Here is a 133,174-nt window from a genome sequence, read left to right as displayed (position 1 = left end):
ACTCGTACAGCCACTTTGGAAATCAGTATGGCGGTTCCTTAGGAAAATGGAAATCATCTACTTCAAGATCCAGCAATTCCGCTCTTAGGCATATACCCAAAGCATGCACATTCATACAATAAGGACATCTGTTCAACTATGTTCATAGCAACACTATTTGTAACAGCAAGAACCTGGAAGCAACCTAGATGCCCCTCAACTGAAGAATGGGTAAAGAAGATGTGGTACATTTACACAATGGACTACTACTCAGCAGAAAACAAAAAAAAACAAAAAAAAAACAAAAAAAAACAATGGAATCTTGAAATTCACAGGCAAATGGATGGAACTAGAAACAAACCATCCTGAGGTAATGAAAGACCCGCTGAGCGTGGACCTTCACGCTCCCACACAGGAAAGGCGACACCCCAAATCACTCACAAGAAGTGGTCTCGATGCAAATAGCATAAGGAATTTTCCAAGTGCACTGGGGTCCACAGTCATTAGACTGAGGACCTCGAGGACAGAATTGAGACAGTTTTTATAGGGTTTACAACAAAGCCCACACATAGGTCACTAGGGAGGGGGTTTCACAAGCAGTTTACAAAGTCAGATAAGCGTTAGCCAGCTTATTTTCTGTTATCAGGATTAGGTACTCAAGGGCCTATTTACTGGCAGAGGACAGGGTCTGGAATTTGAGGTTTTTAGGGCTTTTTAGATAGTATTTCTAAACGTCTAGCTTCCTGTGGTCATTGAAGAGTTAGGCTGTATTTTTCCATCTTTTCAGTAACCAGTCACAAAAAGACAAACATGATATGTACTCATTCATATATGGATGTTATACATAGAGTACAGGATCACCAGCCTACAATTCACACTGCCAGAAAAGCTAGGAAACAAGGAGGACCCTAAGAGACATACATGGTCCCCTGGAGAAGGGGAAAGGGACAGGATCTCCTCAGCAAATTGGGAGCACAGAGTGGGGGGTGGGGTTTAGGAGAAAGAGAAGGGGAGGGGGGAAGAGGAGGGGAGAGGAGTACATGAGGGATCAGGAAGACTGAGTCAGGGAAGGAGTAGAGACGAGCAAGAAAAGAGATAATAGAGGGAGCCATTATAGGTTTAAAGAAATCTGGCACTTGAGAAATGTCCAGAGATCTACAAGGATGACCCCAACTAACAATCTAAGCAATAGTAGAGAGGCTACCTTAAATGCCCTTTCCCTATAATGAGACTGATGACTACCTTATATGCCATCCTAGAGCCCTCATCTAGTAGCTGATGGAAATAGAAGCAGATACCCACAGTTAAGCACTGAGCAGAACTCCTGGAATCCAGATTGCAGATAGGGAGGAGTGATGAGCAAAGGGGTCAAGACCAGGCTGGGGAAACCCACAGAAACAGCTGACCTGAACAAGTGGGAGCTCATGGACCCCAGACTGACAGCTGGAAAACCAGCATAGGACGGAACCAGGCCCCCTGAATGTGGTTGTCAGTTGGGAGGCCTGTGCAGTCTATGGGGCCTCTGGTACTGGATCAGTATTCATCCCTAGTGCACGAATGGACTTTAGAAGCCCATTCCACATAGAGGGTTACTCAGATACTCTCTCAGCCTAGACACATGTGGGGTGGGGATAGGGCGGTTTGTAGGCCCTGCTCTGAATGATGTGACAGACTTTGATGATCCCCCATGGAATGCCTCACCCTCCCTGGGGAGCAGAAAGGGGATGGGATGGGGGGCAGTAGGGAGCATGGGAAAATGGGAGGGAGAGAGAACTGGAATTGATATATAAGTAAAGATTGTTTCTAATTTAAATTTTTAAAAAATGACTTCCACGTAGGTGTGGTGGCCCACCTTTGAATTCTCAGGCTGACCCAGGAAGATTTCAGTCTGAACTACAGAGAGAAACCCTCTCCAAAGCCTGGTGACAGAAATGGTGGTGCACGCCTTTAATCCCATCGGTCAACAGGCAGAGGCAGACAGACCTCTATAAATTCGAGGCCAGCCTGGTCTACGTACTGAGAGAAAGAAAGCCTGTCTCAAAAACAAATCCAAGCCTGGCTTGGTGGCTAATGTCATTAGTCCCAGCTCTCTGGAGGCTGAGGCAGGGTGGTTTCCATGAGTTTGAGGCCACTCTTGGTTACAAAGTAAGAACCCATCTTGAGAAACAAACCTGGTGACATGACTGAATAATTAAGAACATTTGGTACTGTTCTGTTCCCTGTGAGGTGCCAGCTCACAAGCTGTCTGTACCAGGTCCAGAGAATCTGGTGTTCCTTTGTGACCTTTGACACCAGGCATGCATGTGATGTATGTATATACATGCAGAAAAACTTCCATGCACATAAAATTTTAAAAAAAAATACCATAACTGGAGAGATGACAGAGGACTTAAGTTCAGCTCCCAGCACCCACATCAAGAGGTAGGATCTGAAACTGTCTTCCAGCTTCCATGGGAACCTGCACTCATGTCCACAACCCACACACACACATACATAGAAATAATTTTCTTGAGAGTGGGTTTCTCTACATAGCCCTGGCTTTTTAAGAACTAACTTTGTAGATCAAGCTGGCCTTGAACTCTGGGATCTGCCTGATTCTGTCCCTTGAGTGCTAGCTTAACGGCTAGCTTTTTTTTTTTTTTTTTTTTTTTTTTAAATTTTTATTGTTTTTGACTAAAGTAAATCCTTTGTTTTGTTTTTGAGACAGGGTTTCTCTGTGTAGCTCTGGCTATCCTGGGACCCACTCTGTAGCCCAGGCTGGTCTTGAACTTAGAGGTCCTCCTGTTTCTGCCTCCCAAATACTGGGATTAAAAGCATGCACCACTACTGCCCCTAAGCATTGTAGAAGACTTTAAAATTTTTTAAATTAGCCTTATGGTTACCACACCTTTAATCCCAGTACTTAAAAAGCAGAGGAAGACAATTCTTGAGTTCAAGACAGGCCTTGTCTACAAGTTCCAAGCCAGTCAGAGTTATCGGGTGAGACCCTATCTCAACAAAACAAATTTAAATTACGTGTGTGTGTGTGTGTGTGTGTGTGTGTGTGAGAGAGAGAGAGAGAGAGAGAGAGAGAGCATATTCACAAGCTTGTGCAATTCATTCTTAGCTTTTTTTTTAAAGATTTATTTATTGTGTTTACAATGCTCTGCTTACATGTCTGCTTCAACACCAGAAGAGAGCACCAGACCCAAGTACAGATGGCTGTGAGCCACCATGTGGTTGCTGGGAATTGAACTCAGGACCTTTGGAAGAGTAACCAGTGCTCTTAACCTCTTAACCTTAACATCTCTCCAGCCCTCATTCTTAGCTTTGTGTACTTCTCTTATACTGTAACTTCATTCTTTTTCTTTTCTTTTCTTTCTTTTTTTTTTTTTTTTTTTTTTTTTTTTTTTGAGACAGGGTTTCTCTGTGTCACCCTGGCTGTCCTGGAACTACCTCTTGTAGACCAGGCTGTCCTAGAAATTTACAGAGAATCTCCTGCCTCTGCCTCCCGAGTGCTGGGATTAAAGGCATGCACCACCAATACCAATGCCTGGCTAATGTAACCCCATTTTTTTGTTTGTTTGTTTTTGTTTTTTGCTTTCTGTTTTTCAAGTCAGGGTTTCTCTGTGGCTTTGGAGCCTGTCCTGAAACTATCTCTTGTAGACTAGGTTGAAGAGATCCACCTGCCTCTGCCTCCCGAATGAATGCTGGGATTAAAGGTGTGCATTACCACCACCCCACATACCTCCATTGTTAGTATTCATTTGTTGTTTGTTTGTTTGTTTTTTGGGAGGTGCTTGAACAAAAGTCCTGGGATTGCAGTTTGTCATGCTTATCTTAGTTATACAGTGTGAGTTGGTGAGATGGCTCAAGGAGTAAATACATTTGCCATCCAGGCCTGGTAGCCTTAGTATGATCCTTAGGATATATATGGTGGAAGAAGAAAACTGACTCCTAACAGTTGTCCTTTTGACAGCCACACATGTGCTTCTGCATGTGCATCCCTCACCCTGTAACACACAGAAGAAACCAAATGTAATTTTTTAAAAAGTGGGTATGGTGGTACATGCCTAGAAGGATACCATGTTTAAGGCTAACCTGGACAACATGGGGAGATCTTGTTCCAACAAACTCAAAGATTGAAGTATAACACAGAAAACAAGCCTGAGGAACCAATGTAGAGAGAGGATCTCTACAAAGTAAAGAGATGATCTTACAAAGTTCAGTTCCCAATATCCACACAGCAGCTCACAAGCATCTCCAGTTCCAGTCCCAGGGGAATCTGATAATCTTTTCTAGCCTTTATGGGCATTGCATCAATGTGATGCAAAAACATACATTTATGTTTATAACACACAAAATCAAAGAATAAAATCTTAACACCTTCCTAGGGCTGGTGGCCCACAGGTCTATAATATTACTTATTCAAGAGTCCTAACTAGAGGTCTGGAGAAATGGATCAGTGGTTAAGAGCACTGGCTGTTCTTCCAGAGGTCTTGAACCAGCAAACACATGGTAGCTCACAACCAACCCTAAAGGGATCTGATGCCCTCTTTTGGTATGCAAGTGTGCATGTAGATACAGCACTCATATACATAAAATTAATAAATATTTAAAAAAGAGAGAGAGAAATGCTCCACATCCTTAGCTATCAGGGAAATGCAAATCAAAACAACTTTGAGATACCATCTTACCCCTGCCAGAATGGCTAAAATTAGAAACACCAGTGATGACTTATGTTGGAGAGGATGTGGAGAAAGTGGAACACTCCTCCACTGCTGGTGGGAGTGCAAACTCATACAGCCATTTTGGAGATCAGTATGGCGGTTTCTCAGGAAAATGGGAATTAGTTTACCACAGGACCCGGCAATCCCCCTCTTAGGCATATACCCAAAGGATTCACATCAATGCAACAAAGCCATCTGTTCAACTATGTTCATAGCAGCACTATTTGTAATAGCAAGAACCTGGAAGCAACCTAGATGCCCCTCAATTGAAGAATGGTTAATGAAGATGTGGCACATCTACACAATGGAATACTACTCTGCAGAAAAAAATAATGGTATCTTGAAATTCGCAGGCAAGTGGATGGCACTTGAAGAAACCATCCTGAATGAGGTAACCCAGTCACAAAAAGAGAAACACAGTATGTACTCACTCATATATGGATTTTAGAACTAGATCAAATGATCACCAGCCTATAATTCACATCACCAGAGGAACTAGGATACAAGTTGTATTCTAAGAGATTCATATAAAGTCCCTCACAGAACTGGGAAGGGACAAGTCCCCCAGACCTCAGGTAAAGTGGGGGAGGACAGCTAATGGAGAGAGAAGTAGGAGAAAATGAGAGGGAGGAGAGGAAGGCATGTGCGACCAGGAGGATTGAGCCTGGGTAGGAATGGAAAATAGGAAAGAGAGAGAGAGACAGAGACAGAGAGAGAGAACATAAAAGAGGGAGCCAATATTGGTTTGAAGATAAAGTTGAACACAAAGAAAGGTTGAGGGAACTACAAGACTGCTCCCAACTAACAATCTCAGCTTCCGTGGAAAGGCTATCATAAATGCCCTTCCTGGAGAGTGAGATCAACAACTAACTTCTCCATGGAGTCCTCAACTAATGCCTGTTGAAAACAGGAGCAAACACCCATACATAAACACTGAGTCGAACTAGAACCCAGAAGCAGATGGAGAGGACAAGACCATGCGGTAGAAGTACATAGAGACAGCTTACTTGAACAAGGAGGAGCTAAGGGCCACTAGACTGATAGCTGGGAAGCCAACAGGGGACTGACTCGGACCCCCCTGAATATGGGTCTCAGCCAGAAGGTCTGAGCAGTCTAAGAGACCTCAGACAGTGGAGCCAGGATGTATCCCTGGTGCACAAAAGGACTTTGCAAACATATCCCCCATGGAGGGATAACTGCCTTATTCTAGAGATAGGAGAGAAGCCCTAGTCCCTACTTCACAGGACCTGTCAGATCTACATGACCCCAACTGGATGGCATTCCCCTACATATGGTATTGTGGTGGGGGGTTGGGAGGGGAGGGTGTTTAGAGTGCATTGGAGAGGGTAGAGAGGGCAAAAGGGAGGGAAGGAGGGAGGGAGAGGGAACTGGGATCACCATGTAAAATAATAAATTAAAAAAAAAAAAAAAAACGCTTTGACTCCAAAATTTAAGTTGAAGAACAAGTTACTGGGGAAAAGTATTTCTATTTTTGTTTCCACAGAAAATGAAAAGATGTGGATTCCTTCCAGACTAATGTGGTTTGATCACACCAGACCGCCTGAAACAGAGTACAAGCTGATCCTACATTCCAAACAGCTGGACAAAACAGCCCTACAGACTACAGCTAGGATATCTGAATCTTCTTCGAATCCCCCAAGACAGCGCCCCTTACCAGCAGGAAGTAGTTTGGAAAGAACGACGCCCAAATTCCCAAATATTGTGTATAAATGTTTGTTTTCATTTAAATGGACTTTGTTATATAAAATTAAATAAAAATAAATAAATAAATAAATAAAAAGAAAGTGAATATGGTCAAAATATTAATTATATGCCAATAAAATAGTATTAGAAAACTCAAAAAAAAAATAAAAAAATAAAAAAGAGAGAGAGTCCTGATGGAAAGCCTCAGACTAGGGGCTGGAGAGATGTCTCAGTAGTTAAAAACACTGGCTACAGCCAGGCGGTGATGGCATAAACCTTTAATCCCAGTACTTTCAAGGCAGAGGCAGGAGGATCTCTGTGAGTTCCAGGTCAGTCTGGTCTACAGAGTTCCAGGAGAGCCAGGGCTACACAGAGAAATCCTGCCTCAAACAAAACAAAACAAAACAACAAAAAACACCGAGTAATTACCACAGATGATCAGAAAAGGATAACAGAGTAGTGTGGATGGTGGGTTTTTGAAGTACATCAATGTTTAATTCCTTTTCCTTTTTCTTAAGTCAGCAACTCAGCATAAGCCAAATGTGGTGGCACATGCTTAATTTCCCAGCCTTTGGCATGTTGGAGTAACAGGATGAGATGAAGACCCTGTGTCCACCCCCAAAGAGAACACTTGATAATAGCCCTGCTGATTTCCTTTTGTGGTTTGGATTTGGTTTGGCTGTTTTGGGTTTATTTTTTGCTTGTTTGTGTTTGTTTTGTTTGAGATAGGATATCCCTATGTAACCCAGGATGTCTTGGAATTCTTTCTGTACACCAGGCTGGCCTTGAACTTGAACTCAGAGATCAGCCGGACTGCTGAGACTAAAGGCATGTATCACACCATCTGGCTTGTTTCTTTTCCTTTAATTAAAACTTGCCAGGCTTGATCAGCCCCTTTGTTGTTGTTTAAATGTATTTTATGGTTTTATGTGTATAGTGATAGTGTCTGCATATGTGTCTGAGCACCACATGTGTGCCTGGTGCCCACAGAAGCCAGAAGAAGGCATCAGATCTTTGAAACTTGGGTCCTGTAAAAGAGCAGCAAGTGCTCTTAACTGTGAGTCATATCTCTAGCCCACTGGGTGCTTTGTTTGTTTGTTTGTTTGTTTTTGTTTTTTGAGCTATGTTTTCACTGTGTAGCTCTAGCTATCCTGGAACTTGCTCTGTAGACCAGGCTGGCTTTAAACTCACAGAGATCCACCTGTCTCTGCCTCCCAAGTGTTGGTCTTAAAGGTGTGCACCACCACCTCTTGGCAAGACCAGCTAAAACTGTTTTAAAAGACACTTATGTATGTATATATATGCCACAAATGTGGTTGCACCTGTGGAGGCCAGAATCCTCAGATACCCTGGAATTGGAGGTATAATCAGTTGTCTCCTGATGTGCTTGTTGGGGACAAAAAAAAAAAAAAAAAAAAAAAGCACATTTACTTAAAATATTTCTTTAAAAGTTTATTTATTTATTATGTATAGAGTTCTGCTGCCATGGATGCCTGTACACCAGAAGAGGGCACCAGATCTCATTATAGATAGTTGTGAGTCACCATGTGGTTGCTGAGAATTGAACTCAGGATGTCTGGAAGAGCAATTAGTACTCTTAATCTTTGAGTCATCTCTGTTGTAATTTTAAAAAGCAGTGCAAGAAAGACACCATGTGACTGAGTTTACATGGAAAGGTTTTTGTTTGTTTGTTTGTTTTTTAATTAGGGAAAAGTGATTGTAAAAATGGGGGAGGGGAATGAGGAGACCAGCCTCTGGGGATAGGAGCAGTAGGAGAGAGGAAAAAGAGTCACAGAGAGAGAGAGAGAGAGAGAGAGAGAGAGAGAGAGAGAGAGAGAGACAGAGAGAGGGAGAGGAAGATGGGAGGTGGGCAGGGCCTTTTTTAAAGGGGAATATAATTAATACACACAGTTTTTGCAGCTGAGGACATATCCTGCCAGAACTCCAATGGCAGGCCAGTACAAATACCTGAATACTAACAATCTCATTTATTGGGGCTCAGCAGATAAGAGCTGTTCTGCCAGAGGACCCAGGTTCAATTCCCATGGCAGCTCATAATTGTCTGAAACTTCAGTTCCTGGGTATCCAACAACCTCCTACAGACATACATGCAAGCAAAAACACAAGCACACATGAAATAAAAATAAGTAAAACTCAAAAAATATTTATTAATTTTATCTTATGTGCATTGGCATTTTACTTGTATATATGTCTCTGTTAGAGTTTTACCCACCATAGTATAAGACCTACAATACTTTTTTTTGTAAAAGGTTTATTTATTTATTTATTTATTTATTTATTTATTGCATATACAGTGTTCTGTCTGCATGAGTCCCTACAGGACAGAAGAGGGTACCAGGTATCATTACAGATGGTTGTGAACCACCATGTGATTGCTGGGAATTGAACTCAGGACCTCTGGAAGGCCAGCTAGTGTTCTTAGCCACTGAGCCATAACTATTAGGTATGTTTTTGAAAGACTTTAGTTTAAAAAAAAAAAAGGAGGATAAGCAGTTTCTCACAGGTCTTGGCCCACAACAAGGAAATAGGTCTCAACCCTGGAACAAATAGTTCCAGATGAACAGCCCCCTTTCTGGGTCACACCTGGCCAACGGACTTTCCAAGGTATATTCTGTGGTTTTTCCTTGGAAGAAAAACAGGTCACACCTAGGTGACCTCTCAAACTTTGTAATCAATCACCTTGTGCACCATACATGTATGCTGATTTGTGGTCTTCTCTATAAAAAGAGTATGGAACCTTTGAGGGGTGTGCAGCTTTCCCCGAGCACTCGTTCAATAAACTCCTCTTGCTTGTTGCATCTCCTGGTTTGGTGTTTGTGTCACGGGGCTTTCCCATCGGCCCATCAGGACCCCGGAGTTAGGGTCTTACATTTGGCGAGCCAACCAGGAGGTCCTGGTCGGGGAGCCCCCTGACCCATTACCAAGACCAGAAGGAGTTAAGTCCAGCCGGCACATTTAGATTCATGTTTCATGTTGGTCTGTCCATCCGTACCTGTACAGGCTCCATAAGAGACTCATGACATAGACTGATGAGTCTAAGCCCCTCTGAGTCTGGCCCTGGAGGACACTCCAAGGGTGATCTGGGTGGCCGAGGGTGAACAGGCAACCCTCGTACCCGGGAGCAGCAGACTACGATCCCCGCACTTGTCTGACATTTTAATTTCGGTTTGGCGCTGATTCGCAGCCATGTGGCCTCTGTTTTCTGGCCTGATTGTCGATCTTTGTGTTGTTACTACTGTCAGTCTATTTGTGTTCTTTGCCTTACACCATCAGTCCGCTCTGGGATAGCAATTAACGACTCCTTTGACTCTCACTTTAGATCATTGGAAGGATGTCAGGGAGCAAGCCACTTATCAATCTGTTACTGTCAAGAAGAGAGAATGGCATACACTTTGCAGTTCCAAATGGCCCACCTTCAACGTTGGGCGGCCTAGGGATGGTACTTTTAATCTCTCTGTAATTCTACAGATCAAGGACAGAGTTTTTGACACCGGACCTTACTCACGGGCACCCAGATCAGGTGGCCTACATTGTCACCTGGGAGGATCTAGCCCGGAATCCACCTCCCTGGGTCCAGCCCTTCCTTACCCAGAATCCCCAGCCCCTTCAGTCACCCCCTCGACCGTCCCCACTTCCTCTCATACCGCTCCCTGCTCCCTCTCTCCCGCTACCCACTTCTGCTCTACCACCACCAAAATCCTCCCTTTACCCCCTGGAGGAACTTAAGGAGGCTCAACTGAAGCCTCCTATTCTCCCCCCTGACCTCTGATTCTCCTTCTCCTCCCTCTCCTCTGGCCCAGGTCCTCGCTGCGCCCCAGCCTCCGCCACATGAAGACACACAGGGGGCCACTCCTCGGAATCCCTCTTCCCTGGATTCCACAACCCTGACTGACACTGGGTCTCAACTGGCCCCCATGCAAACCCGCCTTCGCCTCCGAAGAGAATGGGCGGAAAACTCAGGGGAAGCCGGCTCATGGTCATCTCAGCTTTTCCCTTTAAGATAAGTTGGTAACCAAACACAATACTAGCCATTCTCGGCCTGAGATCTTTACACCTGGAAAACCCATAACCCTTCCTTTTCCCAAGACCCCCAGGCCCTGACTGGGCTCATTGAGTTCATTCTGATGACCCTTCAGCCGACATGAGATGATTGCCAACAGCTCCTCCAGACTCTCCTTACTATGGAAGAGAAACAGAAAGTTATCCTAGAGGTACGCAAAAACGTGCCAGGGCCGAAGAGGCCCCTACCCAGCTCCCTAATGAGATTGATGCTGCTTTCCCGCTGAATAGAACTGATTGGGACTACACCACCTCTGCTGGTAGGGAACAACTCTGTCTTTGTCGCCGGATTCTCCTTTCGGGTCTCAGGGGCAACGGGAGATGCCCAACCAATTTGGCCAAGGTAAGAGAAGTTACCCAGGGAGGGGAAGAGACCCCTGCAGCATACTAGAGAGACTGATGGAGGCATACCACATGTATACGCCTTTTGACCCGGCAAGTCCAGAACACCGGGCGGGGAGAGGTCATTATGGCTTTCATAGGGCAAGCGGCCCCTGACATCAGGACAGAGTTACAATGCTTGGAGGGGCTGCAAGACTATACCCTCCAGGACCTGATGAGGGAGGCAGAAAGGATTTTCAATAAGAGAGAAACTCCTGAAGAAAAAGAGGAGAGGCTTAGAAAGATACAGGAGGAGAAAAAAGAAAGAGTCAGAATGGAACAGGAAGAGAAAAAGGAAAAGCGAGACAGGAAATGGACTAAGGAACTAAGCAGAATTTTGGTCACCATAATGCAGCCCAGACTAGAGACAGGGAGGTAGGAAAGGTCCCTGGGAGACAGAAGGCGCCCCCTGGTAGATAGCGACCAATGTGCCTACTCTAAGGAAAAAGGCTATTGAGTCAAAGATTGCCCAAAGAAGATGCCCAACTCAGATTTTCTCCCTAGAAGACTAGGGGGATCAGGGCCAGGAACCTCCCCCCCCCCCCCGCCCCAGCCACGGTTAACTCTCAAGATAGGGGTTAACACATGACTTTTCTGGTTGACACTGGGGCCCAACATTCAGTGCTGACCAGAGCTCTCCAGACCCATGAGCAATAAAACTTCATGGGTGCAAGGAGCCACGGGAGGAAAATTATATAGATGGATCACCGAATGCAAAGTACATTTGGCTACAGGTAGAGTTATACACTCCTTTCTCCATGTACCGGATTGTCCCTACCTCCTAAATTGGGAGCCCAGATTCAGTTCCATAGACAAGGGGCTGCAGTCACCAGCCCCGGTGGTGCTCCCCTTCATGTCCTAACCTTAAGATTAGAAGATGAATATAAACTACTAGAAGAGACACCTAAGGCTCCCCAACATTCAAAAATGGCTTGAGGAATACCCCCCAAGCCTGGGTAGAAACTGGGGGAATGGGACTGGCCAAGAATCAGCTGCCCATCATTATTAACTTAAAACCTACAGCTGCCCCCATCTCCATCAAACAGTATCCAATGTCAGCTGAGGCCTTTAAAAGAATTCAACCTCATATACAGAGACTGCTTAAACTGAGCATTTTAAAGCCCTGTCATTCACCATGGAACACCCCCCTGCTCCCAATCAAGAAAACAGGGACGGGATTGTAGACCAGTTCAGGACTTACAGGAGGTCAACCAGAGGGCTGAGGACATTCACCCCACAGTGCCCAACCCCTATAACCTCCTGAGTACATTACCTCCCTCCCATACTTGGTATATGTGTTGATTTTAAAGGATGCCGTTTTTTTTGCTTGAGGCTTAGCCCACAGAACCAGCCCCTCTTCTCATTCAAATAGAAGGATCGGGGCTATTGGGGTAGTTGACCTGGACCAGGCTGCCACAAGGCTTTAAGAATTCCCCGACCCTCTTTGATGAGGTGCTACACCAAGACCTGGCTCAATTCCGGATGCAACATCTTACCTGATCCTTCTACAATATGGGGATGACCTCCTGCTGGCGGCTCCAACTGAACAGGACTGTGAACAAGGTACCAGGCCCCTTTTGGAGAAACTAGGAACCCTGGGGTACCGCGCCTCAGCTAAAAAGGTGCAGATTTGTCAACAAGAAGTAACCTATTTGAGCTACTTGCTGGAGGACGGCCAACGTTGGTTAACCGAGGCCAGAAAACAGTAGCCCTAATTCCCCCCGCCATGGAGCCCCTGCCAGATGCGGGAATTTCTGGGGGCAGCAGGCTTCTGCAGACTCTAGATCCCAGGGTTTGCTGAAATGGCCACCCCACTGTATCCTTTAACCAGACAAGGAGCTGAATTCAGATGGGGCGAAGAACAACAGAAAGCATTTGACCAAATTATGAAAGCCCTGTTATCCACCCAGGTGCTGGAACTCCCAGATGTGACTAAACCATTTGACCTATTTGCTGGATTGGGGGGGGGGGGGGCTCCAAAGGAGCCCTGATGCAAAAGCTCGGTCCTTGGAGGAGGCCGATAGCCTATCTCTCAAAGATATTGGACAATGTGGCAACAGGATGGCCACCATGCCTTCGCATGATGGCAGCCATAGCAGTCTTAATAAAAGACTCTAATAAATTAACTTTGGGACAGCCTCTAACCATCATTGTGCCCCATGCAGTAGAGACTATAGTCTGCCTGCCTTCCAACCGACTGCTGGCTCTCAAATGCACGCAGGGCTCACTACCAGACTCTGCTCTTGGCTCCAGAAAGAATACAATTTGGGCCAGTAACCTCCTTGAACCCCGCCACCCTCCTGCCGGACCCAGGTCATGAGGAGTGGGTCCCTCATGATTGCCAGCAAGTGCTGGCTAAAGCGCATGGAACAGGCCGGGATCTGACTGATCAACCTCTGCCGGACGCAGACGTTACCTGGTTCACAGACAGGAGCAGTTTTTCTCCAAGAAGATGAGTGAAAAGCAGGGGCTGCAGTGGTGGACGGCCACCAAACTGTCTGGGCCAGCGCGCTGCTGCCCATCGGCACAGCACATCGGCACAGCGAGCTGAACTCATCGCGCTTACCCAGGCATTAAAAAAAGCAAAAGGTAAGAAAGCTAATATCTATACTAAAGGGAGATAAAAAAACAAAACAGAAATACTGGATTTGCTACAAGTCCTATTCCTGCCTAAGAGTATTATGCATTGTCCCTGCCATCAAAGAGGAGACGATCCCATTGCCAAGGGGAACCGCCTAGCGGATGAGACTGCTAAGGAAGCTGCACTCGGACCTTAGATCCTGCCTTTGCGGACTGAGGAATCTGAACGGCCTGCCAAACAGTACTCAGCAGAAGACCTAGCCATCCTGAGCAAGATAGGTGCAAAATATGACTCAAAAACCCAGGAATGGAGATTCCAAGGAAAACTAGTCCTCCCTCAGAAAGAGGCTAAGACTTTGGTGACTGACTTGCACAAATTGACTCATTTGGGTAAGAAAAACCTTGCCACCTTGTTGGCCAGAGAGGAACTCTTTTTCTATATACCCCATATAGACTCCCTCACACAGCAAGTTGTCAGCAACTGTGTCCCCTGTGCCAAGGTCAACGCAGAGAGACTAAAACTACTGGAGGGTGTCAGAGCTAGAGGCCACTGCCCTGGCACATATTGGGAAGTTGAATTTATAGAGATCAAACCTGGCATGTATGGTAACAGACATTTGCTAGTTTTTATAGACACATTTTCAGGATGGGTTGAACCTTTCCCCACCAAGAGAGAAACGGCTCAAATAGTAGTCAAGAAGATACTGGAAGAAGATACCGGTTCGGCCTGCCTAAGGTAATAGGGTCAGACAACGGGCCAGCTTTTGTCTCCCAGGTAAGTCAGCTGGTGGCCAAATTACTGGGGTTTGATTGGAAATTATATTGTGCCTATAGACCCCAGAGTTCAGGACAAATAGAGAGAATGAACAGAACAATCAAAGAGACCCTAACAAAATTAGTGCTGGAGACTGGCACAAAGGACTGGGTTCAAGTCCTACCAATGGCTCTCTATAGAGCAAGGAATACCCCCAGCCCCCAGGGACTCACACCATTTGAGATCCCTATATGGGGGATCACCTCCAGCCATCACATTTTTTGATTCTGATATATCTGCTTATGACAATATCCCAACACTACAGGCACACTTGCAAGCATTGCAAGCAGTTCAGGAGCAGATTTGGAGGCCCTTGGCTGTGGTCTATCGAGAAAAAGGACACCGGCCAAGCCTCACCCTTCCAGATCCGGGATAGGGTCTACTTGCGGAGACACCAATCCAAGATATTGGAGCCCCGCTGGAAGGGACCTTACACCGTGCTCCTGACCACCACAACAGCCCTAAAAGTCAACGGGATTGTTGCCTGGGTACACGCCTCACATTATTAAGCCAGCCCCACCTCGGACCCAGAAGCAGCAGAATCATGGCAACTTCAATGCACCCAAAACCCACTCAAGATAAGACTTGATGATTTTTAATGATTTTCTCGCTCTTAAACCTAATATCCCTAAGCTTCTGTGCAGCTCCTAACCCCCATGCTCCTTATATCACTACCTGGCAGGTTAGGAATCCTGAGACAGGAGGATACCCTAGAGCTACCCTAGAGATGTTTGGTTCCCGGACTTGCAGGTGGACCTCTGTGTCCTAATGAACAGAGGCCTGGGAGGGCAAACCCCCAGATGAGGGACATCCCGGAAACGTGACGCTATAAGCAAATTGGGGTTTTATGTCTCTCCTGCTAATGGTTGTCCCGAGCACAAGAAAAAAGATGCAGAGGTGCGATGGATGGGTACTGTGCCGCACGGGAATGCAAAACTACGGGAGATGTCTATTAGGAACCCAGTTTGTCATGGACTTAATCACCATGAAGCGAGGTAACACCCCTGAAGGGCTCTGTCTCAGCATCATCAGGAAAGATTGGGATAAATGCAACCCTCTAATCATTAGCTTCACAGATGAGGGAAAGCAGGCCGACTGGACCACGGGAAAGACATGGGGATTACGTCTCTATAAGGAAGGCCCTGACCCAGTTGATCTGTTCACTATCTCCCGAATGGCAGCCCCCAAGGAAACTCATCCAATAGGACCTAATATTGTCATGATGGACCAAGGCCCGCCAAGCTTCTTAGGCATGAATATCCTTATCGAACACAAACCCCCTGCTATACTAGCTCCCGGTACTGATCACCTCACCCTAACCCCCCATCTGACACTGCTCCCACACCTGCACCAGAACCCCCATCCTCGGAGCAGCGGATACTTAATTTGATTCAGGGAGCCTTTTCAGCCCTCAACCAGACACAGCCCAACCTCACTAACCCTTGTTGGTTATGTCTGGCCTCTGGTTGTCCTTACTATGAAGGGATAGCCATCATAGGGAAATATAATAGCACCACCTCAGCTAATAGATGTGACTGGAGAACTGCCCATAAGTTGACCCTGACTCATGTCTCGGGACAGGGAGTCTGCCTAAGCAATCCTCCACCTACACACCAACCCCCTGTAACCAGACACATTCCAATCTAGGCTCATCCACCTACTTGATCCCCGAGCCTGAACTCTGGTGGACAAGCAACACTGGGCTGACACCATGCATACATACTCAAACTCTAGATGCCACCAAAGACTTCTACGTCTTGATTTACCTGCTACCCCGAGTCTTTTACCACCCCGCTAATTATTTAGAGCAGATCTATGAAGAACACCCAAGCCTGTTCCAAAGGGAGCCACTGTCGCTCACCCCAGCTGTCCTTATGGGGATGGGGGTGGCAGCTGGAGTGGGTACAGGGGCAGCAGCCCTCATACAAGGCCCCCAGCAATGCAAGGAATTAAAGTCAGCTATGAAAGAGGACCTAAAAGCTATAGAGGGATCTATTACCAGACTAGAACACTCCCTGGCATCCCTAGGTGGGGTGGCCCTTCAGAATCGCAGGGGGCTCAACCTCCTCTTCCTAGGATACCCTAGAGCTACCCTAGAGATGTTTGGTTCCCGGACTTGCAGGTGGACCTCTGTGTCCTAATGAACAGAGGCCTGGGAGGGCAAACCCCCAGATGAGGGACATCCCGGAAACGTGACGCTATAAGCAAATTGGGGTTTTATGTCTCTCCTGCTAATGGTCTCTCCTGCTAATGCCCTAAAGGAAGAATGTTGTTTTTATGTTAACCACTCTGGAGTCATCAGAGACTCCATGGCAAAACTTAGAGAAAGGCTCAGTCAATGACAGAGAGAGAGAAGCCCAACAGGCCTGGTTTGAAGGATGGTTCACCACGTCCCCCTGGATGACTACCTTGGTATCTACTATACTAGGACCCCTGATTGTCCTCCTTTTTATGCTCACCTTTGGGCCTTGCATTCTTAACCGTTTACTCCAATTCATTAAAGACCGCCTATCCATAACCCAAACCCTAATTCTTACCCACCAATATCAGTCCCTCAAGCAACGAGAGGGAACTTAAGTTTTAAGATTAAAACCTTACAAAAAGAAATGGGGGAATGAAAGACTTTAGTTTGCAAAGAAAGAAAGAAAAAAAAAGAGGATAAAATGTTTCTCACAGGTCTTGGCCTACAACAAGGAAATAGGCCCCAACCCTGGAACAAATGGTTACAGATGAACAGCCCTTTTTGGGTCACACCTGGCTAACGGACAGTCTGAGGACTTTCCCAGGTACATTCCATGGTTTTTCCTTTGAAGAAAAACAGGTCACACCTGGGTGGTCTCTCAAACATGAGATCATACTTTGTAATCAATCACCTTGTGCCCCATGGTGTATACTGATTTGTGGCTTGTCTCTATAAAAAGAGCCTGAACCCTTTGAGGGGTGTGCAACTTTCCCCGAGATTGCTGACACCCGAGTGCGCACTGGTTCAATAAACACCTCTTGCTTGTCATCTCCTGGTTTGCTGTTTGTGTCACGGGGCTCTCCTATTGGCCCATCAGGACCCCGGAGTTAGGGTTTTACATTTTGTTGTTGTTGTTGTTTTAAGATGTCATAGATCCCAACCTGGACTTATTCTTGTTATGGACCAGAATATGATTTTGAACTCACAATTTTACCTTTATCTTCCAAATGCTGAGATTATAGGCGTAGTCTGCCATGCTTGGCTGATGACTTCTGTTATGTGACAAAAATTTCCTGTGACTGTCCTTTGAAGAAACCTGAATCTGTGTTCCTGGGCCAATGCTGACTCATTCCCTTTGGTGTGAAAGCTGTTTTTTGCTTGTTTTGTTTTGTTTTTTAAGAAAACCAAAGAAGGGTGACAACTGTTTTGTGTCAGTATGTGAGATCTACCCTCACACAAATATTCTTTTACACAACTGTTTGTAGCGGGAGTGGAATGTGCATGTGAGTGGAAGTACTCATAAACCACAGGTGTTGGAATCTCTGGAGCTAGAGTTACAGGTTGAAATAACCTAAAGCTAGAGGTATAGGTGGCTGAGACCCACCAGGCTTGGGCTCTGGGAACTGAACTCAGGTCCTCTGCAAGTATAGTAAGAGCTGTTAACCTTGAAACTTTGGGTGTATTGACTGCTTGCCTAGCTTGCAAGCTAGTCATTTTGTCTCTAGCACAACTAGCAAAACACCACAAGCATTACATACAGTTTTCTTTTTTCTCTCTCTCTCTTTTTTTTTTTTTTTTTTCAAGACGGGGCTTCTCTGTAGCTTTGGAGGCTGTATTGCAACTCCCTCTCTATACCAGGTTGAACTTGAACTCACAGAAATCTGCTTGCCTCTGCCTCCCAAGTGCTGGGATTAAAGGCATGGGCTACCACCTCCCCGCACATGTACACATTTTTTGTTTGTTTGTTATTTGTTTGTTTTTGTTTCTCTGTATTGGTTTGAAGCCTGTCCTGGAACTAGCTGTCTGTGTAGACCAGTCTGGCCTCATACTCACAGAAATCTGCCTGCACATGTACACTTTTAAGATGGCATATTAAAGAATCATAGAATGCCTTTGTGAGCTGGTAAAGAAGTACTAGTTCTTCTAGATGAGAGTCAGAACAAACTCCACACATCAGATGCTTCCTGCGCTTTGATTTTTGAATAGCATTACAACAACTAAGACTTGTTTCATGACTTTAAACATTGTTGAAAAGCTGCCAGGCATGGTGATGCACTTGGGAGGCACAGGGAAATCTCTGTGAGTTTGAGGACAGCCTGGTCTACACAGTGAGTTCCTTTCTCAAAAGAAGGGGAAAGAGATGTTGAGGGCTGAGAGAGACAACTCAATCAATAAACTGCTTGTCTTATAAGCACAGGGCCCTGAATTAAATCCCGAGAAACTGACTGAAAATGCATGGGGAAACTGCCATTGTTCTCCGTCCTCCACATACACACATGGACACGAGCACCTGCATATCCCAACACAAGTACATCTACATACTTGGGAATATGTACGCATATGCACATACAAAACAAGTTGAGAAGAATAAAAATAATTCCTTACTCAAGAATTAATGATGTTCTATTTATCATTACTATTGTTATTTGTCATCATCATTATTATTTTTAGGCAGTTTTGGGACAAGTTTCTCTCTGTAGTCTTGACTGTCCCTGGGGTTTACTATATAGACCAGGCTGGCTTCAAACACAATGAAGCTGGGCATTGTGGCGCATACCTTTAATGCCAGCTCTTGGGAGGCAGAGGCAGGAAGATCTCTGTGAGTTCCAGGCCAGCCTAGTCTACACAGCTAGTTCCAGGACAGGCTCCAAAGCAATACAGAGAAACCCTGTCTCAAAACAAACAAAAACAAACAACAAAATAAACAAAAAAAACTGCACAATGATCTTTATGCTTCTGTCTCCCAAATGCTGGGATTAAGGGCATGTGTCACTATACCCAGTTAAATTTTATTTTTTGAGGTCTCACTTTGTAGCCCTGGTTGGCCTGGAACTTGCTACATGAGCCAGGCTGGATTCAGACTCAACAAAATCTATCTGCGTCTACTAGGTATTGGGATCAAAGCCATGTGCCACCATGCCTGGTCCTGGCATCCTAATTTACCTATCCATATAACTTCATTAGAACACAGCTACACTTATTTGTCTAGGCATTATGTATGGTGCCTTTATACTAAAGTTGGCTGCAAGTGTTGGCAGTATTTTAGAGATCTTATGACCTACTGTGGTGTCAAATCCTCACTGGACTTGACTGGTGTGATGGCTATTCTTGGTTATAAAGTTGACTATATCTGGAATGACCTACAATCCAGAAATGGAGGGCACACTTATGATCTGGCTCTTAAGGCTGGAAGATGCAAGATTTTGATTTGAATCTTGAGGCTGGATGACACAAGCCTTTAATCTAGATCTTGGGGCTGGAAGGCACACCTTTAATCTGGGCCACACCTTCTGCTGGAACCCTATATAGGGACAAAGGAAGAAGGAAGGTGGTATATTTGTCCTTCACTTCCTTGCTTTGGAGCTGACTTCTTCAGGATTCCAGCATATACAGAATACCAGCTGAAACGCCTAGCTGGGACTGAGCAACTACTGGATTCTTGGATTTTTCCATTCACACCTACCCAGTGTTGGACTAATTGGACACTACCCTGTAAGTCATTTCAATAAACTCCATATATATGTAACTCTAGAGAACCTTAATACAACTGGTTTTAGCATCACTGTGGAAACACACCTGGATATGTCTGTGTGGATGCTTCCAGAAAGGTCTGGTTGAAGAGGGACGACAAGCCCATAGGCTGAGATCAGGTGTTGAGTAAGAAAGAAAAATGTGGAATGAGTACCAGCATCCGGCTTGGTTTTTCTCTGATGTGAAGTGATCAGCCAGTTAGTGCTGTACTGCCATGTCACCATGATGGACTGTTTGTCAAAACTATTCAGAACACTAGCTATGATAATAGGCAGTACTGTTTTCATCAGGGCAGCTGGGATTACTTGCAAAAGACCCTCAAGGTCAGGGCAACTGAAGTTCCTTCATAGAAAAAGGAATTAGGGAAGGGCAGGAGGCTGGAGGCTGGATCAAAGGCTCAGGGGTTAACAGCACTTGCCTGGGGACAGGCAGTGGTGGCACACGCCTTTAATCCCAGCACTTGGGAGGCAGAGGCAGGTGGATCTCTGAGTTTGAGAACAGCCTGGTCTACAGAGCAAGTTCCAGACAGCCAGGGCTGGGATTAAAGGTGTGTACCACCACTGCCCAGCTTGAATCTACTTTCAATAAAAGGGGAAAATGAAAAAATGTGTATATATATATATACTCTCATGAGACTACAGTTATAGATGGTTGTAAATTGCTATGTGGGTAATTGAACTCAAGATTTCTGGAAGAGCAGCCAGTGCTCTTAGCCGCTGAGCCTTCTCTCCAGCCATAAATAAAAATCTTAAAAAAAAGATGTTTAGGGAAGGTTTTTTATACCATGATGCCTCTTACTCCTTATTCCATTCCACACACTGCCATCTGTAAATCTCCCAAGCTTCATGAGGTCTTGGGGCTTGATAGAGTTCATGGAATTTGAAAAGCTATCTAGCTGATAAACTCCATCTATCCACCTGGGAGGAGTCTTCAGGGGGTAGCTTCTTTGGGGTCACCAATGTTTTGTAAGTAAGCCCTCCCAAACTTATTGGTTTGCTAAACTGGGCTTTGGGGGGGTCATTACTTTGTTCTGTCACTGGTGCCCAATCTGGGCTGAGGTGTTTATTTACTTATCTGCAGGAAAAGTCAGTGACACAAACTGAGAGTCAAAATAAACTGTTCTTTCCCAGGGGGGTTCTTTTTGTTTGTTTGTTTGGTCACAGCAAAGATAAAATATCAGTCTTTAAGGAAGTAAGAGATCTGGGTTCTAAAGTGTGTGAAATTCTAGTGTGAAAACATTGTGGTCAGATTCTAAGTGCAAACTGACATAGAATCAGACCAAGAAAAAAACAAGTACTTAAGTTTTTCCAAAAGTGACCAAACTATATGTATACATTCTTGATTTTAAGAAATCATCACAAGCCAGGCAGCAGCGGCAGTGCCACACACCTTTAATCCCTGCACTCTGGAGGCAAAGGCAGGCAGATCTCTGTGAGTTACAGGTCAGCCTGTTCTACAAGATCTAGTTCTAGCACAGCCTCCAAAACCACAGAGAAACCCTGTCTCAAAAAACAAAAACAAAAAAACAAACAAAAGAAGAAAATTGTTACTAAGCCGGGCTGTGGTATAGATATGGTATCAAATGCTTTTAATCCCAGCACTTGGGAGGCAGAGACAGGCAGATCTCTGTGTGTATGAGACTAGCCTGGTCTACAGAGTGAGTTCCATGACAGGCTCCAAAACTACACAGAGAAACCTTGTTTCTAAAGAGGGAGGGAGAGAGAGAGGAGAAAGAAATCATTATTAAGTGTTACATGTATAGTCTCTGTTGATGATGGGCATGGGTCTCAAACATGGCCTGGGATATGCTAAGCAAATTCTCTATTGCTTAACTATACCCATAGCCTGATAATTAAAAAAAAAAAAAAGATGCATATGAATGTTTTTTTTTTGGGGGGGTGCATTAAGATAGGGTTTTTCTACACAGTCTAGCTGTCATGGAAATTACTCTGTGTACCAGGCTGAACTCAAACTCACAGAGATCCCCCTGCCTCTGCCTCCTGAGTATTGAAATTAAAGGTGTATAACAACACACCTCAGTCCCAGTTAAACTGAAAGTCAGGTGTGGTGGCATAAACCTGTAATCCTAGCACTTGGGCAATAGAGGCAGGAAGATCAGGAGTTTCAGGTCAGCCTCAGTTACATAAGGTGTTGGAGGCTAACCTGGGCTACAAGTAACCATGACTCAGCAAAACAACAACAAAACATTCCTCCCACTCCAATCCAAAAGCAAGACAATACTTAAAGGTGTGTAAAGAACATGATTGGAAGAGTGTTTGTCTAGCATTCACAAAGCATTGGGTTCCATCCCAGCATCTCATGCCTATAATATGAACACAAAGCCTTGGCTGGTGAACGCCTTTAATCCCAGAACTGGGGAGGCAGAGGCAGGCATATCTGAGTTCAAAATCAGCCTGGTCTACAAAGCCTGTTGCATTACAGCCAGGACTACATGGAGAAAGCCTGTCTCAAATCACAAAAAATAAAAATAATCAAGAAACCTCTCTCTCTCTCTCTCTCTGTTATTTTCTTTTTCTTTTTTTTACTTCTTTCTTTCTTGTTATTTTTCGGGACAGGGTTTCTCTGTAACAGTCCTGGCTGTCCTAGAACTCTCTTTGTAGATCAGGCTGGCCTCAAACTCACAGAGATCCATCTGCCTCTGCCTCCCAAGCGCTGGGATTAAAGGTATGCACTGCCATTGCCCAGCTGGGTCACCTTTCACTATATAACACCAGACACAGATAGCATGAAACCCTATTTCGGGGAAAGGAAAAAGAAAAAGAAAAAAAAAAAAGTCATGAGTGGTGGCACACACCTTTAGTCCAAACACTCAGGAGACGGAGGAAGGCAGATCTCTGAGTTTGAGGTCAGCCTATTCTACATAGTGAGTTCCAGTACAGCTAGGGCTATTTAAAAAGACCCTGTCTGAAAAGAATACTGAAGATACTATATTAGGGGGTACTGGAGACCTGGTTCAGTTCCCAACACTCACATAAGGTGTTTAGGTCCCATTACCCATCTCACAACCACCTGTAATCTCCAGCTCCAGGGGATCCAATGCCATCTCTGTATTTTTTTTAAGCACCTGCATTTATATGCACAAACCACAAATGCTAATAATACAAAACCAAGGCCTAGCTGGGTGGTGGAGGCATTGGTGCACTTTAATCATAATATGTAGGAGGTAGAGGCCAGTGGATCTCTGAGTTCAAGGCCAGGCTGGTCTATAGAGCAAGTTCCAGGGCAGCAAGGGCTACACAGAGAAACCTTGGAAACAAACAAACAAAACAAAAAACAAAACAAAAAAACTAGAGTTGGGGAGATGACTTCCTGAATAAAGTGCTTGATTTATGGTGGAGGGCAACTGAAGATACATTAATGTAGTAGGTATTTGCCCCACCCTTGGACTATCTGGCTGGACAGAGGGGGAGCTTCTTGTCTGCTGATGTCACCCTTTTAAAGGAAAGAGGGGGACAGTTGTGAGATCTCTTGGATGGTTGGAGATGGATTGCTGGTTCCATTCACCCCAAGGCAGAATGGAAGACCATAATAGCTATTCAGTTTGTTGTATATCCATGAGAGTTTTTCTAAGAAATCCTTGATACCATTTGAATGAGCTCTCATGGATCCACCTATGTTTGCCTACACATTAACATTAATCCATGGCCTTCATCATCCACCTTTGCTCTCACAGGCTAGCACATCTAAGTGGTGTACACACAGGTACATACATGCAAAACACACACACACACACACACACACACACACACACACACACACCCCTAGAGCAGCATTGTTCAGTGGAAATAGAATAAAAGGGGATGGAGGTAAGTTTAGTGGTAATGTTCGAGGTCATTGGACAAACAAATATAATATAAGCAATAACATAAATTTCTATTTTCTAGTAATCACTTTAAACAAGACATGTAAAATTAAGTACAATCTTTATTTTTTAATATTTATTTAGTGTGCACATGTGAGTACAGAAATTATTGGACAGCTTGCGGGAGTTCTTTGTTCCTTTCACCAAGTGCCTACTGAAGTGAGATGTTCCATTGCAATTGCCCCAGGACTATATATATTCAGGGAGTGTACTTCAAGGTATGGTGGTCTTTAATGTCTTTAATTCTGGCACTTGGGAAGCAAAGCAGGCAGGTTTTTATGAGTTGGAGGGCAGCCTGCTGTACATAATTAATTCCAGGGCAGCTAGAGCTATGTAGACAAAACAAAGCAAAATTCAGGGTGTTTTAAAGGGTAGCCCATTAAGACTGAGGAAGTTAACAACTCAAAGGTTTCAGGAGGTTCCTGAAATTGACTCCTTTCCCAAGCTCATATTAAGCAATGAGGACTACTAAGAGACACTTTCAGACCAGATTAGCTGATTCTATTACACTCTCTGACCTTGTCAATACAAGCTCCATTTTACTAGTTCTCTGTGAGCTGTCACCCATGCTGGGGTGGGAATTTGGTGAGGCAGCTGTCTGAGTCATTTCTGTTCCTGTGAATAACCTTTATCCATACTCCTGTAATGAACCTCAATAAAATTCATTGGTTTACCAAGTTGGACTTTGGTAGTAGCCTTACTTTGGTCCATCTTTGGCTCCCTATCTGAGGTGAGTGCACATTGTTTATGCCTCATACTGTCAAAGATCAGATCAGGCTCATTGGAAAGTACCTTGACCAGCTGAGCAATCTCACAGTCCCTTAAATGGTCTTTTTGTTTGTTTGTTTGTTTTGTTTTTGTTTATGGAGACTGAGTTTTTCTGTGGCTTTGGAGGCTGTCCTGGAACTTGCTCTGTAGACCAGGCTAGTCTCAAACTGATAGAGATCTGCCTGCCTCTGCCTCTCATGTGCTGGGATTAAAGGCATTTGCCACCACCGCCTGGCAAATGTATTTTCTATAACCCATTTTATATAAAAATTACTTCAACTTGTAATCAATAAAAGTGAATGATGTATGTTACATTTTTATACCTGATATTGAGACTTTCATTTTAAAGCTGATTTAAAAATCATAAAGATTTAGTTATGAGTGTTTTGCCTGTATGTATGTGTACCATATGTGTGACTGGTGCTCATGGACGTCAGAATGCATTAGATTCTCTGGAACTGGAGTTACAGATGATTATGAATGACAATTTAGGTGCTAGGAATTAAATCCCAAGTTGCCTATAAAAGCAGGAAGTACTGTTAACTACTTGGCCATCTTCTTCCCCAACCTGAACTTTTTAAAATCAAGCATGTAGTTTACATTTCTTCAGGGCAGACTCATTTCAAGATTGACACATGGGATTAGTGGCCTTACATATAGCACAGGACTAAAAGTAAACATCAATGAGAAACATTGGGGGTTGAAAATAGAATGCTCAGTGGTTAAGAGCACTGGCTCTTTTTATAGGGGACCTGGATTTGATTCCCAGCACTCATGGCTGCTCACAACCATCTAGGACTCCAGTCTCAGTGGACTCAACACCCTGTTTTGGCTCAGTAAACACTGCATGTATGTGGTGCACAGACATAATATGCAGGCAAAATGTCCATATATATAAAATAAAATAATTAAAAATAAATTTAAATAATTTTTTAAAAGTAATGAAACAGGGAATGAAACAAAAGAGACTTCCTTTTTTTGTCTTTTTTTTTTTTTTTTGGTTTATCTAGACAGGGTTTCTTTGTGGCTTTGGAGACTCTCTTGGAAGTAGTTTGGAACCCACAGAGATCAGCCTGCCTCTGCCTTCCTAGTGCTGGAATCAAAGGCATACTCCATCACCGCCAGGGAATATTCTTTTGTATTATTTAATAAGTGACTTTATTACATTTAGTAAAAATGAGTAACATTTAAAATCAGTCATTAAAATGGTTTGTCTGGGGCTTGGCTTGGTTCACAGAATGCTTGCCTAATGTATGAAGCCCAGCATGTCACATGACCAGACGTGTTGCCACATACCTGTAATCCCAGAATTGGTGAGGTGGAGGCAGGAGGATAATATAAGGTTGCCAGGCAGTAGAGGCACAAGCCTTTAATCCCAGGACTGGAGATTAATAAACATAATAAAGCCATTTAAACTGAACAATACAAACAAATGTTTTTTGTTTGGTTTTTAGAGGCAGGGTTTCTCTGTAGCTTTGGAGCCTGTCCTGGAACTTGTTCTGTAGACCAGGCTGACCTCTATAGAACTCACAGGGATTCACCTGGCTCTGCCTCTTGAGTGCTGGGATTAAAGATGTGGGCTAATACCTCCTGGGTATAAATGGCCATTTTTGTATTTCTCAATGACATTCTACTTTATCCTAGGTTATTTATTTTTGGAAACAGGGTTTCTTTGAGTAGTTCTGGCTGTTCTGCAGACCAGACTGGCCTTGAACTCCAAGATGGGCCTGCCTGGCTATCCTAGGAATTATTAAAAACAAAACAAAACAGATTTTATTATGACTTGCAAACTGGCAGCTCTAAATTATTTTCAAAAGCATTTGTTGCCTGTGACACTAGTAAATTAAATTAGTAGTATAAGAACTGTTCTATGAAATATAGGAATTATTAATCATGTGGGTCTCTTTTCAAGCTATTCTCTAGATTATTATTTCAAGACAGGGTTTCTCTATCAGTCTTGGCTATCCTAGAACTCTCTCTGTAGATGAAATTGGCCTTAAACTCAGAGATCTGCCTGCTCTGCCTCCCAAGTGCTGGAATTAAGGTGTGTGTCATTACTTCTGGCTAATATTGAGGTTTATTTTTTTTTTTTTGCTTTTTGTTTTTTTGGTTTTTCGAGACAGGGTTTCTCTGTAATGCTTTGGAGCCTGTCCTGCAACTCTCGCTGTAGATCAGGCCGGCCTTGAAGTCACAGAGATCTGCCTGCCTCTGCCTCCCGAGGGTAATGGCTGGGAGCATAAGAATTCTTAAGTCATTTTTCTGAGGAAAGATTTCCTTGATGGCTTATTCTCTTATTTCAGAATATATGTGTGTGTGTGTATGAATATTTTATTTTATGTGTATGGATATTTGCTTGCATGTATTTAAGTGTACCACATGTATGTTTGATGCCCACAGACCCTCTAGAACTGAAGTTATAGATCTGGGAACCAAACTCAGGTCATCGGAAGAGCAGCAAGTGCTCTTAATAACTGAGCTATCTCTCCAGCCTCTATTTCAGAATGTATTGATACAACAATACAAGGAAGAAAATTCCAAAATTGGGTGTAGTGAATGTAGTGAAACACTTCTGTTCAGCAACTGTCAGGTTACAACCTTCTATATGCCAGCAAGCCTAACCACAATCTTCTGGCCTTAATGTACCTCCACCACCTGTTTTTGAGGTCTGTCTTAGCCTGAAAAGCTTTTCTTGTTCCCTGTGATGATCCCCAATCATCTGCAAGGTTCCTTCCCTGGGTCTTCTCGTCGGCTTCCTAGTTTTTTTGGATGGTCTGAAGCCTCTTGTCTGTGGGGTTCTTTTTCCTTGGTCTTAGGTTAGTTCCTTAGTTTGCGGGGTGCACAACCTCCTCCCTTGGCCCCTGGAGTCCCTTGATTGTCTTCGAAGGTTCCCCCAGCTTGAGGAGGAAACCTAAAGTAGGCACTAGCTGCTGGTCACGGGAAAGCCCTCTGGAACTGGGAAGGCGGGCGGGACGCGCACGTCGGGCGCGGCGGTGACGCGGGGCCGCGCGCGCAGCGTGCGTGGTGACGTCAGTGCGCTGGCGGCGGCGGCAGGGCTGTTTGTTCTGCTCTCCCGCAGCCGAGGAACCGAAGCAGTGGCGGCGGCAGCGGCGGCGGCTGCCGGCGGTGTCCGCAGGCGAGCGGGGCCTGTGAGCGCGGCGGCGCAGCGGGCGCGGCGGACGGGCCCCAGCTTGGCGCAGGTGGCCCGGACAGCGTGAGGCGGCGTGCGGCCTAGCGTCTCAGGTGAGGACCGGTGTCCTTCGCGGCCGCGAGGCGGGCTGCCGGGCCCCACGGCGCGGCCCGCGTAACCTGCATTGCGTAATGGAGCCGGTGCGCCACCACCTACGCCATCGGCGCGGCGCGGGGGCGGGGAGGCCGGAGCTTCGTGGGCCCGGAGCTTTTGCTTGCTGCTTGTGGGCTGCCGGGGCCGCCCGCGCCGTTTGTGCGGCAGTGGCCAGGCGGGCTCGCGGGCTTCGCAGTGGAGCGGTTGTGCCCGCCGCTTTCCCCTTCGGCGCGGGCGGCAGCGGGGACTGGGACCGGGGTCGCGGGCGCGCTGGGCGGCGGGACTGGCGGCCGGGGGCGGGCGGGGGGCGGGCCAAGCGCCCGGCACTTCCTGCCGCCGCCATTTTGTCAAGTGAGGAGGAGGAGGAAGCGGGTGCCGCGGGATCCGCGGTGCGCGCCCGGCCCGGGTAAGTCCGGGCCCGGGATGCTTGCCGCGGGTTCTGCTGGTCCTCTTGGCTGCGGTTCCCTATTGGGACAGGCCGCTCCTGTGCGCTGTGCCCCAGAGCGCTCCTTCCGCTACCTGAGTCCTGCCGGTGCTGGGATAGTGAGTTCCCGCTTCCTTAGTCTCACCTTTCTGGCTGTCCCTGTAGCTCTGCCTAGAAAGAGGTAGAAGAGCATGTCCTGAGGGGGAGGGCTGCCACTGCACGCCTGCCCCAGGCGGGACCCAGGGGACAAGAGGGATGACGAAAGACCAGGAGTCCCCCCTCGCCCCACCCACTCAGCCTGGAAGCCCCCTCTTTGGGTGCTTTGTTTTGCCAGGTCTGTGCTGGCTGGCGTCCGTTGCAATGGTCATATCATTTGCGGGTGTGTGTTGGTTTTAGGGTGGGGATGTGGGGGAGTTGTGATTCAGCAAAATAAAATGACCCCCCCCCCCACAAACACGGAAATAGCACAACTTCAAGGAGATGCCCCCAAGGCCGGGCCTTGGTTGGGAATGGGAAATCCCAGGTTAGTACAGTGTACCGTGTGAATACTTGTGTTCAGGCCGGTGGATGAGTCATGTGCTTCTGTTAAGTGGCTGACCTCCCTTTTACTCAAGACAAGGATTTTTTTTAAAGTGTTTTAGCTTGCTTGTTTATTTGTTTATGCTTTGTTCAACCTGGTGAGATTAACTCCCCCTCCAATTCCTGTTGGGTGTTTGTTGGGTGTCAGTGATCTCTTGTAGGTCTTTTGAGAATTGAAATGTCTGCTTGCCATTGAAGGGGCAGTAATGCAATACGCAGTGTGCTTCTAAGACAATGTGTTCTTTAGGTCTATAATGAATGGTTGGAAATTTTTTATGAATAGAAATGTCAACTTTCATAGTCCCTGGAATTGGTAGACGTTAGAAGTTGTAAAGAAAGCCATGTACAGAAATTAAAAGGATTTGTGAATGTGCTTTCAATTCAAGAAGGCTTTGGATGGCACTGTGTTTTATGCCCTTTCTAATAATTTAAAAGAACATCCTTTTCGTTTTAATTTGGAAGGGGGTGATCTTTCCACGGAGGGCATTTATAGATATCCAACTCCTTTCTGTCCAGTGCTTCAGCCGGGAAGGTTGGAGAAGATAAAACTGTTAAATACTTTGAGTTGATCAAATCAAGAAGGAAGGAGCCTAATCTATTACAAAATATATTACTGCCGTGTTGCCCTCCAGATAATAGAGTAGGAGTCAAGGTAGAGTTAAGTCTCTTAAAATGTTATTTGGTTTTAAATGTAAATAACCCCCCCCCCCATTTTATCTTGCTTGTATTCTGCTCATGCAAATTGCCAAAGATAAGGGATTTTACCTGCTGAAGAAAGCTAGGATGCTGAAGTGACTGGGAGAGTTTGGTTGTGTATTTAGTTTATGTATCTAGTTGGAGGGCTGCAAGGGGGAAATAGCTTAAGAATTGCCGAAGAAGCTTAGACCACTTAGTAAAATTTCCACTAAATTATTGAATTGTTTAAAGAAATTTAGACTTTGCTTCCAAGAGATAACCTTTTTTGAGCCAGTTTTTGTGATCTTTGTACCAGATCACTTTCACTATTGGAAATAGGAAACAAATGTAGTATATTCAAGTTAAACAATTTAGGCTGTTGAATGACTTGAGAATTAGAAGTTCTATAGATTGGGGGTTACTTTAATTTTTGTGCACCATGTGCATTCTTCCCTTGAAGATCAGAAGAAGGCCTCAAATCCCCTAGAACTAGAGTTAAAGATGATAGTGAGCTGCTATGAGGGTGCTGGAACCAGACAGAACCTGAGTCCTCAGTAAGAACAGCAATTACAGATGAATCATCTGTCCAGTTCCTGGATTTACTATTTTTGTTGGTTTTTGGTTTTTTGAGACAGGGTTTCTTTAGCTTTGGAGGCTGCCCTGGAACTGGCTCTTACAGACTAGGCTCACAGAGATTTGCCTGCCTCTGCCTCCTGAGTGCGTGAACAACACCAGGCAGATTTACTTTTTTTTTTTTTTTGAGACAAGGATTCACTCTAGTCCAGGCTGTCCTCAAATTTGACAGTCCTGTCTCAGCTTTCTAAGTGCTATGAGCACCAACATCCTGCATGGAATTGTTTTTAAAGAAAAGCCATTTGGGGCAATTTGCTTCTGACAACCCACTGTTACCATCTGTGTGGATATAAAGTTTTGATGTCTAGATTCTTGCAGAGCTGGCTCAGCTGCCTCTTGCATAGGATATACAGTGGCCAGTTTACAATGTTCATAACTTCAGTCTTAGGAAACAGACTCTGTCCTATGGCTTTCTGGGGCCCCTGCATGCACTGCACATACACACCCAAAATAAAAATTAAAATTATGATGTCTAAGTTTGAGTAATCTTGAGGGATTGACAGCATTGGTTGGAAAGAAGATGGGCAGTGTCACAGTGCTGTAATCTCAGCACTCAGCAGACAGAGATCCCCAATACTAGGATAGCTTGGGCAACATACCGATTCTGTGGTCAAGAATAAACATTTGTTATTGAAAATTGCTAATGGAGCCTGTTGTGGTGACACAGGCCTTTAACCCTAGCACTCCAGAGGTAGAGGCAGGCGAGGTGGGTCTCTTTAAGTTTGAGGCTAGCCTAGTCTACAGAGTCAGTTGCTGAACAGCCAGGGCTACTTGTAGAGACCCTGTATTGAAAAACCAAACAAACACAAAAAAAACCCTGCTATTAATACCTGATAAGTCTTTGTGGTGTTTGTTGTCCTAGTTTTAAAAAAAAAAATAATGGACATTTGCAAAGTGAGAATTCTGAGAAAATCCTGCTGTTGCTATTTCATTTAATACATGTGGCATGCACATGTAACAGATTTTTTCATAAGTTACTTTTCCTTTCATCAGAATTAAATTCCACAAGAGAGGGATTTGTTTGGCTTGCTTTTCTTACTCTCCATTGTCTCTTTAGTGCCTAAAAGAGCATCTTAACAATTGGATAGGAATTTGCCATACATAATACTAAATGCAAGTTCATTTAGAAAAAAATAATGCAACTTACTGGAGTGAGTTTTAACTAAGGTATCATTGAAGTTCCTAGTAATTGTGGTAAGCTTACTGAGTCTGAGCAATTTGTTATACGATTGCTTAAGTACACTGTGTGTTCTACTTAGTAACTTGCAATATGGGTGAGTTGTTAGAACTGTGGTTCAACCTGATGTGCAGAAAGTATTTTAAAAGGGAGATGTTTGGGTAGTATTTCTTTCATGTTGTCAGGAAAATATTGGTTATTTTTCTTTTCTTTTAAGAGATGAACAAAGCATTCTTATCATTGATTCATGTATAAATATGACTATTGTTTTGGTATTTCAAGTGTTTGAGTATCAATTTTGTGTAATCTGAGCTTGATACTATTGTAAAAGTTTTTTAATTAATTAATTATTTTATTGTCTTACATATCAATCCCAGTTCCCTCTTCCTCCCTCCCTATTGTAAAATTTTTAATCAGACTTTTTTGTTTGGTGTTTTACATTTGGTTTTTTCGAGACAGGGTTTCTCTGTGTAGCTTTGGAGGCTGTCCTGGGACTAGCTCTTGTAGATCAGGCTGGCCTCTAACTCAGAGATCCTCCTGCCTGCCTCTGTCTCACGAGTGCTGGGATTAAAGGTGTTCGTCATTTGTTTTACATTTTAAAGAATGGCTTTGAGATACATAATTCACACAGCAGAATTGACTGGATTTTAGCATGGTGACAGAATTGTGCATTCATTACTGTAATCAACTATAGGACATTTCCATGTCTTCACAAAGAACCCATGGTTCTGGTAGCAGTTGCTTTCCATTTTCCTGTAATCCCTGCAAACTATAATCTATGCTGTACATTTGCCACTTCTTTAACTTTTAGTGTCTGGCTTCTTTAAGTATGCTTTTTAGATGGTTCATTCTGCATGGATCAGTACTTTCTTCTCTTTCATGACAGAATGATACTCTCCTAGTTTTAATGGATAAAATGGTAGGCTTGAGTGTTTCACTTTTTGGTAAAAGGGAATAGTGCTGCTTATAAACACTTATATACAGAGTAGGGGGTGGTGGCTCTGAAAATCAAGGATAGTTAGTGACACCCTGGACTATATTGTAAGTCCCTGTTCATGAGAAACTATTTGTGTGGATATGAATTAATATTTATGGGCTAGATATATAGGAGTAATTTGATAGGCCAATTGGTAATTATAGTTGACATTTTGGAGATGTATAGACTCTTTTCCTTCACTGAAGGATTTTGTTTGAGACTGGGTCTAGTAGCCAAGGATGACCTTGAATTTAGGGTTCTCTTGCCTCCACTTGAATGCTGGAATTACAAGTTTGCTTCAACATCTTCCATTTATGTAGTGGTGGGAATCATATACTGGTCTTTGCATGTTAGGCAAGCAAGTCCCTTACCTGCTGAACTGTCTTCCCCAGGCCTGCAGAGACTTCCTGCCTTTCTAGTGCTTGTCATAGGGTCACAAGAAAAGCCTAGTAAATAACATTTGAATGAATGGAAATACAGAAGCCCAAGAATATAAGTGCTCACAGAACAGTTTATTGTAAGTATATAGGAGAAAGTCTGGAACAGGTAGGCATAATTTGTTTTTTATTTTTATTTTTTTGAGGCAAGGCAGTTCTGAAACGCACTGTTTAGACCAGGCCTACTGGGCTTTTGTAGGAGTTGGTTCTTCCACTACGAAGGTGGTAGGGATTGAACTCAGGTAGGTCCTCTGGCTTAGCTGCAAATACATTTTACTTGTTGAGTCATCTCACAGGCTTTACACTTCTCTGGTTTTTCAGGGCTGGATTTCTTTGTGTAGCCTTGGCTGTCCTGCAACTCATTTGTAGACCAGGCTGCTCTTGAACTCAGATCCACTTGCTTCTACCTCTTAAGTGCTGGGATCAAAGGCGTGTGATATACCGCCCAGAATGTTTCTCTTCTTTGAAAGGCTTAATGTATTTGCATGTTTTACCTGCATATGTATGTGTGTGTTAGGCCTAGGGCTTTTGGAGCCAGAAGAGGTCATAGAATCTTCTGGAATTGAAGTTAAGGGTGGCTGTATGGATTCTGGGAACCAAACCTATGTCTTCTGTAAGACCAGAAAGTGCTCTTCTGAGCCATCTTATTTTTATATTTTTAATTTTTTTTTTACCTGTGTGAATATGTCAGATCTTGGAGTTAACAGTGTGCATGTGGGTGCTAGGATTTGAACCTGGGTCCTCTGGAAGAGCAGTCTGCCCTTAATTAACTACTGAGTCATCTCTCCAGCTCTTTATGTTTGTTTTTTTAAAGACACTCCCCCCCAAACAACTTGTCAGTGTTAATACAGTTATCCATAATATAAATCAGATTTATCTCATGATGAATCACAGAATATCTTACTTTGAATAAATTGAGAGTGTGTCCATTGTCAGGTTTAGAACAGAGTAGACATGTACCTCTCTAAATCTCACACACCAAAGGGAAGATAGAACACAGCCTCACACAAAGCTAGGCAAGTGCTTAACTTCTGGGCTGTCTGCTGAGTCTTACCTTAACCTCTTCTTGTCCCTTTATTTTACTTTAAGACAGTGTCTCCCTGTGTAGACCTGGCTAGCTTCTTAACACCATACCACATCATTTTTATTTTATCTGAACAATTGTGGTATGTGGTCATTTATAGAATTTGGAAAGTTATGTTTAAAATGTTTTTTAAAGTGGAAGCTATCATTTTGTTTTGTTTTTTGTTTTTTCTAGGCAGGGTTTCTCTGTGTAACAGCCTTGGCTGTCTTGGAAAGGTAGGAGATACCTGTGCCCTTTGAAAGCTATCTTAATCCCCCTATACTTTTGTAACAAAATAGGTTTTTAGGATTTGGTCCTGGGAATTACACCTAGATCGTGCACAAACTAGGCAGGTACTCTACTACAGAGCTCTCTGCCTAACTCTGTGGTTTTTTTTTTTTTTTTTTTTTTTTTTTTTTTTTTTTTTTATTGTGATAGTATGTGAGTGTTTGGTCAAGTGTGGAAGTCAGGAGAACTTTTTAGACTTGGTTCTCTATTCTCCTTTAATTAGGTTCTGACAATCTCTTGTCAAGCTTGCATATCAAAAGCTCTTTGATCTGCTGAGCAGTCTCACTTGCCTCTGTTGGGATTTTGTTTTTTGAGACAAGTGCTCTCTGAAACTTTGGCAGGTCTTGAAATTCATCAACCTGCAACCACCTTCCAGTTATTGGGATTACAGATGTTTACCAGCAAAGCCTGCCTAATCTCTTTCTTGCTTCACCAAATTACTACACAGGTAAACATTTCTAAAAGCACTCAAACTGTCCACCACACACCCCCCCCCCCCAAAGACAGGGTTTCTCTTTATCTTTTATCAGTGAAGCTTTGGAGCCTGTCCTGTCCTGGACTTTGTAGACCAGGCTTGCCTCAAACTCAGATCCACCTGTCTGTGTCTCCCAAGTGCTGGGATTAAAGGCTTGCTGTGTTCCACCACTGCCCAGCTTTATCATTTAATTCTACTATAATTTCAATTTTTGGATGTGGTTTTCAGATTTTGTTTTTCATCTTTAGGAACAAGACCACTGCTACTATAATCATTAGGGTGTGCTTTTGAAATGTTTCGATTGCATTCATTTCCATTCTTTTTGTCAGAAGTTGGCAGTGTCTTGTTTATGTGAGGTAATCTTTTTGTTTTTATTTTTTAGAGACAGGGTTTTCTCTGTAGCTTTGGAGCCTGTCCTGGAACTCACTCTAGACTAGGCTGGCCTTGAACTCAGAGATCCACTTGCCTCTGCCAGTTGCTGGGATTAAAGGCATGTGCCACCACTGCCTGGCTAAAATATCTTTTCTTAGATATAGTCTAAGATACAGTCTGAGAAAAGAAAATGTTCCTGGCACTTGATTTGATCTCTCTCCCCTCTCTTGACCACAGTAGGACCCTCCCTTCCTGGAAATCCAGCCTCCTGGCCCTGCCATTAGAGCCCCTATCATCTGATTGTTTTAAGGAAGGTGACTCAAGGAATCTGAGCAGCCTCTGGGCATTCATTCACAATTCAGTTTTGCTATTATACAGCATGGCATCTTGAGCCTGACTTTTAGTTTCTCATTTGTCTCTTCCCTTTTTGCCTATTTTTCGTTAAAATGAGTGTCACCGATCCAGTGCCCTATTAAGGTATTTGCAATCTGCTTGTAAGGTGGGAAGAAAGTACTAAGCATGGAGTATATCCACAGGTAGGAATAACTTAACCCTTAAAGCCTGAGGCTAAGAAGCAGGACTTGATTTTTCTAGGAAAGTTACACACAATCATGCTACTATTCATTAGGTGCCTTCCAAGGGTGCTGTCTCCCTCTAGGCAAGTTTCAGTGGAGACTAATATAGGAGGTGATAACCTGATCATGAAGAGCAGGACAGTGGGAATAGTTGAAATGTACTAGTTATGAAGCTATCTGCTTTGAGAGGTTTGCTGTATTTTGGGGAAATGTTCAAGCAGAAGCAGGCCTGATGATGTAACTTTATGAAGGAACCAGAAGATGCTGGTAGAGTGACGGCACAGACATCTCTTTCCATACCTTCATTGCTTCCCTTGGCTCCTTTTGAATTGTATTAATGTTCAGGTTTGATGAAGTACTCTGGTCTCCAGCAAGGGATGAAGCTGGCAGCTGATGACTGGACAGGTGTAGTTTCTGAATGTTAGGCTGGGGTCTTGAACACAAGAACCCTGAGGAAAGGCAATTTTGTTAGTTTATGTGAAATTAATTCAAAGGTGTATTTCTTTTACTTGTTTGTTTAGACAGGGTCTCACTGTGTATCTCTGGCTATCCTGGGACTCTGTAGACCAGGCTGGTTTCAAACCCACAGAGATCTGCCTGCCTCTGCCTCCAAGTGCTGGGATTATGCCTGGCTATGTTTCTTTTACAAATAGGTCAGATAATGTAAACATTAACTCCAAATTAAGAGATTGCTGGGTGCAGGGGTCATACCTTTAATCCCAGCACTGAGATGGCAGAGGGCAGATTTATGAGTTCAAGACCATCATATTCTGAAGGCTAACCAAAGCTACATCATGATACCCTGCTTCCAAAACAAAACTAAACCAAGAAGGAGAAATTGAGTAAAGGCATCTCTTTGATGCCGGGATTAATGGTGTACTATCTATCATGCTTAGCTTAACCTGTTTTGGTTTTGTTTTTGTTTTTCCCATAAAGAAAATCATGTTAGACTTTCCAGTCTGTGATGGCACTAGAAGTTTGCTGCTGCAAGCAATGGTTGGGTGTAGCATTATATACTAGAAAGATAGCTGTGAAGCTCACTGTCAGGGTTCAGACTCAAGGCCATAGTTCTGAGCTTTGTAAAATGAAATCAGTATTTCAAGCTTTGTGGACAAAAAATGGCACTGTATGTGTGACTGAGTGTGAGGGCACACCTTAAACTGTACTCTTACTATCCATTGGGTGGGAAAAGTGGAAACCAGTAGCATTTGTTCTGTTGAAAGAACTGAGGATATTTGTCTAGGTCTTTTCTGCTTTGCTTTCAGGTCTCTCCTCTTGGTTTCCATTCAAGGCCAAAGTTGTGTATTTGTTTCTAGCTGCTGTTACATCAGAGTCTTGGGTACATTGTGGAGACAGTGCCAGGGGAGAGGTATTGTTGGACTTGGTATTATGCAATTTCCAGAAATACCAATTAGTAATTCCTGTGTCCTTGAGTGCAGTTAATATCCCCAGTTGTCCTACCTTCAGGTAATAAGGCACACATGACTACAGGTGGTTTGGCCTTTGTTTTTTTGTTTTTTTGTTTTTTTAAACAGGATTGGTTAAGAGGATTAGTTAAAAGGGGACTTAAATTTGAAGATTTTATATCTGCAAAAGCTGGCATTTACTTTGAGGAAGCATGTATTTTATGAGGGCTGATAATTTTTGTAGGGTTGAAATGAGAACCACATGGAGTATAGAACCTGACAATGGGTGGACACACTGGGCAGCTGCCCTTGGGCTACTCTGATTTTTCAGGACTCAGTTTCTTATTATAGGATTAGTGTAAAAGATTTAGGTTTCTGAGTCTGGAGTTTGAGGGGGAATATTGTTGCTGGTTGTTTGAGTTATGATCTTTGTACCCTAGGTTGTCATCTAATTCAGCAATCCTTCCTCAGTAGCCTTCTCAGTATAGGGATTACAGGTGTTTTGAGTCCCCCTCACCCAATAGTAATTCTTTTTCTCAAACAGTGGGTCATAAAATGAACTACTAGTGGGATAAGATGTAGCAAAAGATATCACACATTTCAAGTTCATAAAACCTTTGCTTGATTTTATGTGTTGAAATGTCTCCCCCTCTTCCTCGTCTTTTATTTTTAGGCATGGCTTTCTATGTTAGCTCTGACTGGCTGGCCTGGAACTCAAAAAAAGATCTGCCTGTCTCTGCCTCCCAAGTGCTAAGAATTAAAAGTATGGACCACCTTGCCTACCTTTAAGTGAGAGAAAGAGAATGAGTGTGTGTTTATTGTTTGTTTTTGTTTGAGACAGGTTTTCTTTATAGCTTTGGAGCTTGTCCTGGAACTCCCTGTATATACCAGGCTGGCCTCAAACTCACAGAAACCTGCGTATTTCTGCCTCTCCGGTGCTGGGATTAAAGGCATACACCACCACCACCTGGCATTAGTGTTTTTTTTTTTTTTTTTGAGACAGGGTCTCTCTGTGGTTTTGAAGCCTCACTGTACACCAGGCTGGCCTCGAACTCAGAGATCCACTTGCCTCTGTCTCAAGAGTGCTGGGATTAAAGGCATGTGCCACCAATGCCTGGCTTCACTGAAATTCATCAAAGAAAGGTGTGTTCTTAATCTGGGTGATGTCAGAGAAGTGTAAGAGTAGTTTATATAATAACTTAATGATAGTTATGAGTGTTTTATATTTATTTAATTTTGTCTTTATTTGTATTAATTTTCTTATTTACTCAATCAATCAATCGTTGGTGTTTTGCCTGTGTAAGGGTGTCTGGTCCCCTGGAACTGTAGTTAAAGGTTTTGCTTTTATTTTTTGATGATTGTTTGCTGCCTAGTGGCTTTTGTTTTCTTCATTCACCCAGGAGTGACCCTGAATATGCTTTCTAGTAGCAGGTGAAATGCTTAGGATTTTAGTTTCTATTCTTTGTACTTAGTGCTTGGTAGAAGTTTGGGTATGGTGAGGGATGAGGAAATAGGTAGTGAAGGGCTTGTTAGTGTTTGGAAATGAGTATTTATAGCTAGTCATTTGTGCATTTTATGCGTGCTGTGTTGTGTGGTAAGGTACTTGTCTTCTATTTGCAGGTACTTTCCTCATGTCTTTTAAGGTTTTTTGAGAAAGGGCTTCTCTTGTAGCTTTGGATCCTGTCCTGGAACTCACTTTGTAGATCAGGCTGACCCCTCTGCCTCCTGAGTAGTGCTGGCGTGTGCCACTACCATCCCAATGTCCTTCCTTCCTTCCTTCCTTCCTTCCTTTGAATGATTAATTTAACTTTCATTTTATGTGAATTGGTGTGAAGGTGGCAGATTCCTGGAACTGGAAATATAGACAGTTGTGAGCTGCCATGTGGTTGCTGGGAATTGGAACCATGTCCTAGAAGAGCAGCCAGTGCTCTTAATCTCCGATCTATCCCTCTAGCCCTCTCATGTCTTTTTAATATTTATATTGTGTATATATATATGCTACTGAGTATGTATCTGGTAGTCTTTGGAATTCAGAAGAGGGCATAATGTCTGTGAAACTAGAGTTGCAGACAGTTGTGAGCCAACATGTGGGTGCTGAGAATCAAACCCCAGTCTCTTTGGGGTACAAGTAACAAATCATCAGACTTGGGCTGGGCATAGAGTTCAGTGGTTCAAACATTGATTTGAAGTGGGTGAGACCCAAGGTACAGTCCCCAGTACCATACAAACAGACTTAAGTGTGACAGAACTATTTACAGCAAAAGGGAAATTTGTTAAGCATTAGCCAGATGTGATACTACATACACATTCCAGTACTAGTGAGGCTGAGACAGTGGGATTATAAAATCTCCAAACAACAACAAAAAGAATAAAAATTAAGCTAGGCACTGTGGGCATTTGCAATCCCATTGTACTTTATATACCACCCCATCATCCCCCACCAGAAAAACAAAATGTAGATGATTAAAAAGAAAAAAAATAAGGGAAAATCTGTTAGTAACAGAAGTGAAAGACATAGTTTATACCTTACTTTTATGTCAGGTATAGAGGTACTGGCAATGCTCTGTGCAGGTATACTGCTCTGGGGACTCAGTGCTCTGGGGACTCAGTTCTAGGGCAGGGGTTACTGGGAGGGCAGGATTCAGGGTTCAGGCTGCTGCTAATAGGGGTCTCAGTGTGACTGAAAAATAATACTCAGGAAACACAAGGATGAAAGGTTTACACCATCAAGGAATTGCAAGGAAGTCTTAGTTTAGAAGCCAGATAGGTTAAGATTCAGTAGGCTTACATGAATGACTGTGTGCTAGATGATGATTTAAATCTGTCTTCCAAGTTTAGAGAAGCAACTGTTGTAGTTTCATGATTTTGCTAAACTGTTTCTATACCCAGCCTTTTGTAAAATCTGTTGCTTAACATTCTTCTAGTATTACAAGGAGCCTACTCAGATTTCCATAATCAAAATAAGCTCAACCAGAATAATCATTTACCTATGGTTCTTGCTGTTGACAACAGTTGTCAAAATTGACTGAAGGGAGGACAAACAAATAGAAGGCAGGATTTTCATTGCATCACCTGTTATTACTAACACTGGCTTTGGATAGAGGCCTTAGGCATAGTAATACCCTTTCACCCCTTCAAATTCCTGAACACTGTACTGGGGCCATGCTCCCTAGTAGGACTCTGGTGGTCAAGAATTAGACCAGTCATACTTTTTGCTGGAGCATCAGTTGTAGGGAAGGTTAGAGAGCCCTTTAGAATTTGAAGATCTCTTTCAAAATGCATATATTCATAGACTTTGAATCTTAAAGACAGAGACTCACATTCAGGGTGAATTTACTGTGTTTTTGCTTCTGCAATGATAAATTTTGTGATGTTATGTCATTTTGTCTTGGAGACTTTCACATACATACTGTTCTCATAGAGATTCACAAACCTTTGTTTTGACCCCAAATTAGACTTGAGCACTCATTAGTGTTTGTCCTTGTAAACACCCATGGAAGTATTAACAGTGTTGTCATATTTCTGGGGTGCCTCTAGCTTCCCTCACCTTATTACTTCTGCTCCTCTCCCCACTCCCACACAGGTTTTCCTCTGTGTAACAGCCCTAGGCTGGCCTGGAACTCACAGATACCTGCCTGTCTCTGGTTCCCAGGTGCTAGGATCAAAGGCGTGCACCAACACCACCCAGTTTAGTTGTGCTTTTTAATGGGAAGAAGAAATTTCAGTGGGTTGGAGAGAGATGGCTCAGTGGTTAAGAGCACAAGGATCCAGGCCCAATTTCCAGCACACACATGGCTGCTCACCAATATAACTCCTCCTGGTCAGGGGATCTAACACCTTCATACAGACATACATGCAGGCAAAACTAGCAGTGCACATGAAATAAATAAAAAGTTAAAAAAAATTCAGAACGGCATATTATAGTCTACAGGTGCCTAAAGCTGTCCCCCACCCCCCAACTCTATGCTAGCGTCTGCTTTTCACATCTCTTACCACTGGGATTTGATGTTTCCCTGGAAACCTTTGCTGTAGAAGGCAATGTAGCTGTCCTTAGCCAGGCTGATCATTTATTTGGTAGTATTGGATAGGTAGACTTTGGCTATGTTCTCTTATGTGGTTTAGCGCCTGTTCTCAGTTATTGGATAATTGTTCAGCCATATACTTGAACTTGAAGGATAAAGAATACAGTTTGTTCTTCACAACAGACAGGAGGACACACTATACCAGGCTGTATTTGAACTTCATTCTACTCTCCCTCCCCACATCATTGCCTGGTGGAAGAAATAGGGAATACAATACTATAAACGTAAATTCATACTTCTGATATTGGGGCAGAATAGAGTCAGGATGGAAAAGAACTCATTACTACTAAGAACAGTGCAGTGTCTATTATTATAAACTCCTTTATCACTCCCTAACTAAGGTTTGGAAATTCTACACGCACGCAAGCACACGACTTTTTTTCCTGCATTTATTTACTTGTGTTAGCTTTTAATTATTCCCATTTCTTAGTTTAATTCCACTCTTAGTGTAAAGGCATGACTTTTATTAACAGAACAGTTTCTGTTTTCTGTTCTGTAAGAGAAGTAAGGTTATCTACAGGAGTTTTAAGTTTTGGGGGTTTTTGTTTTTTAAAAGTGGAAACATGGGATTTAGGTGGTTAAGAGCATATGTTGCTCCTCCAGAGTACTTGGTTTCCTTTCCCAACATTCAGCCACTCAAATGGTTCATAACTCCAGCCAGGGATATAATCCCATCTCAAAACAGTACAGGGAAAGTGAGAAAAGGCTGGAGAAATGAACGAGTTAGTGAGTAAATGATTTGAGCAGGTCCACTGTGAAGTCTAAACTGGATCTCAGGAAGAATGGGGAGTATGGCCAGAGGAAGTAAGGCAGCTTATTACAGAAACCAGGGTGTAATAAGGAGGGAATAAATAGCAGTGGTGGGGCACGCCTTTAATCCCAGCACTTGGGAGGCAGAGGCAGGCAGACCATAGTGAGTTCGAGGCCAGCCTGGTATATATACAAAGTGAGTTCCAGGACAGCCAGGACTGTCTCACAGAGAAACTCTGTCTCAATGGTGGTGGTGGTGGGGAAGCGGGGAGAGAAGAATATAGCTTTTCTCTTCTACCATGTGGGTTCCTGGGATTGAACTCAGGTCAGCAGGCATGGCAGCAAATGCGTTTACCTGGTGAATCACCTTGGTGACTCCTCCAAAACATTTTTACATTGTAAAGATAAAATTTAATTTAAATCTGTTAACTATTAAGGTTGTCTTATTACATCATGACAATTACAGTTTTACTGTTTCTATGAATTTATATACTACATTATTATAAAAATGATAACTGTTTTGTTTTGTGACTAGCTTGGAGCTAAGATAATGTTAACTAGGTATATCCACATAATAGCTTAATATCTCATTTATAAAAATATCCCACCATGTGGCGTTGACACTTTTCTTTCTTTTTAAACTTTTGAAAACTTACTTATTTGTTTATGTGTGTGGGTGTTTTGCCTGCATGTATGTCTGTGCATCATCTGTATGTCCAGTGCCTTTGGAGGCCAGAAGAGTTGGGTTGGATCCCCTGAAACTGGTGTTACAGATGGGTGTAAACTACCATGTAGGTGTTGGGAATTGAATCTGAGTCTTCTGAAAGAGCAGCCAGTGCTCTTAACCTCTGAGCCATCTCTCCAGACCCAACATTTATTTATTTATTTATTGAGATGGAGTTTCACTTTGTAAACCTGCTCGTCTGGAACTCAGTAGACCAGGCCAACCTTAGTCTCACAGAGATCAGTCTTTTTCTTGAATGCTAGGGTCAGAGATGTGTACTGCCACAAGTCACCACCTCACTGTTTTATGAGCACAGGCCAGAACTATGGAGTCCTACTGGTAGCTACAATTCTCATACCCTTGCCTACACATTGACAGTGTCTTGCAGTTGGGAGATGCTATTGGGCAGCTGAGATAAATGTATCCAAGGGACAAGGAAATAGTTCATTCAGGTGTCTTTCACAACAGCCTTAAGAAAATCAACTGTCATCAGATGTGATGGCATACTTGTAATCCCAATACTTGGGAGGTAGAGGAAGGAAGATCTCAAATTTTGAGCTTGTCCTAAGTGAAACCATCTTTAAAGAAAAAAAAAAAAAAAAAAAAGTCAAGTAGGAAAGGGTTTGTCTGACTTGCTCAAGGCTCTGGGTTCCCATCACAACTTCCAAAATAAATAACTGATTAAATGGATTAAATCCATATCTTCATTTTCCTAGAGTCTAATACTATCAGTTAATCTAGAGGTCCAGCTTTCTCATTTCAACGTGTTTTGTACATGTGAAGTCAGAGTTTCTTTTCCGTCTGATTTCCCCCAGCCATTTGGACCCAAATAAACACACAGATACTTATATTAATTATAGACTGTTTGATCAATGGCTCAGGCTTATTGGCTAGTTCTCTCTTAATTATTAACCCATTTCTGATAAACTTATATATTGCCAGGAGGCTGTGGCTTACCCATAAATGCTTCAGGATGTTACTCTTTGCAGACTACATAGCATCTCCCTGGTCACTCTCTGAGTTTTTCTTCCCCACGGTCTCCTAGTCTGGTAGCCCTGCCTATACTTCCTACCTGCTATATCCTGCGTGTCCATTGGCCAGAACAGCTTTATTCACCAAACCAATAAGAGAAACATTCACAGCATACAGAATGACTCCCCTATCACCAGGAAGGTTTTAATTTTAACATAGTAAAATATAATAGCTATCAAGCAAGAACTATAGTTAACAGTAGTCCTAATGGAAATATTCTATCACCTATCCTATCTTTGTGAGTCTAAAGTTTTATGTGTAACTTTTATCATAACTAATGAAAACAGTAGCCATAACTCCATCAAAGACCTTAGAAGGATAATATATCAACTCTAGAATTGACAGAGACATCTTGCTGCCTAGACAGTCACCCAAAGCTCCTCTGTAACATTGGGACATCCAATAGGCCATAGTGTTTGGCAGGTTTTTTTTTTTTTTTTTTTTTTTTTAATAAAATGGAAGCAGGGAATATGACTATCTGTCTTGTATTGATAAAGTTACGGTGCTTTCTTTTGTAAAGCAGCAACCCTGAAGGACCATTCTGTCTCTTGGCAAGCTGAGCAGTCACTTTCCTTTTTAACCTGCCTTTCCAGTTTGGACAGCGTGCTGTCAAGCAGTCCAGGCAAGAGCACTTCTTTGCCCAATAGGCCAATTTTGCCACATTGAAGGCAAACTCCATAACAAGTTTCTTCCATGCCCACGTAATTAGTGTTGTCATGAGCAGTTGTGTTTCATGTCATGAAAGACCCTGGTAAATAATTTTGAATGTCATATTCTATAGATTTGAAAGGTTTTGAAGAATATCTATTCATTTGGAATATATCTATATCTAGAACACCTAAGTTTTGACTTGTTATAGGTGACTATAATCTGTATTCTTAATTATACATTTTAAAAGAACTGTATAAACATGGTACCTAAACAAGAGTAAAAATATACATATAATAAAATTGACCTTACATTTGTATAAACAAATCTATATCATATTCCTCTTTTTTTTTTTTAAGAAAGGGGTTTACTGTGATCATTAACCGTTTATAACCCACAAAACAAGCATTTATAAACAATATTTGGGAATTTGGGCATAGTTCTCTCTAAACTGCTTTCTGCTGTTTGTGGTCCCAAGGGCATCCTGAGAAAACCCATAAACCTGGTCAAATCCTGGCTGTAGTAGTGTGAGGCTGCATCATCTCAGCTGTTTTGGATATTAGGCCACTGCTTCAGGGGGTCTTGCTTAATCAAACCATATTAGTGTGGAAGGAATCCACAGCCTTTCATTTTTAGTGGAAACAAAAACAACTACTTTTCCAAAGCAACATGTCCTTAGACTGAAAATTTGTAGTCAAGCCAGGCAATGGTGGCACATGCCTTTAGTCCTAGCACTTGAGGCAGAGGCAGGTGGATCTCTGAGTTTGAGGCCAGTCTGGTCTACAGAGATAGTTCCCAGGACAATCTCCAAAGCTACAGAGAAACCCTGTCTTGGGGTGGGGGTGGGGGTGTGTGAAGTCAAGGCATTTTCCTATGTGCTTTGCAAGAACATTGCTTTGACACCAGCTACACTTTTGATAATGTTATAAAGGTGGTTTTACCATCAAACCTGATGAGTTTGATTCTCAGGACCCACATAGTAGGAGAGAAATGATTTTCGAAAGTTATCTTGACCTTCACAGGTGTGCAGCATATGCATTCCCCACCCAAATAAATTTTATAAAAATATTTTTTAAAAAAAGTTGCCTTTCCAGTTTGTCAGCTTGTGCCAATTTGAGGTATAGGTAAAGGGGCATGCAAATTCCAGGTTGACTTTTTTTTTTTTTTTTTTTTTTTTTTTGGTTCTAGCTAATGAATTTATCTGGTTCTAATCCCAAGGTCCTATATTCTTTGTGTGTTCAAGATTCTGATGAGCTTGGAATACAAGTTTGAGCTCTGCTATGCCTTTGTGTAGACAGATAGTAATTGCATCTTGGTTTGGGTACAGGTACTAACCCTCCCCTTCCCCCCCCCAGGATTTCTCCATGTAGTCCTGACACTTGATTTGTAGATCAGGCTGGCCTCATACTGAGAGATCATCCTGCCTCTGCCTCCTGAGTGCTGGGATTAAAGTGTGTCACTACCACCTGGCAAGGCTCATTCTTTAAGCATGTGGTTGGTATTCAGGGAAAGTTAATACTTAACTGGGAAATATGCTACTAAGGTGTTATCAATTCCAATTGTCACAACTAGGCTCATTTAGCAAATCCCCTAGTGGGAGGCTTATCATACATGGTGCTTAATCATTTTTTGTCATAGCTATGCATTTTAGAAGTGAAAGCAAAAAAGACTGTCTTCTGTGAAGCTAAGAAGTGCTTGCTTTGCAGTCATGGAGACCTGTGAACCCATATTAAAAAATGGGAAAAAATTCATAGGAGAGCTGTAGGCTGGTGAGAGAACCTGTCCCAAAACAAACTAGGTGGATGGTTCCTAAGGAAAGACAAGGTGATTAGATGGTTGTCGTTTGGCTACCCCCCCCCCCCACACACACACACACCACACCACCACACACCCTACACTCCTATCTGTTTCTTGTATCCCTGCTTGGGTCACAAGGCTGTGTCCAAGGCCTGCTTAGTTCCCACATAAAATTGTAGAAAACCCAAAGGAATTTAGCTGAGCTGAGCCTTCTGGGGCAGAAATGCTTACTTAGAGACTGTCTGGACCATGTGTCCCAGAACACAATTTGTATTCCTGTGGGCAAACAAACAGATGGCAAGAGATCTGGTGGCTTTTGGCATTTGTGCCACAACATGTCTTCTTTGAATGATTTGTGAAGGCACAAAATGGGTTGTAATTGTATGATAGGTTTAAAGATGTAGGCAGTGAGAGCAGCTTCCAGTGTTCTTCTGGAGAAAGGTAGATAGTGACCATGAAAGATCAGTGGACATCTCTTTTTAAATTGTACTCTAAATAGGTTTCAGAATGACAAGATTCAAAGGCCATTGAATTTGTGGATGACTTGCTAATGGGGTCTTGTGCTGGGAGGTTTTTTTTTTTTTTTGTGGCTCATTTGTCAAACACCCGTGCGCCCCCCCCCCCCCCCCCAATGCAATTTCCTCTGTTGCTTTGGAGCCTGTAGTTCAAGCTTTCCTTTCCAGCATCTGCCTCCCATGTGCTGGGATTACAGGCATGTGCCACCACCACCCTGCTTTTTCTTTTACCTTTTTAAATGGGAGTCTTACTATATAACCTTGGCTGGCCCAGAGTTTTCTTTGTAGGCCAGGATGACCTTCAATTCATAGGCATCCTTCTGTCTGTCTTTGCATTTGTAAATGTAAAGCACAACTACTAAAGTCACCAGCACCATTTATGTGGAGATTTCTGCCAGAAACAGGTTTTGTAATTAAGATTTTCAGCAAGCTGTGTTCACTTGCCTTTGTTTCAGGGAAGTTTCTCGCCTGAGCAGAGTAAGTCTAGTTTGAAGGTTTTTATTGATGTTCTCTGTCTCTGATGGAACACATGTTGATCACTTTCTTCAGGTACTTTTTATATGTTGTGAGCTTAAATTAAGTTTCTGAATTTAAAAATTCAGCGTGTCATCTCAACAGAGTTCTAAATTAAAATATTTAAATGCCATATTCTATAGGTCTTTGAAGTGTTTGAAGATCAAATATCTATGCTGAGTACATTTCTGTGCATCTAGATAACCTGACTAACATAACTAGGTATGAAAAGTGTCAATGGCTATAGCCTGTAATTCTCAATAACATATACTGACTGAAGCTTCACATATAAAAATAGTCTTTAAACAGATGTGTAGCATGAGGACAATGACCACAAAAATTGTAACTATATACATATATATGTAAATATCTTGATCAGAGGTAGAACTGTATAATGCAGTATGATAAAAATATTCATAAATTGTATCAACATACAAAATATATTTAGTATTTGTATGATAAATTAACTTTACATTAGTGTGCAAAAACATCATAAACAAAGAGGAACCTATACAATATGACAAATATAATTTCAAATTTATAACAATATATAAATTATCTAAGACAAATCCAAATTTTACATAAGTATAAATATATAAGAATATATCAATGTAAGTTATATATAGCTAATAGTTGCTAAACTATTTCACAAGTAGATATACTAATCTACCTATTGTCTCATCTCATTTAATCTCCTTTTAAATTTTCCAAAAGAGATTCCTGAGTCTGAACTTCATATTCTACCCCCAATTCTATATAACTGTAACCAACCCTAAACAGGTTGACAGTTATCTATAGTCTTGAGAAAAACAAAAAGCCCATCCATCCCACCTTTTGGGAAGGGGATGTCAATTTTTCTATGGGATCCTGTAAAAGAACCAAGACAAGGTTAAATCTCGAGGAACAGCTGTAACATTTGTAGTCAGTCTCTGAGTAGCAGTTAAGTAGTAGTTTATCTGAGGTTCTTATTTGAAGCTCTGGCTAGTGTATTGTAAGAAGGTGGACCATCTCAGTTAGCTAATCTGGAATTGTCTAGAGCAGTTTTAGTCTAAAAACCTGTCCTTGAGTAGTGTTTAACCATTCCATAATGTCATATGAACCAAGTGGAATCAATGTTGTGGGGCACCATCTTCTTTCAGCAGGCTTCAGGGATTGCTGTTAGGAACTTCTATTGTTCACCGTGGAATACTTGAACATTAATATCAAAACTGAAAAGTTTAAATTTTTTATAGATACGCATACAAGGAAAGGTACCGATAAAGACAAAAATAAGTATGGGGGAAATAGGATTTGGGGAGTTAACAGTTTTAACAACAGTAGTTTTTGTGTGTGCACTGAACTACATCCCTAGCCCCCACTCTTCCTTTCTTATGTATTATGTATACAGTATTCTATCTGCATGTATGCCTGCACACCAGAAGAGGGCACCAGATCTCATTACAGATAGCTATGAGTCACCATGTGGTTGCTGGGAATTGAACTCTGGAAGGACAGCTCTTAACCTCTGAGCCATCATTCTCTCCAGCCCACACATTCTTTTTCTAAAAGATTATTTTTATTTTTTGTGTATGAGAGTTTTGCCTTCATTCATGTCTGGTTGAGCTGTATGCCTAGCTGGTGCCTGTGAAGGCCAGAGGAAGGTATTGGGATCCTTTAGAACTGGAGTTACAGTATGAACTGTGACATAGATTCTGGGAATTGAACTCAGGTTCTCTGGAAAAATAGCTCTTTTGGGGAGTGAGATGTTTTGTTTTGTTTCTGTTTTGTTTGTTTTGGGACAGGATTTCTTTGTGTAGCTTTGGATTGGAACCTGCCCTGGAATTTGCTTTGTAACTAGGCTAGTCTCAAACTCACAGAGATGGGCCTGCCTCTGCCTAAGTGCGGTGATTAAAGGAGCTGCTGAGCTAGTGCCTTCTATATTAAGACACGCTATAGCACTATATTCAAATAGCACTTGACCAGAAGGGCTGATTTTTCTGCCTACAGCTAGAACGGTGTCTATTTCTATGAAGTGGATGTCTGACACTACATCAAGTCTGTTTGTGCCTCAGTGTTCATTTCTGCAAGTACTGTAGTGCTACTATAACTGGGGAACGGCTGTGTCAACAGAAGTAGTTTGCTGTAATACTATTACCCAAGAATTTTAGGAATTAAAAAAAAAAGACCTGTTTTTCTTTTATGAGTATTTTGCCTCCATGTTTATATCTCTGTACCCTATTTATATATGTGCCTGGTGCTTGCAGAGGTTAAGAGGGTTCTCAATCCCCTTGAACAGAAGTTAAAGATGTGAGCTGATGTGTGAGTGCTGGGAGCCCACCCAGGTCTTCTGGAAGAGCAGCTCTTAACTTCTGAGCCACCTTGAGTCTCTTCAAGGAAATTTATCTGAGCTACATGGGATTCTTCATGTTGTATTTTCTTGATTGCTTGTTGTTTGTTTGATTTTTGGACAGGATCTTATGTATTCAGTCTAGCCTCAAACTCCTTATCTTCCTGCCTCTATCCCTAGTGCTGAGATCACACCTACCATATATATCCCTACCCCCAACCTTGCGAAGCTCTGTTTTCTTCATTGGGCCTCAGGTAGATGATGGTCACTGTTCCCATGGAGCTGATTTTCTGGCAATAGGTTGTATAGTATGATAGTGTTTATCAACTAGATGCTAGAGAAACTGTTAAGTTTGTAGTTATAGATCTTCAGTTATAGAAATTCAGTTTTATGCTTGCTCAGCAAGAGTTCTTCATTGAACCATCTCTCTACATACATTCCCTTCCTTCTTGATGTTGGAGGGTGTGAAACAGGTACTACCTTGGTGTTGCTTTCTTGTCAGTGGTAAAAATGGTAAGTGGATGGCTTTAACTTTCATTAGCTTCTCAGAATTAGAAAAATAAATGGTTTATTTCTTCTATGCTCCATTACACTCATAGTCAGGTGGAACATGCTTTAGAAACTGGTTGGGAGATTGTACTTAGGTGTTCCCCCATACCTGTATTGGTTCTTTCAGGGCTCTGCTTAAATTATCCGTGATAAACTTGTTTTTACTATCTAAAAGGCACGCTGGCTCATCTATCTAGATATCCTGTTCCTACATGTGTATATGTTTGGCCTAGCTTCTTATGATTAAGCTTCCTTATCAGCTTGGAAGAAGGGGTTACAGGCACAATCACAGTAGTACAGTATGGAAGATATAGTTGAGAGCTTGTAATTTCAAATTTCAATTTCTTGTTGATGTATAAGAAAGCAGTTATGGGGGCTGGAGAGATGGCTCAGAGGTTGAGAGCACTGGCTGTTCTTCCAGAGGACCTGAGTGCAATTCCCAGCAACCACATGGTAGCTCACGCCATCTTTAATGAGATCTGGCAGGTAAGGATGCATGCCGACATGTTAACTTTGTATTTGCAACTTTGCTTTTAGTTCTAGAACCTATTTTGTTGATTCTTTGGTATCCTCTAGGGAAGTAGTCATGGTATCTGCAAAGAAAGTTTTTAGTTACTCCCTCCCAGTTGTGTGTCTCTTTTGTTTACTTTTGTTATTAGAATAATTAGAACTTCAGAACAATTTAGAGGACACCCTTGCTTGTTCCAGATCATAAAGGGCAAAGCCTCTAATTCTCAATATTAAGAAGGTCTTGTGAATGTGATACAACAATCTGTCCAATTTCAATAGAACATTTAGGAAAATCACAAGGAGGGCAGATGGAGGGTTGTGGAAGATGGAATACCTCAGCAAGAGAGATAGAGAAACTTAAGTGTCCCTGATCCTGCCATGTATTGGATGTACTGAGAAGTTAGGTCTGCATCCCTGGACTGCAGCTTTTTAAACAAGTTGGTTTTCTGAGGTTGACAAGTGCTACCAAAGTTCAGCTTTAACTGTATGATCTGTTCCTTAGACTGTTGCCCCCTTTCTTGGAACCTCTAATTGGTAGCAGAGTAAGAAAATATAAACAGAGATGGAAGTATGATGTTGAGTGTTTTTGGAGTTAGACATGCTAGTTTGTTTACTGAATGGTCTTTCTTGCATGGGCCCTCCTTGTCCACCTCTCTTCTCTGTCCTTGACTGCTGTACCACTTCACCACTCAGGGACCAGGGTCCCAGTTTGCTAAGCCTACCACAGAGCTTGGATGTCATCCAGGCCCTAGAGCCCTGGGCTCTGAAGAGATCAGTAATTTTGTTAATTTTGGATTAGCCATGGCATTCTTCCTTAGGAAACTGGCAGAGGAGTCTCAAAAAATAGGCCCAATCTGCCCTTGGAAACATAAGTATGCTCTAGATTGTTAGGTGTTTCTGAAATATTGAGAAGGCTTCTGCAAAAGCAGTAGGAGGGCGGGGGTGATTATCACTGGATTTCCAGGCCAGTTCTTTTATCATCCTGCCCCCTTTTCTATTCTCTCTTTCAGCCAACAAGATAGCTGTGTTCCAGATTTGTTCAGCACTGGTAATGAAAAAGCCCTCTTCTCATTCCCATGTTTCTTTCCTTTTGGACTGGACAAAACAGTGGCTTTTTTTTTAATCGGCATACCAGGGTATATCCTGAATTGCATTGGAGTTCTCCAGTCTAAAGATTTGATCCTTCCGGTATTGAACTGTATATTCAGGCCTTTATCAGTTACAGCTGCAGAAATATGTATGGGAAAAGAGAACATTACACTTAGTCATACCCACTTAACATTTTGCTGAATACAGAAATGCTTAGCTTTGGGTAATGAGATTATTGCCAAGTTAAATTGTGAAAACTCATAGATTTCCTGGTGCATCTGGCATGGCTCTCTTATTTCTTCATTGTTGATTGTGCAGTGGTTCAGAGTTATGGGTTGAAAGTTAGAATCATTAGGGATAGTTTTTTTAAACACTTGAGCCAGCTGATGGTGGTACACGCCTTTAATCCCAATATTTGGGAGGCAGAGGCAGGTGGATCTCTTGAGTTTGAGACCAGCCTGATAGACAGGGCTGAACAGAAACCCTGTCTAAAAACAAAAACAAAAAACAAAACAGGGTGGGGGGAGGTTGGGTGGAGAAAATACAACACTTGGTACTCACTAGGGACTTGAAATCTCTGGAGAGGAACCCAAGTGTCAAAAAACGGTAGATACTGCTGGCTGTGTAGTTATGCATACTACTGCTTTTTAATCTTAATCTGAGTACTGAACTGAATCATAACTCCAAACCCATAGTCTTGTAAGGTAAGATACATATTGGGCAAGTGTGGACTTGTTTGGCTTTTTAAATATTTGCTACTAGATTTCTTTTGTTGAGCATCACTATTACTTTGAAGGTAGAGATAATACATGGTAATTGGTTTGTTATGGCCCAGTTGACCGTTTTTTGGTTGTCTTAAACTGATGAAATCTGAGAAACTGAGTTGTCACTACCTTCAGTGTCATGAATGGATACTTTTGTATCACTGCTACCACAATAGTACTATTTACAATAGTCATGGAGGCTCAAAAGGCTTCACAGCAAGGGCCTATTAACAGAATTAAACAGAAGAAACAACCTTTAGGAAAGGTGAAGAAATATGCAAAATGTAATTATACCCATACACTGCAGTATCATTTAGACTTAAAGGGGACTGGCACATGTTATATAACATGGGTGGATCACGAACACATACCAAGTGGAAACAGCTAGATACAAGTAGACAAGTATGAGTTTTTCTATTAAGAGAAGACAATTTTGCAATCATTTAGACAGAAATACAACAGTGGTTTCCAGGACAGAAGGAATGAGTACTGTCTAGTGAGCAGACTTTGTGTTGGATGGTAGACACATTTTGAGGGAGGATAGGAATGATGACTGTTTGACAGTGTAAATGTCCTTAGTACTACTGAGTTACATGCTCCCACTGCGTAGCCTAGCTTAGTCTGGCTCACAGAGATTTGCCTGCTTCTGTCTTCTGAGTACTCTGATAAAAGGGATGGGTGTGGCATTCTACCCCAAACCATGCATTTAAAAATTGGTGTCCCAAATTGGTCAGTGGCTTTTATTTATCAAGGATTATAGATAGGCATATGTACTTATGCACTTTTAAGAAACAGTAAAAATGTTTTGCCTGAATTTTCTTTTTGTGAAACAGCATTGGTGGTATTGACTGTTCCTCTCCCTATTTGGCTGTGTTTATAATCTGGTGTTCTGGGAAATGAGTTAAGCTTGCCTTCTCTGTTCCTGAACATTGTAGGTTTTTTTTTTTTTTTTTTTTTTTTTATAAACCAAGTACCACCCTTCTGTGGCCTCTAGTTTTGGGGTAGTGTTGTGATGTGCAAGTGATCTGGGATTCTTAAACTATCCACTCTGTAATTATAAGTTAAACTGTTTTGAGCCTGCTTTTTAGTTCTTGTTCTTCATAGGTTCCTAAGGATTAAGCTAAGTTTTTTTTTTTTTTTTTTTTTTTTTTGGAGACAGGGCACGGGCTAGTTTCCCAAGGAGCAGGAGGTAGGATAAATTCCTAATTATTAGGGTCTATGGGCAGGCATCATTGTCTACGGTATGGCTTTTTTTATGCAGTGCTGCCAGTAAGTAGTCTTCTTGGCTTATTGCTATTGGCGGTGGATAGCTGTTGATCTTGGTTTCTCAGGTGTCCATGCTGCAAGATGCTCTTGGCCAGATGCATCCTTTCAAGGATCTTTGGAGGGGTGCATATCATTTATTATATCTACCTAGCCATGAGCAGAGTTGACTTCCTGGAATCCTTTCAAGTTCAAAATTGTGTGTTACAAAGCCAGAAACATTCAGTTGGGGGGGGGTGGTATTTGGACTTTTTAAACTCTGGATAATTTTTATTTGCCCATAGTGCCTTCCTTAGTCAAGCCATATTCTCTGTAGTAAAATATACTAAATAGTTTAAGTAATGACTGGCTACTGAATTTCCAGTAACAAAAGAGACCTTTGAGGGTATATAGATAAGCCATCTGAGTCTGCAGCCCCCAAATGGTTATGAAATGAAACTCTTGATTTTTGTTTCTAGGCGATCTAGCTGAATTCTTAACCTACCCTATCCTACCCTCTGCTTTGTTACTTGTTTTGTTTGTGAGATAGTCTGTCTTGGGTTCTCAATTTATGGATTGTGATCCCTGGGGGAGGGAGTTGAACGACACTTTCACAATGATCACATCAGATATTTACATTACGATTCATAATAGCAAAATTACAGTTTTGAAATAAACAACAAATAATTTTATAGTTAGGGTCATCACAAAATGAGAAACTATTAAAGGGTCAAATCATTAGGAAGGTTGAGAACCACTAGCTTATTATGTGGTGAAGCGGTTCTTTGAACTCTTGTCTCAGTCTAAACCAGCAGTTCTCAACTTGTATGTCTTTACCTACTGGGAATTGTCAAAGGACCAGGAGTTGCATATCAGATTCATAATAGTATGCATCAACAATAACAAAATTATACTAAGGTTGGGGGACTTACCATAACATGAAGAGAAACTGTATTAAAGGGTTCCAACATTAGGAAGGTTTTCAACCACTGACCTAACTAAACCTTCCTTAGTCAGTGTGATGGGATGTCAGTAGTTGAAACTGGTTGTAGCTTAAACTGGTTGGGTTTAAAATGGCTGTCAGAAGCCGGGCGTTTGGTGGTGCACACCTTTAGTCCCAGCACTTGGGAGGCAGAGGCAGTGGATCTCTGAGTTCGAAGCCAGCCTGGTCTACAAGAGCCAATTTCAGGACAGGCTCCAAAGCCACAGAGAAACCCTGTCTTGAAAAACAAAACAAAACAATGACTGCCATTCAATTGAACACCCTTATGATTCCATCTTCGTGTTAACAGATGTATTTACCCCAAGTGTATATCATGGCCTTTATTGAGATGAAGGAAAGTGATAGCACCTGAATTCCTAGAAAATTTCCAGCTGTCCTAGAAGATGTGAATATTCTTTCCCCTCCTCTATACCTTTCACTTCCCAATCCTTTGAAGTTGAGAATGGTTTGGAGGATAATTTCACCCTTTTGTTGGCTGAAATAAAAGTTCCACAGTTGGGGTATAAATAGTTCTCAAAGTGAAAAGAGGATTCAGTTTGAGGTAAAAAGAGTAAACGGGGTAAGTTTTATGCATGGTGGCTTCTTTGTCCTTCCTAATTAAAGATAGAACATATTGGTGAAATATATACATATACATACACACATTTATACGAGATTTATTTATTGTGTATACAGTGTTCTGCATACAGGCCAGAAGAGGGGGCACCGAATCTCATAGATGGTTGTGAGCCACCATATGGTTACCGGGAATTGAACTCAGAACCTCTGGAAAAGCAGTCATTCCTCTAAATCACTGAGCCTTCTTTCCAACCCTGAGATGAAAATTCTGACTGGTTAGTTGAGTAGTTGTCATTCAGCAATGCTTACAGTTGCAACGTTTATTTGGGGAGGAATACCCATATTCCCCAGGAGGAATTGCATGTATCTGAAAATGTAACAGTATAAACATCTGGGTTCTGCCATTGTAACCCATTTGAGCATGTGGGATTCAGGTAGACGAGATCACACTTAACTCTTCACCTAGAGGAACCAGTAGGTAAAATAGCAAACAACATGTGCAATCACCAAAGTAGTAATAGTAATGTAGGTTTGGTTTAATGACTTGTCTTATGCACTACTTTTTTTCCTTCGCTTTACAAGTGGTAGTATCACTGTTGAAAACTGGAAGCTGTGGCTAAGACTTCATAAACAAAATGGGTGGTTAATCTGGGAAGCCAGCTGTAGGTAAATTTGTACGTAATGGGATATTCTGTGGAGAAAGTTGGGTGGGTCGTGTCATTCCACTTGTATTATATGGAGGAAATGAGGAAAATGTGAGAATCAGAGTCTCAGCAGTGAAAACCATAAGGAAAACCAACCCCATTTTACCTGACCAGGCGCTCCCATTCCTTTGCTCCCTCCTCTTCCTCTTTTCTTAGCATCTACTTTATTTCTGCTGGCCTGTCTTTGTGAGGCCATGAGAAAAAAATGTTTGTATCATATCTTAAAAGCTTTGTAGCACAACAAAGTATGTGATAAGTTATTTGTTGAGTAACTGAGTGAGAAATTGAGTTTTCAGTCTAATCTAGCAATAAACTGTTCAAACATAGACAAGAGGTCTATTGTTCCCAACCTTAACCAAGAGTTAATTTGCAGCCTCCCCCTTTAAACCTGTCAAATTTATTTTAGGGAGGAGGTATAAGAAGCAATACTTATATTTGTTAGTGATTAGGTAGCTGCAGTGGGCAGATTGCAGGAACAGTGTGCACCCTTACTACAACTGATTGGGGCTTTTATGGTGTTCATTGTACCATGGTGCTTATTTTCCGTCTTGGTTCTGCTGAAGTAGTCAGATATATATCATCTAACTCTGTAACTGAAGATTTCTTTCCCTCTTTTGGTGGTATTGGGAATGGAACCTGGTGCTTTGTTGGGGTACTTTGTCATCTGTTTATACCCCTATACTAAGAAAAACCTTTCCACCAAGATATGGTTTCTCTGTGTATATAGCCCTGGCAGTCCTGCAGCTTGCTCTGTAGTGCATGGTGGGCTTGGACTCAGAAATCTGCCTTCTGAGTGCTGGTATTAAAAGGTGTGCACCACCACCACTTGGCTCAAGAATACTTTTGGTTTTTTGAGACAGGGTTTCTCTATAGCTTTGGAGCGTGTCCTGGAACTCTCTCTGGAGAGCAGGCTGGCCCCTGCCTCCTGATTGCTGGGATTAAAGGCCTGTGCTACCACTTGCTTGGTTTAGGAATACTTTTTAAAGCCTGGTCTTTGTTTTGAAATCAAGTATTTATTAGCCAGTAAAAGACAGTGAGCCAACTCTAGGAGGGAACTTTGTGTGGGGTATTGGGTATATTTTTATAAATGTGTCTTAGAATGAAAAGGAAACAATAGAAACATGAAAAGTGTTGTATGTATTGAAGAGGGAAGGAGACATGTGGGTTCTGTGAATTCAGCTTTCTAGGACAGACCTTAAAGCCCTAGTGGTACAGAATATGGTGACCCTGGAGGGGAAGGCAATCCACTTCAGTCAGATTCACCTAAATTGTTCCATGGGTTGGTGTTAAATAAAATGAATGGTGGAGAAGTCTTAAAACATTTGGTGGGTTTTTTTTTTTTTTTGGGTTGTACTGCACCCATTTATTATTCAAAGGGTGTACATTTGTACTGGATTTAATAAGATTTTTCTTTAGCATCCATTGTATGTTTCTTCACCTGAAAGTCTAATGCATTTTGATGCCATTTCTATGGCAACTAGTGAACTCCAAAGGAGCAAATTCTATTTTTGTGTCTAACAGGATAACAGGATTAGTGAAGGCACACCTAAGTTCTGTTGTAAGCCAGTGCTGATTTTTTGAAGAAAATTGAGCTTACCTACTACAAATTTTAAAAAATTGTTTCTCTATTGCTGCATAGCCTTACTTCCCCTGGGGTCTTGTCAAGTAGAGCAGGCTGGCCTTGAACTCAAACATTCCCCTGCCTCTGCCTCCTGAGCACTGGGATTTAAAGGCATGTGTTAAAAGACCTGGCTAGCACCAAAAAAAAAAAAAAAAAAAAAAAAAAAAAAATTGTGTGTGTTAGTTTGCTTTTTGAGACAGGATTTCTCTGTGTATCCCTGATCATCTTGGAACTTGCTCTGTAGACCAGGAGCATTTAATCCCTGACTGCTGGGATTAAAGGTGTGTACCACCATTTCCCTGCATTCTTTTAATAATCTACATGGCTCTCTGCTAGTAGAGTCTGGGGCTGAAGACCTTGATAGGATATATCTCTTCTGCATGTATATATCTGTGCATCACACAGGAGGGTATCAAACCCCCAGGAACTAGATAGAGTTAACAAGACAGTTGTGACCACTTGATGTGGGTGCTGAGAACTGAACCTGGATTCCCTGGGAAAGCAGCCAATGATCTTAAAAACCTCAGAACCAACCCTAGGTTGTTGTTGTTGTTGTTGTTTATTTTTTTTTTGCCAAATAGATAGTAAAATCATTAATGGTTTTATTCTCAGGGTTTACAAATTTGTATGCAGAGTATATAAATCTTAGTGTGCTGGATGTAGTGAGTGGTACATACCTCTCTAAAAAAAAAAAAAAAAAAGAAAGAAAGGAAGGAAGAAAACCTAAGGGTTGGGAGTATAGCTCTGCAGGAAATCACTTGTCTAGCATCCTCAGGACCCAGAGTCCCTTCAGTAATACAGCAGGGGATGGAAAGAAGGAGAAACATACTTAGCTTTCCAATTGATGGGGTTACAAAATTGTGCCACCATGGCCAGCTCAAAAGGATATCTGTTTGTATTGCTTATAAAACCAAATTTCTCTAGGAACTAAAAATTGTGACTGCTTCTTCCCCTTCCTCCGTTGCCTCGGGAAACTTATTTTTTTAAAGATATTTTTCTTTCAAAGATTTGTATATTATGTATACAGTGTTCTGTTTGCATGTGTGCCTGCAGGCCAAAAGAGGACACCAGATCTCATTACAGATGATTGTGAGCCATCATGTGGTTGCTGGGAATTGAACTCAGGACCTCTGGAAGAGTGGCCAGCGCTCTTAACCTCTGAGCCATCTCTCCAGCCCCAGGAAATTTGACCAAAGCCCCTTGCTGCTAAGGTACCTGTGGCACCCTGTTTGAAGCAGCCCTCTATCTGGACCTAGTTACAAGTGGTGCTCCATGGGCGTACAAAACCATTGTTCTCAAAAACCACACCTATCTTAGCTTTTGTTCTTGTAACTTTGTCAGATTTAGAGTCAGGAAAAATGCTTCTTATTTCCATTTTCATGCCCCAAATCTTGGAGTTCATATAGTGGAGGCTGCCCATATCTTTCTGCCTTGACCAGGTGTGCACCTCCAGCTAAAAAAACCCACTCTTCTACTATACTGATTTGAAGATAACACTTGCCTGCTTGGCTTCTGGCTTAGGCATCAGTTGGTTGAACCTAGAATGTAAATAACAGAGGCATGAGGGTTATGGGTTAAGGGAGAGCTATCAAAGCCAAGCTGAGGTAGAACATTGGATGCAGTTCTGATAGTTATTTGAGTTGTTTTCTTTAGTGTTATGGACAGGGGGATTTACTGGGGCAGGGAGTGCATGCATGCTTGTTGGAGTTGTTTTGACAAAGATGGGCAATCTCACCAGTCCCCTTTACCTGTTTGTGGAAGGTCCATCAGTTTATTCCCATGACCTTACTGTTCTCTAAGCACATCCTGTAAGCAAGCTTCCTAGTGATGAAAGAACTCAGTTCATGGTGGGCGTTGCTGACGCATGCCTTTAGTCCCAGCACTTGAGAGGCAGAGGCAGGCAGATCTACAAGAGCTAGTCCCAGGACAGAAACCCTGTCTGGAAAAACCAAACTAAACCAAAACCCCTCAGTTCACTGCAGTCAGAGCAGTATGCCGAGAGGTCTGCTAAAGAAGGCACCTTAATTTCTCTGCCCAGTATTTTATCACCCTGAGGTGTCCTGAATGTCCCTTCACTGTGTCAGAATACTGGCTTATGTTTACCAGCTGCTTGGCTGTTGTAGCAAGAACAAGGAATGCTGTGATGATCATGCATTTCTGTACCCTTGGAGAAACCATCTAATGGTGTGAAGAGCCTGGCACAGTATATTTATTAACCTATAACTTCACAATCATCTGTTAGTCGGTCATATTCCTTTTACCTTAGTGTATTTTCCTTGTTCTAAGATCTCCCCCCCCCCAATTTTTTTCCCCAATTTTTGCTGTGCATGGAAGCCTTTCATATATCCCACTTAATAATTTTTAGAGTGGTTTCTGCATGTAGTGTCTGACTCTTGGAGAAGAAACTTGGTTTCCCCTCTATTTTAATTAAGCTGACAACCACCTAAGACCATATGACCCCTACTTGCCACCTCTAACCTGAATACAATTCATTCCAACCTCCTAAATTATTTTTGAGTTTTACTCAGTTCTTTCCTTCCCCTTTCAATCTGTGCATGCTACAGATTGAAACTAGAGCTTTGTACATGATAAACATGTAATCTACACTGATCTAGGCCCTTAGCACCTCCTTCTCCTTTGTAGAGGGTAGCCTCTTGCTAAACTTGTTCCTGTTCCCTTTTCCTCAACAAAGATCTAAAGGGTTTATGTGATGCATACTCCTAAGAAGATGACTAGTAGAGATAGTAGAGGGCATGGTTTTCAGCTTTAAGTCTCCTCAGTCACTCTCACTCATCAGACTAGGGAAATCAAATTGAGGGCCAGCCTTAGATCAGCAGCCAAGGCTGCTTTTATTATGGTCATTTTTTATACTGGCTTTCTGCCCTAGCTCCTAATGCTGGATTTTAAGTTACAGACTTTTTAAGTTTTTGTTTTCTTTTTTTGAGAGAGTCTCACATATAGTTAAGCCTGACTTCAAATCTAGGAACTTCATACCTCATCCTCTAGGGTACTAGGATTACATGTATGTGCCACAGTGCTTTTTGGAAGCTTCTAAATCCTTAAAGACTCATCATCAGTTAAAATGATGCTATATTTACTTTGTTTTCTCTCTTCTCCTTATGAGGTCTCATTATGTTGCCCAGGCTGGCTTTTAATTCCTGGCTTTAGAGAGCATCCCCTTACCTCAGCCTCTAGCCATGTGTCACCATGCCTCTCTTATTCATACCCTCCCCCAAAGGAAGCTTTAGATGTGGTAATTTACTGTTTTTCTGTAATTTCACAAAACATCTTTTTAAGAATGGAGCTGGGGAGATGAGTTAGTGGATAAAGTGCTTTGCTGTGCAAATATGAGGAATAGAGTTGGAATCCCAGATCCTTTGTAAAAGCCATGGACTTGTGGCTGCCATCTGTTCCTGGTACTAAGGAAAAGTAGGACCACCAGAATAAGCTGGCTAGACTAGGAGATTATCAAGCTCTAGATTTAATTGAGAGAACCTGTCTTAACGAGTTCAACAAAGGAAGATACCCAATACCAATTTGAGGCCTACAGTCACATATCACATAACACGTATGTATGTATGTATGATAAAATGAAACATGAGGGTATTCTTGTTGCATGTGGTGATACATGATTGGGATCTAGATACTTAGAAGTCAGAGCAGGAGGATTATGAATTCAAGGTCAACCTGAGCAACCTTTGCAGACAAACAGGACATTCTCTTGTAATCAGGGATGTAAATGGATATTTAATACACCTATACCTATAGCATCATGATTTATAATAACCACACAAACTTTTAAAAAAAAAGGGGGGGGGAGACTGGGGAGAAGGGCCAGTGGCAAAGAGCACTGGGTGGTCTTAATAGAGGACTCCTGTTCTCAGCACTGACACAATGACTCACAACCATCTGCGACTCCAGTTCCGTGGAATTAAATTCCTTGTTCTGACTTCTTCTGGTACCAGGCACACAGGTGGCACACAGATGTACATGTAACAGAACACTCATACACATAAAAAAAAAGTAATTGAAGTACCGATGAACCTGTTAAGTAAAGTGTGGTCTGTGTGTACAGTCAACCTTACATACACTGTAGTGTGGATCCTGTTAAATGAAATAGTCCATGAAGTCCCACTCAAGGGAGGCCCCTAGAGACAGAAGGTAGTTGGTTGCCAGAGATTCAGTGGTTATATAGTAACATAAATGTACATAAAGGTTTTAGATTTGTTTAAAAAGGAGAGCTGGGTTAGCATAATGGCTGTCCCTGTAATTCCGGTGCACTGGGGAGGGGAGGGCTGGAGGATCATGATTTAGAGACCAGATTGAGGTACTTACTGTTTATCAATAACCTCTCTCCAAACGTAAGGGGGGCTGACTGGTGGCTCACACCTTAATCCTAGTGCTGAGAATCTCTGAGTTTGAGGCCAGCCCCAGGGCTACAAAGTGAGGCCTTGTTTAAAAACAAAACCAATGGGTGGGTGGGGGGGGGAATCAAGCATGAGATTTGGGCCTTGTGTTTTTAATTTCACAGCAGCAGAGTTTATTTACTTATTTATCTTTATTTTTTGGATTTTTGAGACAGAGTTTCTTTGTGTAACTTTGACTGTCCTGGAACTCACTCTGTAGACCACAGAGATTGGCCTGCTACTGCCTCCCAAGTGCTGGGATGAGTAAAGAGTTTTGTAACAGGAAAATCAACATTGACTTTATTATCCTTTGCCAAGATCTTCCTGTGTTTTCAGAAATTTGTGTTTCCTAAAATGTCTTCTCCCATTTTACACTTACTATGTAGTTCCTTTTTAACAAACATGGATTAACAAACATGCACTGCTAACTAACATTCAACATATGCAGTGCTGGGATGTGAACCATGCATTTAAGCAACTACTACCAACGTCTACATGCACATTCCTGACCATACAGTTTTGAGTGAGAAATTTCCCTGTAACTTGAGTTAGTTATACTGTGTGGAGTGCCAAGAATGGAATATTACATGAATTTTAAAATTATTTTGTGGTTCGTGAAAAAGAACACAGTGATTATGAAAGACAGGATACGTTTTGGGAATTGGTTCTCTTCCTGTGGGTTATGGGGATCAAACTTAGGTTGTCAGGCTTGTATAGTAAGCCCTTTCACCCATTGAACTATCTCACTTCCTCCAACCTTGCGTCTTTTGTTGTTTGTTTCTGAAGACCAGGCTGGCCTAGCCAATAATTTGTTATAAATAGTGATCACATATTGAAATATTTTGGATATAAGAGGTTCAGCAAGCAAATTATTGACTATCTCTTTATGTTAATATGCCATATGGGTTTTGTCACATTTCTGTGAATGTACATGGATGCAATATCATTGGAATTTCCATTTCTGGGGCATTCTACTAGACCCTCTACTTTTCATTCATATATGCTGAAAGCTCTTGGCCTTTATCTTTTGGTAAATTCTTGACTGGTATCTCTTTTGTCCTAATGAGATTTCAGGCTGTGAGTGCCCCAGTGCCTGCCCAATCCCTGCCTTGTGCCTTGGCTAGCACTGTGTTGGCTCCACCAAGTATTAAGCTGATGTAAGGCCACATCTCTTACTGTATGGTAGAGAGGGCAGGTCATTGTGACAAGAGTGCCTTCACCCCTGGTAAGACATGCAGAGAGCTGGGAAGCCAGGGAAGGCTGTAGTGTGTGGATTTCTTCTTTCCCTATGCATGTTTTCATACGAGCGAGCATGGGCTTCTTCGTTCTAACAGAGTAGGTATTTCTGGTATGCCCCTACTCAAACCTGGGTATTTAAGATCTCTTTAACATATTGGTTGTTCCTCGTGCACACCTCCTCGCCTGTAGCTTATGCCCCTGTGTGTTTCCTATTTTTCTGTACTTTAGACTTATTAGCTCTTACTAAGAGAAGCAATGAGGAGTTTCATGGAGGAATATTAAATTTTCATCTGGAGTGTGATAGGTGTGATAGTCTGTACCTGAATGTTGGTTTGCTTTGAGTGGAAAGTTCTCTATGAGTGAATAACTTTTCCTATTAGTTTTTTTTTTTTTTTTTTTTTTTTTTTTTTTTTTTTTGTTGTTGTTTTGTTTTGTTTTGGGTTTTGGAGTAGCTCATGTATCCCAGCTAGGCCTCAAACTGTTTATGAAGCTAAGATTGAACAACCTTGATCTTCCTCTTGACTCTACCCACCTCTGTCAGGGTTATAGGTATAGGTACATGCTGCCATGTCCAGATTATATGATGCTACCAGCTAAACTATGTTTCTAGCCTAACTCTTTGTTCTTAATTACACCCAGAAGGCAAAGTAGTCTGCAAAGGAGTACCTTTGGTGGCTTCATTATGGGTTGAGTTTAAGATGCCAACCTGGATGTTCCCCATCCAACTATAGTTGCAGTTCATGATGACATTTAAGGCAAGAAGGGAAGAGAGGTTACCTTCCCTGGAGCTACTTAAAAGTGCCTAGAAATAGGGACTTGGTGAAGATCACCTGCTGCTCTTCCAAAGGATTGGTTCACAGAACCCACATTGTGCCTCCAAACATTTATAAAACTCTTTGGGCCTCTAAAAAGACACCAAGCACACATAATACCTAGGCACACACATACCTATGCAGACAAAAATCCATATGCATAAAATAATTCTCTTTTAAGTGTCTAGAAATCAGCCCAATGTAACATGCTTTTATTATATGTATGGTTTTCAAGATAGGGTTTCTGTGTGAATCAATCCTGGCAGTCCTGGAACTCACTCTGTAGACCAAGTGAAGTGCTGAGATCAAAGGTGTGTGCCATCACCTGGCCATAACATGTTTTTAAATTCAGCTTCTACACCGGGTATAGTGGCACATACTTTAAATCCCAGCTTTCAGGAGGCAGAGGCAGGTAGATCTCTGTCATTTCATAGTGAGTTCCAGGACAGCCCAAGCTACATAGTTGAGACTCTGTCTGTGGATGGAAGTTTCTGTCCCACCTGGTCCTGCAGTCATTTAGTCCCAAATAAACACACAGAGGCTTCTATTAATTAATTATAAACTGTTTGGTCAATGCTCAGGCTTCTTATTGGCTAGCTCTCTAATTATTAACCCATTTCAATTAATCTGTATATTGCCACATGGTCTTGGCTTACTGGTGATGCCCAAACCTCTGGCTTCCTTGGCAACTACATGGTGTCTACTCCGAGACTAACTTTCTCCATTCCTCTTAGACTTCTTTTTGTCTGGTAGCCCCATCTATACTTCCTGCTGGGCTATAGCCGGAACAACTTTCTCCATCAACAAATAGGAGAAACATATGTTTACAGCATACAGAAGGACTTCCCTCATCACCTGTCAGCCCCCCCCCCCAAAAAAAAAAAAAAAAACAAAAGGAAACAAAACACAATTTCACAACTAAGAGCACACAGTAGTAGTGTTGATAAGCAGACAGACTTTATGGAGTCTAGTGGATGTGGGTGACTTTTTATATATGTGGTTTGTTGTTGGGTGGTTTTTTTTTTTTTTTTTTTTAATGTAAACAGGTATAATCATTCATAGAACTGCCACTACATCTACCTTTTTCCCGTAGTTCCATGCATGTGTTTATATGCACATCTGAACCTAACATCATCTGAGTTTTTATTATTCTTTAAAAATAATTATTGTATAATATTTACCTTTCTCTTCAGAAAGTCTAGAATTCTGTGGAACAGGGCCTAAAAACTAGCCCTTGGGCCAGTGGAGTTTTATGACACTGTGGCTAGGCTTATCTTTTGCCTCTCTGGTTGCTTTCACATGTGGTAACAGAAGAATTATTTTGAGAGACCTATGTCTGTCATACACAGCTGACAGTATTTTCTCTGTTCTTTACAGGAAAAGTTAGCTCAGCAGTCTTAAGTGCGTCCATACCAGTGGTTTGTTTTGATTTTCACTGCATGTTGTTTACAGAAACACGTTAAATTCATGAATGTTTCTGTCCAGATTTAGCTGTCAGCACCATGGTGTAACTTGTATGTAATAGAACAGCTTTTTTAAAAAGTTGTATACAAGCTGTTTGCCTATCTAGCTTGATGGCAACCTTTACAGAGAAGGAAAAGGTTCAGCTCTCTTATACTCCCAGTGTTACTGTCCTGCCAATTGCTTTCTTCTAAAGGAAAGAAAAACACTGGAATTCTAATTGGTGTAGTTGTAGCTAGCCTCAGTCTGGCTTTCTGGTCTTCCTGGCTGTAACATGTTTGTTGTCCCCTCTAGTAGGGGAGACAGAACTTAGCAAAAAAGGCTGGCGTATCTCCACCTTCACTGATCTGGTTCAAGAGAAGATTCCAGATCTGAAGTACTGTAGAGTATGAAGTAATGGGCCCAACTTGGCAGGTTTAAGAAAGGAGGGGCAGGATATGTACAAACAGAGCAAAAAAAGATTAAGACTTCTAAAGAGCTGCCTGGGCACACAGCCACTGGCCTGCCTCCAGGCAGTGCAGTCTGGCTCATGATATAAGTGCTGTTCTCACCAGTTGCAAAGAGTTAGTCAGATGGAAAAGTAATCTCCCTTGTACTTCCCCACTGACACAGATTGCACAATTAATTGCTCTAGGACTAGGAGAGGAATGGTCCTTCTCATACTCATAATGGTTGTCCAGTACATGTTCCTAGGACAGGGTAAAATATGCTACAACTTGACTAGTAATGAGAAATTACAAGTGTGTAATTTTTTTCTTTCTTTTTTTTCTTTTGAGACTGTAATATGATTACATCCTCCCTCTAGTTCCTCCCATATAACCCCCCCTTGCTCTCTTTCAAATTCATGGCCTTAAAAATTATTTACATGCATATATATTATACACATGTACTTTTGTTTTCAAGGCTGACCATTTGGTATTAGATAACCAGTTGGTGGGCTTTTTCCTGAGGAACATTTCTTTCTCCCACTCTTAGCATTCCTTAGTTGCCTATAGTTCTTTATATAGGGTTGAGGTCTTGTGACCCCTTCCCTTATCCATTTTAGCATGTCTATATTTGTATTTGTTCAGCTTTGTTAGGCTGTTGTGTTTAGTGAGACATTATGGGTATAGCTTCTGACATAACTAGGAGACGACAGTCTCACAGCATGCTCCTTGGTTCTCTAGTTCTTAAAACCTTTCTGTTACGTCTTCCATGGTGTTCTATGAGCTTTAAGATGCAGGAGTGTTCATTGGGACTGGTCTCCATAAGTCTGCATTTTAATTGGTTGTGGTTTTCCTGTAATGGTCTCTGTTGCAAAGAGAAGTATCCTTTATGAGAAGTGAGGACTGTATTCATCTGTGGGCATAAAGACAGATGTTTAGAATGTACTTAGGGATTATGCTGGTTTATTTAAGTGGAGGTTGGGATTGTAGGTTCTCCTCCCAGATGTATGACCTCACTAGCCCTTGGTAGTTGGCTGTGGCTTTAGTACGAAGCATAATTTCCCTCTTGTTGAACACAGGTCTTGAGTGCAATTAATAGAACTGTTGGCTACCACCAAGGTATGTATGCTGTGCCTGCTGATCATTATTGTGTTTCATAGGAGTAATACCTGGATGGGGCTTGTATGGTGCATTCAGGTCAGTTCCAGTTCAGGGACATCTGTGCCTTGTGTCTGAAGACCATGTCTTCAGCAAGAAGGACATCTCCAGAGCAACCCAAGACATAGCAATAGCATGCAGGTTTGGGAGTCTGTTAAACTACCCCAAAGAAGAACTCAAAAGAGGGCTTCTCATGCCTGATGTTGGAGCTTTTTGTTAGGTGGTCTTTGACTCTAGGGGAGGGGATCATTGTCAGCCCACATGAAAAACTATAATTTAAAACATATGTGTATTTTGGGGGCGGGTTTTCTCTGTGTAACAGCCCTGACTGACTATCCTGGAACTCTTTGTAGACCAGGCCTGACTCTTACTTCCCAAGTGCTGGAATCAAAGGTGTGAGCCACTGCTGCTGCCCAGCTATATGTGTGTATTTATACACAAATGTGATGTGTATATTAGGTTTTTTTTAGTGAAGAAGTTAATAGTATTTGTTACAACTTTTCCATTTTTACCCTCCTCCCATATTTTTCTTCCATCTGCTCCTAGTACTCCCCACACACGACCCAGATCAGATCATTTATACCTGGCTATTCACCTCTCCATTGTTTCCCCTAAACCCTTACCCTGGCAGTGACCCCTTTCCTGGCTTTTATAGTTAACTCTGAGATATGTACTCACATCTGAAGATTTGGGGCTAAGAGTCTCCAATGAGAGAGAAGATAAAACATTTATTCGTCTTCCTGGATCTGGATTACCTACCTATGATCTTTTGTAGCTCTACCATTTATCTGCAAGGCCCTTGCTTTATTTTTCTTCATTTATTTTTACCAACATCAGTGCCCCCTACCTCATTGTTTTTGTCTGTGGTAGACTTCATCATTGTTCCAAATGCTTATGCCAAAAAAAAAAAAAAAAAGCCTTGTGCTTATAGAAAGGTGCTCTAAGGTGTTTTAAAGACGTGTTAATTTGAATTCATTTTTCCTGTGGGCCTGGGGCCAACCACATTAGCAAGCAGGAAACACGTTTAAGCAATATCCTTTCAGGCTGGTCTTGTACCCCAAGCTTAGCAGGGAATTGTGCTTCAAATATTGCCTATAGTGATGTCCAAGTCTCCTTGCAAACAGATGGCCAGTTCGTTACCAGAAGGTGTTTCAGTTCTAATTTATTTATTGGGGTTGAAAATATTTGGAAATAGCACTACTGGAAATCTGGCTTGAGCCCCAGCTCATGAGCCATATAATATTTGTATACCTTTGTAGTGAGGACAGGCTTTCTGAGGGATAAAGCGCTGTCAGCAAAGCCAGAAGCTCATGGTTACTGCTTCTGTGCTTGTTTTGGCTACTCTGAATCAGAGCATGCCAAATACACATTACCTCCAGGTGAATCCTGTGTTGTCATGGGTATCATGGTGAAAATGGTGAAGCCACTGTCATCTGACTTGTGAGGATTAAACTAACAAACATAGGTTTCCCCCCTCCCCTCTCCTTTGAAACAGAGTTTCTATGTATATCCTTGGCTGTCCTGGAACACACTCTGTAGACATGGCTGGCTTCTTCTTTCTGAGTGCACCACCACTGCTGAGCTATCAGCTGTTCTTAAATGGGGAGATTAAAAATAATGTCCTTGAGAGGGCTGGAGAGATGGCTCAGAGGTCAAGAGCACTGGCCACTCTTATGCCCAACAACCACATGGTGGCTCACAACCATCTATAATGGGATCTGCTGCCCTCTTCTGGCATGTAGGAATACACTCAGGTATAACACTATATATGCATAATAAATCTTGAAAAAGAATAATCAGAATTGTTGAATTTTGGAAATTTAGCGGTTCCCAAATTTTTCACAGCATCCTTAAAAATCTCAAGGTTAGGCAGGTCTATGGAGATGTCTCAGAGTTTTAAGTACTTGCTACCCAAGCATGAGGACAAGAGTACAGATACCCAGAAACCCACATAAATACCAGATGGGCACAGTGGCTATAGGGACAAGTTGGCTAGCAAGACTTGCCTTATCAGTAAGCTCTAGGCTTAATTGAGAGATCTTGTGTCAATGAATTAAGGTGAAGGGGCAACTGATGATAATTCTCAAGGTCAATGAAGGGCTTACATACATTCAGACACATGAATGTATTCAACACAAACATATCTGTGTGTAAAATAGGTAAGGATAATCTCTGCCATTTCACATGCATTTAGGTCAAAGGAAACACGCAGTAGTTTCTGTGTAGTTATTTCCTAATGAGTCTGTCTTTCCTAAGCACTATACAGTAAATACAAGATCTTATATTAGAACCAGCATGGACACTGCCTGCTTCCTCCTCTTATAGATTTTTTTCTCTTGCTTTTTATTATAGTAATAACAGATTTGGAAATTACAGCTCCATTGGAAGGAATATACTAACCTTAACACGATCGATTGCTTTGTGTTAATAGTGCTTGCAGTGCCGCTCTCACTTTAGTAAAGTGCCCTCCTACCGTACCTTGGTTCTGACTCTGTTCAGAAGAAATACTGTAATAACCAGTTTGATGTAGAGATGTAAGAGGAAATAATGAAGTAAGGGTAGACAATGTGGTGGCCAAGGCATCCACTTAGGTCATGGAACATTTAGGGTTGAAAACATAGTTATAATTCTCTCACTATCCCTTCACCTTTTCTTACTCTTATCTTAGTGAATGGGGGCTTCTGCCCCTTGGTCACAGGTCAGAATGGAAGTCGAAAGGGAAGCAAGTGGGTTTTTTGTGTTTTTTAATCCCCCCTCACTCTCCCTCATGGAAAAGATGGCTTGAAATCAGTTGCCTTAACTATCAGGTTCTTAGCTACTCTTCTGATTGCTCCTTGTCTAGATCACTTCCTCTGTTTTCACTGTACCTATTAGACTTGCCTCTCACCTCACCACAGGAGCATATGTGGTGCCATCAGTATAGTGCCTCTCCCAGTCATGACCAGAGCAGCAGCCATGGTATTGGCTGAAGTGTTACTTTATCAACTCAAAGGGCATGTCATGTCAATTATCACATAACCTAGGCTGACATGGAGCTCCAGTGAGACACACTGGCTAAGTAAAAGACTTAGTTTGATAGTTAACCACATTGTCCACATGAATGCTGCTCTTCCAGGACCCTGAGACTGAGCCAGAAACCCCAGTAACAGTCTGTTGTGTGACAGAACAGGAATCACTTCAAGACAGGCTTTAAGACTGTGTTGTGCACTCATTGAAGTCACAGAGGTGAAGATCAGGGAAGCATCAGGTGCTAGGTAGCAAATAAAAGGTCTGACAGTGAAAGGGATGGTGGTAGTTATGTTGTGGAGCATAGATGGCTGAGGCCTAGTGAGGATGATACTAAGGGAAGAATTTACCAAGGGAGGCTGAATGGGTCACCTCTGTGCTATAGGGGAGTCATTTCCTTGCCCTGGGGACAGATGAATAATAGTTCTGGTTATCTTTCATCATTTTTATTTGCTTGTTTCCATTTGGGGGTGGGGCTCACTGCAGTAGAAGTGAATTCTTGAAATTCCCAGATCATTTCCTTTTCCCACAGTTGTATACAGGAATGGAATTAACTGTTGTGGTAGGTGAAATTGAGAGTCCTGGACTGTTAATCTCTCTGTCTGCTCTGTGGCCTTCCTGTCCTTGTTCACTTGGCACATGTTCAGGACATAGCATCAGAAGGAGAGGAAGGGTGATTGATTTTGCATGTATGTATGTACTTATGTGATTCATTCATTCTTGTTTGTTTCAGGTTGGCTTTGAACTTTGATCTTGCCTCAGCCTGTTCAGTTTTAGAATTATAGGCATATCCTAAGCTTTCTAGGAGAAACCTGATTGTCAATCAGGTTTCAACTGCATTGGTGATGGACAAGCACGCACACCCAGCCTGTCAGTCTCTTGCCATTCTAAAGCATTTTAAAGGAAAGAAACCACTGTAGTCCATGGTGCTGATTAATGTGGTGTTTTACCATGCATGCCCTCTAATGAAGTTCCAGGGAATTACCACATCTTGGTCATGAACCCATAGCTCACTTCTTTCCTCACTTTGGAGGGTGCTTTCCACAGGCTGCCTGGCTGATCTTTATCATCAGCCCCAGCAGATTTATGTGAAAAAGATACACACTTAGTTTCAGCTGTTGGTACCCTTTCACCATCTCTAATGCTGTGTTAGAGAGATACCAGCACAAGGCTTTATCCCTTATCCCACTTCCTAAAGATATTTCTAAACTGGGATCAGAGGGAGAGGTTGCTAGTTTTTGACCTGTGGTTAATTTGTTTATAAGCGTTAATTTATTTCATTGGGGTAGTTGCATAGACAAATACGATTAAAAAAAAAAAAGAGGAGCATTAACCTTTATGAGATTTCTTTCCTCAGTAAACATGCATTATTTATCCAGAAAAATGTTCTTAATAACCATGAAGCTGTCCAAAGCCAGGTAATAGGCCTTATCTTGCTGCTCTTTTTTTTTGTAGCCCTGGCATAAATAAAGTATTGACTTTGTTTCATAAGCCACAGTTACAAATAAGGGTTTATATCTCTTACCTTGTCATACAACCATCATCCTCTAAAGATCTTCAAGTGAGGAGAGAGTCATGTGGGCTTATAAAACATAGCTTTATTAGACCTTCTCCTTTGTGAACTCTATAGTTCTCAGTGGTTTTACTGAGTGCTCTGACCGTGGTTATACCTATCTTCTATGATTTTTGTAGTACTGAGCTGTAAAAAGTCCTCATTTATTTATTTATTTATTTATTTATTTATTTATTTATTTATTTATTTATTTAGTTTTAAGACAGAATCTGACTTAGTTGTCCAGACAAGTCTTACTTAGACGTGGCAAATACCTTTCTCAGCCTCCAAAGTAACCAGAATTACAGGCCCTTATCACCAAGCCCAGCTAAATGGCCAGTCTTAGAAGAGATAGGAACTAGGGCCCTTTTAGTTGGGTCATAGAGTAACTCTCTCAGCCATTCTGACCAGTTGCTGCCAATTGAACACAATCTTTGGTGCCTGCAGTCAGGGTTCTTGTCATTTCTAGTGTGGTTCGTGTGTTGTCTGGTCTCTGATGGGACTTTTTTCTTTCCATGTAGAGTGCCTGGTGAAGAATGTGATGGGATCACTAGCATGTCTACGGAGAGCGGCCCTGGGACAAGATTGAGAAATCTGCCAGTAATGGGGGATGGACTAGAAACCTCCCAAATGTCTACAACGCAGGCCCAGGCCCAACCCCAGCCAGCAAATGCAGCCAGCACCAATCCTCCACCCCCAGAGACCTCCAACCCTAATAAGCCCAAGAGGCAGACCAATCAATTGCAATATCTGCTCAGAGTGGTGCTCAAGACACTATGGAAACACCAGTTTGCGTGGCCTTTCCAGCAGCCTGTGGATGCCGTCAAGCTGAACCTCCCTGTGAGTAGCTGGGCAGGGCTTGTGCTACCACCACCCTTAGTCTCCTGGTGAAGGCAGATTCTGCAGAAGAGTGAAATGGGTTTGGAGTCATAGTAAGAACTCTGAACACCAGTATCTACAGTAGCCTTTTCAGTATATGGTTCCAGCAGTACTGAAAATCAAACAGGAAAAGAAAAAGGAGAAGCTAACTGGCTTAGACATACATTGTTCTCTTAGTTAATTGGGACCCCAGGGAAGGATGTATAGAGAGAGGCTAAAAGAAGGTGAGCTGAAGTCAGAGCCCCAACTAGTAGTTAAAAAGCCCTTTTCCTCTTCCTCTCTCTGCTGTGGTTGTTTAGAAAGGGAACTAATTTACTGCAACAACAGTTAATTACATCAGCACCAAAGCACTGCCATGCTGGTAAAGATAGTAGAGTATCTCCTAGGGAATATAGTTGAAGGGAACTGTGCTACATGTGCCCTGGAGATACTACCCCCCTCACCCCTAACCCCCATACAACATACTTGATGTTGTTTTTTTCTCTTTCTTGAAGGATATCCCATTTTACACATCCCTAGTAGACATCTCTATTATCTGAACTACCTCACTGAACCCCAGGGAGTGGTTGGAACAAATGCTTTCATATTTCTCTTTCAAAAGCCAATGCTTGGCTTCTAAATTGCTCGCTGGAATGTGTTAAGTCCCATGCCCTCCAGGTGAAATGTGGTGGTAGCCATTATCTAGGTTGGGTCTATGAGGGCTAGTGGTCTTAGTCTCTGCCAGGTGTTTCAAGTTCTTCAAAATGTGATACCGACTCTGACCTGTCTTGAAAACCACAACTATGTGTGTGTACCATACATGTCTTCTGGACTTAAGAGATAAGACATCTGGGTCATGAACTTGCTAGAAAGGAGATGTGTGGGAGAGCCATGCAACCATGCTTTTGAAACCTCAGAGTCTAGCACTCCCAGTTACACATTTTTTCCAACAAGGCCACACCTTCTAATCCTTCCTAAACAGTCTACCAATTAGGGGCTAATCATTCCAGTATATGAACCTATGGGAACTATTCTTACTCAAACTACCACAACAACATTCTTAGATCAAATAAAATAGAAGGAACTGGAAGTGGAAGGCTGGTTTCCAGACTTTTGTGAGAAGAAAAGAGAGGCCTTATCAAAAAGAGGCCAGCAAACAGCAGTCTCCAGAGTTCTGCATCAGAAAATGAGATTTAAAAAAAAAAAAAAAAAAAAAAAAAAAAGATGAGGGTCTCACACTACCATTAATAGCCTTAGAATAGAAGATTAGTGTGTTATAGGAGGGAACGATAAGGGCAGAGGCACAGAGGCCTAAAAGGGGAAAGTCCAAGGCAGGGGATTGCTAGGGGACTCAGATGAGGTCCTGACAAGTATATGATAAATGAGGCTTGACTGTTAGGTCAAGTGCTGAGGCTGGAAATCCTGAAGGTGGGCCTGAATTTCCCTTTTCTTGTATATATGGTGTGAATCCTACCATTCTGCTAATTTGGATGTCACCTTTAGCAGCCTTTAAAAACAAACAAGCAAAACAGGATCTCATGTGTTCCAGACTGGCCTTTAATATGTTGTCTAGTCTAGTTTGGCCTTTGAACTCTCTATCTTCCTACCCACATAGTTTGAAGTTCTAGAATTGCAGGTGTGTACCCCCACTGATTTGATGTCTTCAAAGAAAGGCTGCTGGCCAAGAGTGATCTCAATACCCTTACTAGTAGACCTGGGAGCTAACCAGCTGTTGGCATAAGAGCTCATACTTTTCAGAAGCTATTAGAAAGCCACCTTCCAAGTCCCCTTTTGCATTTTCTGGGGCCCCATGTCCTCACATGCATTTTGACCTGTTGTCCTACCTGAAAGCCACTGCCTTAGCTCTGTTCCTTTTCCTAACATTTTCATTCCACTGCTCTTCTGCTTGTCCTTTAATGTTGTGCTTTTGACCTTGAGTGATATTTGCTACAGTCTACAGTGTAGGTCCAAATATTATTTGTTCACAGAATAAAATCTGTCTGGATTTCCATAGGGCTTAATTTATTTGTTATTAATTCTCGAGGGAAGGGAGGAGACAGCATGACATAGGTTTGAAAGTTTGGTTTTGAGTTGCCTTTTGGTTTGGGTATACACATGCAGCCCATCCGTGCTTCCTTTTACATGGGTAATAATTTTCTTTCCTTTCCTTCCTTCCTTCCTTCCTTCCTTCCTTCCTTCCTTCCTTCCTTCCTTCCTTCCTTCCTTTCTTTCTTTCTTTCTTTCTTTCTTGTGTGTGTCAGCACAATTCAAAATGTCATTGCCCACTTTAATTTTGGGACAGTACCCTGATGTTCTCCTCTGTCCTTCAATCCCCAAGAACCACTTTTTAAAAGGTGATGTTATTTCCTTAGTACTTAAAACATCCTAAAAGACAAGGTGAGCTTATGAAGGCCCCACTCCCACCTGAGAAGCTAATGACACTTGATGCCTACTGGGGAAGGAGAGTCAGTTTTCTTTGTGGATATGTCCACTAGGAGGTTGCTGATGCTTCTAACTGTTCTACCTAGGTGCATACAGTCAGCACTGATTTGACTCAGTGGAATATTTAAAAAGGACAAGGAGGAGGCCTGGTTGAGGAGACTAGGGGATAAGGACAAATATGATCAAGATATACTGTTGTTCTTTTCCTTTCCTTTTTGGGGGCAGGGGTGCTGTAAAAAGTATTTGCATTTATTTTGCCCTATGAAGGCAGCCTGTTAGCTTGTACATTTGCCATCTAGTGTTTAGGAATCTATCCATGTTGCCTTTGGTTCTTTACTGATACTATGAGGAAAATTTTTGACAGATAGCCAGTCCAGCATGACTCCTCAGGTGACTCTGGCCTTCTTTGATCTCTCTGCTCCTCAGGATTACTATAAGATCATTAAAACACCCATGGACATGGGAACAATAAAGAAGCGCTTGGAAAACAACTATTACTGGAATGCTCAGGAATGTATCCAGGACTTCAACACTATGTTTACAAATTGTTACATCTATAATAAGGTGAGATGTGGATGGCAGGGGTCCAGGTGCCCTGCTTGGGAAGGAGAGGAAGTAAAAATGGAGCATTTGTTAGGAACCTAGGGGCAGGATTGCTGGGAAGAGACTTCTGGAGGTAGGGTGATGGGACCTGTAATTGTGCCTAGGACTGGGCATTTCTTTTGTGGGGAGGAGGGTACTGTCCTTGTTAGCCTGAGGCACCTGCCTCTAGTATTCTGGGGGGGGGGTGTTATTTTAGTTCTTGAGCATGTCTATTAGAGAATACATGAGGAGAGATGACACCAAGATGGTCCATTGGGATGGTGTAAATTGTTAGGTGAAAGAACATGTGCAACTAGTATCTTGGAGAGGTGTGCTCAGGCACAAACCTTGATGTGAGAGGGTACAGCGGGGCTAGTTCAGACCCCAGCTGTTCTGTGGGTCACAGTCTCTTGGAACTGTGGACATGGCCATAAAATCAAGTGTCCCCTGGTCTTACATATAGACCCAAGGGTCACTTCCTAACCCCGTAGCCAAATCTTTCGGCTCGGATGTGCCATGAAGCCAGATCATTTGTTTACAGTTCAGACCACAGATGTGATTAAAACCAACCCTTTCAAATAGAACGACTCTGGAGGGAGACACTATACACAACTCAGCTTTTGACCTCTGCTCGTGTAGTGGGTAAAATTGCCCAGAAGAGATGGGTAGGTGAGTTTCTTGAAGTTTACTGTGTTTTGTAAAGCCTTAGTTCTCACCACTTATGTGGAAAGCAAAATGTACAGACTAGGCCCTTGGTTTAGCGCTGAATGGGGACAGCATGTTCTGGACATGGTGATAGAGTGGGGATCCATAAGACACTGTGAAGGGCTTGCCCAAACCCCATTGAGCTGCCTCTGGGGGTATATTGGGGAGCACTGTTGGAGCCCTTCATCATAAGAAATGCTGTGTAATTTGAGTATTTCTAGTGAATTAATTTGAGTTGTATTTAAGAAACCCCTAAGTAAAGGAGGGCCTCCTGGTAGAGATTGACCGAGTTGGTAGGTACATAAGGCACAAGGATGGTTTCTTGGAGCTTAAAACCGAAAGGGAGATACAGGCGAACAGGTCTTGTTAGGTATATCTAGTAGTATAACCATTGTGTGGTCCCTTGGAGTCCAGACCACGGAAGGAGCCTGGATACAATGCTCCATGTGTTGGGACATGGGGGTGGCCTTGGTGTCCTATCCACAAAGATGGGAAGAGGGGTCCTTCTAGCTCTACCCCACCTGTTTCCCCATCCAGCCTGGAGATGACATCGTCTTAATGGCAGAAGCTCTGGAGAAGCTCTTCTTGCAAAAAATCAATGAACTGCCCACGGAAGAAACTGAGATCATGATAGTCCAGACAAAAGGAAGAGGACGAGGAAGGAAAGAAACAGGTAGAGTATTTGAAATAGCAAGTAAACCAGCTGTGTTTTTTCCTTATCTTTATTTTCCAAGGTTAGAAGAGTACCAGGGATTACAGAGACATAGGTGGTGACAGTAAGTATTTCAGGGATTAGTTTTTGTATTGCCTGTGCTCCCAGGGGTCCCATGGATCTGAAGTCTTACCCTCTTACAGAAGTCATTGGGCCCTAAGTGGTTGATGGACTTGGATATAAAAAAAACATGACTTTTCCAGCACTTGTCTGAATTCTTCACCTTTAGTGATGTAGATGGGGGACGTCTTTCCTATCTTTTTTTTTTGGAGACATGGCTTCTCTATGTTCTGAGGTCCACTGGCCTCTGCCTCACAAGTGCTGGAATTAAGGCATGTGTCACCACCACCTGGCTCTGTTTTTGTATCTTAATTTTATTATTTATTACTTATTTTTTGGTTCTAAAGCTCAAATCCAGGGCCACAAACATTGTTAGGCAAGGACTTAACTATTGACTTTTATCCTTAGCCCTGCTTTTCCAGAAAAAAGAAATTAATCTGGTCAGAAGCTAGGTGTTTTAACTAGTGTTCATTCCTAAAACCTTAAGGTTTATTATCTAAATTGCTTATCAGGTTCGACTCTGATGCTTACTCCTTGTCTATATAGCTTGCCTCCTCTTTGTCTGTGTCTTTTATGGTTTTTTTGAGTTGCAAAAGTAGCTCCTGGATAGAGTTTGCTTGTTTATAGAGATGTTTTTATCGTGGCCTCCCACCTTGCTCCAAATTGGCAAAGACACAGGGGACTGATAAATCCAATGTGGCTCTTGGAGTAACCAAAGAAAACCAATCACTCACAGGGATGCAAAACCACCCCCCACCACCTTCTTCCTTCCTCTCCCCTCCCTTTTAGACAGGGTCTCTGTGTTAACTCAGATTCAAAATCTTCATGCCTCTTGAGTATTGACATTATAGCTATACACTATTCTACTCAAAACCGGGTCACTCTTGTCATTTATACTAAATCACTTTCCTTATCCATATATTCAGACTTCCACTTTCACTTTCTGGGACCAACAGTTAGGATTATTTGTACACAGGGTAGACATGGAAATGTCTTCTCTACAAGTCTTGGATAAAGCCCAGGCTTGTTTGCTAGATAAAGAAAATTGGAAAACTCAGTAGGACCTCCCTCTTGTTCTTCATATGGTACCTGGATGCTGCGCTAGGACAGACAATATATAGCTCCAGAGTGCTCTTTCCTTCCCTCACTTCTTTCTGTATTTTATATATTCCCAGGCTGGTCCCAAACAAACCCTCCTTGTGTCTTGGCTCCTCACTGCTGTGATTACAGGCTCTGAAGACTTGCTTTTATAGGGTGCTGCATCTGTTATCTTTCCACATCATCCAATGTATGCACAAAGGATGTGGCAGTATGTGGTAATCACAAGAGGCCAGCAGTTTTGTACTAGTCCTTGGTAGCTCTGAGAGTTGAGGTCATGCTAGTTTTTAGAAACCTTACAAGGTGGTTTACTGCTGGATCCTGCTAAAAGCACATTGAAGTTAACACTTCCTGAAATAAAGAAAGCTGTTTTTGTGATTTCTGTGTACAGCCCTGATGCTAACACTCAGCAAATAGATTCCCTACTTTTTAAGCCTAGGCTTCCCTTCTTATGAAAGTCTGTGTCTGAGTGAGGAGTTGCCACCAGGACACCATAGGAAATGTAGTATGATGTGCCTGCCTCTGCCCTCTCAACCCTGGGGACACAAGGATAAGTCTGGTGCACATTGATATTTGGAATGTTCAGGACCTTTTTAACACTAAAGCAGGTGTACCACACAAGTGTGTATGGGTGTTTTGTCAGTGGCAGCCAATGTGTGCCAGCATGCTCTTTTAACCTCCTATTTTTATGATTGGTAGGGACGGCAAAGCCTGGTGTATCCACGGTACCAAACACAACTCAAGCATCAACTCCTCCACAGACCCAGACACCTCAGCAGAATCCTCCTCCACCTGTGCAGGCCACAACTCACCCCTTTCCTGCTGTCACCCCAGACCTCATTGTCCAGCCTCCTATCGTGACAGTGGTGCCCCCCCAGCCACTTCAGACGCCTCCACCAGTACCCTCCCAGCCACCACCCCCACCTCCAGCTCCACAGCCTGTGCAGAGTCACCCGCCCATCATTGCAGCCACCCCTCAGCCTGTGAAGGTGAGCATCCTGGGCACTGGTGGACTGCTGTCACCAGAGATGGGCTTGGAGGAGACAGGTAGTTTCTTTCAGTTATTTTTTAGGGGCTCTGTGGTCAAGGCCCTGGTATTATTCAGGAAACCTCTTCATTAGGTTCTGTAGCCTCTAAAGGGAGAAAATACTGTAATTAGTTTTGTGCTTTTCTGTTTGACTTGTCCTATCCCAGCTTGGGGGCGAGGTATGACAGGGTCTCCATGCATTTACTTTTGGGCCTGTCCTGAGTGTTGGGATCCTAGTCAGGGCTTGGTTTCAGAGGTCATCCTGAAGAACAGCTGTACCAGCCAGAGCCTCTGATTGAGCCTTTTGTGCCTCTGCTCATGGCAGACAAAGAAAGGGGTGAAGAGGAAAGCAGATACCACCACCCCCACCACCATTGACCCCATTCATGAGCCGCCCTCACTGGCTCCAGAGCCCAAGACTGCCAAGCTGGGTCCTCGTCGGGAGAGCAGCAGACCTGTGAAGCCCCCAAAGAAGGATGTACCAGACTCACAGCAGCACCCAGTACCAGAGAAGAGCAGCAAGATCTCTGAGCAGTTAAAGTGCTGCAGTGGCATCCTCAAGGAGATGTTTGCCAAGAAGCATGCTGCGTATGCCTGGCCCTTCTACAAGCCTGTGGATGTGGAGGCACTGGGGCTGCATGACTACTGTGACATCATTAAACATCCCATGGACATGAGCACAATTAAGGTTAGCCACCAGGCCCCTGGGATGGGCAGAGACAGGAGTTCTAGACCAACCCAATAAATCCATGGGTGCTTCCTGCAGGGCATTGTTGAAACACACGCTAACCTAGTATTTGTCCATTTTGGTTTATATAATGGTTCTGCCTCTTTGTGTAAGGAGATGTAAAATGCACACTCTGAGACACTCTCAGTGCTCCTGGGCACCTTGTACCTGGCAGATGTAGTAGGACACTTTGTATGTTCCCTTTCTTAATGTGATTTTTTCCCTATAAGTAGAATAACATTGTTCAAACAGGAGACGATGCTATGTTCCTTGAACCAACTTCTAGTCTGTACCTTAAGTACAAGTACATCTCAGTACCCTAGCCTGCATTAAACTGAGAGCCACTAAGAGAAGAGGCCACTTTGTTTCCACAAATATCAGTGTATGGGCGTGCATGTGCATGCACATATACCACACACACACACACACACACACACACACACACACACACACACACTAGAACACTAATAAGACATGGCTAACTAGGACCTATGTTGTATTTTCAGTCTAAATTAGAGTCTCGTGAGTACAGAGATGCCCAGGAATTTGGTGCTGATGTCCGATTGATGTTCTCCAACTGCTACAAGTACAACCCCCCTGACCATGAAGTGGTAGCCATGGCTCGAAAACTCCAGGTGAGGCTCTGAAAAGGGTATGGGCCTGGGCAGATTGTAATTCTGTTACTTCACTCATAATAATGCTGGGGACTTGGGAAGAGGTTTGTTTTCGTTGTTGTTGTTTGCTTGTTTGGTTTTGGGAACAGGGTGTCCTTTATGTAGTCCTGGCTGTTCTGGAACTCAGTATAGACTAGGCTGATAATGAATGAGCAGAGATCCCCTGTCCTGCTCCTCTGAATAGCATACATAACATTTTAAGTCAGGGTTGTTAAAACTGAAATAGTGGCTGGTTTTGTGTTCCACTGAAAGTCTTTTCTCCCTTCTTCATCTACATCCTGTTGGTCTGGTAGAAAAAGCATGTGTGTTGTGCTTGGGCCCAGTCTCTTCAGAATAGAAGAGGTTTGCCTGTCTTAAGTAGGCAGGGCCACTCCCACCAGGTGTGGACATTGTGCCACAGTTGTATTCCCACTTGAGCCAGAGTATTGGGATATTTTACCACCAGCTTTGGGCACTTCATTTGCCTTTTAGTTGGTCCATGTGTTCATGGATACTAGTAGATATAGTTCCTAGGCTCTGTCCTTGAAGTTGAGAGTCCTGAAGAGTACACAAGTTGAACAGCAAGAATATATGAACTTTTTTCACTTTTCATTTATTTATGGACAGGGTCTCATACTGTAGCCCAGGACAGGCCTCATACTATCAGTCATCCTTTTGTATCAGCCTCTCCAGTGCTGGGATTATAGGTGTAAATTACCGCAGCTTACACACACACACACACACACACACACACACACACACACACACACACACACACACACACACCCTTTTCTCAGCAACCTGGAGGAGGCTTTAAGTGAATTAAGGATGGTTTAAATTGGAGAATAAAGGCAATATTTAATATCTTTATGAACTGCCTTTTACTTGTTTTAATTTTATTTTTATTTATGTGTCTCTGTATGCCGTGTGTATGGGTACCCACGGAGGCCAGAAGAGGATACCAGATGCCTTGGATTTCGAGTTAAAGGGAGTTGGGAACTGAATTTGAGACCTGTAAGGTGAAAGTGCTCTAACCACTTAGCCATCTTTCCAGCTCCCAGATCTACCTTTTAAAGGAAACATAAAAGATCATAATTCCCAGCCATTTCTTCCTTTGTACATAGGTTGCTATTGCTTTCAGGTTAGTGCTCTACTGGCTGAGCAGCCTGCTGTTAAGAAGCAGAGGTATGTTGATTGTGGATCTCAAAGCTTCCTTAGGTCTGTTTACATAGCAGTCTCTGGTACTTCCAGGACAGAGATGATGATTTGCAAAGTTCTTGGTAACCCATGGGTCTTGGTAACCCAGAGGTCACCCATTCCCCAGTGACTCCCTGCCTCCCTGTGTCTGTTGGCTTTACTTTATGCCACGTGATAGTAGTATCTTTTCCTTTCACCAAGTTAAGATACTTCTGTCATTTGGCTTCTGGTGATGGGTTGCCTTTGGTTCAGAGAACTTGTGAGATTAAAGGGTAGCCTGGCTTTTAAAATTCAAATTCTTGCTCAGGCTACAGGATTTTTGCTTTGTTTTGTTTTGTTTTACATTTGTGTATATGGGTATTTTGACTGTATGCTGTGCCTGGTACCTGTGCTGGCCAGAAGAGGGTAGCAGGTCCACTAGAATGGAGTTGTGAGTGGTCAGTCACCTTGCAGGTGCTAGGGACCAAACCTAAATCCTGTGCAGGAACATCCAGGGCTCTTACCCACTGAGCCATCTTTAGTTTTGTTATTTCTGATATGCACTGGGTCTAAAGTTTTTTTGGTGTTAATCCGTCCTTTACATGTCATTGTGGAATTCAAGCTTTTTAGTTTTATTAAGATTCTGTAAACAAGTTTTATAGCTTTACCTCTGCCTTTTGAGTGCTAGGGACTAAAGATAATGCTTTACCCAATCCGGCTGACTGCAATTCTTACACAGGTCCACCAAGTGGCAGTGTGCCTTCAACTTGGACCTTAAGTCCCCTCCTTCTCTCCTTCAGTTTCTTGAGAAGCTAAAGTGGGTGTAGTATTTGCCCACAGGGCCTAGAGTTGATAATCTGTGCTATTTGCCCCCATTGAGGAAACTGCAAAGCTTAAATCAGTTACCTGGAAAAAAGCAGTCTAGCTTTCCTTTTTGAATTTTTTTTTTATATGTGTTTTTTCCTGTCATGCTGGTGTACCTTGCCACTAGCTACTTCCTTTTTACAGTCTCTACATCTCTGAATAGGGTGTTTTGGTTTGTTTTGTTTTACATTTTGGTGTCTTGTTTAAGGGTGTGTGTGTGGTTTGTCTGTCTTGTCTCTGTTTAAGGGAGGGGATGCAGTCGGTTGGTCTGTCTGTCTGTGTGTCTGTCTCCCTATTCTTAGTAGGCAAAGCTGTCCAAGCATGCCATTTTCACTCATAGTACGATCATCAAGCTATTTTCCATATAGCAACTTCTAGAGATGAGTTCCTCCTAGACATTGACCTGATAGCAAGCTGGACTTAGATGAGATGCCCATCCTCAAAGAGGGTCTACTTGAGTGAGGCATAGGAGTGGAAGGTTCTTTGCAGTGTTTCTGAAAGTAGGTTTTTGTTTTGCCAGGGGAAGTTTCCCTTCTGGAAGTTGTGTTTGTAGAATCTTTGTGCTTTGTATTCTTTTTTTTCTAAATGCTCTTTATCAGAATGCTACCCTTGCTTACTTAAGAGATACAAAGGGAGACTAGAGAAGTGACTAAGTGATTAAGAGTGCTTAGTGTGCATCACAAGACTAGAATTTAGATCTTAGAACCCACATAATAAACCAGGCATCCTGCACATGCTTATAACTCCAATGCTGAGGGGAATAGAGATAGTAGGACAACCAGCCCTTGCTAGCTTCTTATCTGATTTAGAAAGCATGAGCCCCAGGTTCTGAGAGAGACTCTCCAGTAAATAGATGAATAATAAAGGAAGATACCTGATGTCCTCTTTTGGTGTTATAAGTGTGCATGTAGGTGTGTACACCCACTTCCTCCCCATAGGCACATACACACAAAATTTTTAAAAAGCTGTATTGAGACCAGCTTAGATTTCTGTTTTATTTTTTTCGAGACAGGGTTTCTCTGGGTAATAGTCCTTGCTGTCCTGGAACTTGTTTTGTAGACCAGGCTGGCCTGAAACTCACAGAGATCTGCCTGCCTCTGCCTCCTCAGTGTTGGGATTAAAGTCATGTACCATCACCGCCTGGACAGATTTCTTGATTAGGCTTTGCTGCAGGTGTGATAGTTATTTGGAAAAGTTATATAGAAAAGGATCCACTTCACTTTCCACTTCTACTCTACAATATTTTTCGTGTTTAGGAAACCTATGTCCCATTGCCTGGCAAGCATGGTCTTAGTAATGCCAGGCTACTGTAATCTTGGAGTGTTTCCAGGGCTGCTGGGTGTCCTAGGTTTTATTCTTTGCTTGTTCAAAGTCATTCAGAAAATGTGTGGTGACTGCAGCCTGTGTGATTACTGGGCTTTAATTTGTTGAGAGGTGGTTACAAATGTAGGGTGGTATATAATTGTTTACCTAGGGAGAGCCAAACTGGTGAGTACATTATGATCCTGCAGTGGGCCCCAGTGACAGTCAGGTTCTGCTTTGCATGCATGTTAAGGTTCATCCCAAGCTTTCAATTTCTGTGTCATGCATCTTCCGTGGGTTTCTACCTACAACTCTGGCTTGTTGACTGATACAGTTTGGCTAGCATCTGAATTTGTATTGAAAGGACTTTTATGCTTTTTGTTTAGTTGAGATGGTTTTTCCTTGTAGCCAAAGGCTACACAAACTCATAGTTCCTTTTGTGTTTTCTTTATGCATCATGTATAGCCTCTGCTAGGTGAGGCTGCTTAATATGCAAATATCATTTGCTCTAAAACCATTGGACTGTGATGAGCAGAAGAAAATGTCATGTGCTCCACCCTAGACAGTTTTAGGGCAGGTTGTAGCTAAACACCTATCTTGAGATGCTGTCAGTCCAACAAGAAATCTGATTGTTTTATTTCCCAGTGAGTACTGCTGTTGCTGCTTCTGATATCCACTGTCTTAACTGTTACTGTCTTCCTCTGGGTCCTACAAAAAGAAAAGTATGGGTCATATAGCGGAACACATTTTGGAAGTCAGTAGCTCTATCTTTGCTTGATGATACTGTCTAACTTTGACCAACCAGCTTCCTGTCTTGTATTCCTTTCTTCTTGGGCAAGTCAGAGCTCTTAGAGAATGAGAGGAGCCTCAGAGTGCTGTGCACCCCACTCATACATTATAGCCAGTTTTGAAAAGAATGGAAACTTACAGTAAAAGCTATTTCAAATCTGGTGCAGGAAGGGTGGACATAGATACGGGCCTGAAACAGCTTCTCCTTTTGCCTTCCCCGTGATATGGGAAGGAGAATTGGTCACTTCCCTTACACAGTCCTGCTCTTAGCAGACACCCATGGCTCTGGCTGCCCTGGGGCTTTTGGTGACAGAGTTTCTCTTTGTAGCCCTGGCTGTCCTGGAACTCACCCTGTAGATCAGATTGGCCTCAAACTCAACTCAGAGATCCACCTACCTGCCTCTGCCTTCCAAATGCTGGGATTAAAAGGCACAGGCCACTACCTATCACCTGGCTTTCTGGCTGCCTTTTGAGGGGCTATGGCCTCTCCATGTCAAAGACACTGAATTGATTTTCTGCCACATAACAAGTGTTAATGGGATAGGAGTCTATTGAAATTAGAGGCCTCCACTTTGGTGTGAAGCTCCTTGTCATCTGTCTTATCAAGTGCTAGTCTAGTCTCCTCCAGGTCTGTATATTTGTCCAGGACTCTGTTCTAAATTATTTCAAAATAAAAAAAATTAGTGCCTGTCTAGTACTTGATGAGCTACACTTAAACACAGAACAGAATACCAGATAAGACCTTACTGTGATAGAAGCAAGCTAAGCTGTGCAGAATGGTATTACAAATGTGGAAGACAGTATCATGGTTACATGGATATCTGCTATAAAGGACATTTCCTCCTAGTTGCCTGTTTGTGGAGCCTTCAGGCCAGGCTTCTGGAAGAAAGTTGAGTGTGGCCTGAGTTAAAACAGCAGCTTTAGTACTTAGCCACCACATCTCTTAGCAGCAAATACACAGGTTTGTGAATTCACATTGTGTGAATATGTCCCTATGATTGGTTTAATAAACAAGCTGACTGGTCAATAGCTGAACAGGATAAAGTTAGGTGGGAAAGCCAAATAGAGTGATGGGATGGCTAAGGGTGGAGTCAGGAGTTGCCAGCCAGATGTTGGACATCTGGGATAGAGGTAAAAACCACAAGCATGTAGATAGATAGAAATGGGTTAAGTTGTAAGAGCTAGTTAGTAACAGGCCTGAGCAATTGGCTGAACATTTGTAATTAATATAAGCTTATGAGTAATTACTTGAGAGCATCTGCAGGACAGGAAAACTCTTAACTACACACATATCTTTTTGGAAGCAGGGACACACAAAAAGAAATGTTCCTTTATTGTGTGAATTGCTACAGTGATCATTTTGTTCTTTGAAATTTTCATACACTGTATTTTGATTATATACATGCCCCTTTCCTCCCCTTAATTCCTCCTAGATCCATCCTTCATCTTTATTCCATTCTTAAAGTAGGCCTAAAAATATTTTTGTGGGAAGCCAGCCTCACTCCTTACATGTCTGTTCTGCGAGTCATCATTGGATTGATTGACTGTGGAGTCCTCACCATAGGGGAAGTATGCTAGTTGGTTTGCTGCATGAGACTTGATACCTAGGGACACAGGTAGGGGTACTGCTCCAGGAGTTCTGTTAGTCCATGTAACTCTCATCCGGTCTCAAGAGTCTAAGTGGGTTGCTGGCTTCTGCTCTGATTGATTACTCATTCCATACCACTGCTACCCAACATTGTTCAGTTAAGCGTTCATGGAGCACTCTGAGTTGTATGTAGGCAGATGCCTACACTCTGCCATAAATGTTCAACTCAAGAGTCTTTGCCAGTACTGTTCTCTCTCTTTGGAAGACCAGCAAACTCTCCTATTGGAGAGCTACAGACCTGATAGGAGACTTGTAGGCATGGCTTTTGGTTGGCTTTGTTGTGACCTGCTGCTTACTGAGCACTCTCAAACTAATGTTCTCAAGAGACTAGTATTTCACCTGGGTCACTGTGTCCTCCAGGGAATGAACACCCAGCCAGATCAGTACTGGTTGTAGTGTCATATGTACATGTATACACCACAGGCACCCATGCACGTACATTGATGGGGTGGAGAAAGGTATCCTATAGATCTTATTTCCTGTTGAAGTAAGCAGAGAAGCTCTAAAAGCTACTCATTCTCATAGGCATGACTTTTCCTCTCCAGGATGTATTTGAAATGCGCTTTGCCAAGATGCCTGATGAGCCTGAAGAGCCAGTTGTTACGGTGTCCTCCCCTGCTGTGCCACCCCCTACAAAGGTGGTGGCCCCACCCTCATCTAGTGACAGCAGCAGTGATAGTTCCTCGGACAGTGACAGTTCCACTGACGACTCGGAGGAAGAGCGAGCTCAGCGGCTGGCTGAGCTCCAGGAACAGGTGAGGGAACCTGTGGTTCTATGCTCAGAAGCCAGGGTAGTCTTTCAGAGGTTTCCAAGAGATGTTCTTGATTCTACCTCTCAAAAATGCCCCCCCCCCCCCCCCCCCCAGTATTTCCTCTGTACTTAACCAATGGAATGTTAATCCTATAGATGTATGTGTTTTGAGTAGGAATGGGGCATGCACATTTTCTGGGCACATTAGCTTCAGCTGCCTGTCTGTAGTAATCGGACATCTGAGTTAGTCTTCAAGCCCCAGTGTTAATACTTTTTACCTAGCCCTTTAGAAACCTTCCTCCTCAGCAATATCCTGGGACTAAGCTAGCCAGGAGATTTAGCATCTGTGGCATGTGTAGCTCTTATTGTGGAGATATTGTAGCAATCCTTGTGGGTGGACACTTTAGGGGGTCTCCTTAATTTTGCAGAACCATGGCTGGAAGCTAGCTCATCTTGTGCTTCTTGTATATCCCCACAGCCTGATACTCAAGTGCATACTGTTGAAATGATAGTTACTCCCTCCAGGGTATAAGTGATAAGAACATCTCAGTCCTGGTTGTGGGTAGGTCAGTTTGCTTTTGCAACAGGTTCCCACTGTGTTGCCTTGGTTAGTTTGGACCTCACAGAGACCTACCTTCCTTTACCTCCAAAATGTGGGAAGGGGATTTTAGATCTGCCCTGGTTGTGATTCTATCATTGTCTGTCTGTCTGTCTGTCTGCTGTCTGTCTGTCTGTGTCTACCTACCTACCTGGTTGCCTGTTTGCTTCACAGCTCAAAGCGGTACATGAACAGCTTGCAGCCCTCTCGCAGCCCCAGCAGAACAAACCAAAGAAAAAAGAGAAAGACAAGAAGGAAAAGAAAAAGGAAAAGCACAAAAAGAAAGAGGAAATGGAGGAAAATAAAAAAAGCAAAGCCAAGGAACTTCCTCCAAAAAAGACAAAGAAAAATAACAGTAGCAACAGCAATGTGAGGTCTGTGCTCCCCAATTTTTCCATCTTTGGTAATATTGATCCCAAAACCCCATGGCAGGGAGGAAGAGTGCTCTGTTGCTATAGCACAAGTCTGGGTTGGTGTCCTGTCATAATCACTTAGCTCTTCAATGTCCTTTCCTCCTCTCCTCCACCCCCTTCCCTCCCTCCTCCCACTTTTTTCCCCTGAATGAGCTTTGGTAGCTCACTGTGTTTGAGAAAGTATAGGTGTCCATCATGCAGCCACAGCAGAGCTATAGCTCCTGCGGCCTGCCAGAGTTTACTGCCGGGTCTTCTGATTGCTAGTAGCCTTATCCTATTTCTAGTTTGGTATAGGCAGTCAACTCCCACCCATTCACTGCACCCTCACCCACCCTTCAACCACATGCATTCAGAGGGGTGTGTGTACAGCTTCCTCTGGAGACCCATTCTTAACCGTCTGCATCATCCTTTTGTAGCAAGAAGGAGCCAGCACCCATGAAGAGCAAGCCCCCTCCCACATATGAATCAGAGGAAGAGGACAAGTGTAAGCCCATGTCCTATGAGGAGAAGAGGCAGCTAAGTCTAGACATCAACAAACTTCCTGGTGAAAAGCTGGGCCGTGTAGTACACATCATCCAGTCAAGGGAGCCATCACTCAAGAACTCCAATCCTGATGAGATTGAGATTGACTTTGAGACTCTGAAACCGTCCACCCTGCGAGAGCTGGAACGTTATGTCACCTCTTGTTTGCGGAAGAAAAGGAAACCTCAAGGTACACTTGAAAACTCTTTATATAGAAGTTCTTCCCATGGAGACCCTTAGTTATCCCTCTTCCAGCTTATTACGCCATACTTGAAACCCTACTCACTTACCCATCCCCACAATTATGAATTCCATACCTTTGCCATAGAAGCCCCAAGAGTGACACTGCACTGAACCCTGGGTTGTCAATGCCCTTCTGGGCCTCTTTGGCTTGCTGAAGCCTTCCTGAACCTGTTTCTTGATCCTTACTCTAAACAGCAATTGTTTTCATCTCTGGTTGCTAGCCATACAGTCTTTTCCAAAAGTGATCTCCCAACTCTGTTGAGGTGATTCCAGGAGGGAAGTGATGTCTGTATGTCTCAGTTATATGTGTATCAATGTTAGTTCAATACTGAGCTCCACCTTTGCTAGTGTGTTGATGCCCACCCCATCCTTGCCACTAGCTTTCCAGACATATTCTCCATTTTTATATATGTTCCACATTGGCTTGTAGCTTTTCCCCTTAGTACTGGAGTTTTTAGCTTAGGATATATGTCTGAGTGTTTTTTTATACACTGCTTTGTTGGCCATACTAACTTGGTCCTTAGAACTTGACTCTGGATCAGCTGTTTAGTGACATTATTTGTATTTCACTCTTGCAACTAAGCAGGAAGGCTGGGAGAACCCTTGAGCTCTTTGCATGTTAATGTAGTGGCATCTTGCTTTGCCAATGAACTTCTGGTGGTGGCCAGACCCTATGGCCATGGCTTCAGGTATTCAGATGTGACCCCCTTATAAGGTGGAGGAGGGGCTGGCTCGCTCTTTTGGGTTGTGGTGAGAGCATCTTGTTCCCCACTTTCTGTGTGTGTAACTAACTATTCTAGTGTAACTCTTTCAAAGAGTGTGAAAGAGGTCACAGCTGAACACCTGAAGCCATGTTCATACAGTGTGGCCACCACCGCCAAGTTCACTGGCAAAGCAAAATGCACTACTACACATAATGCCCTGTATGGTACATGTGCACTCTCTCTCCCCCCTCTCCTGCTTTCGGCTGGCCACCAGCTAACACCCCCCCCCCCTTCCCTCCACCAATAAACTCATATGGCTGTGTTGGAAAAAAAAAAAAAAATGCCTCTTCACCCAAGTCTAGCCTGGTCTCCTGAGTCCATGAGAAACCTTTCAGAGGATATTATAAGAGATTGATGAGGCCTTGAGATTTGCAGCACATGCCATGTTTCAGCTAGTGTGGAGTAGGCTACCAGTGAGAACAGTATGACTATTATGGGTCTGGATTGGTAGTAGCTGTCAGGAGCAGGCTGGCCTTTGGGGTACATGCTTTCCCACTGGTCCTTTCTGTGGGCAATTGGGAGCACACTGTGACTAGCAGCAGCTGCCTGGGTTGGTTTCCTTTCTGATGCAGGTCTGTTGTTTGGGTTACAGCTGAAAAAGTTGATGTGGTTGCTGGTTCTTCCAAGATGAAGGGCTTCTCATCCTCTGAGTCTGAGAGCAGCAGTGAATCCAGCTCCTCTGACAGTGAAGACTCCGAAACAGGTTAGTTGACTCCAATTTAAGAGTCTTGAGGGGTGTGTGTGTGGCAGTTTTGAGACAGGGTTTCTCTGTGTAGCTTTGTAGGCCTTGAATTCACAGAGATCCATTTACCTCTGCCCCTGAGTGCTGAGATTAAAGGTGTGAGCCACCACCGCCTGGCCTCAATTTATCAGACTACCCCATTTACCACTGGTAGTATAGCTCAGTCCTTTGTCCAGGTTATTCAAGAGCTCAGAGTTGGTGGTCACTGAGAACTGCCTGGGCCCTGCTGTCTACCCATTCACCATGTTAACTTTCTCCCTGCAGGGTGTCAAGACATCTGGTATAGTAGCATTCTATTCTTTCCATGAGGGTAGAGGGAGACCTTGAGGACTGTAGGTGTTGGAGTCTCAATCAACCTTAGTGTGGAATGCTTCTGCTCCCCTTCCAATATTCTGCCATCACAGTTGCCATGGAAGCAGTTTTAGCCATATTTTAGCAGAGAGTAGAGCTAAACCACCTGCATCTGGCACCTGTGTGATAAATCAGCTTTGAGCCCTTGGGTTCTGAATTTTGGGGAATTGGCATTTTCTTTTCCACAGTGTGCTCACTGCTGTTCCCAGCTCTGCTCTATGTGTGCACTAGGACATGTATGTCCTGCTCTTCCTCTGGTCCCTTCTTGTGCTCTATGGGCCTATATAATAGTGTATCATCCTTTCTGAGCAGCAGCTGCAGAGATAGAAGTGGGAGCAGGTAGGAATGATGGGAACAGGTTGTTTTCTCAGAGGTGTACTTTCTTCATTGTTCCCAGAGGAGCAGGTGCTCACATAGGCCTCAAGGGAAAGATAGGGAAAAAAGCATGGTGTACCTGGGTTGCCTGACACATGAATCACATGAGTGCTGTTTCCCCTAGGCAGGTCGAGTTCCATCAGCTGAGAAGATAAGTTACAGTCCACCTAGCAGCCATCCCTACTAAATGGGCTGATACATGTGAAGTCTTTTGTGTGGGGAAAAGGCTCCTGTCAGAACTTCATGACCTTTCACTCGTGGAATAATGACTTAATTGTGTCAAGGAAAGTCAAGGCAATAAACTTTGTTGCTTAGAGTTGTATACACAGGTCCACCTCTACCCAAAGAAAGTGGGAGTTGAGGGTAAGAAGCATTTTTGTGGGCCATGGTGTAAACTGGGGCCTTTCTAGTACAGTTCCCTGTTCTGCCTTGTTTTTGATGAGCAGTGTAATGAAAGGAGATATAATCTGTTAAATTGTGTGTTCTGCATTTGTTCCACACAGACTGCAAAAGTTGCCTTGTGCAAAGTGGCTGGCCTCATAGCCTCTCCTACATTTATTCCCCTTTTCATTCTAACCTAAACACTCATCTTGCTTTCCCATGAACCAGCAGGGGGAGCTGCATCCTAGGCCAGCTGGGAAGGGCTGGCTCTGGGCCACTTTCCCCTTGAACTGGGTCCACCACCTTCAGAGGGGTGAATGGGGTGAATAGATGTATTCTTGGAGTTGCATTAGCATTCTTGGTGGCCACTGACTTTTCACTTTCATTGCCAGCCAAACTTCAGATTTGCCTTTCCTCTGGATTTTTTTTATCTCCTGTGTTTTCTACAGCATTCTTCCTAAGATTTTGTAGCCTTCATTTGTAAGAATCCAAGTGATCAAAAAACAATACCAGAGACTTACCCTGACATGCTAAGCAACTTGGTATGTCTATCTTTGGTAAGGACCTCTGACCCCCCCACCCCCACCCCCACCCCATACACACACACTTGGAGCCACTGACTCCATAGCCCTCTTCTTATTTGTTTTTTGTTTTGTTTTAGTTTTTTTGTTTTTACCCCACCAAGTCAAGAGTTTCTCTGCTCAAGCAGTCCTGGAACTAGCTCTTTATGTAGACCAGGCTTGCCTCAAACTCAGAGATCCACCTGCCTTTGCCTCCCGAGTGCTGGGACTAAATGTATGTGCCACCACTGCTCAGCCATAGCTCTCTTCTTTATGTGGTTGTCGTCCTATGGTCCCACATGAGTGCCCTGCTTCTGTCTTTCCTGATTACTGTCATGATGACATTTCCAGCAGCTTTCTGCTACTGTTACAGAGAGAATAAATTTTTTTCAACTTGCTTCTTCCCTTAAGAAGAAAGCTTAGGCAACAAGTAACCCGAGAGTCCTGGGAACAGCTGTCCTGGTGGGAAGGAGGGTGAGATTTAAAGTGATGGAGCTGCTAGCCCAGCAGACTTCTTGGTCCTGATATCTAACCCTGACAATTTGCTTGGCTGCCTCGGCTAAGCCCCTCCTTCTTTCCAAATGATGCTCTTCCCATTTTTGTTTTGCTAGTTCCCTTTTGTCTTCATTCAGGCCCTTGGTATTGCCATTCGAGCAGTAGGTTTTTATTTCCTGCCTTGTACAGAATGCTGTGTTGTAGGGTTATTACTACTATTGCTTAGGAAGGACCTGCTTAGTTTTTGTTGTAGGTCCCCAGATGGGACACACAAAAACACACAAGGACATAGATCTGAATGGACACATATACACACTAGTGAAACATAGCTTTTGTCTCCTCATGCCACGCAAACACTGCACTTTGTGCAGGGATGGGCAGATCCTCTAGTAGTTGATCTCATTGGTCCAGGAAGCCCAGCAACCCCAATCTCTATGACAGTTACTGCTAATTCTACTTGGCAGGAGAGTGGGGTAGACACTGAAGGTGTTTTCCTTTGGTCTTTTGGGCCTAGTTTGTCTTCCTTGTCCTAGCTTCTATTTGAGTAAACTTTCTCAAAGGACCTGTTTTTGTCACTTAAATTAACACTTAGAGTCAGTTCTACTGGCATGGCCCAGCGACATGAATCACCTAAAGAAACCAGGGCTGGAAGGGTACAGAGTTAGACCACACTACAGATGAGAGGGTGGGATGCTTTGCTAGATGGATTCCAGCCACTATGTATGCTTTTATTTTCTGCAGCAGGACCAGTGGCCATCTTGGTACTTCCTTGTTGCTGGGTTTTTGTTTTTGTTTTCTTCTTTATTGAGCTTTGGTTCCATCTTGAGTCTGTAACTGCTCAGGGGTTCAGTGTTAGAACAAGCAGAACTAAGGCCCAGATGACACCTTTTTCCAATGTAAGACCTGGACTGGGCAAGCTGGAACAAGACGTGTCTCTCCCTTTCCCATTATTCTCCCAGCTGCAGCCATGGGATTACCAGCATAGGATCATATGAGCTGTCATGTAGGGTCAGAGATGTCCTAAGACTGTTTCAGTTCTCTCATCATATCGATAATACCTGTTTTGTTTTTTTTTTTTTTTTTTTTTTCTTTCACATGTCTTCTATAGGTCTTTGTGGCCATGGGTGGCTATATCTTATGTATACCCTTTCTAGAGCTACACCCAGAGTGTACCCCAGTTTTCTGGGCTGGAATGGATTTGGATAGGTACAGTGAAAAGGCTCTGGGACTGTGGCCTGTTCATGGAAGCACATAGTCCAGCTATTTTAGTCTTACTTCCTTTTCCCAGGATTGGAACATGTGGGTGTTCCTTAATAGCTCCAGGGTAAAGAGGAATGCATGATGTTTTGGAAAGGCTGGAGCTGAGAAGTGCAGACAGAGGCCATGAGACACTCTTGGGGCTCTGATCAGGAAGCCAACCTCAGCTCCCTGGCCCCAGGAACTTTGAGGGGCTCCTTCTAGTCCTGTCTCGGGGATATGGTGATCCTGCTGCCAGAATGTGGCAGTTGCTTCAGAAAGGGGTAAGCCCCCTCAAGAATGGGAAATGTGCAAAGCCAGGTGGCACATCCAAAAGCCCAGGAGTTATAGCTTAGAGGGACTGGGGCTTCCCTGGGGTGAGGGCCAGCCCTGTGGAATGTGGCCTACAGTAAGAGGCTGAGTGGGCGGAGTTTTCCCAGGCATGTTTTGGGACTAGGGATTGTTGCATCCATAATTCCAGCAGAGGCGCCACTCTGCTACATGTGGGAACCAGTCCAGGCCCCTGTCTGGACCAGAAGCCATATTGGATCCCTGAAAAGGGATGAGAAGGATAAGGCCTTTTCTCTTTGGCCTATTCCTCCCCTCAACAATAGTTATGTCTTTTTATAGTCTCTGCTTTTGTTCTGGGGATGTGGAGATTACAGAGATGACTGCCCTCTTGGCCTTCCTCATTGGGAAATATTGCAATTCAGTGCTGAACTTCTTTGTTTGGGACCTTCTCTCCCCTGACTAGACTATGAGGAAGCTTTGTTAGCTGACACCTGATGACACACAGTTCAGGGGCATTTCTTGCATTCTAACAGGACTTCAGGAATAAAGAAAATACCAATACACTCAGGCAGGACACATATGGAACTCATTAACAGAAAACACGGTCTGTTTAGAAGTGCAGACAGGCTTCAGGCAATTTTAGAAACTTATACTTACACTGTGGCCTTTCTATGTGTAGATTTACCCATCCCTTCTGAGGCAGGCCAGGCAGGTATGGGGCTCTTGGTTTCCAGCAAGGTTCTCTGGTGCCCTTTCAGTCACCGGGGCACAGAAGCTGGCTCAGTCTGCAATTCTTCTGTTCTTGTAACTTGAACGTACATTCCACACCATTCTCTCACACTGGTTTCTTTCTCCCTCTACGTAGGTCCTGCCTAATCATTGGACACGGACTCTTAATAACACGGTCTTCAGTTCCAGATTCCTTCCCAGCAAGCTATAGCTTAAGTCCATTTTCTTCTGTGAAAGGGACAGGACTCCATCAAGTTATGGAATTGCTCAGAGCCCTGGGCCTGTCCCCCCCGGGGTGGATTAGTCATGTTCAGCAGCACACACCTAGTCTCACCTTCAGGAAGGCTGCCTGCCTGGCCTGCTGCCTGGGCCTCTGTGTACAAAGACTGCCTGGCTGTCCTGCCCAGCTTCCCTGGTCATCTGGGGTCTTCTGGGTGGGTGGCATCTCCTTGAGGGTGATGATGATAATCCCTCTCTGTGCATACATGTGGTGCTGCTCTCTGTGTGAAGCCTGATCACAGTGTGTTTCCTCTTCATACCTTCCCTCTTTTCTGAGACTCAAGACCTTGCAGTGACTGACTTTAGCCCAGGGGAGATAAATATTCACCCTGAGGATGAACATTTTAGCCTCTTGTGTGGGGCCTTTAGAGACCAGCTGGTCTTCCAAAGGGCCTCCCTGATCAGCTCAATCAGATGGAGACTATATCCATAGCCTCCTGAATTAATTCTCCTTCAGTCTCCATTGTTTCCATAGAGTACTAAAAGTTCAAGTGTTCTGGTGGGCATTTCCCCAAGCTCTTTGGTCTTTCTCCTCAAGTCACATAAGAAAAATACCTTCAAGGCTGCTGGGAAGGAGCAGCAAGGCCCTTCAGACCCCACTCCCAAACCCGGTCAGTATCTGGGAAATGGGCAAGAAGTGGGATATCATGGCTACTTGTGAGCTGCCCACAGTGCCTCTCCACGTTCCATTGCCATCATGACCATCTTCAGCTTCCTGTAATGATAACATTATTGGGGCCAGAGCAGGCAAGAGTGGGCTGTTCTTTTGGTTTTTTTGGGTCCCCCTCCTAAAAAATGTTGGTCCTGGCTCTTTTTTGCTTATAAACCATAACATCTCACCAGAAAACTGCCTAACATTAAAAGTCCCCTGAGGAATTGCATCTGCATTTTAGTGGGTTCTTTCTGTCCTTTTCTCTTTTAAAATGTGCTTTTGTGTACTTCTGAGAGGACTGTCTGTCTCCTAACAATGCTGGAAACTGCCTTCTCTTAGGGCTTAAAGCAGGCTGAGGTGGTGCTATGCCCTTTCCCAGATTCCAAAATCCTCAGGTTGCTTGTTGCCCTATGCCTGATAATGGCCTTTGGGTCTCAGACTCCCTAGAACATCATCCAATGGCCCCTCGGTGATTCTGCTGAGTTCCTAGGCCATTCTAGCTTCAAGTTAGCTCCTTTTGCCAAACAAGACTATTTTGAGCTGCCCTTTGGCCTGTGCCTGACGTGTTTTCAGTGAACTTGGCTTGGCTGGGATGGGGGAGGGGCGGCTTCTTGCCCAGAGATTCCCACAGGACAGTTGGGAAGCTGTTGGCATTATCTTTCTGGGAAGATTTTGCTATCTTGGACCAAATGGCAGTCTACATTCCCACAGTGTCTTGGCTAAGTGCTGCCCCTGCCCTTCCCCGCACCCTCTCTACACATATACAAACACACAGGGCAGCTTGTCCTGTAGAGTACCCTTTACTGTTAAGAATCCCTGGTTATGCAGGCCTTCAGTGTGACAGGAACACTCAGGACCTGTTGAACTTGAAAGATCTTTAGATTTAAACTATCAGTTGTACTTGGTGCCCTGGGAACACAGCCAGAAAGGACAAGCGTCCCACCTATTCCCCCTTGTTGATGGTTTTCTGTTACTGGGCAATGGGAGGTACCAAGAGGGCCTTAGTGTATCAGCTGGCTGTGTGGGTCCTATCAGGGAGCCATCCTGAACAGTGGAGGGTTCTTCTCCTTGTCTTATATTGCCCTGCACACAAACTTTTGTTTCTTTTATTCAAGTGGGGCTGGACTGGGGTGGAAAAAAAAAAATCAGTGTTTTAATCAGATTTTACAAAATCATTTTACTTTGTACTATACCATCCTATGTAAAGATGAAATTTGTGTTGGAGTTTAAGATTGTTATGGAATAAAGATCACATAGTATTTGAGGCCATCTCCATGTAACCCTTTCTAGAGAGTTTTGTGTGGGGGTATCTGGGGCTGTTGTGTCATGAAGCTATGTGCTTACTGTCTTACTGGTAACCAAACACAAGCTTGGGCCACAGGAGCTTCATAGGACTGCCTCACGGCACACATCACTTCCACTACCCTCACCTAGGCCCAGGAGCTGCCTTGTGCCTCCACTCCCACTCTGAAGATGATTTCCAAAATATTCCTATGACCGGCTCCTCTTGGTCCTAGGCCTGGTCTTGTGGACATCTGCTCATAACTTGAGGCAGGCGGTGAGGGGTTGGAGCCATTCTCACTTTTATGTAAGTGGGAAGACAATGCTTTGTTCAATGTCACTAGACAATGTTCCTAGACATCTCACACTCAGTACAACATGTGGATAGCACCTCCAAGGCTTTCCCAGGTCACACTTAACACAGTGGTTCAGCTTCATCTTTGACCTATATACTGAGATCCCCTCAAGAGTACATTCAGCATTTGTTTTGAACCAAAACAAAACCCAAGTTCCTGTCTCTCCCCTGCTTGCTCCACCTTCTTATACTGGAAGTGCTAATGAGAGCCTGTCCACTGGCTGTCCTAGCCCCCCCCCCCCATCCCCATTACTTTATTATTGGCTGTTTAGCCCTTGTGGGTCCCCTGCCGTACAAATCCTCCTGGTGTAAGGTGTCCAGCTGGTTCTTATACACTCAAAACAGCCGAATTCCACAAATCTTCCCAGCAAGCCCCTTTTGAATGTCTTCCTGTAAGAGTATTTCTTAACCAAGTTTCTTCTTCTCAACCAAGGAGTTGTGAGAGCCTTGCTTCCTGGCATTCAAATTTGGGGCTCGGCCTTGGATTTCCATGCTCTAAGTGTCCTCACTTGTCACCCTTTGCCATTTGTGTGAGGACGTGTTTGTGACTGCCGGGTTCTGTCTGTGTCTGTCAGTCCTGCGTGGAGTGGTAAACTTTAAGGGTACAAGGTCCCATCTTACTCCTGCTGGTAGTATATTGCACCACAGGGGCCATGCATTGCACAGTAGCTTGGCACATCTGTGAGCAGAGAGAGGTGGCTTGACCCTAGCAGCAAGAACTGGTGTTCTGACAAGGTGGTTTGGAGAAGCCATAGCAAAGACACAAATGACTCTTAGTGACAGGAATCTGCTGAAAGGCTCCAACCTAGTAATTGACAATTGTATCATTTGTCAGCCCAGCAGCACTGGCCAAGGCGTTGTCCCTCTCCTGGAGTATTCAGCTGGTAAAAGTTCCTTATTATAAAGTCTCAGCTGGTAAAAGTTTCTTATTATAAAGTCTCGGGTGGAGACAGAGGTACACACCTAGGTTTTTAACTGGCCTCACAAAGACAGGCATATTTGCACACCTGAAACACCAGGCCTTCAGGCTCTTGAGGAGCCAAGGCACATGCTGCCTTCATTCTATAGCACATTGAGTGTTCCAGAGAAGAGACATCACTAGTAACTGTCTCATCCCAATGAAGAGAAAGGAGGGCAATATCATCTTTTTTGGCAGCCTACCCTGTTTGTTCCCAGTCATTTTGGGGAGGGCATCCTGCTTCCTTATTCCCAAAGGTGACCCTTTCTGGGTTCTTACTCTACAATACTTTCCTTGCCACACCCTATGGCTTTAGACAGGTCATACCCTGAGCTACTCTGATGTGAGACAAGGACCTCAGTAAACCATTCTACAAGAGTCCCTAAATGGTTGGTTCAGCTGTGTGGCCCTAAATGGTTGTTCTCAATTGTCCAATACATGGGGTCATGTGAACATCCTGAGTGAACATGTGCTGGCACTATTGCCCAAGGTATGGCTAATGATAAGGGGAAGTATAAAGTAAGGTCTCTTTAGCTCAGATTCTGACATGGTCAGAGCCTTGGCTATTGCTGGTTCCTGTGGTCTGGAGCTTATTGAGGCATTTTTTTTTTCAGGCTCAGTTCCCTGGGAAAGCTATGGGGATATGGATAGATAGGTAACACTCCACATGGCTTTTTCTTCCCTGTTATGGCCCAGTTCAGTTGCTTTTCCAGTGTAAATTCAACCCTTGTCCTGAATGCCCTATGTTCGTGTCCTCTTTTGCATCCAAGGCCAATCCATGATTATTTCCCCAGATTCTTACTATTTTGTCTTCTCTCTGCAGAGATGGCTCCCAAGTCAAAAAAGAAGGGGCACCCTGGGAGGGACCAGAAAAAGGTATGTGCTTCCAGGGTGTCTCCTCCTTAGGCGGTAGCTGGCCCTCCCAGCTAAGAGGATGCTGTGGTTCTGACCCTGACTGGTTTCTCCTGTCTGATATCAGCCTGCTTGTTTTTCTGTGTGCCTACAGCATCATCACCATCACCATCCACAGATGCAGACAGCCCCGGCTCCTGTGCCCCAGCAGCCACCCCCACCTCCCCAGCAGCCTCCTCCACCCCCACCTCCGCCACCACAGCAGCAGCAGCAGCAGCAGCCGCCTCCGCCACCCCCACCCCCACCACCGCCACCCTCCATGCCACAGCAGACTGCTCCAGCAATGAAGTCCTCGCCCCCACCTTTCATCACTGCCCAGGTACCCGTCCTGGAACCGCAGCTACCAGGCAGTGTGTTTGACCCTATTGGCCACTTCACCCAGCCCATCTTGCACCTGCCGCAGCCGGAGCTACCGCCTCATCTGCCTCAGCCACCTGAGCACAGCACTCCACCCCATCTCAATCAGCATGCCGTAGTTTCTCCTCCAGGTGAGGCATGGCTATCTCCCTTTGCTGCCTTGGTTCTACTACATTATGATCAGGTATTCAAGTCAGACGCTTCTCTGGGACATGACTGGTGTGTCAGGAGATTGTAGTTTAATTCTTTGGGGCCAGGCATTATGTCAGAAATGATTGATTTGTCTGTAGCTCTTGGTTTAGGGCAAGGAGGAAACATTAGTTCTCATAGTTAATTTTGTGGGATTTGGACAACATGGATGGGTTGGAGAGATTTACTCAACATCTTGGCAGGCTAGTAAAAGTTTGTGAGTAGGTATCAGAGACCTACAATGAGACCTGAAGAAGGTCTGTGCAGGGAATTAGAGGAAGGGTCAGGGACACACAATATATATACTACAGGGTGACTAACCTACTCTATTAGGTCTTTCTTGAAGTTATCTGTATTATTATACTATTTGTGGAAGCTTATGGGAAGTGGAGGAAGACCAGAAAGAGATCACTGTAGTCTAAACAAGGTCAGCACAGAGCAGAAAAAACAGACCAGAATCAGATAGGTAACTAAGGCCTCACTTCCATGTTTTTTACATTTCAGCTTTGCACAATGCGCTGCCCCAGCAGCCATCTCGGCCCAGCAACCGAGCTGCTGCTCTTCCCCCAAAGCCTACCCGACCCCCAGCTGTGTCCCCTGCCCTGGCCCAGCCCCCCCTACTCCCACAGCCACCCATGGCTCAGCCCCCCCAAGTGCTACTGGAGGATGAAGAGCCACCTGCCCCTCCCCTCACCTCCATGCAGATGCAGTTATACCTACAGCAGTTGCAGAAGGTGCAGCCCCCTACACCGCTACTCCCTTCTGTGAAGGTGCAGTCCCAACCTCCACCCCCTTTGCCACCTCCACCCCACCCTTCTGTTCAGCAGCAACAGCAGCTCCAGCAACAGCCTCCACCACCCCCACCTCCCCAGCCCCAACCACCACCTCAGCAACAACATCAGCCCCCACCACGGCCAGTTCACTTGCCATCCATGCCCTTTTCTGCTCACATCCAGCAGCCCCCACCACCCCCAGGCCAGCAGCCTACTCACCCACCCCCAGGTCAGCAGCCACCCCCACCACAGCCTGCCAAGCCTCAGCAAGTCATTCAGCATCACCCTTCCCCCCGACACCACAAGTCAGACCCTTACTCAGCTGGTAAGTCGTCCCTGTTTTTGTGCCAAGGGGAGTCTGGAGCTGGGTCTGGTGACTTTGACAATGCAGAGTTAGTTGTTTTGGGCTTCAGTGGGTTCAAAGCCAAACACTGTAGTTGGGAGTGTCACTGCCCCTGCTTTGTGTTTATTAGGTTGTCTTGCTCACAAGCAGAGATAGCCCAGACAAAGACCACCTTTGACCTTACTCCTGCTAAGTGGAAGCCAGGATCTACCAATTCAAGGTTAGGGTAGGTTTCTTGGAGATGACCATGGGGTAATCAGGAGCTAATTTGGTGAGCAGGTTGGGAATCAGAGACTATTGGGAATCAGACTCTGTTGCAGAGACCTGAAAACTCAGGTGGCATTGCATGGACCATGTTGGTGAATATGGCTGGAACGCAGAAGCAGAATCCACTCAGGAAGCCTGCCTGCCTCTGAGTACTGGGATTAAAGGCGTGCACCACTATTGCTAGCTAGGCTTCCCCTTCTTGCACACGTGGCTTTCAAATGTTGGTAACCAAAATGCTCTCTGGCCATCTCTGCCTGAAACATGTTATAGTCTAAGTTTACACTAGCCTTTTTACAATAACATTTGAGGGCTAGAGTAGGGTGACTGGACTCAGTACTGTACACTCACAGTGCAGTCTGCTTCTAGACTGTGTCTGCTCCTAGACTCAACACAAACTGCCAGGTAGCAAGTGATTTATTGTGTGCCCTGAGCTGAGAGCAGCTGTTGCTTCTCTCTGAGAAAAACTAGAGCTGCGCACAGCCACCCATACAGCTATGGTTATCACCCTGTGCAAGAAAGGTAGTGAACAGGTAGCAGTAGAGCCAGCTCTGGACAGCCTAGGCCATCAGCCTAAGACCTCTATCCACTTTCTCCTAGAGGCCTCAGGGCCCTGCCCAACCTCCTGTAACCTAGGGATATAAGGAACCATGTGAGTTGGAACCTAGCTGACAGCTCTGTGCTTAAAAACCAAGTTGTCAGAAACACTCAGTTGAACATCCAGTTTCCCAACACCGTCCCCAAACTGCAAAGCCAACTCCAAAGCTATGAGCAAAGCCATAGGCCAGAGAATCTTCTGTTGTCCAGGTCAGTCTCACCAGGTGTTCTTGACAATACTGCCATGGACAGGTGAAGAAGGTGCTAGCTTCTAAGGGAGTCCTGATAAGCTGGAATGGAAGACAAGTCAAAAGCTATCAAAACTCACCCTACTGGACTTTGGTACTGGCCCAGCAATGGAGCCAAGAGTCAGCCACATATATGGTCTGCTTTAGGTCTGCCAAAATAGACACCTTAGATTAGAGAGGAAGGTAGGGGATAATAGAGAGGATCTAAGGGTTCCTGTGATAGTATGGTGGCTTAGAAGTGGAACCTGGAGGGCTAGTCTAGGCTGTAGCTAGCTGAGCTATTAACAGATGCCAAGGCTCCTTTCTGGCTGGGATTCAAGTAGACAGAGAGCAAGCTATGTGGGAATGGTTAAAATTTAGCTTCTCCAGTTCCTCAGATCAAAGGCTCTACTCACTATACTAGGAGCTCAGTTTCCTCATTGGTACAGCTAATGTTCTGGGTTTCCTTTGTTATCATAGAGTACCCTGGGACTCCTCTAACTTGTGCCAGGTGCTTAGGTAGCCTCCTGGCTTCCTTACACCTGTTGCTTAGATAGTAGACTGAGTTCTGGGACCTGTTGTACTTGCTTTGCCCAGGTGTAGAGGTCAATCCCAAGTTCTCCTACATTCTGTATGTAGGATGAGCAGACTGAGTTGGGAAACAATATTGGGGTCAGACCACCTTCACCCCAGGTCCTGGGCTCCTTTCTTCTGCAGCCATCCAGACTACAGGGGGCCAAAGCGTTTTATCTATTGATCTCCCATGTATGGGGGGGCATGAGTTTCAAAAGCTCTGGCATGCAGATCTCACATGAAATCTAATGTGTTGGGGTTTGTGTTTAACGAAACTTCTGGGTAATGCTAAGGTGCAGAAGAATCAAACTTTGGAACTTAGCACCTCGGGACTACAGAAATGCTTTTGGGCATCCAACTCATGGGCAACAGTCTACATTTTGGGAATAGGGGATAGTCAGTTCCTCAAGGTAGGGCAGCCACGTCCTTACCAGGTATAATAGACGTTGTGAGTCTCCAAGCTTGTTTGGGCCACACAGTACTCTGTGAACAGCCTGACCTTTCTTTTGTTTCTCAAGGCCCATGTGCCTCAGGGCTAGTGGCCCCTGACAGAATTCTTGTCTGTTTCCTAGGTCACCTTCGTGAAGCCCCCTCTCCGCTAATGATACATTCCCCTCAGATGCCACAGTTCCAGAGCCTGACTCATCAATCTCCACCACAGCAAAATGTCCAGCCTAAGAAGCAGGTAAAGGGCAGGGCTGAGCCACAGCCCCCAGGGCCAGTCATGGGACGAGGCCAGGGATGCCCACCTGCTTCACCGGCTGCCGTACCTATGCTGTCCCAGGAACTGCGCCCACCCTCAGTCGTCCAGCCCCAGCCTCTTGTGGTAGTAAAGGAAGAGAAGATTCACTCACCAATCATCCGCAGCGAGCCTTTCAGCACCTCACTGCGACCAGATCCCCCCAAGCACCCAGAGAGCATCAAGGCCCCAGTCCACCTGCCACAACGTGAGTGTCCTCCCTGCCTGCATTTGGGACTTGAGCACCAGGCCCATGCTGGTGATTACCTATACACCTTTCAGGTGGCCCAGACCCACATATTGTTTGTAAATTCTAGGGCCTGAGATGAAGCCTGTAGATGTAGGGAGGCCTGTTATCCGGCCCCCAGAGCAGAATGCACCCCCACCAGGGGCCCCTGACAAAGACAAACAAAAACAGGAGCCAAAAACACCAGTGGCTCCCAAAAAGGTAAGGTGTTCATCTCAGAGAGATGATTTTGGTGGGCTTAAGCTTCCTGCCATATTCTGTTCAGAAGGTCCTCATTTGGGTACCTGATCTCTCTTCTTCTGTAGGACCTGAAAATCAAGAACATGGGCTCCTGGGCTAGTCTGGTACAGAAGCATCCAACTACCCCATCCTCCACAGCCAAGTCCTCAAGTGACAGCTTCGAGCATTTCCGTCGAGCTGCTCGGGAGAAAGAGGAGCGGGAAAAGGCCCTGAAGGCTCAGGCTGAGCATGCAGAGAAGGAGAAGGAGCGGCTGAGGCAGGAGCGCATGAGGTGGGCTGGGGTCCATGCAGGGCACTGGGGCTCCCAGGGCCATACTGGGCTCCAGGCTGACCTGGGGCCCCGCTCTGCCCAGGAGCCGAGAGGATGAGGATGCGCTGGAACAAGCACGTCGAGCCCATGAGGAGGCACGACGTCGCCAGGAGCAGCAGCAGCAGCAGAGACAGGAGCAACAGCAGCAGCAGCAGCAAGCAGCTGCTGTGGCCGCCGCAGCCGCCGCCACCCCCCAAGCCCAGAGTTCTCAGCCCCAGTCTATGCTGGACCAACAGAGGGAATTGGCACGAAAACGAGAGCAAGAGCGGAGGCGCAGGGAGGCAGTGAGTAGAGGGACCTGATGGGAACTTTTGGGCAGGAGTCCACCTTGAAGATCCTGGGATAAAGGTCCTGGGACCTAGGAAGCAGGGAAGGATAGGCAGTGAGCTCACGCCTGTTATTCAACACTGGGCTGATCTGATGAGTTCACTGGCACCTGGGTTTGAACATAAAAAGGTCTAAGGTGGGTTTGAGGGAATAGCACCTGGGAGCTATACACAAACAATATGGGAAACAGGTGGTGAAACTGTGCGCCCCAAACTCACTTCTGCCTCCTCCTTTCCCTCCAGATGGCAGCTACGATTGACATGAATTTCCAGAGTGATCTTTTGTCAATATTTGAAGAAAATCTTTTTTGAGAGCATCTAGGTGACTTCTGCCTTTTTCTGGCAAAAATATTGACTCTCCATAGTGTTAGGGGCGGCAGTGGAGGCAGTAGCAGCGGCCAGGGGTGTCTCTGGGCCTGGCTCTCCTGCATGCTATGCCCGGGGCAGGCCTGACGGGCAGCTGAGGATCACAGAGCCCATCTGCCTTACAGCCAGTCGGACAGACGTCCTACCACATGCCCCTCAGAGGACGTCAGTTCAGAGCACGCCTCAATATGAGTCAAGTGCCGGCTGGACCTAAGGCCTGCTTCCCCGCGTGCGGGGCAGAGGCCCTTCTGCGCCAAATGTCTACACAGTATACACAGGACATTGTCGCTGCCGCCACCATGACTGGTTTTCTGTCCCTGAGAACCTGACGTTTGTGACGTCCTACCCATTGGGAGTCCTTCACACCCCAGCCATCGCTGCCCACTCCCAGGAGGCCAGGGCAAGCCTATGTGGACTGGAACGGCAAGGCACTGGCCCATCCCCTTGCTGGCACTGACTTTGCCTTGAACAGATCCTCTCCCCTCCCCCCACAAGCCTTTAATTGAGAGCCGCTCTCTATAAGTGTTCGCTTGTGCAAAAGGGAATAGCGCCATGGAAGTGTCCGTCCATGGCAATGTGGATAGAGGTGACTGTTCACACACATGGACAGGCCTCACCTGGGGAGTAAGGCCACCAACCAAAGTCAGTTCCTTCCCACCTGTGTTTCTGATTTTGTTTTGTTTTTTTCCTATATATATATATATATATTTTTTGTTGAATTCTATTTTATTTTTAATTCTCTCTTCTTCTTCAGACACAGTGGCACTGCTTATCTCCGAAATGGTGTGATCGTCTCCTCATTGAGTGGCGGCTCCCACCGCGCTGTGGGTAGTGTGTGACCGTGGCTGTACTGTATAGTGAACATAGTTGGCATATCTTTGTTTGAAGTTTGTTGGTGACTCCACCAGACTGGTGTAAAAAAAAAAAAAAAAGAAAGAAAGAAAAAAAAAGAAAAAAAAACAAACAAAAACAAAACACACACACACTTAAAAAAAAAATCTCACACACACAAATCTTGCTTGTACTCAGTTTCAAACTTTATTAGTCTTATTTTTAATTATAAAACCAGAAAGCTGCAATTTCTTTTTCCTTTCCCTTCTATTTGTTTGGCTTCATTGTTTTTTTAATGTCAAATCTGTTTGTTTTTACCAAGAAAGGGAGAGCCTGGGGAAGAGGTGGGTCCCAGGCACTGGGGGACTGCAGACTGAGGCAGAAGCTCCCCATCCAGCACCTGGTTAGACCAGTGGGCTATACCTCCCCCCCCCACTCCTTTATTATTATTATTATTATTTTTTAATGGAGCCCCTGGTGAGGTTACACGTGCCATGAGAACCCACTCTACACCACAGTGCTGGTGCCTCAATGTTGGCCAAAATCTGGAGTCACTGACTGGCTTGACTTTCATATGGTGAATATGCATTTGGTCTGTACTGATCATGGAATAAACACATCTCTCTTTTTTAATGCTGGTGTCTCCCTGACATTTCTTTGTGAACCAACTAGGTTTTCTAGTTTGCTTAGGCTAGGCCCAGGTACCTTTGCATAAATAAGATTTACCGACAGTGGCAACTGAGCCCCTCTCCACTGGCACAAGAGCTTCTTGGGCTCAGAGTTCCCTCCCCCCCCAAAGCTGAAATTGTAAAGGGAGCCAGAAACCCTGTAACTACCTGGACTGGGTGGTGAAACCTTGGCCAATGTCCAGACCACTCTCTTAATGATGGCCTTCCTCCATCCTGATCCCCTCTTTACACAAGGCTCTGGGCCACTTTTCCTACCATGCTTGCCTCTATCTAAATCCTAATTTGATTTAAGCTCAGGGTTAACCAGATACTCTTAGTTAAATGTACATTCCCTCCAAATAGGATCTCTGTATCCCCACATATGAACACATTTCTGCTGAGGAAGCTCCCAGATGGCTTCCCTGCCTTTTACCCACCTGTTCTCACATGTCCCAGCTACAAGGTATGGGTGTCACCCAAGAATAGTCCCTAAGATATAAGATAATTATATGTATGCAGAGACAAGGTGAGCCGTATCACCCACCCCTCAACCAGAAAGGCCAAACCTCACAATGCAAGTCATTATTAGGGTACCCAGCTAGTGTTCACCTCCCTATCCTTAAGGTCTTGTCTCCCTCCGGGCATTTCATATACTACTGTACAGGAACAATGGCATTTTGGTCCTCTAAGGTTTCTTCTACCATGTCCCACTCATGTTTTCTCCCACATTCAGATTTTCTCCATGCTGGGCCCCAGTTTTGACCTGGGGAAACTTTCGATTGTACCTGGCTCAAGTTTTAAATGGCTTCCACACCTTCCTGATGAGTGTTGCTCTAACTGGGTTGTAATTAGGACTGGGATTTATTTAATTTCTGACCATTTTCAAATCCTTCCTGCAGTACTAGACATCTTAGTCCTATACAAGAATAAGAGGTGTGTACAAGCCCCCACTGTACTGTATGCACGGGTTTCTTGGCCAATAATTATGTCAGTGAAATCTTAAGACTTGTATTAAAATACTTTAGACATTTGTAGAAGGGAATTCGTAGACTTTTCACTTATATACTAAAGGGGTTTTTTTTGTGCAGTTCTCATTGCAAAAATAAACATTTGTATTGAATATAAAGTTACCCTCCTGTGATTACTGATGTCTTTTTGAGTATAGAATTGGAAAATGGAGGCAAATTGGGGTTTCCAGACAAGATTGTATAGTAGAGTTCAATGAAGGGAAGTTATTAGATACCTAGGGACAATAAAGGCAGTGTAATTTTCAAGTGCATTGTTTACTAAGGCCAAACAATGTGAATGGCCATTTGCCAAGGGTTTGATTATTGTCCTTGGGCAGAATAAATATACTGTTTAGTATCCTGTTTGATAGTAAAAAGGCATATAACAGTGGGGAGTGGGCCAAGAGATGAGTACTATAAGTGAGGGGACTGTGTTCAATAAGTGGTGATAGAGTTACTCGATAGATAATGCTCCAAAGTGGTAAATGTATAAGTAGCCCACTTATGTGGCCCAGCTGGTAGCATGCTTGCCGTAGCATGCAAGAGGTTCTGGGTTCAATTGCAGCATCACACAAACCAGACATGGTGATGGCATCTCTGTAACACCTGAGAACGAAAGCAGGAAGATCACAAGCTCCTGATCATTCACTACATAGACAGTTTGGAACCAGCTCCATGGTATGTGGGACCCTCTCTCAAAGAGTTAGCCACTGGGTCAGGCATCAGTAGCTTCACAGGAGGCTGAAGCACAAGTGGATTCTAAGCAGTTTATAAGCTCTTGTCTCAAAATTTTGGATACAGGTGACCTATGTCTGAAATCCCATCAAGCCAGAAGGGGAGGCCACTTGCAGGCCATCCTAAGCTATAGTTGAAAGAATCAGTCTGAAAACAAAAACCAATAGTAAATAGCAATGATTTTCTTTCATTATTTTTAGACTGGGTATGTAAGCCAGGCTGGCTTGGAACTTTCACCAATCATCTTTTTTGCGCATCCCAAGTGCTGGGACTACAGATGGGCACTGCTACCCAGTGTTGGGTGTGGGTTCTGTTTCATGGAGTGGGCCTTAAGTCAAACCAGACCACAAATCTGGCCACCATCTTACAGATGGGACAACAGATTGTAGATCAAAAGTTTTGTGTCTAAACTAGTGTTTACATTTCTATTTTGGTCACCTGCAGTGTACCTTCCCACACTAAATACAGTAGAACATAGGGGTGAAGGCTTCAGTAGGCACTAGCTCCACTGATGGGGGGATGTCTTCTGATTCATGTTTCTCTTATTGTTGATGACTACAACACTGATTGTCCAGTCATGAAGATAGGCAGGGCTAGGAGATGAAAATTCTGGGAAAAGTAGGTAGAGAGGGCCACCATGGAGGAACTGGGAGGATAAGACATGCCAAGCGTTCTCTGGTAAGATAAGACCATGTAGGAATACATAGATTAGTAGTTTCGGGATAATAATTAAGGCAGAGCTAGCCAGTAAGAAGCCCTAGCCATTAGTGTTGTCTATCTGGGGCTGAAAAGACGGCAGAGGGACCTGGCAGGACAAGAAGCTACAGTAACATTCCACTTCATGTTCAGTGTTTTGTGTTACTGTTGTCCTCTGCAATGGGGCCTCACTGCTAGTTTGCAGAGAGCAACCCATTGTCTTAAGAACAGCTTGGACTGTTTGGGGATTCCCAGGGGACACCCTTGGTCAACAACTCAATTGAATGCAACCTAGTCCTGGTACTGGAAACCTCATTTGGTGACAAGAGATGGCCAGTTGGGACTCTGTATCATATCTCCTATTATTAGGAGACCTCATTAGGATCACCTTCATATATTTTAGAAAGTTTCCACTTTACTGGGTTTCCATACCATCCCTCAAATACCCCTCAATTTCAGCTGTTGCTCCCCCATTCCCTCTCTCAACACTATTTTTCCTCCCACTCGATCCTCATGTTCCAATCCCCACATGTCCCCACATAAAATCCATTCTAAAATCCCTCCCAAGGTGTAGAGAGCTGTGAAGTGCCGTGCCTTAAAGATGGCACTGGCTTCCGCCTTCCACCTTCCAGAAGATGAGCGCTCTCTGTTGTAAGCAAGTCCTTATTTGGCTAAGCCTGTTCAGCTTGCTTGCTTCCATATAAGAGCAGCCTATCTGCAGGGTCCATGTGGCTCATTGGGATTGGTCAGCGCAAGGGGATTTAAGCCTGTGCAGGCGGTTCCCGAGGGTCAGTCAGAAGAAGCATGTTCAAGGATCCTGATTAAACTGCTAGAAGATCTCTCTTGAGTTGCGTTTTTCCTTGCTGGTCGAGGTTGGGTGTGACACCAAGGAGATTCATGTGTCTCCCTAGTTCCTTCTATATCGAACCTCTGGGACTATACATAGTAGGTTGGTTATTTAATGGCTGATAGCCACATTTAAGTGAATTCATACCATACTTATCTTTGTAGGTGGGTTACCTCAGGATATCCTGATTTTTTTTTTTTTTCTGGTTCAGTTCATTTGCCTACAAATTTCATGCCTGCAAGTTTTTTTAAGTACTGAGTAACAGTCAGTAACCCAATGTTTTTAAGGCTAAGGGTGACACTCCCAACTGAAGTGCTTACTTGCATGTGCAAAGCTCTAGGCTCAATCACTAGTACCAAAGTAATAGAAGCAGCTATAGAAGTGCATCTCTCTAAATACCTACTTGTTCTCTGGATACCTAAATAACTACCAGAAGAAATTTGGGAGTTTGCCAGTGGCTTTAGTGTTGGATGAAGCACAGATTGCCGCTTCTATGTTCTGGATTGCTGCTGAGCCAGATATATGACTTCAGGCAAAATGACCTCATCCCCGAATTTCAGGTTCATAATCTGCAATGTGAGGTTATGATAATGCTGCCTGATCATACTAGGGTTGCTATAAGGGTTAAATAATGGGTGTCCCTAAAATAGTCAAGGATCTTGGGAAAGGTTGCAAAAGAAGCTAGCTTCTTGCTGAGACACGACTCGATGTGATGCCCCATCATACTAGGCACTGCCCTGCTTCCTCTTTCAACCAGATCCCAGGTGACCCAGTCTGCCCAGGCTAGGTCCAGCTTCCAAGTCAGGCCTGTTCTCTGGGAGGAAGGGTCTCCCCAGGTTTGACTGCTACCTACAGAGCCTGGATCTCAACTCTGACTGTTTACTTAGGCCCCACATGTTCAATCACAGTGGTATAGGGGTGGTGGATAGACAGACTTTCTAAGCCAATGAGAGGAGAGGATACAGCGGGTTTGGAACCAGGTAAAAGTGATGATGGATCACTTTTAGACCAGGGCAAGGTCGAGGTCGAGGGGAATATCACACCCTCTAGCTTGGGAAGTACACGGTGAGACTACTACTGCCCACACCTGCTTGCTACTCCCAGCTATGTAGCATTGTCTGACCCTCCCCTTTTGAGTTTGTTCCACGCTCATGTCAGTCTCTAGTCCCTCTTCAGCTCCAGAACAAACTCCAGGTCTTGTGTTCTTGGGTCTGGCCTTTACCCAAGCCAACAAGCCTGTGTGGTTGCCTGGGATCAAACTTAGATGTCCAGGCGTGATGCTAAATGCCCTTACCTGCCGAGCCATCTCTTCGCCTAAACACCGCCACCACCGCCTGCTACAGGAATCATTTTAAAATCCTGTCCCAGTATTAAACTCCACCCAAGATGTCCTAGGGCGCCGCCCACGGTCCCTCTTTCCCCCAAAGTTCCTCCCTAACTACAGAAGCCAGATCCTCGCAAGCTCCACCTCCCACCTGCCCCACCCTTAAGTGTCGCATCCGGCCCAGGTAGTTTACCTGCTACTCTGGAGTAAGTCATGAGCGGTCGCAGTCGCGGCCCGGGTCCCGCCGCGCCTGACAACACAGTGGGATCCCAAAACAAAGGCGGTGGGCTCCCGGGGCCGGCAGCCCCAGTTCAGTCTTCCGACCAAGGCTCTGTCGTCGTCCCGGAGCGCGAGGATATGCCGGAGTTTGTGGTGACAGCGCTGTTGGCGCCCTCGCGCCTCTCGCTGAAGCTGCTGCGCGCCTTGGTGATGAGCCTGGTGTATTTGGCGGCCTTGGTAGCCGCGTTTGTCTACAGCTGCATTGCGCTCACCAACGTGTTGTGCCGACCCCGCCGGGGCTGCTGCGGCCGTCCGCGGTTGTCAGCGCCAGCCTGCCTAAGAGACCCCACGCTGGGCGAGCACTGCTTTCTGACCCTTAGGGTGAGTGCCCCTGGAGTCAGGTTTTGTGGGGTGGATGCAGAATGAAGAAAGGGGGGTTGAAATGTGTGAATCCAAATTGATCTTGGGGGTTCATCTAGGGAGGAAGCTCCCTTACCTACCTACCTCAGCTCTTACTTAGATTGGGTCCTCCCGCAGAGTTCGGGCCTGCGCCTGCACTACGTCTCCGCTGGTCGTGGTAACGGGCCTCTTATGCTATTTCTGCATGGCTTTCCAGAGAACTGGTATGCCTGGGTCCCTGGGTCCTGGTGTCCACTAGACTGGGGAAGAGCAGAGTTCTGACTACGGGCTACTTAGAAAATGAGAACCAACAGGGTTGAGTAGACCTGGGGTGCAGAGCTTATAAAGCCCAGATGGTGTACAAAGAGGCAGAGTTACTGGCCCAGAAAGCTGGTTAACCCTCCAAAGAGATTGAACAAAGGGGTTGTTAAAGGTGAGGTGGCCTTGGGCTTCTCTACCTGGGATTCTCCATTTCCTTTCTAAGAAGTCTGGAGCAGAAAGGTGGGGTGGCCCAAGGCATCTGCCCGGTATAGGAGGTGCATCCTGCAGAAGAAGGCTGACTCAACTCCCAATTCCCTCACCGGGCAGGTTCTCCTGGCGCTACCAGCTGCGGGAGTTTCAGAGCCGTTTCCATGTGGTAGCTGTCGACCTGCGTGGTTACGGCCCTTCTGATGCTCCAAAGGATGTGGACTGTTACACCCGTGACCTGCTGTTGGCTGATATCAAGGACATCATTCTAGGCCTGGGTACAAATTAGTCAGTACCCAACACAGGAGAGGCCTCATATGCACACTGCATTTTGTCATCTTTGCCCCTTTTGCAACCCACTCCCACACTTCAACTTCACCCCTACTACATCTTACACCATCATGTCTGCCCCTCCCCCCACAGGATATTCCAAGTGCGTCCTTGTGAGTCACGACTGGGGGGCTAACCTTGCCTGGGATTTCTCCATCTACTTCCCATCTCTAGTGGAGAGGATGGTCGTGGTCAGTGGACCTCCTTCATCAGTGTTCCAAGGTGTGTTGGGAGTGTTGGGGTATGCCTAAAGGCCATGGTATGCATCTGGGACCTGTCACTGTCTTGGGGACTGAAATCAATGAAAGCACACTTCGGAAGGACCCAGGTGAGTATAACAAAATGTTCCAGATTAGAACTGGAGTATAGCAAAATGGTTGAGCATTTGTTTAGTATTTTAGAGGACCTGAATGTAATCTCCAACATTGAAAGAGAGTGAGAAGGAGGGAGAGAGGAGGGAGAGGAAGGCCCGGGTCAGGAGTGTTTCTGATTTTGTATTTTATTTTATGTTAGAGTAGTTATACAATAAAAAGATAACTTTGTTGCTAGAGCCTAAATCTAAGCATGAAATTAATCTTCCTATATATTTCCTTACACAGACTAGAAGTAGTTAATATAATTGTTTTAGTAATTTTGTGTGTGTAAGAAAGTTTGTGGAATTGGCTACACTAGCACACACCTATTAATATCAGCACTTGGGGTGGGGCAGGGGCTGGAGAGACGGCTCAGTAGTGAAGGGCACTTGCTGTTTGAAGAACTCAAGTTTGATTCCTAGCACCCACATGATGGCTCCAGTTCCAAAAGATCTAATGTCAGCTGAGGGAGGAGGTAGTGGTGCACACCTTTGATCCCAGTGAGTTCGAGGCTAGCCTGGTCTACAGAAATAATTCCAGGACAGCCAGGCCTGTTAAAGAGAAACCCTGTCTTGGAAAAACAACAACAACAACAACAACAACAACAACAAAGGATCTAATGTCCTCATCTGGCTTCTGTGAACACCAGGCACATACATGATACGTTCATACATGTAGACAAAAAAAAAAAAAAAACCCATACACATAAATAAAAATAATTAAGTCTAAAAAGAAGCCAGGCACAGTGATGCACACCTTCAATGCCAGAACTCAGGAGGCAGCAGGGACAGTGAGTCTGAGGGTAACCTAGGTCTATCTATATAGTTAGATCCAGGACAGTCAGAGCTACATAGTGAGACCCCTGTCTCAAAAAACTGAACCAAACCAAACCAAAAATAAGGGTTTTTTGTTTTTTTTTGTTTTTTTTAAAAAAATCAGTACTTGGGAAGCTGATGCAGGAGGAGCATCATGAATTAGAGAATGACCTGGGCTATCTATATACTGCAAGATCGTATCTGAAACAAACAAACACACTATAACACAAACACACACAAGTGTATATTGAATCATTAGAAGTCAGGTGTGGAATTTTCCGTGGTTAGCACCATAATAACACTGAAAGTTTCACGAAGACATGGTAGCACACGCCTTTAATCCCAGCACTTGGGAGGCAGAGGCAGAAGGATCTCTGTGAGTTCTAAGATAGTCATGGTTATACAGTAAGACCCTGTCCCCAGAGTGAAAAACCATTCATATTTTAGAGCATTTAACATTTTGAGCTAGGTAGTGGTGGTGGTACACAACTTTAATCCCAGTCCTCAGGAGACAGAGGTAGGAACATCTCTGTGAGTTGGAGGCCAGACTGGTCTTAGAGATAGTTCCAGGGCTACACAAAAATACCCAGTCTCAAAGAAACAAACAAAAAAAAGTTGGGTTTTTTTTTTTTTGAACGAGAGTGGTCAACCTCTGCCTGCCAGTTACCTATGATAAACTTGTATACAATCACTTTACAGAGCTGTTGAACTTATGAAAGTATTGTTAGCTTCATTTTCCAGTTGAGGGAAACTGAAGAAAGCAATGTCCTCCTTTGTTCATTCGTTCATTCCTTCCTTTCTTCTTCCTCTCCCTTCCTTCCCTCCTTCCTCTCTATCTCTCCCTCCCTCCTTCCTTTCTTTCTCCCTCCCCACCCTTTCTTTCTTGAGAAAAGTCTCACTATGCAGCCTTAGCCAGCCTGGACCTTGCTATATCGACCAGGCTGGCCTCAGACTCATAGAGATACATCTGCCTCTGCCTCTGCCTCCTGAATGCTGGATCAAAGGTGTGCGCCTCTAAACCTGGCACTGATGTCTTTCTTTTGACAGTGAAGATTCAGACAATGCACCAACCACACCACAGTAGGATCAGATGTCCTCTCTGGCCACCTAATGTCTTTTGTTACTTGACCTTTACTAACTGATTAGTTGGTGCGGGGGTGGATGGGGAGATAATATAATCTAGAGCCTCAAGATTGCTAATCACATACTCCTCACTGAACTACCCAATAGCTTACCTGAACAGCACTGTAATCTTTCCTGTGTTTGATATCTGTCTCCTTTTATCCCTTTCTGCGGGAGCCTGGTACACAGTAGTTACTCCATAAATGTTTATTGTGTGGAGCAGGGGAAACGTTTGCAGGTCTAAGCAGGGGAGCCTGCTGGTACCTCTGGAAGCACCAGGGTCTGCAGAGAGAGGCACCTCCATTCTTTTGTTTGTTTGTTTGTTTGGTTTGTTTGTTTTTCGAGACAGGGTTTCTCTGTATCGCTTTGGAGCCTGTCCTGTCCTAGAACTAGCTGTGTAGACCAGGCTGACCTTGAATTCACAGAGATCCGCTTGCTTCTGCCTCCCGAGTGATGGGATTAAAAGTGTGCGTGTGCCACCACCACCTGGCCACTCTCTCTCTCTCTCTCTCTCTCTCTCTCTCTCTCTCTCTCTCTCTCTCTCAGTGTGTGTGTGTGTGTGTTTGTGTGTGTGTGCATGTGTTCATATGTGTGTGTGTACATGTGTACTTGAGTACCATGGAGGCTGGAAGAGGGCATTGGGTCCCTTGGAGCTAGAGTTACAGACCATTGTATGCCATCCAACATGAGTGCTTGGAAACAAACTTAGGGCCTCTGGAAAAGCAGCAAGCACTTCTAAGCACTGAGCCATCTCTCCAGCTTCACCTGTTCTGCAGCTATAAAGACAACTGGCAGGGCAGCACGTGGCCAAAGTGGGGTCGGCATCTTCATAGACAGGAAGGCAGCAGTGATGTTCTAGAGGCCTGTGTGCCTGAGCTGGGTGTGTGGAGATATAGAGCAAGGGCCATCCCAAGCCAGCCCTCACATCCTTTACCCTCTTCCCAGAATATTCAATCCACCACATCGGCCAGTTATTCCGATCAAACTACATGTTCCTGTTCCAGCTTCCCTGGCTGCCAGAGACACTGCTGTCTTTGTCGGACTTCCAGGTGCAGTGAGGGCTGAGGTCTAGGGACGGGGGATAGCAGATTGGGGCTGAGCAGGCTGGACACTGAAACCAGCACTCTCCTATGCACACCCAGATACTAAAAGAAGTTTACACCCACCGCAAGAATGGCATCCCGTGTCTGACCCCTTGTGAACTTGAAGCTTTCCTTTATCACTTCTCACAACCTGGAGGTCTCACCGGGCCTATCAACTACTATCGAAACATATTTAGGTAAGGCTATGCCCAGGAAAAAAGCTCACAGGAGTGCCAGCCACTCCCTCACCCCCACCCCAATGCAGGTAGCCATTCTGCTAACAGTCTGTCTTGGCCATAGGAACTTCCCCCTGGAGCCCCAAGAACTGTCCACACCCACACTGCTGCTGTGGGGGGAGAAAGACTACACTTTGCAGCAAGGGCTGGTGGGAGCTATTGGTAGCCGCTTTGTGCCAGGCCGGCTGGAAAGCCACATCCTGCAAGGCAGTGGGCACTGGATTCCACAGACCCATGCTCAGGAGATGCATCAGTACATGTGGGCCTTCTTGCAAGACCTGCTGTACTAGTAGCCCCTGCTCACCAGCCCAACAGGTACATGATATGTGGGAACACATACCCTCTATCCTTATGTACCTGAGAATCTGTGCAATGTGTGTGCACAGGATGGACTCCCAGCTCACACAAAGCAAATGACTCCTGTATTGCACACAAAAGTTTTTGTGGGTATCCTGACTCATACATAGCATGGGTGTTTGCATGTGTAAGCAAACATGTTGACTGGTAGTCAGGTATGCCTCTGCTTTGTGGAGTAAGTTGCTTACCTCTCCTTTCCAAAATGTTCCTGCCCCAGTGGCTACACAAGCCACAAATTCTAACGTTTTTGTCTTGTTTCCACCTCCAATATAACATACAATGTATTTCTTTTTATTTTTTGAGACTGGGTTCCTCTGTGTAGCCTTGGCTATCCTGGAACTCACTCTGTAGTCCGGGCTGGCCTTGAACTCAGAGATCACTTTACCTGCCTCTGCCTACGGAGTGATGGGATTAAAGGCATGTGCCAGGAGACCAATTCCTAAATAGAACACCAGTAGCACAGACACTGAGCAACAATTAATAAACAGGATGTCCTGAAACTGAGGAGCTTCTGTAAGGCGAAGGACACAGTCAACAAGACAAAACAGTTACCTACAGAATGGGAAAAGGTCTTCACCAGTCCCACATCTCCAAAATATACAAAGAACTCAAGAAACTAGACATCAGACTACCAAATAATCCAATTAAAATATGAGGTACAGAGCTGGGCATTGGTGGCACACACCTTTAATCCCAGCACTTGGGAGGCAGAGGCAAGTGGATCTCTGTGAGTTCGAGGCCAGCCTGGTCTACAGAGCTAGTTCCAGGACAGGCTCCAAACAAAGCAATACATAGAAACGTGTCTCGGAAGAAAAAAAAAAAAAAAAAAAAAAAAAGAGGTACAGATCTAAACAGAATTCTCAACAGAACAATCTCAAACAGTGGAAAGACACTTAAAGATATGCTCAACATCCTTAGTCATCAGGGAAATGCAAATCAAAACCACTCTGAGATACCATCTTACACCATCAGAATGGCTAAGATCAAAAACACCAATGACAGATTATGCTGGAGAGGACTTAGAGAAAGGGGAAACTCTCCTCCATTGCTGGTGGGAGTGCAAACTTGTACAGCTGCTGTGGAAATCAGTATGGCAATTTATCAGTAAATTAGGGATCAACCTACCTCAAGACCCTGCGATGCCACTGTTGGACATATACCCAAAGGAGGTACATTCACACTACAAGGATATTTGCTCAACTATGTTCATAGCAGCATTATTTATAATAGCCAGAACTTGGAAACAACCTAGATGCCCCTCGACTGAAGGATGGATAAAGAAAATGTGGTATATTTACACAATGAAGTACTGTACTTACTACTCAGTGGTAAAAAACAATGACATCCTAAAATTTGCCAGGAAATGGACATAACTAGAAAAAAACCATCCTTGATGAGGTAACACAGACCCAGAAAGACAAGTATAGTATATACTCACTCATAAATGGATACCAGATGTAAAACAAAAGATACCCAGCCTACAATCCACAACCCTAGAGAAGCTAGAACCCTCTTCCAGAAGCAGATGAAGAAATCCACAACTAACCACTGGGCCAAGCTCCTGGGATACAGTCAAAGTGAGGAAGGAGAGATAATATGAACAAAGGAGTCAAGACCATGATGGGGAAACCACAGAATCAGCTGATCCAAGCTAGTGAGAGATCACTGACTCAGATCTGACAAATGGGGAACCTGCATAAGACCGAACTAGATTCTGTTAATATAGGTGACAATGGTGTGACTGGGACAATATATGAGGCCACTAGCAGTGGGTCCAAGATCTAATTCGAATGCACAAACTGACTTAGTGGAGTCTATTTTATATGGAGAGATACCTTGCTCAGCCCAGATACAGGGGTGTGGGGTGGAGAGGTACCTTGGTCCTGCCTCAATGAGATGATTGGGCAGACTTAGTAGACTTCCTAGGGGAGGCCTTATCCTCTCTGAGGAGTACATGGGAGGTGGGGGGGGGGTGGAGGGAGCAGAAGGGGGAACTAGGATTGGAATGTAAAAAATAAAGTAAAGGTGTGTGCCACCACTGATTGCATTCAATTTATTTCTAATCTACAGGGATACTTCACTTTAATTGTTAATATGCTAAAATGAAATTTCATTTTACTATGAAAAATACAGTGCCTCTAGAGCTGGGAAGGTGGCTTAGTGGTTAAGAACATTTGTCATTTTTGTAGAGGCTATGAGTCAATTCTCAGCATTCATACGGAGTTTCACAACCATCTATAACTCCACATTGAGGGGATCTGACACCCTCTTCTGGTATCCTGAGCAACAGTCATGCACATAGTGCACATACATGCATGCAAGTGAAACACACACACAAAAATAATCAAGAATTTGTTTTTCGGCCGGGTGTTGGTGGCACATGCCTTTACTCCCAGCACTTGGGAGGCAGAGGCAGGAGGATCTCAGTGAGTTCGAGCCCAGCCTGGTTTACAAGAGCAAGTTCCAGGACAATATCCAAAGCTACACAGAGAAACCCTGTCTTGAAAAACAAAAAACAAAAAAAAATTGTTTTTCAAGACAGGGTTTCTCTGTGAAGCCTTGGCTGTCCTGGAACTCACTCTATAGACCAGGCTGGCCTCAAACTCAGATCAGAGATCCATCTGCCTTGGCCTCCTGAGTGCTGGGATTAAAGATGTATGCTCCCACTGCTTAGTTGTATCAGACTCTTTCAATGACAGTATTACTGGTTTAAGAAAGATGGTTTGGCAGGTGAGGGGATTTGCCATTAAGCCTGACAGACTGAGTTCAATTGTATGTGCACACAGCCATACACATTCAAAATAAGTAAATCAACTTTTAAAAAGAGAGGGTGATTTACGGGACACAAGGATGCATCCCTGTAATCTCAACACTTGAAGAGCTAAGGTGAGAATATTGTTGAGTTCAAGGCCATCCTGGGCTGCACAGCCATACTACGTCTTAATAAATGGATAACAACAGCTTTTTACCAGCTGCCAAGGAGTTTTGAAGAGGTGGAGGTCTGGGTGTGTTCAAGATTTGGCCTCTCCTGTAATTCATAATTAGAGCTGGAGGTGTAATGGACATGAGCACTGTTTTACAAGAATTGCTGAAGACTGCCCTTACCCACAATGGCCTGTCACTTGGCATACATGAAGCTGGCAAAGCCATAGACAAAAGCTAAGCTCAACTGTGTTGAGCCTATGTACTATGTCAAGCTGGTGGAGACACTTTGTGCTGAGCACCAAATCAACCTAATTAAGGTTGGTGATGACAAGAAACTAGGGGAATGGGTAGGCCTAGAAATCAAGGGAGAGGGGAAACCTGTTAACGTGGTTGCTTGCAGTTGTGTATTGGTTAAGAACTGTGGCAAACAACCCAGGCCAAGGATGACATCGAAGAGTACTTCAAATGCAAAAAGTGAATAAATAAAACTTTTGGCTCATTTTCTCAAAAATAAGTGATAAATAAAAAATAAATAAGAACTACAAAGAATGGGGTGCCTCCCAGTCACATTCTAATGCCCTCACCAAGACCAACCCACAAAGGAGAACAGGTGAGTATCTACTCCTCTCCAGCTAAACCCAGGGCAGCTCCCAGTGAGCACCCTCTCCATTGTGACCAAATTCAAGTCAGGTTAAATTCTCTCTTCTCAACCTGTCTCAGATCCCCAGGAAAATAGCTCTGGGTTCTGTTAGAAAGCCCGGGATGCTGAACTCAGCACAAGCTCCTTAAGTGCCCATCTGGGAGGATGCAAGATGATGACTCAGCAGCTAAAGGTGCTTGCCACTAAACCAGATGACCTGATTACTTTGATCCCTGTGGCTCACATGACAGAAAATCAGACCTGACTCTCTCAATTTGCCCTCTGACCTCCACGTGTGCACCATGACATATGTGTATGCACACATGCATATATACTCCACTATGTATGGAATAAATGGCCACCATCTGGGACCAGAGGCCTCCAACTCTTATTATCTTCTGCCTCAAATTGCCACTTTTTTGTTTTTAGTAGCTGAGGTTCCTGTTGAGCTGGAGATCTTCTTGACAAAGTCTCCTGAGTGTTGGGGTTCCAGGTGTGTGCTACCATATCTGACTTGGCCAAATTCTGCTAAATGTCTACAGGCCTGTAGACCTAGCCTCCACATGATGGGATTACAAGTGGAGGGAGAAAGCCAGGTATGGCAGGTGCAAGTGTGTAAGCTCCTCAGTACACTGGAGGTTGTGGAAGACGGTCACAGGTTTGAGGCCAGCTTGAACTTTTACATGTGCTCCAAACTTCAAAGCATCTCTCCAGCCTTGTTTTTTCCTTTTTCGTTTTCTTCCTTTCTTTTTCTTAAGGCAGTCTTGCTAGAATGTGTGGTTTTCCTGCCCCAGCCTCCTAAGTGCTGGGTTTACGGGTGTGCACTATCATTCATTTGGTGTTCTTTTCTGTTTTACTTTTTTAAAAATCCATTCTGCCCACTCTGTAGGTCCTGGGGACTGAACTCAGGCTGTCAATTTTGGCACTGAGCATCTTTACCCACTGAGCCATCTCATTGCCCCCCCCCCCATTTTGTTTTTTTCAAGATAGAGTTTCTCTCTGTAACCTCCATGGCTTTTTTTTTTTTTTTAATTTTCTTTGTAGACCAGGCTGGCCTCGAACTCAGAGATCTACCTGTCTCTCCCATTAGTGCAGGGATCAAAGGCATGCACCACCACTGTCCGACTCCTTCTGTCTTCTTTTTATTTTTAAATAATTATTTATTTTTCCCTAGATTTTTAAATTTAAATTAAAAACAATATTATTTTACATATCAATCCCAGTTCCTTCTCCCTCCCATCCTCCCAAGTACTCCCATGCTTTTTACTCAACAGACCGACATAGGTTCTGGGGATAGAATGTGAGTCAGGGGGCCGTCTTGGAATTCTGGATTTCACAGACGGGGAGTGAATAGGAGGCTATGCCAGTGAATGACAACTAGATAAGGCTTCTCGAGGGGGCGGGGCGGGACGCATTTTTCCCAGGAATGGCAAACAGCTACTAGGAAGGTCTGAGGAGGGAATGATCTTGGGCATTGGAATAACGGAAGCAAGCAGACTGATCGTCAAAGGGAGCCGGGGAGACTTTTTTTTTTTTTTTTTCAGCAGAGGAGGGACATGGCTTGAATTTTGAAGAGCTGCCTGTGGCGGCTGGACAGTTCATGCAAGAATGCGCGCGCAGGGAGACGGGAAAAGACTTTCTCAGACTGTAGAGCGGGGGACCCCCAGGGCCCGGCCTACATACTAAAGGCATAACCAAGGCCTGCCTCCCCGCAGGTCAGGAGGAGGGGCTCTCAGATCCTAGAGCGGAGTTCTGGGGCGAGAAAATCTGTAGGCCGGATGAGGATCGACACCAGGGTGGTGGGTCTACTGATGGTTGCCAGGGTGACCGTAGAAGGGTTGATGGTTGACCAGAACGAGGTAACGGTTGTCTGGGTGACTAGAGAGGCCCAGGCAAAGGCTGACCGGAGGCCTTGGACAGTTGCTGGGACAGTTGCCAGGGTAACCAGAAAGCTCTGCCTTCTGTCAGTCCATCCGTCTCCCCACCCCCATCCTGCCCCACCCCCACCCCGCGCAATTGCAGAGAGGGAGTGGAGCGGGTGGAGGAAGGGTCTTCTAAAGGAGGGATCATAATCATTGGGCAGAGTCCCCTAAACAGGGTTGGTCTTCCCCAACCTGAGCCAGTCGATCCGGGAGCCAATTTTTCTGACCTGGGGGACCTAGCATAAACATCACTTTGGGCAGGAGTGGAGGGCTGAGTTCCAAACTAGGTTCTCTAAGCCTTTGCCTCCAGCTCCCTTTCTATCATTCATTCATTCATTCACTCACCCAACTCACTCACCCATTCACTCATTCATTCATTCGTTCATCAGTTAGTGTCACTGGACAAACATCATCAGTCCTGCTCCAGAGAAAGAGCAGAGGAGACGAAGCTGGACAGGGACAGAGACAGGCAAGAATGTGGTCAGACCTTAGTGGAATAAGGAACATGGCACAGGCAGGGACCTGGTAGGAGAAAGAGAATAAAGGCCCCTTGGAAGAGACTGTCTCAGAGTTGAACCTTGAGAAAAAAAAAAAAATGTCCTCCACCTTAGGGCAGCCCCTCACCCACGCTGATTTATCATTTCCTCTAGACTTCAGGCCAGTGCTGTCTAAAATGGCATGGGGTTGTAAAAGAACTTCAAAATACCAGCAAGGGAGGAGTTCAAATAAATCTCCGTGTGTGGAATCTTATTTGGGCTGAGACTGAGATGAACATGGGGTTCAAGTCCAGGCAAATGGAGACACAGATGTGCAGGGGAGGCACTGAGGCAGAATAGGGGCATGTCTAATCTAAGGGACCGGGATCTAGAAACATCTGATGGGTTCAAGGACCGAGATAGCCTTATCATGCACTGGAGGACAAGATGAGGGGGTGAAATACTGAAGACAGGACATCTCCTCGGAGCAAGGAAGGTCCTGATATTTAGGGAGAGAGAAAGAAGCCAATCAGGCTAGTGAGTTATGGAAACAGCAAAGGTGTCAAAAGATGCCTGGTATAGACTGTGGTTTCAAAAGATGCTGAGTGAGTGATGGAGGACAAGGAGCAAGCGTGCAAACCCCTGTAGACCCCAGAGAGCTGTTTCCTGCACATTGAGGAGGAGGAAAGCTGGACAGAGCTGGATGCCCTGAGGGAGGCTAAGCAGGAGCTGGCCAGAGGCCTGGAGCCCTCCCTACACCTAGTGGGTGGGCAGAGGATGGGGAAACATCAGGATCAATTTGATGGAGGAGCCATGCGGGATCGCCTGGCAGATCTGAAGATCTGATGTATAAGGCCATGGCATCGAGGGGATGGGTGTCCCCCAAGAGACAAGAAGATGGGATTTCAGGACGATCTGTTCACAAGGTCGTCAGCCTTTCACTAAAATTCTCCTGGCTTCCACTGTACTTGGAGTAGAATCTCAGACCCTTTGACCTCTTGGAACTCTACCCCAGAGCCCCTGCCTGCTTCTCCCCCCTGGAACCCTTCCTTATTGTCCTCAGGCTGCTGGCCTTCCCAGTTCACTTGTTCTTCAGGTTTCCTATAATTCTCCCTCTTCAGCAATTCTTTCCAGACTCCTCACACCGTCTCTCCCTTCCTTCTGCCACATTTAACCACCACATCTCAATAGGATTTTGTTTTGTTGTCTTCTTTTCCCCTCCAGGCATTAAGAATTGAACCTAAGGCCTTACACTTGTCAGGCAAATCTAGTACTGAGCTGTCCAGGTTAGCTTTCTCAAAGTATGCATCACTACATTTGGCTGCAATAGTTTTTAATGTCTTATTTATTTATTTATTTATTTATTTATTTATGTTTTCTTGAGACAGGATTTCTCTTTGTAGCCCTGGCTGTCCTGGAACTCTTTTCTTGTAGACCAGATTGGCAGTGAATTTACCAACATCTGCTACCTCTGACTCCTGAGTACTAGGATTAAAGACATGCACCACCACCATCTGGCTTATTTATTTGTTTTGAATTATTTAAAATTTTTTTTGCATGTGTTGTGCCTGCCTGCCTGTATGTACACCACATGCATGTAGGTGCTCTCAATGATGATAGATTTCCCCCCGGAAGTGGAGTTATAGGCAGTTGTGAGCTACCACGCAGATGGTAGGAACTGAACTTGGGTTCTCTGGGAGAGCAGCATGTGCCAAATAGCCGAGTCATTTCCCCCAGGCTCCCTCTGCTGTGTTTTTGTTTTTTGGAGACAGGGTCTCACTTGACTGTCCTGGAACTCTATGTAGGTAAATCAGACCAGGCTGTCTGCCTCCTTAGTGCTGGAACTAAAGGTGTGTACCATCATGTGAGGTTCCTTTTTTGTTTATATTTGTATTTTGGGGATCAAACCCAAGGCAACATTCATGCTAGGCAGTACTATACCACTGAGCCACATCTCTTTGTTTGCTTGGTTGTGTGTGGGTTAGTTGTCAACTCTACACAACTAGACTTATCTTGGGATCTTGGAAGGGGGAACTGCAATTGAGAAAAGGCTCCATCAGGTTGACTTATGGGCAAGTCTGTGAGGCATTTTCTTGATTAATGATTGACCTGGGATGGGAGGGCTAAACCCACTGTGGGAGGTGCCATCCCTGGTCTTGAGTAGTATAAAAAAGCAGCTTGTTCAGGCAGGGGTGGCACACACCTTTGATTCCAGGGGTAGAAGCATTTTTTGTGAGTTGAGCCAGCCTGCTCTAGAAAGCAAATCCATGATAGCCAGAGTTGTTACATAGAGAAACCCTATCTTGGAAAAAACAAAAACAAAAACAACCCCCACAACAACAAAAAAGCAAATTGAGTAAACCATGGGGAGCAAGGCAGTAAACAGCACCCCCCCCCTTGGTTTTGCTTCAGTTCCTGTCTCCCCGTTCCTGCCTTGGCTTCCTTGATTGATAGACTGTGTGCTATGAGATGAAATAAATCTGCTCCTCCCAAGTTTGGTTTTGGTATTTTATCACACCAATAAAGAGCAAACTAAGACAGGATTTTTGGTGGTGTTGTCTTTGAAACAGGAAGTCACTCTGCAGGCCAGGCTGCCCTTGAATTCACTATCCTCCTGCTTCACCTGAATGCTATGGTTTTAGATCCCCCTCCCCCCCTTTGTCTATCATATTTAATCAGAAAGTTGGCTGTGACTTGGGCCACCTCCATCTACAATAGGACCTAACATCAAGAAGGTATTTGTCAGGCTGGCTGTGTTACTTGGAATCCTGGTACTTGGAAGGCTGAGTGAAGGAGGATTTCAAGTTCAAGTCCAACTTGGGTTAAGTACCAAGACTTTGTCTCAATAAACAAACAAGCAGGTCTGGTGGTGGTGGCGCACACCTCTAACCTCAGCACTTGGGAAGCAGAGGCAGGCAGATCTCTATAAGTTCCAGGACAATCAAAGTTGTTACATAGAGAAATCTTGTCTCTAAAAACCAAACCAAAACCAAACAAGAACAACAACAAAACCAGGGCTTGGTGTGTAGCTCAGTTGATAACAGTGTTTGCTTAGCATATATAAAGCCTTGGTGTTGATTCCCAACACTGCATCAAATGTTGCTTATCTATAATCCCAGCACTTGGGAGGTAGAGGCAGGAGGATCAGGAAATCAAGGTCATCTTTCCTTATATAGTAAGTTAGTGAGTGACTTCAAGGGTAGCCTAGAATACTTGAGTACCTATCTAAAAAACAAATAAACGAGTGGGGCTGGTAGGATGTCTCAACAGGTACATGTTCTTGCCACCAGCCCAAGGACCTAGGTCTATCCCTAGAGCTACATGACAGGAGAGAATCAACTTCTACAAGGTGTCCTTTGACCTCCACAAACACATAGCACACATGTTGTACTGGCACACACACACACATCAATAAATAATGCTTTAGAATGGGATAAGGGATGTTTTTCCATATGTATGTTTCTCCTATTAGTTGGTGAATAAAACACTGATTGTCCAGTAGCCTGGTAGAAAGTATAAATGCGTCTATGAGATGAGGAGAATTGTGGGGAGAGGACGTGGAGAGGAGCCTCAAGGAGATGCCATGTAGCCAATGAAGGAATAACAGGTCCAGACATTCTCCAGTAAGATAAGACCATGTAGAAATACTTAGATTAATAGATATGGATTAATAATTAAGAAAGAACTAGCTAATAAGAAGCCTGAGCCATTGGCCAAACAGCTTATAATTAATATAAGCATCTGTGTTTATTTAGGGCTAAGTGGCTCCAGGACCAGATGGAACAGAAACTTCTGTCTACAAAAAATGTAATTAAGGAGGGCAAAGAGATAGTTAAGTGGTTAGGAGGACTGGCTGCTCTACTAGAGGTTCAATCCCCAGCACTCCTATGGTATCTCACAGCTCCAGTTCCAGGGGATCTCTTGCCCTTTTGCTGCTTCTGAAGGCACCTGGCATGCAGCTGGTGTACAGACACATGGGCAAATCACATGTGATAAATAGAAAAATAAAAGGAAAAGAAAACAGACAAGTAAGTAAACAAAGAATTTAGAGAATGAATGAATTAATGAAGAAATGGGATAAAGAGTGAAAAGTATTGGGATGATCCACTAGGTGAAGAGCTGTCTTGGGCATGAGACTGGCCCTGGAAACAACCTGTGAAAGGCTCAGAAGGCTGTGAGGCAGGGATAGGAAATTGCTAAGGAGAGTGACCATGCCACTGTAGGCAGTTTGGTAGTTTAGGCATCAGAGGATCCCAGGGAGGCTGTGTCAGCAGGCCTGGCTGGGTCCCCAGCCCACATGTCCTGGAGTTTGGCCTTGCCACACATAGCCAGAAGCCCTTGCCCCTCTACATCATAGTACTCTTCCTGGGTGTGAGGACCAAGGCACAGATTCTACCCAGAGGGCAGTCCTGGGAGGAAAAGCTAAGGGCATGTTCTCAGGTTCCTAGTCAGCGTGCCTACAGCTGTGTCTTGGCCTGGTCCCAGGTCCCAAGTCCCCAGGGACTGAGCTCATGGAGGAGAAATGTCATCCCTAGCCAAAGCGGCCAGCAGGGTCAAGGGAGGAGGTGCTTGCCCATCCACACCACACAGGTCGGAGCCACCAAAGGTTGCAAAGCTGTGGGAACAGTCACTGCACCAGTCCTGTGCTCTTGTGACCCTGAAACCTTGGGAAATGCTTCTGCAATAGCTAAGAAGGGCAGCAGGGATTTGAAAGGATTTAAAGCAGATGGAGACCCCTCTTTCAGTCCAGTTCCTGTTTTGTAGCCATGCCTTCCTTTAGTCTCCATTCCCCTGTGTCATTTTCGCCATTGTGTTCACAATTTCCTGTCTAAAAGGAGCCGTGGGATCAACAGATTCCTTGGGTGCTTTTTTGTGCTGAAGATCTTAGAATCCCCTAGAGCATCCAGTCTGAGAGAAAGTTTCCATTCAGATGGCTCAGGGGAGAACATGGCCTATGTGAGAGCTTTAGCTTTACTCTCCCCAGCCGTAGACTCTTCTCTGGACCCCATGAGCACTTGAATGGCTGTGATGACTGTGGTTTGGAGCCATGATGACTTTTACAAGTCATCCTAGCCCCTCTGGTTGCTTCCTGGGTTACCAAACCCTGCCCTATAACCCTCCTCTGTACTCATTCCCTGTTGGGGGCTCTTGGGACTCTCATCTTTCATCTGAACCTCAAGAAACCCTCAATTTCCTGTGGGAAGGCCACTGCCACAGAGGGACATATAGACACCTCCAGGCTCTTGTGGACACTGAATCATGGAGACAGCTCAGAGGTGGGGGGAGAAGACCTCAGCTTGTGGAGAGGAAGGGCTTCCTGGAGAGAAATTCTTTTCTTTTCTAATTTTTTCTTTTTCTTTTTTTTAATCTTTACAAATGTGTATTTATCTTGTAGGGAGAGGGACACGAGTTTGGAGGTCAGAGAACCACTTTCTGGAGTTGGTTTTTTTCCTAACAAATGAGTCCCAGGCATTGAATTCAGGTTAGCAGACTTGGTGTCAAGCACCTTTACCCACTGAGCCATCTCCCATTCATTCCTTCCAATTTTGAGACATGGGCTGGCCAGGAATTTGATGCATACACTAACCAGGCTGTGCTCAAACTCACAAAGATCCATCCACCTCTACCTCCCAAGTGCTAGGATCAAAGATGAGTGCCACTACGCCCAGCTTCAATGTATTTTAAATGAAATGTATTTATTTATTTGTGAGTACATGTGTGAGCCATTTTATGAATATAAAAATCAATCTGTTTTCTCCCTTCATCACCTGACTCCTGGGGTCAAATTTGTTGTCAAATTTGATGGTAAGTGATTTTACCCACTTGAGCCATCACTCTCATCCTGTTTCAGTTCAAGGTAAGGACAGGGTTGAGACATGTCTCATGTACCCCAGGCTGAAGTTGCTATATAGCTGAGAATGACCTTGAACTTTCCGAGCTCTGAGATTACAAGCAGTGCCACCACACCTACTTAATGCAGCAGGGATTCAATCCAGGGCTTTGTATATGCTAGACAAGCCCTCTACCAATTGAGTTACATTTCCTGCACTGCAATGGGATTTGTAAAAATTAATAATTTATTTACATTTTATGCATGAGTGCTCTCCATGCCAGAATAGGACATCGGATCCTATTATAGATGGTTGTGAGCCACCATGTGGTTGCTGGGAATTGAACTTAGGACCTCTGGAAGAGCAGCCAGTGCTTAACCACTGAGCCACCGCTCAAGCCTCTGAGATTTATTTTTTTTAATGATTATTTTATTTTATGCATTTGAGAGGTGTTTTGCCTTCATGTGTGTTTGTGCACTGTGTGCCTGGCTGGATTCCTTCAAGAGGCCAGAAGAGGGTGTCAGATCCTCTGGAACTGGAGTTACAGATGGTTGTGAGCTTCTAGGTGGATACTGGGAATTGAACCCAGGTTCTCTGTAAGAGCAATCAGTGCTCTTAACCGCTGAGAAGATTGAATAGGAGGACATCAGGTACAGGAATGGGGAAAGGGAAGGAATGTCAGAGAGGGTCCAACATGGACAGAGGCAGGCATGTGTGAGAAATAACAAATCATGCCTGACAATTATGGAGGTGCTACACACATGTGCATATATATATTGAATATATGTGTTTACATACACACATAATTGCTAGGGATGCATGCTAAGCAGATACTCTACTACTGAGCTGCATCCCCAGCTCTGAAACTGATTTTTTTTTTTTTGAGGCAGTCTCATGTAGCTCAGGCTCTTCCCCAATCCCTTATGTAGCTGGGGATGACCTTGAACATTTTTTTAGGATGAGTAGTTTTGAGACAGGGTTTCTCTGTGTGACTCTGGCTGTCTTGGAACTCACTCTGTACACCAGGCTGGCCCCAAACTCACAGAGATCCGCCTGCCTCTGCCTCCCGAGTGCTGGGATTGAAGGTGTGCGCCACCGCCGATCAGATTTTGTTTTTGTTTCTTAGCTTTGACCTTTTTTTCCTCCTGTCTTCACCTCCTGAGTGGTAGGGTTACAGATGTCAGCACCATACACTTAGTTTCATTTCTCTTTAAAAAACAAAACAAAAGAACCAAATAACATATTTGGGCTGGAGAGATGACTCAGTGGTTAAGAACACTAGTTAGTCTTCCAGAGGTCCTGAGTTCAATTCCCAGCAACCACATGGTGGCTCAAAACCATCTGAAATGAGATCTGGTGCCCTCTTCTGGCCTGAAGGGATACATGCAGACAGAATACTATATACATAATAAATAAATAAACCTTTAAAAACATATTTATTTATTATGGATATAGTGTTCTATCTCATACATGCTTGCACACCAGAAGAAGGCATCAGATCTCATTATAGATGGTTGTGAGCCACCATGTGATTGCTGGGAATTGAACTCAGGACCTCTGGAAGAGCAGCAATTGCTCTTAACCTCTGAGCCATCTCTCCAGCTCTCCCCTTCTTTTTAAATTATCTGTTTTGAGATTTGGTTTATTTTTATTTTATTTACATGAATTTTTGACTGTGTTTATGTCTATACACCATGTATGTGATGCCCACAGAGTCCACAAGAGGGCATTTGGATTCTTTGGAACTGGAGTTACAAATGATTGTGAATGACCACGTGGGTGCTGGGACTCAAACCTGGGTCCTCTGGAAGAGCAGTTGTTGCTGTTAACCACCGAAGCCATTTCTCCACCTTCACATTTCATAATTGTCAGGAATGATTTGTTACTCCTCACACATGCCACCCTCTGCCCATGTTCGACCCTCTATGACATTCCTTCCCTTTCCCCATTCCTATACCTGGTGTCCTTAGTTCCATGTGGCCTTCTAGGAATCCACCCAGGGTTGCAGCCAGAAGCCTTGTTGGTATTGGTAGTCCAGGGTTCAGACAGGAAGCTTCTTCTGTGGTAGTATCGGTGACTGCAGACTCATTACTGAGAATGAAAGACACTGAAGGCTTCTGTGACAAACTCCCTACTTCCAGAAAGAAAGAAACAAAGAGAGAAAGGAAGGGAGGGAGGAAGGAAGGAAGGAAAGAAGGAAGGAAGGAGCAGTCCAGACAGAAAGCTATTGAAGAGAGTCCTTAAAAACTGACAAAGATTCAGAAGTGCAGCTCTTCACAGTTGATAGCTTCTGGCAGGGCATGGGAAGGACTGAGTTTTCTTGAAGGGGACTGGCCACTGGGAGTTTGAGCATGCTCTACTGAGCATATGAACAACACAAATTGGACTTGGTGTTATCTTTTGGAGGGGAGAATGGCACAGGAATGGGAAGCAAGTGTGACTAGGGTACATTGCACAAAATTCCCAAATAATTAATAAAAGTATTATGCTGGGGAAAAAATAAAAACAATTGTTGTCAGTTCTTGCTTGGAAAGGAAGCCAAAGGGGCCTCCCATCCCTGACAGAGAGAAAAGTCTGCATCAGAACCGGAAAGGTACAGGCATGCTGGTTGAAGGAAGAGTTTGATACAGGATAATGAAAGGCTTAGTGCCAGACCAGTGACCTGACTTTGATCCCCAGAACCCATATAGCAGAAAGAGAGAATTGACTTGCAGGTTGTTCTTTGACCTCTATACACATGTGGCAAATGCATATACATCATATCTCACATACACAAAATAAGTAAAATGCAAGCCAGGCGGTGGCAGCACATGTCTTTATTCCAGCACTGCAGAGGCAGAGGCGGGCAGATCTCTGAGAGTTAAAGGCCAGCCTGGTCTACAGAGTGAGTTCCAGGACAGCCAGGGCTACACAGAAAAATACTATATTGAAAAACCAAAAAAATAAAATAAACAAAATACATCTTTAGATTTTTTTTTAATTAATGTTGAGTGTGTGTGTGTGTGTGTGTGTGTGTGTGTGTGTGTGTGTATTTATGCACATGAGGGCAATTGTCTTTGGAGGTAAAAGAAGTCAGATAGTTGGGTTGTGGTGACACATGCCTTTAGTCCCAGCACTTGGGAGGCAGAGGCAGGCAGATCTCTGTGAGTTCAAAGTCAGTCTGATCTACAAAGCTACACAGAGAATCCCTGTCTTGAAAAAGAAAACAAAACAACAACAATAACAATAACAACAACAAAAAAGGGGGTTGGATATTCCCTTGAGTTAGAATTCCAGACAATTGTGAGCACCCCAGCATGGGTTCTGAGAATCCAGCTCAGGTCCTTTGCAAGAACAGTAGGGCTCTCAAACCCTGTATTGTCTCTCTAGTGGCAATAAGATATAAATTTGTTGTTGTTCTTGTTTTAGGGAGAGGGGCTGCTAGAGAGGAATGAAAACAGGATGGGGAGCCAGGGCTTGGATTTCCTCCTGGGCCTATGGAAAGGCAGGACTTGAGCTGCACCTGCCTAGGCTGACTAAAGTGACCCAGCTGAGTCAGTCACAGACAGCTTACTCAGCCCACTGCAGTGAATCAGCCTGCTCCCTTCTTAGGCAACATTTTCTTTCCTTTGTCTAACCTTTACTCCTTTCTTACCCCTCCTCTGCAATCCACATGGCCTGGGGTCTCTTAGACTCCAGTTCAGATCTGAGTTCTTAATGCTCACATGTAGCTCATTGGCACAGCTAAAGGTTGCCTGGCACACAATAGGTCCTGGGTTCCATCTTCTGAACTGAAAAACAAAAACTAATGGCAAGGCAGGCAGAGTGCACACACCTTCAATCCCAGCATCTGGGAGGCAGATGGAGGAAAAGCTCTGTGAATTTGAGACCAGCCTGGTATACACAGCAAGTTCCAGGAAAGCCAGAACTACACAGAGAAACCCAGTCTCAAAAAACACAAACCAAACCAAACCAAACCCTAATGGAAGCAACAGGGCTGGTTAGGTGGCTCAGTGGGGAAAGGCACTTGCCTGGCAAATTGGTGATCTGAATAGGATCCTTAGAATCCACACAAAAGAAAGGGAGAACCCATGTCCCCAAGCTATCCTCTGACTCATGAAAACACACACACACACACACACACACACACACACACACAGAGAGAGAGAGAGAGAGAGAGAGAGAGAGAGAGAGGGTCTCACTATGTAGCCCTGGCTGACCTGGAACTTGCTATGTAGATCAGGTTGGTCTTAAACTCACAGGCATCCTTCTGCATCTGCCTCTAGAGAAGGTACGTGCTATGAAACCCTGCCCAATGAAAAAAATACATCTATTTATTTTGTATCTGGTGTGTGGAGGCATGTGTTCCACATACATGTGTTTATTGTGTTTCTGGTGTGTGGAGGCTTGCGATCCATTGTGGAGGTCAGAGCACACCTTGTGGGAGTTGGTTTTCCACTTCTACCACATTGGTGTCCGTGTCTGTCCTTCCAGGGTTCTGTGGGTTCTCTGGCCTGGCCTGTGCTTGGGATGTCACTTTCCCCCTCCTGCTCTTGAAACTCTCCCAGGGACAGCTTAAGATGTCTGGAGTTTCCATTCTCACCCTGACAGAGGGGGCTATCAGAAGTTTTTGCAGGGCAACTGGTACTGTAAAATGCAATTTGTTAATGGTGATGAAAAGATAGGCCTCCCAGGCATGGTGGTGCATGCCTTTAATCCCAGCACTGGGGAGGCAGAGGCAGGTGGATTTCTGTGAGTTCCAGGTTAGCCTGGTCTATAGAGTGAATTCTAGGACAGCCAGGCCTACACTGAGAAACCCTATTTTTGAAAAACCAAAAGACTAAAAAAAGAAAGAAAAGGTGTGCCTCATGGTGAAACCATGTAGGTTGTGTGTGCTAGGGGCTGGCGTGGACCTTTAAAAAGCATTGTGTCTTATTTATTTATTGTGTGTGTGTGTGTGTGTGTGTGTGTGTGCTTAGGGCTGTATGTGGCACAGGGTGCATGTGGCATCAGAACATAATTTATGTGTGTTGGTTCTTTCATTCTACCATGGGAGTCCCAGGAATTGAACTCAGGTCTTCGGGATGGCTACAAACATGTTTTTCTCCTTTGGTAGACCTTTGTGTAGGAGAAAGGAGGCTGCTTCCTGGGAGAGCAGCACTCAGGCACAAGAGACTCACGTGCATGCGACTCCTGGCAACGCTGCCCAGGTTTATGGCATAGCTGGGCATGAGTTTTGAGCTGGTTAATATTTAGTTCCCCCACGAAACTTCTGCATGGGTTTGCTTGGGTCCAACAGAGGCTACAAGTTCATTAGCCTCTCTGGACCTAAGCTGGGAAGGTTGGAGTCGTGTGTGTGTGTGTGTGTGTGTG

The 133,174-nt window shown here is 44.1% G+C and overlaps 2 protein-coding genes across 8 annotated transcripts; both read left to right on the top strand.

Annotated features, from left to right (window-relative positions):
• The first annotated feature begins 27,653 nt into the window (after window positions 1-27,653).
• Brd4 (bromodomain containing 4) lies at window positions 27,654-106,003 on the top strand. 7 transcript variants are annotated; one of them, XM_051177472.1, is made up of 20 exons: window positions 27,896-28,297; window positions 71,979-72,297; window positions 75,184-75,321; window positions 76,582-76,717; window positions 78,614-78,903; window positions 79,267-79,629; window positions 80,175-80,303; window positions 86,646-86,855; window positions 87,624-87,823; window positions 88,279-88,574; window positions 89,984-90,094; window positions 98,900-98,952; window positions 99,083-99,476; window positions 100,039-100,632; window positions 102,884-102,996; window positions 103,096-103,258; window positions 103,368-103,498; window positions 103,603-103,808; window positions 103,891-104,131; window positions 104,417-106,003. In XM_051177472.1, exons 1-20 carry the CDS (start codon window positions 27,930-27,932, stop codon window positions 104,483-104,485), a joined length of 4,524 nt encoding a protein of 1,507 aa, XP_051033429.1. In that variant the 5' UTR covers window positions 27,896-27,929; the 3' UTR covers window positions 104,486-106,003. The 7 variants fall into 7 exon arrangements, with proteins under 7 accessions (XP_051033431.1, XP_051033429.1, XP_051033428.1 ...); XM_051177474.1 differs by lacking the exon at window positions 27,896-28,297 and adding an exon at window positions 27,654-27,851 and having other exon boundaries at window positions 102,884-103,258; XM_051177471.1 differs by having other exon boundaries at window positions 102,884-103,258.
• Window positions 106,004-110,829: 4,826 nt separating this feature from the next.
• Ephx3 (epoxide hydrolase 3) lies at window positions 110,830-116,103 on the top strand. Its single transcript, XM_051177491.1, has 7 exons — window positions 110,830-111,247; window positions 111,404-111,489; window positions 111,854-112,011; window positions 112,157-112,285; window positions 115,299-115,402; window positions 115,496-115,632; window positions 115,736-116,103. Exons 1-7 carry the CDS (start codon window positions 110,861-110,863, stop codon window positions 115,959-115,961), a joined length of 1,227 nt encoding a protein of 408 aa, XP_051033448.1. The 5' UTR covers window positions 110,830-110,860; the 3' UTR covers window positions 115,962-116,103.
• Window positions 116,104-133,174: the final 17,071 nt, after the last annotated feature.

The sequence above is a fragment of the Phodopus roborovskii genome, unplaced genomic scaffold (genome assembly GCF_943737965.1).
Source record: "Phodopus roborovskii unplaced genomic scaffold, PHOROB, whole genome shotgun sequence".
Lineage (NCBI taxonomy): Eukaryota > Metazoa > Chordata > Mammalia > Rodentia > Cricetidae > Phodopus > Phodopus roborovskii.
This window is presented reverse-complemented; position numbering and strand designations above follow the sequence as displayed.

Bases quoted from the DNA above. Each gene is read 5' to 3' on its own strand.
- Brd4 (XM_051177471.1), top strand. From the start codon at position 27,930: ATGGAGCCGGTGCGCCACCACCTACGCCATCGGCGCGGCGCGGGGGCG. The intron at 80,304-86,645 runs GTGAGGCTCTGA...TTTCCTCTCCAG, and splicing joins CCATGGCTCGAAAACTCCAG to GATGTATTTGAAATGCGCTT. The intron at 86,856-87,623 runs GTGAGGGAACCT...TTTGCTTCACAG, and splicing joins TGGCTGAGCTCCAGGAACAG to CTCAAAGCGGTACATGAACA.
- Ephx3 (XM_051177491.1), top strand. From the start codon at position 110,861: ATGAGCGGTCGCAGTCGCGGCCCGGGTCCCGCCGCGCCTGACAACACA. The intron at 111,248-111,403 runs GTGAGTGCCCCT...GTCCTCCCGCAG, and splicing joins ACTGCTTTCTGACCCTTAGG to AGTTCGGGCCTGCGCCTGCA. The intron at 115,403-115,495 runs GTGCAGTGAGGG...ATGCACACCCAG, and splicing joins TGTCTTTGTCGGACTTCCAG to ATACTAAAAGAAGTTTACAC.